The sequence below is a fragment of the Anolis sagrei genome, chromosome 1, assembly GCF_037176765.1.
Source record: "Anolis sagrei isolate rAnoSag1 chromosome 1, rAnoSag1.mat, whole genome shotgun sequence".
NCBI lineage: Eukaryota > Metazoa > Chordata > Lepidosauria > Squamata > Dactyloidae > Anolis > Anolis sagrei.
In genome coordinates this window covers 215,764,419-215,908,597 of record NC_090021.1, presented here as the reverse complement: position 1 = coordinate 215,908,597, position 144,179 = coordinate 215,764,419, and the positions used below count along the sequence as shown (strand labels likewise).

Genomic DNA, 144,179 nt, shown 5'->3' with positions numbered 1-144,179 from the left:
CAATCTCAATTTGGTGTCCTGATTTCACAAGTGCTACAGTTGAACACATTTTATATGTGCTACTACTCTGAAGAGCAAATGAGCAAATAAAAATGATAATGCTTTTAAAAGAGAGCAGCACTGTAAAATAAACACTTGACTAAAGAAGAAGGGGAGAAAGAAAACATTTTAGGATTAGGGTAATGAAAAAAACCAACACAATAATTCACTGCCAAAGAATCAGCAGGATGTAGTGGTTTGAGCAATCGACTTGGAATCTAGGAAACCAGGTTTGAATCTCTGCCCAGCCATGAAAATCTACTGAGTGACCTTGGACAAGTCCCTCTCATCCTTAGAAGAAGATCACACTCTTGTTACATCCCAAATAGACTACTGCAATGCTCTCTATGTGGGATTGCCTTTGAAGATTGTTTGGAAGCTCAGCTGGAGTGGTGCACAGGAAGCATACAACTCCCCTGTTACATCAGCACCACTGGCTGCCAGTCTGCTACTGAGCACAATTCAAAGTGCTGGTTTAGCCTATAAAGCCCTAAACGGTTCTGGCCCAGCTTACCTATCTGAACGTATCTCCCTCTATGAACCACCTTGGAGGTTAAGATCATCTGGGGAGGCCATGCTCTCGGTCCCACCCCCTTCACAAGCGCAACTGGTGGGGATGAGAGACAGGACCTTCTCAGGGCCTTTTCAGTTGTGGCCCCTTGACTATAGAACTCCCTCCCCAAACTTAAAGAAAAATCATTTCTCTTTAACATATACTTTATACATATAACCTGAAAGTACAGTAATCTCAGTCACAATATTTTTAATAATTTTGTGCATAAAGCCAAGTTTACAGATATTGAACTAGTAGAAAGCATGGCCATCACTCAGGTTTTTGAATTCTGGATAAGGAACATTCAAGCCGTAATGCACAAGTGGAGCATTATAGAGTTGAAAGAAACAACAAGGATCTTCCATCAGAGCACTCTTGACAGATATCTGTTTAAAAACCTCCAGTGAAGGAGACCCCACGATTCTCCCATGCAACATATTCCACTGTCAAATACTTCTTATTCATCTACTCCTATTTGGAGGACACCACAAGTGTCTGATATTTTAACAAAAGTAATAATAATAATAATAATAATAATAATAATCTATTTCTGCACACAACTAAAATGAGTAATCTGGAAAAAATGTTAAAATGTGCTTGAATTGATGGGACAATACATGAAAACATATATATTAAAACTTATATACAAAAAAATAAGAAAAATCTATAATAAAATGCACAACATTTCTGTGCAGTTATCATAAACTGTTTTGGACAGAATTAGAAGAAAACAAACCTGACCAATTTCTACATCTACGTTGCTACTGAAACATTACTACTGAAATAAAGTGGAACACAAAACAATTTTTTTCATAGCCAGTTAAAGTGAAGCAATGGGACACAGGGATGGACAGACATTAAATATTCCTTGTGAAATCGAAGTTCTTTTTTTTTTTAACCAAAGGTGAGTCTTTTCTTCCCAAGACTTGCCCAATTAATTCACATGGCAAAGAACTAAGCGCATTACATCCCTGTTAATACCCATTGCAGCACTGAACAGACCTACTTCTTCCATGCAGGAAATTATCCTTGCCGGTGGATAATTCCACAGCTGCCCTGATTACTCTCTTATTTTAATCGCAAATGTGCATATGCTATATAAAGTTCAGTGACCTGACATTACTGGACTCATATATCATATAATGGGAGATTACTGAAATGTATGCGCCGAGCATTGCGCGATTTCACTTAATGCCCTTGAAGAGAATCTATAACTGCTGGGAAAAGGAGATTATACAGGTGTATTTTTCTTTTTGAAAATCCAGCAATTCAGTCCCTAGGGTCCTCTGTAGCACCATATGCCTTGAGTGCTTTGAGACAGATAGCTCCTAGTTCTATCAACCAAAAAGACACAGTGCAGCTGTTCTGTCTCTTCTTCCTTTGCAGATTTTTGTGTATGTATTAAGCAAAAACTTGTGGAAGGAGATCATTACAAATGGAAGACACCTTTATCGCAATCCATTGCAAAATTCCATACTTCATTTTGGAAGCACCCTTTCCCACAAAGCAGTGAACAGTTTGAATAATAGGAGTTGTGGAAAGATTGTTTTTCAATATGAAATTAGCAAAAGAGAAAGGGATCTCTAAATATGAAAACAGAGAAGGGAGAAGGATGCAGCACTTCAGGATATATGTTGTTCATCCCAAAAAGCAAAAGGACACACAATATGGACAACAAATATGTCATGTCAATAGATTCATAAGGAGAATCCCACTATTTCCTGACAACTGATATATGGAAATATTTCCCCCTTCCTATAGCTGATGCAAGGTAAAGGATGAAGTTACATTAATGTCCTGTTATTGGGCTTCACAAAGGAAAATAGTTGACAACAGTATGCGCGGACATTGAGCTCCTTGTGCAAAACGCAGAGATGTTCTCCATGGTCATGTACGATCTCATCACATTGAGATGGCAAAGCACAGGTGACTGTTCTTTTAGTGTAACAATTGCTCCTCTAGAGTGTCAGCCATCCCGTTTTGAGTTTTGTCCACCCTCCCTCCCCAATCACACTCACATGTGGAAATCTAAGAATCTAAGAGTTCATCTTACATTCATCACACGGTCAGTATTACTTTTTTTTTAATAAGGGAAAACTACAATATCTGAAAACCAAGAGATCCCTTGCCCTGTTCAAAGCCCCTTACATTAAAGGAGACTGACACCAGTTTAAAACCTCATCTTTCCATTACATAAAATTACCCTGCTCCAAACCCCATATAATACAAGAGACAGTGTTCCAGTTTTAAACCACTTCTTTCCATGGGATAAAATTGCTCTGCCCCAAACTCCATATGACACCATAGACAGTGATCCAGTTTAAAATCACTTCTTTCCATGGGATAATATTGCTCTGCCCCAAACACCATATAATACAAGAGACTGCTGACAGGGACAGGCAATGACACAGGATGGGAAACTGGTTTCCATCCCACCTGCTTTTCAGCTGGAACTATGGGAGTAAAGTGCAATAGGAGGCAGGAGCTCTGAACATGATTGCTGTCTGTGTTCAGAGTTCCCTCCTTTCAGGACATTTTTACCTCTTTTCAACCCCTGAAGTAGTTTAATGTCACATAAGACCAGAGGCGGCCCTAGGTAATTTTCAATGGTAAGCAAACAGTATTTTGGCGCCCCCCCCCCCCCCAACCAATCACTGATATATATTTTCTGTTTGTCGTGGGAGTTCTGTGTGTCATATTTGGTTCAATTCCATCATTGGTGGAGTTCAGAATGCTCTTTGATTGTAGGTGAACTATACATCCCAGTAACTACAACTTGCATTTGTCAAGGTCTATTTTCCCCGAAGAGTGCCCCAAGAGCGCCCCTGGACAAAATCAACTATACTGCAAATGCTTACTTTGCGTAATGGTTGAGCCGCCCCTGCATAAGACCCATGCCTCTCCATGCTTGAAAAGAGGCTACATCAGGGAAATTTCTCAATGTAATGAGGTCAATTGCTGGATTCTTTCCTTTAAGGACACTTCTGCATCAACCAAGGAGGGCTATGCATGATGGTCGGAAGTAGTTTAACATCATGTGATGAGTTCCATGCCTCTCCAAGCTTGAATAGAGGCTGAAGTGTCCTATGACAGGGAATTTTCTCAATGTGATGAGGTAGTTAGGGTCCAGGGAGGGAGCAAATCCCCAGGAACTGTCTGCAGAAGAAAGGAGAAATCATCTCCCTTCTAAATATCCCTCATCTTTTTCAAGATCCAGACCCAGGGGATGAGCATTTACTGTCTGCTCTCAGCTGGAAAAGAGCAGTCAGATAGTTCTAGAACATATCACACCTTCACCTGACTATGAGCATGGATTTCTATCTGTAGGTCTTGTGCAGCCATCTGGGCAGAAGAACAGATCAGGATTTCATGCATCGCAGAATCTCAGCTATGGTCTTGCCTAATCCTCTTCTCTGAAGAAATATTATAACCAGAGAAGGAAATGAAAGAGAGCTAGGCTGAACTTCACAGTATTCACGGGAGTGAGCTTTTGCTCCTGCATTCTGAAAAATCTTGGACCCTAAAGTATCTCAAAACATTTCTAGAATGCTTCAGTTGTATACATTTGTGTGGAGACTAGTATCTAAGCCCTTCTATCTTAGAATTGCTATGTACAAAGTAATGTATGTGTATTACCAGGGAGTTTTTAAACATTTCTCACCAGCATTTAGAGTTTAATAAGAAACATACATTCTTGTGTCTCTCCACTTCCTCCTCAATCTTCCTTGCCTGGCAACAAACAAATGAATGAATTCGGATAAAAGACAATATATCAGAAGACGGATTAGTAATGCAGTCAGGATTTAAAATCCCTGCAGACTAGATGCAACTATGGCAGCTGCAGGTCTCTCCATATATTATTTGGAGTTTAAACCTCATCAAAGGCAGCATGTGGGCTGTACAGAGGTCTTAAATTCTATATGTCTTTTTCTTCAAGGGTCTTTTTTTATTAATGTAAAAGGAGTTATTTTAAAGCCACAGCAACCTCTCTCTTTCCCCTTTCTCATTGGATGATTTCACACAGCTGTGGCTTGAAAATAAAATTCATATGATGGAGGCGGTGAAAGCTCTCCTTGTTCCCTAAGACCAGGAATGCCTCAGGATTAGGTTCAAAGCTACTTTAGAAGATGGATTTCAGAAGGGCGGGAGAAGGAATGATATTTTTAAAGTCAGGCTTCAGAGCGAATTATTACTAGTGATTTGTTTTTCCAGTGTTTGAACAACAATATAGAGACTTGCCTGGAAGAAGTGATAGGTTTTTAGGCAGAATTTATGGATGGCTTTCTTTAAGAATTACTTCCAGGAGGTAAAACCAGGAATTTGAGGAGACAAGCGGAAAAAAGTTTGGCTGTTGCAACTCAAACTTTCCAGTCACCTTTGATTTCGAAGCGGAAAAAAGTTTGGCTGTTGCAACTCAAACTTTCCAGTCACCTTTGATTTCGAAGCATGCAAGAGATATAGTCTTACCACAGTGTATTTTTATTTGGTTGTTGTCGGGACGCAATAATGACCAGGCGGGAGACAGGGTGTGGAAGTGAATGATGATGGCTTTTTTATTGTTGCCCAAGCAAAGCTTATATGGGTTCTGGTGCTCTTCAGCAAAGGTCTGCATAGCAACAGTGGGGGATTACATAATTGCCAAGTGATTGGTTGGACTCTCAAGGGTGAGGTAATCTTCAGGTGAGGTCAGCAACAGGTGGTGTAATCTTTCCTGTCCTCAAGGGTAATGTCCATACATGGTCAGTGGGGTAGGAACAGTGTATGCATCTGGGGAGTACGGTTTGCCGATGCTTTCCAGTGGCATAACTGGTTTTCTATTGGTTTCCTACATCCCACCTTTTTCTGTTTGTTTAAAGGCCAGGACATATATAGGACATTATTTTGAGGCGGGGGGGAAAGGTCAGCAGAGCGTGAGGCTAGCAAGAAGCTTATAACAATGGGATATATATCAAATGTAGCAGTAGCAGATTTTTACATAAGTAATCAATAGTTGTGTAGTGTAAACAAATTGGATAATAAAAGTTTTATCAAGCAGGTACAATGTTTTGCTTAATATGTTAAGCTAAGCCATTTAAAAAAGTAACATGCATAAATATTTTGTTGAAATTATTTGTGAGATTTGAAACAACACATAGAATTGACCGGAGGGTGAACGTGGGAATGAGATTTTGGAGGCCTTGGTGTTATGTCATCTTTTCAGGGGCATATGTAGCGAGCAGGAACCCAAAGCACTTGATTTAAGAAGCCAATGACAGAGAATGTGTGTTTAAACAATGTTGGCCAAAAAGCAGGCCGTGTTTGTTAAAGTCCATAGGTTCATGACAGCTGAAGCAGGAACTCAAATCGGCCCGTCACAGCAGTATTTTTGACTTCAGGCGATGAGGGGAGCTGGGCCTTTTCACTTCGGATCTGGCAACCTGTATCAAGGGAGGAGGAGGGGGTAGGGAAAGGGAAATGCTTCTGGATCCTGGTAACGAAAGAAGAATCAGATAAAATTAAATTCAAATGATTAATGGTAAATAACACATATAGGAAGATCATTGTTGGAAAGCTGTTGGAAAGCGAAAGCGAAAAGAGCAGCGAAGAGGCCAGGGGGCTGACTCCCCCCTTTTGGTTTGTGTGTGAGAAGAAGCAGATGGTTTGTAGAGGTATGATTTGAACGCTCAGCAATTTTGTTTTGTGTGGCCATCGTATGGAATGTTAAAGATGTGGGCAGAACATTGTGAACTTAGCATTGTAATATAAGGTATGTTGTAGCAGAGATGTTTATGAATGTAAAGGTATAAAGAAAGTGGTTGATAACATGTTTGGATTGTTGTCTTTTTTGTAAGGGGTTAACTAAATGTAACCAGAGAATGTGTCTATAGCGACATGAAGAGATGTGTAGGGGAAAAATGAGAGAAAATGTGTGTCGTCTGTTTGTGAAAGCTGGTTTGTTTCAGTGTCTATGGGGTGTAGGTTAAATGGAGTTGTAAACATGTGTATTGGGGTTGGATAAAGAGTTTGTAGAATAGATCTATTGGTTATCATAGACATGTGTATAGAATGTCATGTGTCTTATCTTTTGTTATGGAAATCAGTGAGGAAATTTAGGCAAAGAGTGTAAGTGGTTGTAGTTAAAATGACCGTTGTAGTTAGGAGTTTATTATGACTTAGATGTGTAGGGATGGCTTGGAGATAGAACCAGAACTGTCTGTAATGAAGAGATCAGATCAATTGAACATTTTAAGATATTTAAAATAACAAAACTGAGTGCGTTAAACCCAGGTCAATAGTAGCAAGCCATGTTTAACCCTTAGCATTGGGGTGGTATGATTTTAAAATCTTTGGAACTGGCACAGAGTCATAAAAGGGAAAAAAACAGCTTTAAGCTCTTTTTTTGGTTTAGGTAACAATGTGGGTGGAGTCTAGAAAGAATAAACTCGACCAAGGTAGAAAATGTTGTAGTGAATCTCTGAGCCATGTTAAAATCTTTAGGGAATGTATTTTGAGCAATGTTATGGGTAAGTGGTTTTAATCTTGTTAAAATATGTTATTTTTATATCTTTATATGTGGATGAGTGAGACAATGATCAACAGTAAACCTGTTGGAAAACTTTAGTGATTGTGTAATGAGAAATGGGTAATAGGTTTTGTAGTTTGAGGATGAAAAAGCATGACTCTCATAGGGCTGTGTTTCGTTGAAGAGCAAGGATTTTGACAGTCATTAATCAATCAATCAATGATTTATTATGGTCTTTGACCAGCACAGTATAAAATGGGGCATTGGTGTGTGTAAGGAAGGGAATTGTAGTTTTTAAGTATATCAGGTATAAAGGCAGAATGAAAGCATATTAAAAACATCTTATAATATCTTATAAAAGAGACAAATTAAAAGAATAAAACAGACTAACCAGGCATAAATCAAAAGGTAAACAAGCATGAATCAAAAAGTCATTTTAAAAGAAATAGGAGAGGGGAGGTGTTTGTGTGTGTGTAATCAGAGCTCAGAGCCTCTTGGTACGGCTTAGCTCTCTCTTGTGGAATGTATGCCCCCCTTTTTTCCGGGTGGGCTGCTTGTTGGCTTTGGTCTCTCACAGAGAGAGAGGGAGAGATTTTTTCCATGGATTTTAGTGTTTGTTAAGGTAGATATCAATATATGTCTGGTTTTGAGTATCGTTTTAGTAATTTTTTATGAAATAGGTATTTAAAACCTTTGAGATGTGGGTAACGAATAGGGGTGTGTGTTTGTAGTGCGGTAGATTTATGACATAATGGTTTGTTCTATTGAAAGCTGAGACCAGACTTTCAGAAGGTTGATTGTAGTGTGTTGTGTTTGATATGGAGGGGGAGGGAGTTTGGTCTTTTAGGAAAGGAAGAAGAACATCTAAAGAAACAAACAAAACTATGATTTGTAGACTTAATAAACTCAATATTAAAATGAACTAAGCAAGAATGTTTAAAATGTAATATGATTAATAACATAGCAAGATATGTTATCATGTAAGCATGTGTTGTCAACCAATGTTTTGTAAGAAGTGTGTTTTTGTGGAGCTGATTCATCTGTAAGTATCAGATGAAAGGCATAGCCTTTAGGTGTGATTAAAATTCAGGATTGTATAAGTTGAATATAATTTTAGTCTTATATATAATTGACCCTTTGAAATGAAAGGGACTTGAAGTTTTGTGTGTCAAGTTTGGTTTAATTTTATCGTTGGTGGAGTTTAGAATGTTTTTTGATTGTGAACTATAGATCTCAGGAACCACAACTCCTGATTCTGAAATCAACACCAACTCTATCAGTATTTAAATTGTTGTGTATAGGTATTTGTGTCAAATTAGATCAAGCAAATGAAAATTTATCTTGTATATTAGACATTTACATCATGATTTAAAACAATAGCAAAATTATGGCTATGAAACAGTAATAACAACGAGCAAAATTATAACTATGAAACAATAATAGCAAATGAAAATAATCTCAAACAATCTCTCAGTTGAGGGTCAATATAACACAAAGAACTATCTCAAAGAGTTGTAGTGGCTCCCATTATACCTTATAACTAATCAATGTTGTCTAGCATTAAAGAAAATAAAGTTTGACAATTTTTAAAGGACTGTGTATTGTCTATCTCTTATCAAAAATAAAACTTTGAAAGCTTTTGTTATCAAAACATGATTTAAAAAGAATGAGGATTGTCTATATAGATCTTTGATTTTAGATTATTTATGTATTATAATTCTGGAACTTCTGATTGAACAGAAGTTCATTCTGAAAATCATTTTGTAACAAATGTTCATTTAATGACAGTATAAGTTTATCAGAGGGTGTTTTTTAACCATATTTGCCACGGGAGCTTTATTTTCTTGCTGAATGGAAATCTTGTTGAATGGAAATGTTTAATGATATCTTTTGGAGGGGGGGGGGTTGTTAAACTGTCTCACCAATGATGTATTAGGAAAAGTGAGGAATCTGTGACCTGACAGTCCACCCAGATTTAATGTAAGCACTGTTTATTTATGTAACACCCCCTGCAAAAGCATGCGTCTTTTCAGGCTCAAAATCTGGGTAGTGAAATATGACATTGATTATTATTTTGTAATCAAAGTTAGGCTGTTCAAACGCCAATGTTGTGGGATCAAATGTCATTGTTGGGAGCTCCGGTCGGCCAGCTGTTTTAGTGAATGTGCCGGAGCCATAAATTAGGTCTGGAATCACGGCTGTTGTGTCTTGAATGTGATCAGTGGAGGATACAGTTTCCCCGAACTCTGTCATGTCATGAAGGGTTATGGTTATGTTCTCTCGCCCCCCAGCATTCTGAATTGTCTGCAGAATCATGTCTCTCAGTGGCTGGGGCTGTAAAAACTCTCCAAGACTTGGCTGTTTATTTTCAAGGGGAGAGGAGGGGAGATTTGGATCGGCGGGGGATGATTCAAAAGCAAAGACACATGAAGGCAGGATAGGGAGGGCTATCTGTGGACATCCCATCTCGAGCGGGGTAAAAAGAGGATTTATGATCCGAGTTGGGAGAGGTTGGCTTGTGATCGGAGCCAAGGGTGGGCAATTATCTGTCACTCCCAGGAGAGTGATGATTTCGCAACATCGCTTCCAAAGGAATAATTGTTGAATTGACCCCTGGGGTTTTTCAAGAAAAGTTTGACCTATCTTGACCCAATCTGATGGGTTTAAAGAACCATTTTCTGGATACCAAGAGCAATAATATCTGATCTCCCCAAGTAAATCTTGTACCTGGCCCTGAGTTACTTCAAAATACCCTGCCTGTCTTAATAACCTGTACAGTTCTTGTGCATGAACATCATTCTGCTGAACTGATACACTTAACCCCATACTTACGATTGTGGGAATGAGAAAACTCGCTGAGGTGCGCACCGTATTGCTTTTCTAGCGATAAGCATGGGATGGAAGGTCTGGATCCTATCACGTCGTCGGTCACCAGATGTCAGGACGCAATAATGACCAGGTGGGAGACAGGGTGTGGAAGTGAATGATGATGGCTTTTTTATTGTTGCCCAAGCAAAGCTTATATGGGTTCTGGTGCTCTTCAGCAAAGGTCTGCATAGCAACAGTGGGGGATTACATAATTGCCAAGTGATTGGTTGGACTCTCAAGGGTGAGGTAATCTACAGGTGAGGTCAGCAACAGGTGGTGTAATCTTTCCTGTCCTCAAGGGTAATGTCCATACATGGTCAGTGGGGTAGGAACAGTGTATGCATCTGGGGAGTACGGTTTGCCGATGCTTTTCAGTGGCATAACTGGTTTTCTATTGGTTTCCTACAGGTTGTTTTATTCATACTAATTTTCCTACAAAAATGGAATTAAACACAGTTTGTACATTTAAGCCAGATACAATATAAAAAAGTTTACAAAATACAAAAATGCACTTACATATAATATTACATACATTTTAAAAAATCATTTAGCAACTAAAAATGTTAAAAGCAGCCAAATACACAATTTATTTATTTATTTCCTCCTTTTTCCCCAGAGAGGGAGTCAAAGCAGCTGCAGCTTTAAAATGTGCATCATACAGATTAAAATGTAATTAAAGTAGAAGTGAAATTAAAAACAGTTAAAAGCATAACCCTTGGAAAATATAGGAAAACAAACACAGCATATGAAAGACCTTTCTTCCTGAGTAGCCTTCAAAGACCTGCTTAGACAATCTAATTTATCTAAGGGTCCTTCCATATAGGTCCAAATCTTGTGACAGGTTTACTGCAGGTTTACTGCAGGCATCCAAACAACACCTCAGGTAAACCCAGATTAATCCAGAGTAAACTGGGATCCCCCAGTTTACTTCAGATTATTTTAACACATGGAAAGATCCAGACCTTACTGAAAAGTCCAGGTCTTTCCAGGCATGAGCCTGTGGAGATTGATTCCTGGGACCGTGTTCCATGATCCCAGGAGCCAATCCTCATTGCAATCCCAGTTTTTCAGGCTCTAATCCAGGGGTATTTAGGTTCCTCTGGATTGGCAACCACAGACAGTCATAGTATTTATGATTGTTTTAATTGTCTTTTAATTGTTGTGGCATTGAATTGTTGCCGACTGTGAACCGCCTTTAGTCACCTCCTGGCTGAGAAAGGCGATAAACAAATATGGCAAATAAATAAATAAATAAATCTCTAACATGCATGCTTCCACTGCTCCTCTGCTCTTCCCCCTGCCCCTGTGCTTCCTAAATCAAGCACACTAGATCACCGTCTTTCACCCCCAGGGGTTCACTGTTTATTATGGTTACAACTTATTTACAGCTACTTACAATCAGACAGTCACAGCAGAAGAGAGACTGAAAGAGAAAGATCAAGCATGTGGTCAGGCCTTTTATCTCTTCCCTTCTGTGATTATCTCTGTGCTGATACTCAAGGTTATTTATTTATTTATTTTATTTACGGTGTTTGTATCCCACCCACAGGCAACTCATGACATCTGTCATGCTTGGCCAGAGGTGTCATTATGGTCCAGCCTCTCTAGGCACTGTGTGATCTTAACCCTTTAGTTACCCTGTGTTACAAGTCACATGTCTTGGGAATGATTTTTTTCTGGTATATTAATAGGACAAAGGACATCTTAATTCTTGTTTCAAAATAGATATGTTATTTCTAGCACAGTGTCCAAGAGTTTACAATGCAGTGGAAACTAAGTAGATACCAAACTACTTTTGCAGACATGTCTATACTTCACGCAAGTTTGAAACACATACAACCATTTTCTCATGACCACATATCATCACTGAATTCCAATCTATAATGGAATAGGCATAGATCCTGTGACTCCATTCCTCCAGGTAAGAGATTTCCAAACCATGAGTCGCAACACGTTAGTGTGTCACCACCAGAGGACAAGTGTGTCATGTTTCTTCCTCTTTAAAGATGAGTAGCAACAGTAAAAGAACAGGAGAGCCCAGTCAGCATTGGCAGGCCTTCCTCTTCCTCTTCTTCAGAAATGCCTCCCAACAAATTTTAGGGCTGCTTGGTCACTTGTTGGGGATGTGAGGGTAAAGAACAAGACAATAGCCACTTTCAGGCCCCTTTCATAGAAGCCCACCCAGGAAAGTCCTGCTGTAATAAAATGAGTAATGTTTTCAAAGGGCATTTGACCGGGTTTTTTCCAAGTTTTATATTATTCCGTTATCAAGGGAGCATAAAAATCATGAGCATTATAATGTCTTAAGGATGTTTGTTTCCAAGGATAAATTAATACGTCATGTAGCAAGTTATTAAAATCAGTTAGTACAATTAGCACTTAATTTTAGCTTCTGAATTTAATTTGCATTTTATTAATGTAAATAATTTAAATGTATTTAAATCTTATGTCTGTCTTTTAACATATGTGTTTTAGTGGTCTTATGCTTTTATCTATGTATTTACCTGTGTTGTACCCTACTTCAAGCCTTGAGAAGATTAGCTTGCCTTGTTTACCAAGTCTTGCAAATGCTAATTTTTCTTGATGACTATCTTTTCCATTTGAGAAATACTTCTTTTCAACTTCAGATTCTCAAAAACTAAGTTCATTTCATAAACTATACTCAATTAAAGTCAGAAATGTCAATCATCTGCAATTAAAAGTTCAACATGATTTTTCCCCCATAGAGTTGGAAGAGATCCCCCAGGGCCATCCAATCCAACCCCATTTGGTTATATAGGAACACCGAATCAAAGCATTTCAGAAGGGTGGCTATCCAACCTCTGTTTAAAAACCTCCAGAGAAGGATATCCTACTAGACTCCAAAGCAACAGCATATTCTACTGCTGAATATCTCCTATTGCAGGAGGTTTTTCTAATATTTAGGTGGAATCTTTTTTCCTCCATTTTGAATCCACTGCTCCATGTCCTACCGCCTCATCAGACAAGCAAAATGGCCCGTCGTACGATATTTCCAATTCACTTATGGCATAGAGCCTGCCAACTCTCATCCCATGATGTTGATCATGTATCTGGGTTTGCAAAAAAAGTTCTCACTAGTGGAAAGTTTAAGAAGCCTTGGCATTTGTGAAATAAGGGCATAAGGGAAATAAGAAAGTGGCAGCAAGCCATTTTGGTGAAAAATGTCCTATAAAAGTCATGCCACGAATTGCATTGACTTCCCTTTGGCAAAGAAGAGAGCTGGCATTCCAGATCTCATATGATTATATATATATATATATATATATATATATATATATATATATATATATATATATCAGCATTTTAACAATGTAAAAGAATGTCATTCCCCAATGCTCTGTAATTTTTTATTAGCCTTGAGTATCTTTTCCATGACATCTAAATCAATTTGCATCCATTAGAATTTTAAATTCATCTGTTCTCTATACTTTTAGCTTTTCTTGCATGGATGTAGAATTATACCTTGCATTTCAATAGATGAATGCATATCAGATCCAATTAAACATAATGGAGTCTGAAGATATCATGTATTTGAGTTAATCTGGAATGTTGTACAGTAAAAGGCTATTAGAGAATTAAAAAGAGTGGACTTGTACTGTAGCCCTAGCCAAGATATGCTTAAAGACATGATTTTCTCTTATATGAAGCTTATGATAATCGTTTAGTAGCAAAGGTGAATGGAAATTCTATCCTTAAACACTACAATGATAAAATACATTTGAAAACAAAACATTTATCATGAAAGAAAACAACCCAAAACTCACACTCTCTACCCTTTCCTCTAGGCTTGTTGAATGACAGGTCTCAACCAGCATAGCCAATGATGTGGGCTAATGGGAGATTCAATCCGCAATATGAGGATTTCCTTCTGCTTCACCTGTGTGGCCCCACCTGTAGGGACTGTCTAAATGCGCTAAAGGTACCATGCTAGTTCTATACTCAGTGGACATCACTTCTCCAAAACTCCTTGTCAAACTGAATACCCAACTATCATTCACCAATTGTCAATCATGAATTTATGCAAATCTGCTATAACTTTCCACCAATCAGCATTCACTCTAACATTCAGTTCTCCCCTCCCCATTTCCCAACAACTCCTTACTCTGTTCTGATATACAACATAGTATTGCAAAGAACCCATAGAAAACTTGAGACTGGTTCTCTCATATAAAAGTTCCATATAAACATGTTTTTGGACCCTCGTGAATTATGTCATCGGAATAGTTCCAGATATTAAGAATCAAACTATTGCCATCCACATGTGGGCTTAAATCCACAACAAACAAAAAACCTTCATAGGTTGAAAATGACATGGCTATTCTTCCCTAATGGTAAATAGTGTATTCTATTTTCACCCTGTACATTTTTATATATTCATCTTTCATTTTCAGTACAAATCTCTAATGATAAGTTCCATGTAGAAAATGGGTAGAAATTTTCCTTTATACTTTGAAAAAAAAAGGCCTAGATTTTATTTATTTTGAATGTCCATTTGACTTCTGTGACCTTTTCTGGTGTCCCTTTTTAATCTTTTTTTAAAAAAAATTGAATAAATTCCACTCTGGGTGAAAAAAACACAAAATCATTTAAAACACTGATGCTTTTTACATAACTACTTTACACAGAATTTTAATTTGATAGACCAATTTCTATCTATTATAATTTTTCTCTCACCATTCTCCAATTAAAAACTTTCAGGATAGTTTACAGTAGGTCATAAAACAGAGCAATTTGGCAAACTTCAGTAAAACAATACTTGACAACAGTAAAAGGCCCTGCTAAAGAAATCACAATCAGAGAATTAAATATAATTAAAAGCCTAGGAATACAAAAACTATTTGCTTTCTTCTAAAAAAAAAATTAGTTCTGGAGTCAGGTAACTTGCATAGGGAGACACATGAAACTGGCCTCACTTAAGATAGCAGGGAAGATAGTCTTCAAATAAAATCACAATCTTGAGATCACAGGGGTCAGGGGTGCACAACTGCCACAAAAAAAACCTGTGGGCTTTTTTTAACATGAGAGGACACATCTCTAGCAATCTCTCTAGAAATCTCAAGAAATCTCTTGTTTTTCTAGAGTGATTGCATGGTCAACTTTATTCCGAAGGACCTCGGGCCCATCTACACAGCACCTAAAACACAGGATTTCCAGAGTTGGGGGGGGGGGGTGGCTACATGATACTTGTGCTAAATGAATACTGATTTTCTGCAACTGATGAAAAAACACGGGGTAAAAAGGTCCCCCTTTACCCTGATTCAGGCCAGAAAATGTTCACATCAATGTATATCCCTGCCCTCATGAAAAACATGTGAATTCCTTCCCTCCCTCTTGTGTAAACTACTCCAGCACATGTCCACTCTTTAAAAACCTGAAACAGCTGATCAGCTGATTGGGCTGTGAAATGGACAGACAGCTGATTTAAAGGGAGAATTGAGAGCAATTGGAACTCTCTGAAACTCTTTATTTTAAACTTTATAACATTAAACAAAACTTGAATAAAGAATTGGGGGAAGGGAGAAATCCAGTGTAAGTGTTTTTTTTAAAAAATGCTTCCATTATGTGCTGAACTTCATATGCATATATGCAAATCTATTATATTTATATGAAGATATTCGCATGTGCACGTATACGGTCCAACGCATAACAGGGGGTTTTTTTTAAAGCCATCTGCCGGATATCCCCTGTCCACCCTCCATCTTATTCCTATACAGAGGAAGCCTGTGAGGACAGCGGAGGAAGAAATCTGTAGGGACATGTTCTCAGGTCCCAGGCATTTTTATCCTCCATTTAAAACCTGCATTTTTGAGCTGCCTGGAAGTGCCCTTAGAGATTCATAGCCAGCACATATTAATCAAATCTGTGAATTCTCATATCTAAAAAAGTTGAAACTGCAAATGTGGAGGGCTGGTTATATATTTTTCTGTATGAGCCTTTATGATATGAACCATACTTCCTATATGGCCTCCTATGAATTTGAGATCTTCAGAAAAGTTTTCTGATATGTACATTAGACTGAACTTTCTACACAGCAGTCTCCTGACTCTAGAATTTCATTACGAGACATGTCATGCTAGCTACATTATTTTCAAACTTCTAGTAGACATTTTTAAAAACATGTTTTACATAGAATTTCAACCTCCGGAGATTTTTTTTCCTATGAGTTCATGCAACTTCCGCAAAGGAGAATGGAATAGTCAGCATCCTTCCAAACACTTATGGGCATGTAACCTTCTATGATGTGGAATCAAAAATGGCAAATTCATCTTAAGGAGCAGGTATGCATACGAGAAGTAAACTAATGAAACTACATATATAGTGACCTAATCAGATTGAGAAAATATTTAATACAAGCTCAGCTATTCTAAATTGTAGGTCATACAAGACGTCATATGTGTTTTCTTACACTGAATCACAGTTAAAAGGGGGGTCTTTCATTCTCTCCACTTTATATCTATTACTAGCTATACCATGCCACGCGTTGCTGTGGCCTATAGTAAATCTTTTCAAAGTAGAGGTAGATATCTGGAGTATTATGAAAGAGAGGTACCTACCTATTCCTTCCCCCTTTTTCTCCCCCTTTCTCTCCTTTCTTCCTTCTCTACCTCTTTCTTTCTTTCTTTCTTTCTTTCTTTCTTGCTTTCTTTTGCTCCTTGGTTTCATCCTTCTCTCTTTCCTTCATTCCCTCCCCCTTTCTTCCTTTGCCTCCTTTCTTCCCTCCATGTTTCCTTCCTTCTTTCATTTTTTATTTTCTTTTCTCCTTCCTTCTTTACCTCTTTCCTGCCTTTCCTTCCTTTTATTTTTCTTTCCTTTGCTGTGGCCAACCTTCCCTCTTTCTCTCCTTCTTTCCCTCCCTCCCTCCCTCCCTCCCTCCCTCCCTCCTTCCTTCCTTCCTTCTTTCCTTCCTTCCTTCCTTCCTTCCTTCCTTCCTTCCTTCCTTCCTTCCCATCTTTCCTTCTCCTCTTCCTTCTCTATCTCTTTCCTTCCTTCCCCCTTTTTCTTTCTCTTCTGCTCTCTTTTCTTCCTTCTCTTTTTCCTTCTTTCCTTCCCTCCCTCTTTCTCTACATCTTCCCCCTTCCTTCACTCCCTCTTTCCTTCCTTCATTCCCTTTTTTCTTTCCTTCTCTCCTTCCTTCCTCCCCCTTTTTCTTTCCCTCCCTCTTTCTCTCATTTCTTCCTTCTCTACCTCTTTCCTTCCTTCCCCCTTTTTCTTTCTCTTCTGCTATCTCTCTTATTTTTCCTTCCATCTTTCCTTTTCTTTCCTTTTCTTCTTCCTTCTTTCTCTTACTTTCCTTCCTTCCCCCTTTTTCTTTACCTCCCTTTCTCTTTCTTCCTTCTTTCCTTCCTTCCCGTCTTTCCTTCTCTTCTTCCTGCATCTATGATGGCCTGTGGAAATGGTCCCCTGGGTAGTCCCAGGACTACTTGGGAGTGAGTCCCCACAGGGCCCATACTCCATTAGACCTGGGCCTTTCAGGAAGGGGAGGAGGGAGGGTTTTGACAGGTTGGAAGGGGGCGGGGCTTGGAGGTAGCGTGGGCGGGGTTAGATGAAGGAGGGGGAGGAGGGATGGTTTTGACAGGGCGGGAAGCGGCGCGGTGGTAGGATGAGGGCGTGGCTTGCGTGGAGGGAGCGTTGGCCGGCAGGCCATGTGGGCGTGCCAGGGAATTTGAGGCTGGGTGCCATTGCGCATGCTCAGTTGTTTTGTCGTTTTGTGAGTGTGTTTTTGTGTTGTTTTTCATTTTGATTCGGTTTGTTTGTACCTTGTGGGTTGAGGTATGTGCATGGGAATTTTGGTTAATTTCCGTTTGGGGTTTTTTGAGTTTTGCTGTTCCGTTTAACACCCCTTACAAATTTATATATATAGATGATACATTTCACTTCCCATTTTTGCTTATATCTGTGTACTGCAGCATCATCAGCATTTGTACATTACATCGACTCTGCATCATCCCCTACAGATATGAAATGTTTCAGGTATAACAACCAAATTTGATCTTGGAATTTATTGGTTGTTATTCTATAAGAAGAGGGATACAGGAATGAACTCCACATTTTATCAGCTCTTTTATCTCCTTGCTGGAACTAAGATGAAGTTCATGGATGCTTTAGAACTTATTTTATGAGCCAAGTTACTCAGTTCACTCAACCTAGTACAGATTTTTGTAGAAGCATCTAGTATCCCAGTAACTTAAGAGAAGTGTTGAAGAGCATTAGAAAACATTCTCTTATCAACTCTTTTCAGCTTTGACAAATGAAGTTTTAGGGACACCCTCACAAAGTAATATACAGACTGCCATAATTAATAGCCATTGATTTTACCCTCAGACACTCTTGGGAAAGCTCCAGTCCATAATCCTAAATCTTTACAGACAATGTGCTTCTTTTTATAGCCCCTAAGTGTTCTGGCTGTGTAATGTGGACACTATTACAAGTTCAGCGCTGGATTTGTTAAGTTAGCTGACATGGCACTACACACATCTGTAATTGCAATCTTGCTTGTACTAAAAGTCATTCCATGCAGCCGCTGAGAAACAGTATATTTGTTTGAGGTGACTGAAAAGAAGAGGAGAAATGAGTAAATGATTCTGCGCTCTTTCTGCCAACATACTCTTCAAACTGTAAGAGACAGCCTTTATCCCTCTCCCCCTGCTCCCCCAAATCCCTAACGGATTATGTTTGCAACAAAGCACTGGGGCACTGCCATATTGAAGTCTGTGTCTTCTTTGGCTTGGATCTTATCTGTATAGTTGTCATTACTTTTTAAAAAATATCCTTCCAAAAGATTTTAAAAATCTATTTCAAGCCAGTAAACAATGTCTCATTTCTGTATTGCTGCAGGTCATAAAACACTGACTTTACTGTTCAGTTACTCAGAACACAACATATTTTTATATTGATTTATAAAACGTACAAGCCACTTTTGAGGTTTTAAAAGGACCACTTTAAATACCTCAACAATAACATTCAAATAATAATGATACACTTAAAATACAGTTGGTCCTCTGTATCTACAGGTTCAACATCCATGGATTTAACAAAAATATTCAGGGGGAAAATCAAAATGGCAAACATTGATTTTGCCATACACCAAGTACTACACTGATGTGTAGGCATAGCCTGCTGTAGCCTTACTCCATTTCATAGCTTTCTCTGGCACTTCTTTGAGTTGATCATCATTTTATATAAGGGATGGTATTTTCCTATGCAACTGTATATAACAGGACTTGAGCACCTAACATTTTGTTACCCATCCTCAAAACAAAGCTAAGCAGATACCAAGGACCCACTGTATGTATGTATGTATGTATGTATGTATGTATATATATATACACACACACACACACACACGCATGCATGTGTGTGTGTGTGTATAAAAGCATTCAACCAGATCAGACATGTTTAACAGTGATCTCATTTAAGAGCCAAAAGGCTGACAATTGACAGGTCACTGCTTGGTGATGGGAAGGCCACAGATTGGGGGCAAGCTTTGTTTCCCTCAAAAGAGAGGGCACTTCTACGCTTATATTATAATTCAGATTGGAACCAGTTCAAGAGGAACCAGTTTCACTATTTATCAGATTGTCATGCCTGGAACCGGTTTGAGGCCAGGAAGGTGATTACATTTACCACATAACCTGGTCTCAGTCTGATTTGTAGAGTTTCTTTTCCATTTCTGAGATAGTTGTGTATCAGTACACAAGAAGCATAAAGGGTGGAAAAGTGGGAAAAAAGAATGGAGGTAATTCATCACCTCTCCTAAGGACTCCATTAGCCTTCTGCTGCTTTTGGTTGTTTTTCAGCAGCCCCATTCAAGATTGTTTACCACACTTCAGCGAGGTTGGGTGTCTAATGTATTCTGCATATTGCAGAGCCAATTTCACCCTGGATCTGACCTCGTCAGCTTTGAACTTCATTATATGGCCAGAAGTAGAAGTGCACAGAGTTCCACAATCAGAGACCCGTGACTGAATAGTCTTCCAATGGTTGTGGGACTGAAGCATGAGCCTCCTTAAATATGAAAATTCATATGGATGTATAGGTTATTTTTTTGCTAAGATCACCAAAAAAGAATACTATGTATCTGCATTCTCTAACTGGCCATATCTAGTTGCTTAGCATATAAGCTTCTGTTTTTTAAATTCCCTATCCCCCTCTCTGTGATCTCCCTTCCACAGCATTTCATGAACTGTGATTGTATAGAGACTTGCCAAATTCTTCTCTTCATGCCTCTTTACTGATGCAAGCCTTATCAAAGTCTACCAGCAACCTATGAACTCTAGAGCACTGGAGAATTTCCATTGCTGTAATAAGAGGTAAAGGTTTTCCTCAGACATTAAGTCCAGTTGTGTCCAATTCTGGGGGTTGGTGCTTATCTCCACTTCTAAGCCGAAGAGCTGGCATTGTTGGGGTTCAGCCTGCGTGTGAACCTAAACCTGATTCTCTGATTGTATTTCCTGATGCAACTGAACAGGCTACTGAACATGAATTTGTCCCTGATGGTTTGGAAACTGTTGAAACTGTTGATTCCGAGGTCAGTGGCTTGGAAAGTGAAACTACGCATCCTGATGGGAATGTTTTTGAATCAAGCGGTGATAGCTCTCCAGAGGAGTTAGCACCTGCCTTTTTTAATGATGATAGAAAAGGACAGATTTGGAAAAACAGGAGTGAATCGCAGAGTCTGTGAAGGTCAAGCAGATTAAAGGAAAGGGAGGCACAGGCTTCAAAGTCTGGAGCCGTGTCCCAAAACAGTTTCTTTAGTTTTAAGTGTCTCTCCCCGGGGTCTCTCAGTAGATCAAGCATCGTTTAGACTGAGGCATTACCTTGGCAGATTTCCCGGTTTCCATGGCCTGCATTCCCAGAGGCTTCTAGTTTCCAAGTAGGATTAGTGAGATGCTAACAGGTTCCAGGTTTTTCTAGTGTTGCTTTTGGAATTTTGATCTAGTTCATAGATATTCCTGACTGCTGAATTTTACTGTGGCTTTTTGGACTTTGTATTTTCCTCTATTTTGTAACCATTTTTATCAATAAAAAGGATTGTTTTTTCCTACAGTCAAGTGTGGTGGATTAATATCTTATGGTCTTGTTTCCTGATCTGGGTTGCAACAGGCATTGTCTGTATATGCCTCCAAGGTCATGTGGCCGGCATGACTGCATGGAGCGCTGTTACCTTCCTGCCAGAACAATATCTATTGATCTACTCACATTTGTATGTTTTCGAACTGCTAGGTTGGCAGAAGCTGGGGCTAACGGTGAGAGCTCACCCCGCTCCCTGGATTCAAACCAGTGAACTTTCAAATAGCAAATTCAGCAGCTCAGCAGTTTAACCCACTGTGTCACTGGCAGTTCTATTAATAGTGACTAGTAATTCACATTGGAAAAGAAATTATGATTGGTAAGCAATATTTCAGACAAAGAACCTGGCAAAACCAATAAAACCCTATTTAATTCATGCCGTTGTCTTAATTCAACAGGCAACTTGAAATTCCTAGAAAAGAATTCCCCTCTAGGAATAACTAGATATTCCTATAGCAATAGGTCCTATAAATCAACTCTATAATGCTTACAGAGAAATATAGAATTGCCTGTAGAACACAGCAAATTCCTAAAGAGACCATATTTCTCCTAGGCATAGGTAAATAAAACCACAGATATTGATTACATTGGTATGGGGGTCTTACTGTGCATGCACATGCCAAACTGAAGTGAGTAGGAAAGAGAAAGACCACATTGTAGGGGGATTGAGTCAATCAAGGTTTGCAAGACTTTAGCAAGTCTGAAAACAACCAGAAGTCTCTTAGAAGTCTGTCAGTCAGAGGTTTCTGTAGATCAAAGCCAATTAGATGGCAATTAACAACAACAAACAAACATCAATGTAGATCTCCCTCTGGTAAAGTCATTGTCTCTCCTTAACAAACAAACTATGGAAAGTAAGAGGTTTGATCAGTAAGAACCAGGTTACTTCCACCAATCTGCTGAGAAAGATGCTTGCTGTTTAGGCGCATCTTCTTAGACTTCCATTTTAGTGTTAAAAGACCAACAAAAAACCTTGACTAACTAACATTTGCATACAACCAAATCTCACAGACACTGAAACAATTAATGCTTCTTATTGCTGATTTATGCTTGGCAGCATCTTTCCTTAAAGAGGTTATTTCACAATTTCAGCAGAGAACATCACATTTGCATAAACACACAACTCAGGGCCGAGTTTCTCTGAGTAGTAATGGTCTATAATATTGACTTCTTCTAAGATCATAAGGAAAAATATATCTGCAGACTTTCAAGACAGACACTGAAGAAGAGCACGTTTGACTGTATCAGTGGTACACAAGCCTGCTTCCATAACAAATGGGGATTCACCATAAACTCTACTGCATGCCATAAAGAGTGGCTCCATTCCTGCAAGTCCAATAGCTAAGTTGAATTCTGTGGATTTACTGTGAACATCAGAGGGTTGTAATTTAATGTGAAACTATACTTTTAGAGTGAACTGTCTGTGGCTTATTTATTTATTTAGCCATTTTATTTAGCTTCATAAAATGGCTAAATAGCAGAGCTTAGAAATATATATTCCTAAAACCTGGAATGACTTATTTTTTTCCTTTTCTTTGTCATTATATGTAATTTTGAATCTGATAATTACCCACTTTCATTCTTTCTAGTTTTAATTCAAGTTTTACTAAAGAAAAAACTTCTATGCTAAAACATTGTCTTTAATTTTCAAGCAATGTTTTGTTGACACCATGAAGAATAAATTTGATGTATTTTTTATTTGTTACAAATTAGGTTGCTTTGAAAGGACTTGATCTAAAACTGAAATAAACCCTGCTGTGATTTAATGTTTTGAGACATTCCTTTTCTGTTAATGCAAAAATGCTTCAAGATTTGGGTACTGGGCATAAGGGAGGTAGGAAATGAGCTTTTGCTGATTATTGCTTTTAAATTGCACACTAAATGGCGTGGGAACGGTTGGTGATTCCCAAATGCATTCTTTTTTTTTTATCAGAAAGCATAATTGTTCTCCATATGGTGCCTATGTCATTCAAGAAAAGATGGAGAAATGAAAAGGAAAAATGGACTTTCATTTGTAAATTAATGTTCATAATGTACTCCTTTTAATAATTTAGGGTGTTGAAGATTGTGTGTGTGTGTGTGTGTGTGTAATGTTAGTTTGTGGGATTAACATAACTCAAAAACCACTGGACGAATTGCCATGGAATTTGGACACAATACACCTATGAGGCCAATGAGTGACCATTGCTCATAAAAACACTGAAAAACACAACAGAAGGGAAATAAAAAGCCAAAAAAAGCAAAACGATGCTACAGTGCATGCGCAAAAACAACCCCCCGGCAAACAAAACACACAATAGCATATCCACACTCTCTTTCGGACTACAGTTCCCAGCAGCCCCTAGACCAGGCCCTTTAGGAGAGGATGATGATGATCCAAATGTACTGCTTCCAAGCCGCAAGCTTTCTTCTCCTTGGATTTCTTTGAGGCCATCCCAATCCCTTCATATTTCCAATTTCCTATTCCTGGAATGCAACTCCCAGCAATCCTCCAGATAGTTAAAATAGATAGATTAGATAGAGATAGATAGATTATATAGAGGTAGGTAGGTAGGTAGGTAGGTAGGTAGATTGATCAGGAGGACTGCTGGAAGTTGCAGTGCAAGAATAGGTAGAGAAAGGAAGAAATGGGAGAAAGAGGAAGGGAAATAAAAGGGGGAAGGAAGGGAAGAATAAGAGAAGGAAGGAAGGAGAGAATGAAAGAAAAAAAGAAGGAAGGAAGGAAAGAGGGAGGGAAGGAATTAGAGAAAGGAGGAGAGAAAGAGGGAGGAAAGATTGGCCACAGCAACGCTTGGCGGATACAGCTAGTGTGTGTGTGTCTGTGTGTGAATTAATTCTCCCTCCTCACTACAGCATCCCGGATTTGCTTTAGAGGAATGAGGGACTTCTAATCCACCTACCTGCCAAGGACAGGTAACATATTTATGTCCTTTGGCTATGACAGTTGCTTTCCCATTTTTGGAACCAACAGCTGATGGCTTGTATAGTGGTCCCAATCTGAGAAAGTGTGCAGTGGGTTTCAGGGTATAACTAGAACAGAATGACCATGTAAACAGTTCTCTCTTGGAACCAGCCCAACTGCTTACACAGAGCCAAAATTGTGGTTTCCTCTGGATTCTCGGGGAAAATTCAGAGCAACCTGCTATTTTTGTTTTAAGCAGTTCAAGGCCGCATTAACCTGAATCAGCTCTGTGTGTCATGCAGCTGCCACAGAGCTGAGCTCCCACCCTCTGGATAAATGGACATCTCTACCTGAGATGTCTCGTAGCTCTTTGAAAGCATATGCTACCAACTTTGTTCCCTCAGTCTCTGAGGCACTCCAAGAACCCTTTGCATACTGATATTCCAGACTAACATGGCTGTCTTTGAATTTTACCTCTTTGGTAAAAGTTTTAGAAGAGTCATTTATTATTTACTTACAGTATACCCAATCTTTCTCCAAGAATGTGGATTTAAGGCAGCTCTAAACTACAGCCTATTCCAAAAGAACGTAGGGGAAAATGGGAAATGGTAGGTGAATATACCTTTATTTACAAAATATTCATTACACAATTTTACAAAATATTCTCTACATGTTGGCCACCTCTTTCTATACACACACTTTTCCCAGTATATCCGCTGTTCTGCAAGGAATTACATTTCGAATGTGTCCCTTGAATGTAATATGGAATTGTTAATTTTTTTCCTATGCATGGAGACTTTGGGGCCATCCTGGTCTCTCTTGGGAGGGAGTTCCAGAGTCTGGGAGCAGCTACCAAAAAGCTCTTTTCCCTTGTTCCCACCAACCACACTTAATCAGGTGGAGGGACAGAGATAAGGTCCTCTTCAGAAGATCATAGATTGCTTACAGGCTCATGCAGAGAGAGAGAGAATCCTTCAAATAACCTGGACCTAATCTGTATAATATTAAAATACTACTGAACTAAGAACTTCATCAGGCAGAGGTCCATAAGCTGGGGGAGAACAGGGGAATCTTTGGGGCAGCAGAGGAAACTGTCAGGCAGCATCCCGCATCACCCCCTGACCATCAAATGCCATTTCCTATCTGCCCCCAGCTTCATCCCGCTCTGTCCCCAGCTTCTTGAATGAGAAGACGAGTAGTCATCTGTGTTCTCAGCACAGTCTCTGAATATGCTGCCAAGATCAAGTCAGGACAGAACCCGCTGGAAGTAGACCTATGTCATGTGATGGGCTCCGGCAGGCTTCATCCTGGCTGTGTCTCATCAGTGTTCTAGGACCTGGAAAAAGCCCTATTTAATGAAATCATAAGAAAGTGGTTTCTGAAAAATAAGTTCAAAATATGGTAGCAGGATGCCAAAAATTTCCCTTCCCAACACCCAGCCAGTTATTGGAATTCACCTAAAGTTAGAAAGCAAGTTGTTTTCCCAAAGAAAAAGCAATTGATAGGTTTCCAATCCAGCACAAGCATCCAGTCCTTCACCTGTTCATTCCTTGTTGTAGAAATGTTTAAGGATGTTCATATTTCAAGCTAATAGCAATCAGGCTGGACACAAGATGTCATAGTTTCCATTAATCACCTTGCAATTTTTATTCTAACACCACAACAGAGTTATTTCTTTTTTTTAAAAAAAAATTCTTTATTGGTTTTTGTATTAAGGTAAAACAGGCAGGGAAAAAAGAAGAAGAGAGAAAAGGGGGGAATTAGAAAGAAAGTGTGGGAACAAGTGTCTCAAAGGAAAGTAGGAAAGTGTCTATAGAGTTTAAAGGGGGTGAATTTAAAAAGTTCTGACTTCCAATCTTCTATCCTTCCGTAGTCCTTTTTAAATGTTTCTTTGCCTCAGTTGGCAATTGTTGATGTTCTTCCTTTGTCTGCTCATAATTGTTATAGTTCATGATTTATCTTTTTTTTCCCCTTTATTTTAAATATTTCTCGAAGTTTGACCAATCTGTTTGACTCATAGGTCTGCCGTGTTCCTTTTTAGAAAGTAGGTTAATTTGTCCATATCCTTTATTTCCAGTGTTTTGTCCAGCCATTCCTCTTTTGTGGGGATGGTCTCCCTCTTCCAATATTTGGCGAACGTTATTCTAGCCGCGGTGGTGCAAAAAATGAAAAGTTTCTCCATATTTGGTTCTGGGAACAGGACACTTTCGGTTAGCCCTAGTAGGTACAGTTCAGGCTTCATTAGGAATTTGATTTTTAATATCTTCTGGATATCTTCATGTATCATTTTCCAGAACTGAGTTGTTTTGTTACAGCTCCACCACATATGGTAAAAGGAGCCTGTGAATATTTAACATTTCCAGCACTTGTTCTCTCTATTCTTGTACATTTTTTCCAGTTTTACCGGTGTTATATACCACCTATGGATCATTTACAGATATTTTTCCTTCATGGCTATGGCATATGTATATCTTAATTTCTTTGTCCAGATGCTCTGCCATTCTTCAAGTTTTATTGGCCTGCCTATGTTTCTTGCCCACTTGATCATTGAGCTTTTTATTTCTTCGGTCTCAGTTGCCCAGTCTATTAGTCTGTTATATATTTTGGTTATTATGTTTTCCCTGAGTACTTTAGTTTGCGCCAGAAGTCATCCTTTGGGCTGAAACCTACTTTTTTATCTCCTTTGTAGGACTGTTTAACTTGAAGGTATTGAAATCATCCCACATTTTTATAAGTTTTAGATATTACCTCTTGTGGTTTTAGCTCTAATTCCTTCTTTGCATTTTTATATAGTAGATCCTTGTATACAGACCATTCAGTCCACCCTAGGAGTCTTCTTTGGTTGGCCTCAATTGGTGACAGCTACATTGGAGTTTTGGTGTAGAAATAGTCTTTATATTTGTTCCAGATCTTCATTAGGGAAGATCTAACAAAATGGTTTCCAAAGTTCTTTTCCACTCTATATTTCCCATACCATAGGCATGCCATCCCCGCCTCAGGTCATGCCCCTCTAGGGTTAGGGTTTTGATGTTCTTTAGCTCGATCCAATCTTTGACCCAAGACAATGCTGCCACTTCATGGTAGATTTTTAGGTCGGGTAAGGCAAATCCTCCTCTGTTCCTTTGTGAAATCATTATGGTATATTTTAACCTTGGTCTTTTCCCTTGCCACACGAAACTCATTATGTCATTGTTCCATTCTTTGAATACTTTTGTATTACGAATGATGGGAATGTTTTGGAACAGATATTATAATTTGGGCAGTACGTTCATCTTTACTGCAGCTATACGACCGAGCAGAGAGAGGTTAAGATGTTTCCATCTTTCTAATTCTTTCCTTATTTCTTTCCACTTGTCTAAGTAGTTGTTTTTCAGTAAGTGCATATTCCTAGCTGCTATCCATATTCCTAGATATTTAATTTTCGTTGATGTTTTTAATTCAATATCTTGCTCAAGTTCTTTTATTTTCTTCTGAGAGATATTTTTTGTCAGGAGTTTAGTTTTTATTTTGTTGATTTTAAATCCCACTAGCTGTCCAAATTCTTCAATTTTTGAACAGAGTTATTTCTGATGCTTTGACTACTTCAGCATGAACACTCTCTCAATACTACCCGCCCCATTCCCCTTATTTAATTTGTTTCCTGGATGAGGACACTTCCTTTCTTCTGGCTCTTACTGGAATTGATTTTCAATTCAGATGTCTCCACCTCTAGGTCATCTAGTCAGCTGAAGAGGAGACAGACATTATATTTGTGTCTTCTTGGTTTTGGGACATATTCCCCCCAGCTGAAGTGAATAAGAATTAACTCCTTATTGCTTTTGCTGTATAATGATATTTCATTAAAATATGTGTGTCACATCAAAGAAGAAAACATGCAAACCAAAATTCTGTAGTAATGAATAAACAGCTAACCGGAGGCCAAAAAAATAAACCAGTCTGGTGGATGCCAAAGCTATGTGGAGGCACTAATCAGGATACCCTCAATTTAATTTAAAGATTATGGGAGATTGCATATTAGTAGTGTGTGGCTGTGTGTATAATATTTATTGCAAAAAATACATTTCAAATACATACTAAAAAGACTACTTACCAATGACTACTAATAAATTGAAGGCACATAGCAACAACAGAAAGGATATCAAGATTTGCATGTGACTTTTGATTATGAATGTTACCAGAGCTGGTGTTAACACTTTTTAAAAGTCATAACCAAACAGTACAAAAGTTTTCAAACATTTGTATAGCTTTAAAAAGTTTTGGCTGGGCAGTTAATGTGTCCATTCATGCACATTTCCATAATCTACTTCATCTATCCAGAGACAGCTGAGGAACACAGTTCCAGCTAGCAGCAATTACCGAAAGAACTGCTGCACACACAGAGCCCATTAATTCTTCATACCTCACTTGCTGATCAACATGAATGAGCAAGGAAAGCAACCCAATAACAGATGAAGCCTACAATTTCTGACCCCTTATTAAATGTGTTTCCTCAAAAATATTTATCCCAAATCTTTTTACCAAAGTACGAAAACACTGCAAGTGGATCTATGATGTTATGGACCAAACACACAAACAAAACCACTTTAATATGAGTCAATATATGTGAATTGACATCTGCAAACAACTTTAAAAGCATGTTCCCAAATGATGAAGATGTCATCCATATTCCAGAATGTAGCCAGCCCCCAGCTCATTTTCTCAGGTGTTTGAGGCTCTAATATATTTCAGTATGCTAAAGCCATCAATGGAAACCAAGTTTAGAAGCTAAGCCTGGGATTCTTAGCATTTTGACCAATCTTTTCAGAATTACTCAGGGATCACATAACTTTGGCTTTTTCCAAAGGAAGAGCTATAAAATGAACAATTTAATGGATCTGGCAATGTGTTTCTATCAGAACCAAGCTGTTCTTTCAATTGCATCCCTGGTGCGAGGCAGAAAATACTAAACAAACCACAAAGGTGAAATAAATCTTGCCTTCCCAATAGTTGTATAGCCAACAATTTCCATAATGAAATAATATTCTGTTATAGTGCCTGGAGTGTCCCTTGTTGTGATTATTGCTAAATCTGACAGAAACTGCTGTGTTTAACTCGCTGAACTATCCACTTGACTTGTTTTTTCAGGCTTGAGTACATTTGTTTGAAGAAAAAAGTATAGTCTTCCAAAATGCTTTGACACGATTGCTTACCCCAAAAGCCCTTAGGACTGGGAAGGCCAAGAAATTCAATCAATGAATGTCCATGCTTTTGATATTTATAGCAAATATGACATTCCTGGTGCACGAGCCAGAATTTGAGGGAAACACATTAAGAGAAACAGTTAAGCTTTTTAATAGGCTGGCTCCCAGAGCACTGAGACTTAGATCATGATGGAAGATTTGAGCAATGAAGCAACAAATTCATTGTTGCTTTTCCTTGAGGGTATGGTTCATCAGGAATTCCTTCTCAGTAACCATGGAAATGGATGGGAGCTGCTTGAAAGCAGAATTGTATTCTTGCCCATCTCCCGCTTGAGTAGCAGAGTGTCCAAGTATATGATATCCCAACAATTTTGCCTAAGTTACTCTGTTATCTGTTGCTAAAGGCCCAATGGAAAGAATCAGTAACTAAAGTTCACTATTCATTATTCTTGTGAAATGTTGACAGCACACTACTTTACCAATGAAGGGTAAAGAGCAATAAAGGAAACACTATTCATTTTGATTGCTTTTTAAAACACTTAAATGTGTTATAAACAGGTTCTATTTAACAGATTCCTGTGTGTATTTTACACATTTCAAGCAATTTCTATTTAATGACTTTTTTTATATTTCTTCTGAAATGCAGTGCAGACATATCAGCTATTTACTCTGATCCACAGAACATCAAACATTTTGAGTATGTTTAGATAAAATGTAGGACACTTTCAATGGGAGTCCGCTGTGTCAGTAATCAAGATTAAGTATCATCTTGCTCAAAGTTCAAATTAAAAAGATAGTTGATGGACTGTGGAGAGCAACAGAGGCATGATAGCCTTTCTTCACTCCTCAGCTGACTCTGCATCAAAGCAAAGTATTTCTCAATACACAGACCAGCTTTAATAATAATTTAAGAACACAACAGTGAATCAAGGGAGCAGTGGATTTCATTCTGAAAGAAATATCAAACCCATTTTGAATCCACCCCCCCCCCAAAAAAAAAAAAACAATTTCTGAACAAAGATTCAAGGTCAGTGTTTTCTAAGATGGTGAAGGAAATCTATAGGAGAGCAAGAGCAGAACTCCATCCCCTGAGATGCAGGTCAGAGTGATTATGAGATAGATTAAAAGGGAGCTATTGGAGGACTGGATGGCAGCTGCTGAACCCATCAATAAAAATATTTTCTGCCTTGACTGACAAAACCTCAAAGCTTCCACTGAAGCACTTCAATTGACGTTAGGATGCAAGACCTAGAGATTGCTAAAACAGAGTTTCAAAATAAAGCTCAAAGTTTGGAGTATAGCAGGAGACATAATAATCCTGGCCTGGGGGGGGGGGGGGTGTCCTGGAAGCAGATAAAAGAGGTAAACTTGCCAATAATTACTGTAAATTAGCTGGATAGCCAGACTCCCACTTCTGATTTTGACAAGACTCCACAGGGTTCTGTCTGTCAGATTTTTGAATCTCAATACCCATAGAGATGTATTGTATTGTTGTGTTTTACTAATTATAGTATTTTTGAACAGCATACTAATTGAGACTATAGTATAAATATTCTGGAGTCTTGGTGCTTAAGGACATAGCACAAAGCACTCTAGCCAAACAAAGGGAGCATAGACCTGTAACCACCATAATGACCTAAAAAAAGGAATCCAATGTACCTGGGGCTATCTTCTTAAACTCTTGTTTCATCATAGGGAGAAAACTGCAATTGCTACTATGAATATGCAGTTAACAGAGATCTGCAATGTGAATGATATTCAGATCCCTAGCGATTTTGAAGAGGCTGGTGGTTTTGACAGTGGGGTCAAGATAGCAAAAAATTCACCGCTAGTAACTGGGAAAAAAGTAACCAAAGTGTTTTTATTCTATCCTCCTAAAGGTACCAAAAAAACCCCCCAGTAATTGTACAAAACTGCAAGTTTTATCTTGATTTGGAAACAAATGTTTGGCTTAGTTAAATACTGGATCTTGTTTGAAATAAAAAAGCTGGCATCAAAATTAAGATACATTTGCTGGAAATACAGGAGAAGGATTTCACAGATAAATAGCAATGTTTTGTTACTTATCTTAATAAATCTGCCTATCTGGGAATTACCAAAGATTCTGGGCTGATTTCCATTCCAGATAAAGACTTATGCTCTTCTTACAACTTAATATCTGAAGGGTAAATATACTGGTAGATGGTGAACTGATTCCTTGAAGAATGATTAGCAACACTATGATCTGTTTCAGCCTATTGCTTACCTGTTCTTGGTTTTCTGTTTTTATGGCAAACTTGTACATTTCTATTGTAGTGCATGAATGAAAAAATAAAGTTTTAAAACAAAAAAGGAAATTTGATGATGAGTCTAGTATCAGAGCAGTAAAATTACTTTTCATAAAAGAATGTGAAGAGCAAAAAATAGCCTATTAGCATCATAAACAATCTTTCTTTACCTGACTGTTTCAATTTCTCAGAGAACAGAAAATGGAACCTAATGATAAAGACGTAATGAGATGCTCTCTTAAAGAGACTTAGCAATTGAGTTTACATAAGCACCATCTTGTGTTTCCTCCTAATCACAGGCACAATTGCAATGATAAATTATCCAGAAGAATTTTCATCTTTTTTAAGTTGAGGCATCCACTGACTAAATTATTTCTTCTTTGTAAGCACCTTTGCCGCCGATGACATTGGGTCCATTCACGTAATTAAAATGGTATATTTACCTTTAACTGTCATGGCAATATCTTGGGAATCATGCATTTTGAAGTCAAAGGATAAGGAACAGGAAGTCAGTGCCTCATCAAACTATAAACCCAAGGCTTTTACAGAGGTGGCTATAGCAGTTAAAGGGGAACTGTAATTGCTTAATGTGAGAAATTCTTTGTTTCTCTTTTCTCTACATATGAGAAGTTCTCAGAAAAATATGGTTCTAGTCTCTTAAGAAAATTGATCATAGAAAGTCCTGCACCAGACCAACAAGTTAAGACAGAAGGTCTAATAAAAAATCTCATCCATCCTTCCATTCTATTTACGTCTTTCCCTAGGCATGAAAGATAACAGGTACAAATGTTATACACAGAACAACAGGGTTGTGCTGTGCTTTTGTGTGGGCTCATGCCAAAATTCTGCCCAAGGCTCCATCTAGGCAGAGTCTAACTAGTCTGAAAGTAATCAGCTCCACGCCACTCTTGCTAGCCTCAAACTATATCCTGTGTATAGAATTCCATTGTCAAAGCCTGAAAGCAACATGCTGCTCCATTAGATGAAACAGAGATAGAAGTGCCATCAGAATATTGAAAACATTTCAACTTCTGCTTATTTATTAACCTTGCCATCCAGATGCCATTGAACTGAAAAGATAAGGCAGGCAGCATCAAAGATAGCAAAACAATAACTTCAAACTAATTACTACAGCCCATCCTGTCACTCCTAGAATACCTTATCTGCTCCTTTCCTTCCAAATAAATGGCCATTCAGTGGTTCATTGCATTTATAGTTACAGGTAGCACTGCTTTCCAGATTAGCATACCTGGAAAAGAACAACAAGAAGAGAGCCAGACATATGTCATAGATCTCTCTGAATTACACAAGCTTATGCTTGCATCAGTTCCCTTCTTTTATGCTTCTCATACTTTTATGATCACAGCCCGTATGTATTTCCTCCTGCTGTAAATGAGACAAGCTCTTTGGGGATCTGATGAGAGGGAATTTTATTTATTTATTTTGACATACCAAATGTTCACCCAAACAGTTGTTTGTATACCCATACATAATTATTTCTTTATTTTTCAATGCCAAATGTTCATACAAATAGTGGTATGTATGCTCATCCATAATCATTCACTTTGGCTATCTAGATTTTAGCAATGCAGGTTATACATATTTACAGAGACACAGGCTTGATTGAGTTCAAAGGGATTCTCCCTATTTGAAATGGCAACCTAAATCTAAAAGCTGAAAGTGCATCTTTTTAATTGTCAAAATAATTCCTATCCAGTATTATTTCAGAACTTGAGATGGATATTAACAGATGCCACGCCTAAATGTGATATGTCTCCAGACATATTCTCTGTGCTCCAGCATCTGTTCAGCTAGAATAGTGTACTCTCACTTGACATTTCATTAAGTAGCAATTATTAATGGTGGGAAGAATTGCTGTATATCAATGAAATGTTCAGCAGTTTCAGTTGGGAACATGAGGTTACAACTTGGCCCACACGAAGCAAAAACACAGAGTTCATAGCAAGACGCTATTATCAGCCTCTATCTTTGTCATTTTAAGAAAAGGATCATTCAGGGAAAGAGTCGTAGCCTCGAGTGTATGAAATATGAGGATAAAATGTATGCTGGGATTAAGTTGGGAAGAGATGTAAAATAAATTATAGGATTTGAGATTGAAATGCAAGAATCAATTTCTACATATTTTACATTCTTTTCCTTTTTCTCTAGTGAGGACCTTTTGCATTCAAAGCATAATTTGAAACAAAAATTTCTTTCTTTTTTCCTGAATTTCTGAAGTCATTCACATCTATACACTAAATACACATGCTGCTTCAAACATGATAAAATATAAACCCTTCATTAAGACAAAAGAGCCTAATTCCTGTGGCTTAGTCCACAGGAGACCTATTGAATCCATTGTTACTCAGGGAAACAACTTGTAGGTAAATTCCATTGATTCAAAGGGTGTATCTCTCAGGATCTGCTATTTACATGCTTGATTATGACAGGAACCTTTACACCTAAGAAGCAACTAAGAGAGTTTTCCATGACAGCAGAGACGTTGTCATTACAAGATGATGCTCCATAATTTTGTCTCCATATGTTTAATCTGCATATGTCTAATAGATTTTAATGCTGTCCTCAAGGGCAAGACTTGTTTCTTAAAACCAGGGACTCAAGGCTCAGCCACTCACACACCAAAATCTGGGACAAGTCTGGAGCAGAAATGCTCCTAGCATGCCCAGAATCCCTTGAGCTGTTCAAACGCTCCATCCTGGACCCACATGTAGTGGCAAAGACAGAGTGCAGACCATCCAGTTGGACTGACACTGGTTCAGTCCTGCTAGATGATCATCCTTGCTTGGCCTGTCATCCCTATCTCTATGGCAGCCAGTTTGTAGCTTCATAGTCCTGCAGACTGTAGCCAGTTGTCTTTGCATTGCCCTCCTCTTTCTGTCTGGTCACCCCGACTCCTTTGCTAATGTCAACAAAGACAGTTGGTGTTGGTTTGGAGCTCTCTAGTTGGCTACCAAGGTGACAGTATCCTTATTCATCTCCTTCTTGTTGTACTGCAGAGTGCAGGGGAAATGGGGTGGCGATGCTGGGCTATGTGGACAATAGACAGATTTTGACTAGAACCAGTCAAGCTGTCCACATTAACCTCAAAGTGCACTGAAACTCCACAGCATTCCCCAACCTCTTCTTACACAGTATAAAACTGGGTTAAAATGATGCTCCTATATTATGTTCCCTCAGGATCAACAAAAGATCGAAGTGACATGCAGATACAAAACTCAGTAGACAAGCAAAACATATGTATAGAAAACAGGGTACACTATAGAAAGACTTTCCAGTTATAGTAAAAGAAGAAAGCTGGTCTTCAGATGATCCAGGATCAAAAAATGTTCTACTTTGGGGCGTTTTGTGGTTTCCAGGCTGTATGGCCATCTTCTGACATTTCGCATGCATTTGTGGCTGGCATGTTCAGAGGATCTACTTTACCTAAGTCAGTTCCATTTTACTTAAGTCAGTAAAATATATCCACTACAGTAGACATGTAGAAAGTTGGATAAGTGAAAATGTTGAATAATAAGGAGGGATTAATTTTTTAAAAAGCCTATTAAACATCAAATTACATTATGATTTTACAAATTAAGCACCAAAACATCATGTTTTACAACAAATTGACAGAAAAATCAGTTCAGCACATAGTAACATTATGTATTAATTACTGTTTTTACGAATTTAGCACCAAAACATCACAATGTATTGAATGTGGATCCGGGCAGGAAGCAGACTGTGTTGGATAATACAGAATATTGGATGAGCAAAGGTTGGATAAATGAGGCTCTACTGTATTTCTGAACAGGACAATTCCACACATGTATCGTCAGAGGTAAACCAATATGGAACTCAGTAGGACTTGTTCCCAAATAAATGACAACAGAATTGCATTGAAGAAATTTATAATGGAACTGTGCTATTTGACATGACCATTACTCCTTTTTATCAGAATTGTCATGATAATGCCAACAACAATAAAGTGCTTTTGACAACACAATAAATCAGAAGGGGTGCTCTGTTTTCAACAGTTATTTTATGACAATGTGCACAAGGATAAACTTTCTCACTTACCTTCTTTAAAAAATATGAGCAACACTGGGTACCTTGTTGATTTGTGACCTCATCACATTGGCAAATTTCCCCATCATAGAACACTTTACTGACTCAGCCAGCAAAGAGCCTGCTTGATGTCATCACATAATGCACAGCTACTTCCAGCAGGGCTCCATGCTGACTGCAACACTGAAGTGTTCTACAATGGGGAACTCTGAACATGGGACACTACCCATGTTCAGATAGAAAATGCTAGGGCCAGGGCAGGAGCAAGCCAGAAAACCCTGCTGCCCTATGGATTCCCCACTGTCCCTTGCATGAAGGACCTTAACGTGATGAGGTCCTTGGTCTATCAGGGTGCTGGGAGGACAGCATGGCTACATTCCAACCTGAGTCTGTTTAACTCATGTTCAGGACTAGGATAATAAAGGCATTCTTACCATGCTGGGATGTTGTGAGAAACAATTAACCAAATGTTTCAAGCTCCTCATACCTTTCTGATGAAAAGCTCCTACGGAGCAGCTTATTATTTGAAATACACTGAATGCCACCTACAACAGATGAATCTGACGTGAGCAACTGTTATGCAAGCAATACCCTAAATAAACATTGTTTGACTTAGTGGATCAGTTCTTGCAGATTATTAATTTTTGCTTGTGCCTTAGGAGACACAATAATAATGTTATAAAATAGTTCTCATTCTATTTGGCAACTGTGTGCAGCTGATAAGGAGTTTCCTGATAAAATGTATTATGAATAGCTTTCTACTTCTCTCCAGTAACCGGATAAAAGCAAGAAGCAGGATGTCTTTCCATTGTCATTTTTGTTATGCTTTAATCAAAGTGTTGATTACTACAAGTAGCCTGATCAATGACATTGGCCAATGTGCTCTTACGTCTTTTACTTAATAACCTCATTCCTTTGCACATAGAACACACATGTCACTCATCCCATTATGTTACAGAAAAAGTGGAGAACAGTCACATTCTGTTGGAGAAGAAAATTCATGCTGACATGCATGCTCTTAGAAATCTCAATATTTACTCCTCTATTTATGCAGAATAGATGTATTTGTTCGTCATGAAAAACTGTAGTTTACCATGTCTGAAACAAGCTTAACTATGGTTCAGTGTTACATCATGGCCCTAAAAGTAGTACCTAATGAAGAGTGTGGAACTGCTTTCCTCTTGAGAGCCAAATTCAACAGGAACCTCATTCCAATAACAAACCCAAATGCAAAAGACTGGGACCAAAACAAAAATATATTGTATTTAAAGTGTTAACTGCCAATAAGTACAACCAGAAAAGCCCAGTCAGAGCTAGTAGCAATGATACATGCCTGGGTTACATCTCATTTGGATTGCCATAATGGATTATATGTGGATCTGCCTTTCAAAACTGCTCAGAAACATGAGCAGGTTCAAAATTAGGAAGTCAGGTTGCTCATTGGAGCAGGTTATATGGATAATGTAACCACCTGGCAGAAACAATTACAATGGCTGCCAATCCATTTCAGAATTCAAAGTACTCATTATGATCTTTAAAGTCATACAAAGCTTCTGTCCAGACTATATGAAAACCACTATATCCTATATAAAGCATGTCCAAGATCTAAGATTTTTGGAGAACTCTGTAGGCATGAACATGGTGAGCTGGAGTCCTATTTGATGGATTACAGGAAGGTGAGACCACCTGTGGGAGCTAGGCATAAGCCCCCACTCCGTCTCTCTCCAATCTTGGTGTTGACTCACCCACCCATCCTTGCAGCAGTGTGTCTCTGACTGGTCGTCTAGGGGCCCAGTAATTTTTTTCCCCTTGTTGAACTGGAGAGCCCCTGTCCAAAGCTCCTGGCGCTTCATTTTGATGCATCAGAAGCTTACTCCTAGATGCCTGCACACAGAGGCAGGCCTTTCCAGTAGGTTTAGTGGGGAAATGAGGTTTGGGACTGCTGTCTGGCCTAAAATTTAAATGCTGGTTTCTCTTGGGTTTTTCGGCCTGTCTGGAAGGACTCTTACATCAGATGTAACTAAACAAATCAATTTCATTACCTATGTATTGAAATCAGTTTATTTCAAACAAGACGTTAGTCTTGTTTGAAATAAACTGATTTCAATACATAGGTAATGATTTGTTGGATTTGGACAAAATGATATGCTGTAGCTATTAAAGAAAAAATGAGAAATAACACTGATCTACTGAAGAAGTGGGAAGAGAGAGAGAAGAAGGAAAGGGTTCATCATGCCAGTATACATCATTCCTTAAAACAAGCTGTGATAAAACCGCTGTTGCAAAATTCATTACTGGACCCCACTGATTTGAACAACTTTCGGCCAGTTTCCAATCTCCCCTTTTTGGGCAGAGTCTTGGAACGTGTGGTTACCTTGCAGCTCCAGGGGTTCTTGGACGAAACTGACTATCTGGATCAGTTGCAGTCTGGTTTCAGACCGGGACATGGAACTGAGACAGCCATTATCGCCTTATTGAATGATCTACTCAGAGAGCTCGACAGGGAGAGTGTGTCTCTGCTGGTTCTCCTCGACCTCTCAGCGGCCTTCGATACCATAGACCACTGTATCCTTCTGGGTCACCTTGCGGGAATGGGCTTTGGAGGTACTGTTCTGCAGTGGTTCCAGTCCTTCTTGGAGGGTCGTACCCAGAAGGTGTTGCTGGGGGACTCCTGCTTGGCCCTACAGCCATTGTCCTGTGGGGTCCCGCGGGGCTCAGTATTGTCCCCCATGTTGTTTAACAGCTGTTGGATGAGATCATCTGGAGTTTTGGAGTCTGATGCTATCTGTACGCAGATGACGTCCAACTCTATCACTCATTTCCAGCAGATCCTAAGGAGGCTGTCCAAGTCCTGAACAGGTGCCTAGCCACTGTGATGGCCTGGATGAGGGTGAGCAAATTGAAGTTGAATCCAGACAAGACAGAGATCCTCCTGGTCAGTCACAAGGCCGAACAGGGTATAGGGTTACAGCCTGTGCTGGACGGGGTTACACTCCCCTTGAAGGCACAGGTTCGCAGCTTGGGAGTCCTCCTGGATTCATCGCTGAGCCTGGAATCCCAGGTTACGGCAGTGGCCAGAGGAGCTTTCGCATAATTAAAACATGTGCGCCAGCTGCACCCATAACTTGGGAAGCCAGACTTGACCACGGGGGTCCACGCTCTTGTTACATCCAGAATATACTACTGCAACACACTTTACATGGTGTTGCATTTGAAGACAGCTTGGAAGCTTCAAATAGCACAACAAGAGGCAGCCAGGTTAATAACTGGGGCGGCATACAGGGAGCACACAACTCCCGTGTTACGCCAGCTCCACTGGCTGCCAGTTTGCTACCGGGCACAATTCAAAGTGCTGGCTTTGGCCTATGAAGCCCTTAATGGTCCTGACCCAATTTACTTGTCCGAACGCATCTCCCCCTATGAACCATCATGGAGATTAAGATCCTTTGAAGGGACAAGAGAGAGGGCCTTCTCAGTGATTGCCCCCTGGCTATGGAACTCTCTTCCTGGTGAGATCAGATCAGCCCCCTCCATTCTGTCCTTCAGAAGGATGGTAAAAACTTGGCTGTGGGGTGAAGCTTTCCGGACAGTGCAGTAAAGCAGCGATAGGAAACCTTACCAGGCCGATTAGATTTGGCGCAGATGATCAGGACGGTTTTAAACAATGTATTTTAATATTGAGACAAATGTTTTTAATGTTTATGTATGCATATAATGAATTCATGTCCCAGCATTGAATGTTTGCCATATATATGCTGTGCTCCACCCTAAGTTCCCTTTGGGGTGAAAAGGGCAGAATATAAATGTTTTAAATAAATAAATTGTTACTGAATAAGTAAAGACTGTTATAGTAATGCCAATCATAATTACTTCACATGACAATTCACATTATATAAAAATGCCAGGTTCAAATCTGATTGCAATTGTGCACTCAGGTATGAACACATATGCAGCATTTCTGATTGAGAAATACACAGAGAGCCCCTTAAATGTTAAAATGTGAGCATATGTAGAATAAGAAGTGTTTCTACATGCTTGAAAGTGACAGCCACTGTTGTCAAGTTATTCAATGCCTAATTCTGTTTCTTCACACTTGATGGACCCCTGATGTGTTTTGTACTCAGTATGCATTGCCAAGTGCAAAGTGTCGACTAAAAATGGCCTCTGATTCCTCATTCTAAATTTGAGAGGGGAGGCTGAATAAATAAATAAACATGTAATCATACAGGTACTGGAGCATTTGTCAAAGCTGTCCATTAGGTCATTAAACTGCTAAAGGAGCCTTCTTGGTAACATGTCTTTGGGTCTCGTTACAAGAGTTCCATTATATCTTACTCTGAAATACAAATAATCAAATATACAGGCAATCTCTAGACATATCTATTTGGAAGTAAGTCTGGCTGATTTCCTGTCAAATAGACTATAATATACCAGCCAGGATCCCAACTGTGCAACACACAAAAAGAAAGCAACTGCATTACACCCATGTTAAATTAAAGGAATTTCTATTCTCAAAAGGATCTTATCGTCAACAATATTGGGGAGTGCACTGGAATAGTACCCCCACGCTCTATAAACATTTGACTCATTTTCCAAAAAGCCTTTTTGGCTTCCAGTGCTGTAGCAAATTTCTTACTAGCTGTCCCTATTGCACCCTAAAGAGTGAAGTTTAACAAAGGAAGGATAAAAAGGTTGTGTTATTTGATGAACCAGAGTAATACATTGACTGAGTGATACATTTGAGAAAAGTGCTACAGTTTAATTCTTTTCTCAAAGAAAGAAATATATCATCTGCGACAATCATAGCTTGGTGGTAGTGTATATGCTTTCTCCAAGATACCAAAGCCCTTTCACACTTATAGGCTCTCTGAAGTGTGGATACAGCACGAGCCCTACTTTTCTCACAGGACTGACTGGAGAATAAAATGGTGAGAACTATGATGTAGAACTACTTCCATTGCAAAATTGCAGAGGAACTGGCATATGCTGCTGCCACAGCAACACAGGAGGCTTTCAGTGTTCAATCAAATCAAATCAAATCATTTATTTCGGTCATTGACCAGCACAGGAAATAGAAGTCACATTTTCATACAAACTTGGTATGTTTGGTACATTAAAAATATAAATATAACTACTGAAACACAATATGGGTGAGGGAGCAGAAGGGGAAACAGGGTAAAACCATATAATGCACAGATCCATCACCAAATTGTAGATTCAGGGAAGAAGATTACTGGACACTCAGTTAACTTTTGGGACTAGTCATCCCCTGACGGATTTTGTATGCTGCTGCACAGAACTTTGCAACATTTTAGGTTGTAGCTGAAGTAGTATCTGCAAGTAGCAGGGAGGTATAAAATTGTCCTGAATGACCTGGGTGCTTGTATATCAGAGGTAAGATAAGCCTGGCATGGATATCCCTGTAGAACGGGCACTGAAGGAGCACATGTTCTATTGTTTCTACATGACCCGAGTCACAGGGGCAAAGTCTCTCTGGGAAAGGGATCTTCCGGTAGCGGCCTTCGAGTACAGCTGATGGGAGAGCGTGGCACCGAGCAAGATATCTGCTGTCTTCATTGATAAGGAAGGTTGGAACTGAGTCCAGATCTAGTTGGTGTCTGTGATACATTGTTTAATAAGTGCTTTGGCTTGATTGTAATCCATAGTGAACAGTAGACCTGGAGAAAATCCCAATGAGATTTTGGATGCTACCGCCTGCTTCTATGTGGATTGGAAGTCATCCTCCATGGTTAGTGGGGCAAGACCAAAGGGTGCACGGGATAGTCTGAACCAGAGGTTGAGTATGGCCACCCACACACTGGCCTCCACTCTCGTAAAGCCCGTCTCTAGTCGCAGGCTGGCATTAGAAACGCATTTAGGTACCTGCAAGGCCAATCTCAGAAACTTTGACTGAACTAGCTCTAATGGGCCAGAAACTGGGGAAGGGGCCCAAGGCTTTCAGTGTTGTATTAGGATCAATAGGGGGAAGCCGGTGGCAGACATTTCCCCCCATAGGATGAGGTGGGGGGAAGCCAGGCGATTCAGGGCATGGGGCGATCAGTGGCAATTCCAGTGGCACATTTGATGAGTTCCAACTCACCATAAAGCAGTTTCATATGTTCAGAGATGAAACTGTTTACTATTGTACAGCATTTAATAGACATGAGTCTCAAGCTGTATCTTCAAAACACAAAACATTACTGTATCAGTGAAGTGAACTGCAACTCCCAGCATTCCTCACTATGGGCTATTCTGGGTAGAAGTGCTGTAATTTGGAGTCCAACGAAATCTGGAGGATCAGTGATACTCACCCTTGTTCTAAGAAATACTGTACAAAGAATCCCTTAGGCATCAACAATCCAAAGAGACATTCTTTTCATTACCTGAAATACATTCCTTTTTTCTATTGAAAAAATATTGTGGCGTTACAATCCAAGAGCAATGCAAATGAATAGAAGTAACCCATTCTATTTACTAGGCTTGGTTGATCAAGAAAAAAATGGTTCTAAACTCGTTTCGTATGTAGGGGGCACTGGAGGTTCGATTTTTAAATTATTTATGAAATTTTCTTTTAAAAAAGATCGAAATTACCAGGAAATACGAATCGTTTCATTTGTTTCATTAATGGAAGGTGCCCTTCCCTCCCCCCAAAACCATTAAAATCTCGCAGTTTCCCTTCCATTCCTTGCGGCAAAAGGGAGAGGTGGGCATGGCCAAGCAAGCTCCTTGGAGGTCTCGCCCCCAGTGACCTCCGAAGAGCTCTGTGCTTGGCCACGCCCACCTCTCCCTTGGACAGCTTGCCAGCTTGCCAGACAGCTTGCCAGGAAGGAGAGAGAAAGCTGAGAGATTTTAACAGCTAAACAACAGAGAGGAAAAAACCAGGCACAGATTAACACCTCCCAGCAACAGATTTTCCCAGGCGCAGGCAGGCCTTCAAATGCTAATGAAGGTGATCAGCTGAACATTCACACCTAACTGCAGCAGGGAAGAGCTCCTTGCCCCACCCCAGCCATTCCACAGATATATATAAACCCATTGTCCTAATTCCAACAGACCTCTACCTCTGAGGATGCTTGCCATAGATGCAGGCGAAACGTCAGGAGAAATGCCTCTAGAACATGGCTCTATAGCCCGAAAAAACCCACAAGAACCTAGTGATTCCAGCCATGAAAGCCTTCAACAATACATTAATTTTAAAAGTGTTGGTTTTTAAATCTCTCACCTTTCTTTCTTTTCCCTGGCAAGCTGTCCAAGGGAGAGGTGGGCGTGGCCAAGGACAGAGCTCCTCGGAGGCCTCACCCCCCGCCACCCCCGAGCGAGGAGTGCTGTGCTTGGCCACTCCCACCTCTCCCTTGGACAGCTTGCCAGGGAAAAGAAAGAAAGGTGAGAGATTTTAAAAGTGTTGGTTTTTCAATCTCTCACCTTTCTTTCTCTTCCCTGGCAAGCTGTCCAAGGGAGGGATGGGCATGGCCAAGGACAGAGCTCCTCGGATGCCTCGCCCCCAGCCACCTCCAAGCGAGCGCTGTGCTTGGCCACGCCCACCTCCATCCTCTTTGCATCGGCGGCTTTGCAAGGTAGGCGTGGCTACGCCCAGCTCTTCCGCATTGGCGCTTGTCGCCAGGGAGGTAGTCATGCCCACCTTGCAAAGCCACCGATGCAAAGAGGTGGGCGTAGGTAAGAACAGCTGTTCCTAAAGGCCACGCCCCCAGCATTTATGATTCACTGGTGGAAGTCGTAAGGAAGATGGGGGCGTGGCTTCAATATGGCAAAAACACTTCCGGGTTGCCAAAATGCGTCGATATTGCTTCTAAAGGTCTTAAAATAACGAATTAAGAACGAATTAAGAAATTAACGAACTGGATCAACCAAGTCTACTATTTACCTTTAAAATTACTTTTAAGGCACATTTCTAGGCATCTTAAGAGGTATTTTAGAATCATAGAGCTGGAATCATAGAGCTTGGGCCATCCAGTCCAACCCCCTGCCAAGAAGCAGGGATCTTAATGCTATTCTCTCAATTAATCCTAAGGAGTCTTCTTTCCCCTTTTAAAAATAAGAAATATTAATAGAAAAGCAGCAAGGAGTGTTGCAAGGTAATCTTTCTAAAAGTGTAATGAGTAGAGACAATGAGTTACTTTTTCTAAAAACTGCAAGGATAACTGGAAATAAATTACTTCTAAGAAGTAAACTCTCCAACTGCACTCCTAACACATCCTTTTGAAAACCACCACCATGACTAATATACACAAGATACTGGGGGGAAATGTTTCTGGAATACTGATATTTTAAAGCTCTCCTTTCCACCCAGCCCAATACTCTTTTTAAAAAATGACTGGCTTCTTTAGCAAATTTGTCAGCAGGACAGGACCAAACATATCTACAGGCACATGTGACACCATTTCTGATCAATGGAAAAGTGTGTAAATATATCTCATGCTTACAGATACATGCAAAGCTGGGCACAGCGTGTTTTTTAAGTGATTTATTGGATCAGGAGACCCAACTGGTGGTTCCCTAGCAGCTGCAGCAAAAGATGTTTTTCTTCAATTTCATTTAGCTCGAGGCAAGTGCAGCTGGATAGCAATGCAAATACTCAAACAACTGTCCTGAGAATATGTTGACTGTAGTAGCCAGAAAAATTTTGAAGAAAAAAAGGAATTACAGAGGGGTTTTTTTTAAAAAAAATAATAATAAAATGATGCACAAACATGGAAATTTCCTCCCCCAGATTGGGTTGAATAATGTACAGGATTGACTATATACTACATTTCAGGGTTTGCAGAGAAAAGAATTCAGTTTTGAGTAGCCTCGAGGACATTACTTTCATTGGTTCCAATGTACACAAATTATATTGAACTATGATCAAACTATTCATATGCTTTCATGTCTATAATATTCCTTTAAAGGCAATTCATAGGGAGGAGTCAGCTGGGTTATTTTTAATGGGAATATATCAATTATGTTCAGTTCAAGAGGCTTGAAAAAGGACGTAATTTAAATATTAGTAGCCTTTGCAAAAAAAAATGTAAACCAGGAGTAGATGGAAGAGGTCTGGACCCTACTTTCTGACTTTATGTATCCCTTCTAGCAATTACAGGATTACCCTTCTTGGAATAAATGGAGAAAAAAAGTCACTACAAAATAAAAGCAGGGGAGAACAAGCATTATATAATGAAATTAATTACTGAGTCATTCAAAAGCAAGGCCAAGGGGTGAGCACTTGACTTCTTAATGCTTGCTGTAAATTGCACAGCGATAATTTAATAAGGACATTAAGTGATTATCAGAATCACTGTCAACTCTGTCTTGATAATTATATACTGTCCATGGTGTCCCACCGCTGAGTTACCAAGAGGCTTGCCTGACATTTCATCTTGAGCTCTTCCATGCTTACAAATAGAAAAGCTTTTTATTTACAGAGCGTAGAGTGCAATTTTATGTACTTCTTTTAATTCCAGATGCTGCTGCTTCTTGGCAAATTCCGAGTGTTTATTAAGATAAAAAGCCACTCTATAAAACTTAATTTAGTTGGCCTTTATATCTTCTTTGAGATGCCACTTTATATGGTTGCCTCTTTATCTACAGCTTGAAGTATCAAGGCCTGCTTCACTGATAAAAAAAAAATACACTACGGTTTATAATCTTAACTGTAGCTGAAATGACAAGTGTTCTACAGTGCGTGTTACAAGGACAGCTATTAAGCAGCTATCTGTTAAAGCTGTCAAGAGGTCAAAAAAGAGATTGAAAACTGATGGCTGCCAAGCAACTTTCTAAACAGAAAGTCTAAGGCTTCTGGAGTTACTTACTTACTTAGGCAATCCCTCATTGTCCAAGTTAGGATAGTCTTCCAAGATCAGTGTACAGGTGGTGGGTCCGTAGGTGACTGTGGAATCCTATTCTTAACCTGCATGTTCTCCCGCAGTGAGGGCATTGGTTTCCAGGTGGAAGGCAGTCCCAGTCGGGGTTGGCTTGACACGCCTTCCTCTTGGCATGTTTCTCTCTTTCACCCTCCATTCGTGCCTCTTCAAATTCTACAGCACTGCTGGTCACAGCTGATCTCCAGCTGGAGCACTCAAGGGCCAGGGCTTCCCAGTTCTATGCCAGAATTCTTAAGGTTGGTTTTGAGCCCATCTTTAAATCTCTTTTCCTGCCCACGAACATTTCTTCTTCCATTTTTGAGTTCGGAGTAGAGCAACTGCTTTAGGAAATTGGTTGGGCATCCGGACAACGTGGCCGGTCCAGCGGGGTTGATAGCGGAGGACCATCGCTTCAGTGCTGGTGGTCTTTGCTTCTTCAAGCACACTGACATTTGTCCACTTGTCTTCCCAAGAGATTTGCAGGATTTTCCAGAGGCAGCACTGATGGAATCGTTCTAGGAGTTGCATATGATGTCTGTAGACAGTCCACGTCTCACAGGCATATAGCAGAGTTGGGAGGACAATAGCTTTATAAACAAGCACCTTGGTATCCCTACCGATATATTTACACAGTCTAAGGCTTCTGGAGGTACAACATTTCAATCTTGTTGAACACCATGTTAGGTGAATGGTGGAGCACTTCTTATCCAGAATTCCGAAATCGAAAATCGGAAATTTTCCATGTAGGTGGCTAAGATAGTGACTCCTGTGGTTTTTGATAGTTCAATGTATACAAATGTTACTTCATACACACAAGTTTCTGAACTTGATACAAAGATAAGCCAATGTAAAGCACACTGCAGAAGTCCAACCTTGAGGTTACCATTGCATGCACTACCATCTTAAGGTCCTCCAGATCTAGGAAGGGGCACAGCTAGCATACCAGCCAAAACTGGTATTAAACACTCCTGACCATTGCATCGACCTGGGCTGCTGACATTTGGAGAGTCGGATCCAGGAGCACTCTCAAGCTGCCAACACAGTCTTGGGGGGGGGGGGGGTGTAACACCATCCAGAACTGGTTGACGTAGCTCCATCCCCAGATTAGAACCCTTGATGAAAAGCACCTTTGTTTTATCTAGATTCAGTTTCAATTTGTTTTTCTCCATCCAGCCCATTCATTCAGAGGACACACTATCCTTAGCTGAGGCTGTTTTGAAGGCATGGAGAAATATATTTGGGTGTCATCAGCATACTGATAGCACCCCACACCGTGCCTATGGATGATCTCTCCCAGTGGCTTCATGTACATATTCAAGACAATTGAGGATAGAATGGTACCTTGTGGGATGCCACATAACAGCTCCTTTTTTAAGGAGAAGCTATCCCCAAACACCATCAGGAACCTGCCTGAGAAATATAACTGGAACCATTGCAACACAGTGCCTCCAATTCCCAGCACCCCCAGTTGTGTTACAGAAGGATACCATGGTCAATAGTATCAAAGGCTGCTGAGAGGTCTAGAAGCACCAACAGGGATGCAGTTGTTGTTGAAATGGAGATCATCCACTAAGGCAGCCATAGCAATCTCAACTCCATATCTTGCTCTGAAGCCGGTTTGAAATGGGTCAAGGAAGAGTGTGTCATCCAAGACTGCCTGGAATTCGAAGGCAACTGCCTTCTCAATCATCTTGTTTTAAAAAGGCAGGTTAGACACTTGTCTGTAATTATTAAGGTCCAGGGGATTGGGCGGGGAGGGGGGGGGGTGTTCAAGAAAACACAGATATCTATGACCAATAAAAAAACACAAGTTGTTAACCATTATCAACAGAAAGCTATGTTAACATTAACTGTGTAAATTGGTTTAAACTGCACATAAATATAATGAAGAAAATGCATAAGGTCTAAATGCTACTCAGTAATTTCCCTCAAGAGTTTTCTCGAGGCTTGAGAGTTATAATTTCACTCTTCCAAATGAAATATATTCCTTTTACTCGTGACAGCGGTGAGTATCTTATCTGTGAAATGATTGTTAAAAGCATCATAGTGAGCTACTGAAGGTTCTAGCAATGGGTTTGGAGGGGAGGGCAACTGGGTTAAGCCTCTCACCAGTCTGAACAGCTCAGCTAGAAACAGGAAGTAAATAGTTCTTTTCTGCCTTTTCATTAACATTTTTAAGACTAGGGTTTCTGCCTTTGAATATTTGAATCGACATTTTGATGCTTTTGAGAAAATGAAAGACTAGACCAACCAATATTTTTCCTAATCATTCCATCCCCAATTGTGAGTATTTCAGTCATGGCAACACAACTGCAGACCTGCTCACTAGAGCAAGAGGATAGGCCAATGGGCTAAAATAACTGAAAGGAACAGACAAGCTATATTTCCTACTTTCTGTGTAGTTTTGGCAAGTTGGGAGACCTTCAGAGCTTATCCTTTCAGGTGATGCTAGGAAATTGACAATGAAATTTTCAGCCTTCTCTCATTTCCATTGCAATCTTTTTTCATCTCTGTCTAGGTCCTATGCAACACACTGCATTGTGGCTGCTGCTTCTGATTTCTTGCTTATTTGCTTTTCTCAGTTCTCCAACAGCTCCCCCTGCCTGCTTGCCATTTTCTGGGCCAACACTGTTTCAAATACAACTCCCAAATACATAGCTAATAAGAATAATAAAGGCCCCATCTACACTGCCTTATAATGCAGTTGGAAACTGAATTATATGGTCAGTGTAGACTCATATAATGCAGATCAATGCAGTTAAACTTTATTATGAGTCTACACTGACTATATAATGTGGTTTCTAGCAGTATAGATGGGGTCAGAGTATCTGGCTCCCTGTATTAGCATGTTTCTTGTTCTCCTTATTTTATTTCCTAAGGTGACCTTTTGAGTTTCCTGGCAAAAATATCTCCCTTCAGATGCCCCAAAATCTCCTCAGCTTTTAGGCATAAAATGGCTGAGAACTTGTATTTCTTCACGATGGTCCTTCCAAGTCCATATCCAAGGACCACACTACATGTTCTAAAGGAAATTGATAATTGGATCTCCCAATAGCATTCCTTTTCACTGAATTGTCATTCTGACTTGATGACAATTTGCACTCGGGCTGAAATGTATATTAAGACTCCCCTGCACAATTTTTCTTTAATCACATTTTGTCATGTTACTCCTTCCTTTGAGGGGTTGAGATGAGCTAAGCAAGATCATTAGGTAAATGTAACAGGGAAGGAAGTTTAAATATGCTATCCATTAACACTGCTATTTCAAAGACTTCTGTATTTCAGCAGACAGACAGTCAGATAGACATTCAAAGTAATATCCTTTTTTACCACGATTTTATTATTATTATAAACAGAAGTGGAATGATACAAATCTCAGTAACAATTCCTCAAGGTTAAATAGAACAAACAAATAGTGATATTCCACTTACATTTTCTCTCAATTTTCTGTGTCCTGTTTTCTTAACCTTACCAGTTCTGCACTTATCTCCCACTTGTATCCAACCATCCCCCCACTCCTCACTCTCTGGGAACAAGTATTGAGTCAAGCATTATTTTAATTCATCATTCGTGAAGAGATTGTGATTCAATTCTTTGTATTTTCTTTTTTCTTTTTACTCTAGCTCTCAAAATTCCCCATTTTGAGCCCCAATTCTTCTTGATATGGCCTTCTGTGTATTTAATTTTTCTTTCCAAAATGTAATCCTGGAGCATGAAGTCTGCTAAATGTTCTAACCATTTTTAAATTCCAGTTTTCTATTATTTTTCCAGAGCTATAGTTGCATGGGTTCAAAGTAATATCCTATCACAGTTCTTACAAGTAATGTATAGTGCAGTCCTGACCATTATACAATCAGAAGATGTATACATGTCTAGCCTATAGCAAAACTACTGTGTTGTGTGTATATGTTGTTGTTTTCATTATTTAAATATTCAACAAACCAACATCCCGATAGAAAGAAATAATGGCATTAAGGAATGGTTTATAGCCAGCAGTCCTATTTCCACCCTTTGAAATGGCACAAAATTACTTTCTTCCCATAGTCTTTCCTATACAACATGAGTCTATTCTGGAAAGCTTGAAAGATGTGGAACCCAAGAGCAGAGAAAAAAGAAAACGCCTGTTATTGCAAGCAGAATGCCATTACTGTGGATTTAGACAGCAGCCCCTTCCACACAGCTGAATAAAATCCCTTTGCTTTGAACTGGGATATATGGCAGTGTGGACTCAGATATTCCAGTTCAAATCAGATATTGTGGGTTATTCTGCCTTGGTATTCTGGGTTATATGGCTGTGTAGAAGGGCCCAGAGAGTCAAACCAATCTACCCATATAGGGTGATCATTTGTGTACAAGAATGTGGTCTTCCAAGCGTAGGATCTTGGCAGTAAGTCCGTAGGTGATTGTGGAGACCTATTCTTGACCCGCATGTTCTTCCACAGTGAGGACATTAGTTTCCAGATAGAAGGAGGTCCTAGTCACAGTTGGCTTGATGCACCTTCCTCTTGACACATTTCTCCCTTTCTCCCTCCATTCGTACCTCTTTGAATTCCCCAGCACTGTTAGAAACAGCTGACTTCCAGTTTGAGCGCTCAGAGGCCAGGGCTTCCAGGGCAGTATCTATGCCACTGTTTTTAAGGTTAGCTTTAAAGCCATCTTTAAATCAATTTTCCTGTCCACCAACCTTCAATTTCTAATGCTGACCATTCCAATAATGGGGGGTGTCATGTATAGGTAGACAATAGATAGATAGATAGATAGATAGGGAGGATTACCCAACTGGAATTACTTTATCAAATGTCAAAATTGACTGTTTTCTTGTACTTTATGCTAAGCATATATTCAAAATAGTAGTCAGTTTGGGGTTTTTTTTCTCACATCATTACTAGCTCTATTTCTGATAGAGACATCAAAAGTCTGTAAAATTATGCTCTTATCTTTTAAATTCCTTCTATATACTCTTGGCCATAATCCAGCACCTTGCTAGGTGTACTTAAGCCAAGAGAAATCAATGAATTTAAGCATGCACAATTCTCTGCTGTACTGTAGATAAGAGATCCAGTATAGACATGCAGTTTTGGAAGCACTAGCATTATTAATTGAAGAAATATGCTAATAAACTCTTTGATATTTCGTCACACAATTGTTTTGGGCTTTTTCCCCCAATGTTGCTTTCTCTTCAAAGGGATATTCATTTGTTTTTTGTCGTTTAAGCTTAGTTTTAAAAGGCTGTAAATTTGTGTAAGAAAGCAAGAAGACAAAAACATTCCTGCTCAAGCATTTGCAGGAACTCTTCCGCAAGGCTTTGATTCATTTGCAGAAACCATATACCTTGTAGGAAAGTACCATCTGGTGGATATTTTGGAAATTGCCAGAGTTTCAGTTTGAAACAATCAAAAGTACACTGCTTCTACAAAAACTCAGAGAATTAACATAGAAAATGCCAGTATTAGCTTTGTCCTGGGTTCCTTAATTCCAATATTAATTTTAATTCCTTTATTTACATAATACATATTTATAATCGTACTACTCCTTCCTTCCTTCCTTCTTATGTATGTATTCATATTGTACACCTTTGATAGGACTGGCTGTCTTTTTATATATATTTTAATGTTGGCATTTATATTTTATGAAGTGCAACGAACACTGAAGATGTTATTCAAATAAATGACAACATAAACATGGGGATTCAAAAATGCACTTTATTTTGTCTCTACAATTATATAAATATATATATCTTTGGAGTAGAAGGTATGCCATATAAGATGTTACTTTTCTCCTTCTCCTTCTTTACTTAAATTCATCACAAAGTTGATTTACAAAGTAGAATAAATTTGACATTCTAAGCAGCTCTATAATCCTGAAAAATGAGTCCTTAAAGGGCATCATGTGAAAGAGAATGGGCCAAATGGGTGTTCAGTCAGAAATAGAGGGACAGTTTCTGTGTTAAGAAAGGATTACTTAAATCGGCTATGGAAAGCCCTTCCTATAGATACACAGATTGGTCCCCTCCCTGCTGGCGTTTCGGAGGAAAGTGAAGACCTGGCTATTCGAACAAACATTTGATTATACGGATAATGGATAACGAGACTGGATTCTGATTTTACTGTTGAGGCACTATTGATTGTTATACTGAAGTTAGTGATTTATGTTATAATTGTTTTAATTGCCTGATACTGTTTTGTAATGCTTTGTATTGATGTTGTTCACTGCTTTGAGACGCCTGAGGGCTGAGAAAAGCGGTATAGAAATAAAGTAAATAAATAAATAAATTACCAAGGTAAGGTGCTTTCTAATCTGATATGATGGCTCTACTTATTATCACTGCTGTTCTGCCATCAAACTCAGTGAAGATATCGCATCAGCTGGCTTCATGATTCCAGAGGAAAGCCTTTAACTTACAACCCCTTCCTTCTCCAGAAAGAGATATAGTAGTGTCCAACCCTTCTCTCAAGAAGCCAATGGTCTTGCCCATAATGGAGCGAGATGACTCTGGTTATATATAAAATGGCCAATTCTGTCATAGAGTAATCCAGGTAGCACGTCTTGTGGCATGATGCAGTGAAGATGTGGTAAATTTGTTTGCAGTGGCATTCTTCTCATCTTGCTAGGAAATGTTAGAGACAATAATGAATCTCTCAAAGCAGCATAATCCAAGTGGAGTCACTATATACAAATTGAACCAGGTGACACTATCAGGGTGGTGACACCAAACAACCGTCTTTAATTTTTATGCTATATTTCATAGGCTATTTGTTATTTCTTATAAAATGAATATCCCTGTTGGTAGTTTTGATCACAAAAACATTATTTAAATTATTATTTAAACATTTTAGTGATTAAAATAACCACAGGGATATTCTTTTTATAAAACACATGGTCTGTATCAATAAACATGTACATATTTATTGCTAATTTACCTTTTTGGGCCTTCTACTGTGCTTCACTCTAATAAGAGCCATTACTATTACCTCTTTACAATGATGCTTTGAATCATGTGGCTTCATTTGTCTGCATCCACTGTTGCCATTGCATTCATTGCTGGGCTTTTTTTAGTGTCACTGCTTTTGTCAGATTTTCTGGCATTTTAGTGACAACATTGTGGCATATTATGGTATGGTATGGTGCAGAGGGAGGTGCATGGGTGGGATGCCATTGGTCACCACACTAGGTGTCATCAACCATAGTCTCACCATGGAGTGATCCATCAGCTAGGCAGAAGCTGAAAAACTACCCATTCTACACCACAACACTGGATCATGCAGTCAAAGAAAGGAATTTATTCTTCTTTGTGAAAGTACATAAAATGGTTTTACTTGCGCATAAGCACAGGTCCAACTTCTTGAGGGAAATAGAAAAAGTACTATATTGTATAATGAAAGTGTAGACCATCTGACTGAGATAGTCTATGCTCACTCAGGTCCTTAGGGAGAAGAGAGAAAAGACAAGCAAGATAACAAATGAGACTCCAGGGGACAAAGGAAGATTCCATGGCACAGACAGAGAGTGGGTATGGGAAAATAAATGAAGACAAATTCATGATGAATGTGAGTTCCTATAGAATAACATGCAATATCAGCATCTATTGAGTTCAGGCTTGCATGTCAACTTGCAGAGCTCATTGAAAGCCTTTCTTGACAACGTAGGGAGCTCAGGAATGGAAGAAATCAGACTGGAGCACACATCTCCATGTTTGTGGATACATTCTTAGAAGGCAAAACACTTGAGCAGAACTGATGTGTTACTTTCATCTTGATTTTTAGACACAAGAAGCACTTGAATTGTTATCATATACCACAGATTGAACTTTTTTTTGCTACTGACTAGCTTCCAAGAAGAAATCATGATATTAGAGTTTGTCTAATTTACAAGAACCTTGTGCTAATAAAGGCAATTGCAATCATTTGTCTTCCTTGTGTGTCAGCGAACACATGTAATTTTAATTGTATTTATGTGTTTTAACTGTATTTCGACATTATATTCATAACACAAATATTTGGTTGTGTTTTAAAAATGTATTTGCTTTGTTTAAATTTTTTATTGAGTTGTGTCATGTTATTGTTAGTTGCCTTGCATCCCTGTGAGGAGAAAAGGGGGGGGGGGGATTATGATAATAATAATGATGGTGACAATGTCTTGTGCTTATAACAAAATCCAATGTTTTTGACACCTTGGTGCCTATGAAAATTATGGATGGACTTTTTGCTCACCATAGCAGCAATTTGGGTATCTGGAATTTTTCAAAACTATTTAGTGGCCATGAAATTCACACACTCTCTATATACATTTTTCAAAATGGAAAGACATAGGAACTTTTTGTGCACAACATATTTGTCTACTTAGAAGTGCCATTTCTAGTATCAATAGCTTAGCTTTAATTATTTTGCACACATCTGTAAAACTGGAGCAAGCTAGTTCTACAACATTTGGGTTTTCAGTGTGCTAAGGAATAGCTTGGGGTCCAAATCCCCTAAAAGCACCAGATCTTGTCTGCACTTAGCTAAGCAGGGTGAGTCCTGAATTGTTCTTGGATGGGACACCTGCAATGAATAGCAAGTATTTTGGGGCTATATTTCAGAGAAAGGACTCTGCATATTTCTTGCCAAAGAAAACCCTATGAAATTCATGGGGTCACCATAAATCCACAAACAACTTGAAGGCACATACACAAACACAGGAAATATCTTTAGGTAGTCATATTGATTAGTGCACTTGCATTACTGTATACTGCCATGTTATAATTTTAAATTCACAATATGAAAAAAAAAACAAACCCCTGATTCTTCTGCATTATCTCCTTTCTAGGCGATACTAATTATTATTCCAGAACACACTGTTTTTGTCATACTGTCCCAATGCTATTTTTAAATAGCTCTTTTTTAATCACTTCCTCTGACAGGTTAATCAGGAGAAGAATTTCCTCCCATGTTCTTTAAAATTCTGAGAATTGAATTCCTCATTTCAGTCCATAGAAATATCAGTTCCCCTAGGACTAACAGAAACAAAAGCAAGACAACACTATTTAGGGTTCAAGCAAAGATTAAGAGCAGCATCCAAAGCTCTGCTCGGTCTTAAGTTATAGATGACACTGCTTATACTTTTCCATTTCCCAAAAGACAGAACACAAATAACTAATCTGTGCTGACTTAGTCCAAAAGTCCATCCAGTCCAGCATTTCTGTTCCTACTGTGACAATCAGAAATAGAACTTCAGTGAAATATCGGCCTTTGTTTTATGCTTTCTGGCAAGAAGAACTGTCAGGACTGTTCCAGGCCCTGAAATTTCATAGCCTAGGACAGTTTTGAGAGCGATAAACTGAAGGATAAATGCTTGTGATGTCATAGAGAGTTGGTTTGGGGATATCAGAAGGTACAATTGCACAGAATACACATATCAATTAAAACATACCACAGAAATGAAAAAATGGATATAATATGTATTGTATTCAGTATGGCCCCATTATTGGTTGGGATACATTCTTGGACTTCCTTGGAAATGTGAAACTGAAGCTAATTATGAAATCTATTGAAACGAATTACCTCCAGTGAAGGCATACCATTCAACTTTGCTGGGGAACTGTGCTGGGTGACCTAGAAAATGCCTAGAGAGAACACTGTCTAACATTTATAGGTCCTCCAGCATGACTTTATGGTTAACTTACATTAGAAGTATATCATAAATTTGCACTGGAACACCTAGAAAATACCTAGAAAGAATACCTCTCTGGGATTTCTAGGTTCTTCAGCATTACTCTGTGGTCAACTTCTAGTGGAAACATAGCATTGCCCTGGAAGATGTAGAAAATGTCATGACCAGCACTTTGAATTCTGCCCAGAAAAAAGCTGGCAGCTGTTACAACAGGGTTGTTGAGCACAGCTTGCAGCCAGCCCAGAGCTCACCAGTATTGTCTCCACGGATACAAGTGTCATGCTGTACACACAATTTTCAGGGCTGCACTCTTGCTCTCAAATTATTTCCGTTGCTCCAAAGACTGCAGAAAGTAGCCTAGGTCCTGAGAAATGAGGATCTTACTATAAACTTATATTTTCTGATATTGTATGGTATCTATATCTATCATGACCCATTGATGATCTTGTATGCTCTAGCTGTGTCTCCATGCTTGTTAAGACAAAAGTATGGCCCGCCTTCTAAGACACAGAACCAGTCAATGTGTGTTATATGGGGATAAGAATCAGAGTGGCCTGGAGGACTCATGGTGAATGCTGGTAAGTAGAGGCAAGTTTGCCCTTTAGGGGGAAAACATGATAAACCCAGCTACTGAGTCTAGTCTTCTGCAGCCAAAGCCAAGATGACAACACACATATATTTATATAGAGTATAAATGGACTGGCAGATGAGTTTTACTTGAAGCTGATGATAGGAACGTTTCCCCCACCATCTCTTGAAGCAGCAGGCTAGCCTTGGGGAGAGCAGAGCAGCTAGCTTAAGGGAAGTAGATGGATGGATGGATGGATAGCATCTGTCAACTAAGGTGGTTGATGTATTCTGCCAAATAATAGAACTGACCCGGTAGTTGCTATTGCTAACTTATCCTATTGCTATAATCCCTATGTACTGATTCACTGTTTTATCAAGTTTGCAAGGTGGTTTAGTTTGATTTAGGGAGGCAAATGCATAATACGTTATTTTGGGTTTAACAATACCAGAGTATTAAAATTTATTCATACTATGATGGTGCTGTTTCAAAAATGCATTAAAATACTTCATTTTAATTTCACTGTGTTTTTAAGAAACACGTCTAGCTTTTAAAACATGTTTTGTGCTGTTTGGTTTCTACTAGAGGGCATAAACTAAGCCAGTGTGGTCTTGCAGTTTGAGTATTGGGTTACGACTCTGAAGATCAGGGTTCAAATCCCCAGTTGACCATTGAAACCCACTTGACAATCTCTGAAGAAGGTAAAGGGGAAAAAAACCCTCCAAATAAATATTGCCAGAAAATCTTGATTGGTTCACCACGTGTTGACTTGAAGACATATATCAATAATGTTCATAAAAATCACATATTCAAGTAAACAGTATATAAAAGTCTGACCAATCTATACAACCTTGACCAAACCTTCTTTAAGTGTCATTGTGCCTCTGATCTCACTGGCCTTTGCTTGCTTGTATGGTCAATATGCACAGGGATGTACTACAAAATAGCTCAAAATATTAAAAGGAACAGGGTGTTTGGAAATAATGAGGGTTCACATGCAGGCTTCACGGGCTTTCTAAATGTCACCCAGATTAAGTATGGTAGTCCTCAGTAATGAAAGTACGGCAAGAGTTCCAAATCTGTAAGGGATGCATTTCCAATACGGGTGTGCAAAAACCCATGCCGTTTTCAGTGTCCAGTTTTGAGTTGCCCCCATTCCATTTGAAGGGAACTTCCTGAATTTAGGAGGGGTTTCTGTTTTCATGCCGGAAAGATTTGTCCATTGGTGCCATTTTTAGGCCTATCTGCATGAAACTCACCTCACTTCTAGGCCACATCTTCTACTGCCAGCTTGTCAAGTTTTAGACCATTTCACCAATCCACCAACCCTTTAGCTGCCTCGCGCCAGGCCCATTTTCATGCTTTCGGCAACCTAATCCACCAAATCATTTGAATCTGGTACACAAAAATGAAATCGTGCACACCCCTAATTCCCAGCAGTTATGTGAAACCTTGGATATGACCAAATGCCCATTGAATTACCTCACTCCAACACAGCATACAAGAGAGCTGCCTTGAAGGTATCCTTTCCAAACTTTTGCTTTGTGCTCCAACCCAACTTTATGGTAACTTACAGAGGAAGTATAGCTTAGAATCAAGGATACGAGTTCTACTGTTATGGAGATATTACTTTTCTGTATGCAGCAGCACAACACATATGGCCCCATTTCCAACACAAGAACAAATGAGAAAGCATATCATTGCAAGTTTCATTGGTGAGAGCTGGTGACTTCCATTTCAGTTTGTGGCGATTCTACTTTGTGTTTATATAGATGTTGAATAGCACTGGATCCAAGACTGAAGTATACCAGTCACTTCTTTCCAGGATGAAGAACCATGGTTGAGAACATTTTTGGTTTGGCCAGTCAACCAATTCCCAATTCACCTAACAGTACCATTGTCTCACATTTTGTTAGCTTCTTTGTGAGAATGTCGTGGGGAACCTTGTCAAAAGTCTTACTGTAATCAATATATGCTATGTCCATAACATTCTTTTCATTTACCAAGCTTGTTTACTTTGCACTATTATTTCATACATTGTACAGAAACCATGGTTTGGAGGTTTAATTTAAAAAATAACAGTAATTTAGAAGTGAAATTGTTTGCTTTTCAGAAGCAGAAAAGAGGGGAAATTTAATTGAGAAACCAAAGGGACAGTTCTCTTCTTGGGTTGCGGACCAGGTCATTAATTTAAGGTTAAAAGATGTAAAGAGCATCTGAAAATATCATACTCCAAAAGGTTCACATTTCACTGCCAACCCTAAATGGCAACTGGTAAAGCTGACTGGCTTCCCAGGAAAGGGTTTGTATAAGAGTGCAGTGAAGACGAAAGGACAATGTCCTTTGTTGCATGCCAGAGGTTCCTCCATTCCAAACTGCAATTCAGAGTATACCTTTGTAAATGGTCCTGCTTACAACTCCATCCCATTTAGCCACCATGCTTTAAGTGCACTTTTGACTTTCAATTTTACACGCAAGAGACTAATATTGTTATTTCTTTGAAAACTACCATGTTGTCAGTGTTACAGTATATCAAATTTTAAAAAGGATAATCTGTATACCAGGGTAGTTTGTAAATGTTTCAGTCCTGGAAGCACTGCAATTTTGCTTCCAGGACTTTCTCAGGCATTATTAGCCAGCCCAAGACTTATTCATTTCCTATCTGAAAACTGATTAAAATGCCAGCCAAAAATAGTAACATACTTTCAGATGGTGGTGCTCTTAGCATAAGGAATGGTATTTAACAGATTTGAGGAAATGGAGGTTGTGTGGCTTCATGACGTCCAAACCTCGCCTACAAGCGGGCAGCTTCAGTGAGATTGCCAGAAACCTTGCATCTCCAAGACCTCAAGCTGGAAACATGCTTCAATGATTTTTGTCTTGTTGCTAAATAAGAACTGGAGGCGAGATTCTCTGTGTTCTGGTAGGGAAGTCAAGCCACAGCAGATACAGGAGATTATATACAGCAAAAACACAAGTACACAATGCTCAACATGTGAACCTAACATTCTGGAAAGAATTGAAATGATCAGACATACCAAAGCAAAAACAGTAGAAAGATCATTATTCTTAAATGAGAGAGAATGCAAAAAGAGAGATCACTGCTGAATTGAAACATTTTCTTAGAAAGTAGTAGAGGTAAAGCAGTATTTTTTATTCATAACCCACAGTTTAAAATTTCTTTCTTTAGAGAATGAGAAAAGCTGTATCCTTGGAAACACTGGAGGTGGCTTAGGGCATTCAGAAAAGTCTTTTCAGCTCCATGTAAAGATTTTGCTGTACTGTTAATTGTTATTATTAAGGAGCTGTTTTATACTACAGTAGCAATTTGCCCACATGTGGGTAGGTTTGTAATGCCCATTCAAAAAACGCAATTAATACTTATTTCTGCTGTTCAACTCAAGGTAACTTGTACTACAGAATTTTAAAATTGGGCACCTACACATAACAGTTAAGGAGCAAAGAACACTTCTTGATTTTGGACTTTAATGTTGTGAGTTTAGAAAAAGAACATTTAATGCAGAGACATGGCTTGTATACTTTCCTCATATATCAGGGTATTAATTTTATTTTAAAATATCATTTCAACCTTAGTGCTGAATTATGGAAAGCAAATGTGATTTCTCACATCTCAGGCAACTCTCTGTCTCTGGTTTGCTAGAGACTTTGGACTTTATTTCCCTAACTCCTCACAGCTGGCCATGCTGCCTTTGGCTTCTGAGAGTTAAATTACATTTGGAGGTCCATTTCGGAACCACTTCTTTAGAAGTGTGCAGGCAAATATTAGCTCCCCCAGTGAAAACTTGGAAGAAGAATACAGAATACTACCTGTATTGTTTTCACTGTGATTGAGGAGACAGAACTTCCTGAACATTACAATACATAATGGTTGCTTGGCACTTGTGTCTCTATGGGTGGATCCTGTAGTTTATGTTCTATATGATCCACTCAATAGGTCCACACTAATTTTTGTTCATAATCTTAGGCTGGGGATGCTTGAGTTTTATTTTGTTGCCAATGAGAACATGGTATCCTTCTGCGTTGGCTCTCCGGAATGGGTCTTGGGAGCACTGCGTTGCAGTAGCTCCACTTCTTCCTGGAGGATCGTACCCAGATGGTGATGCTGGGGAACACCTGCTCAGATCTCTGGACATTGACCTGTAGGGTCCAGCAAGGTTCCATTCTTTCCCCCATGCTTTTAAATATCTACATGAAACCACTGGGTGAGATCATCCAGAGTTTTGGAGCTGGGTGCCATCTCTAAGCAGATGACACACAAGTCTTCTACTCTTTTCCATCTAATTCCAAGGAAGCTCCTCAGTTCCTAAACCAGTGCCTGGCCGCTGTGACAGATTGGATGAGAGCCAACAAGCTGAGGTTTAAACCAGACAAGAGAGGTTCTCCTGGTCAGTCATGAGGCCAATTGGGGTATAGGGTGTTAGATGAGAACACAGGTTTGCAGTCTGGGGGTTCTCTTGGATTATTTGCTGACACTTGAGGCTCAGGTGTCTGCGGTGGCTGGGAGGGCCTTCGCATAATTAAAACTTGTGTGCCAGCTGCGACTGTACCTTGACAAGTCTGACTTGGCCACAGTAGTCCACGCCTTAGTTACATCCAGAATCGACTATTGAATTGCTCTCTTTGAAGACAATTCAGAAACTGCAGCTAGTGCAAAGAGAAGCAGCCAGATTATTAACTGGGGCGAGCTTTAGGGAGCATACCACCCCCTTTTAAAGCAGCTCCACTGTTTCCAGTCAGTTTCTGGGCCCAATTCAAGGTGCTGGTGACTGCCTATAAAAACCTATATGCTTCAGGTCCAACCTATCTTCAATACCGCATCTCCTTCTACGAACCAGCACAGGCATGAAGATCAGCTGGGGAGGCCCTTCTTTTGGTCCCACCACCTTCTCAATCACAGTTGGTGGGGACAAGAGAGAGGGTCTTCTTAGTGGTGGCTCCCCAGCTCAGGAATACCCCTCCCTAAAGAAATTAGATTAGCCCCCTCTCTTCAGGCCTTCCGGGTACGTCTAAACACATGGTTCTTCAGTCAGGCCTTTGATCCTGAGTAATCCATGGCTGATGTGATGAATCATTGATAGTACTGGCCCACACTTTGATTGTTATGACAGATAGCCGGCCTGCAGATTCCATTGCATTTTAAGAATTTTCTAATTTTCAAAATCTTATAATTTTATCAATGAGATTTTTATGCGCTGCTGATTATACTTATGTCATTATATTTATATTTACGTATTGTTGTCTGCATGTGGCACTTGGAGTGCTTCGGTGAGCCATCCCAAGACCCTTTGGGGAGATGGTGGCGGGATACAAATAAAGATTATTATTACATAATAATATTTTTTCATGTCAGTAAAAACCTGAGAAACTGCAAGTCGCGTCTGGTTTGAGAGAATTGGCCATTTGCAAGGTGCGGATGTTTTGATATTTTACCATCCTTTTGGGGGGCTTCTCTCATGTCCCTGCATGGTGAGCTGGAGCTGACAGAGGGCGCTCATCCATGCTCTCCCTGGATTAGAACCTGCGATCTGTTGGTCTTTAGTCCTGCCGGCACAAGGGTTTAACCCATTGTGCCATCGGGGGTTCCAACAACAACTTTATTTCTATCCTACCCTATCTCCCCAATGGGGACTCACTACTGGGACTGTATGAAAATATGTCCTCAATTCTGCAAAAAATCTCAGGCTTAATTCTGTCACATGTGGTCAAAAAATACACACATTTATATACCGTTAGCCCTCTATATCCAGATTCTGCATCCATGGATTCAACAGTGCCATGATTTGAAGAGATTTTTTTTAATTCCCAAAAGCTAACTTGATTTTGCCATTTTATGAGGCATACCATTTTACTATGCCATTGCAGGAAATATGACTTGAGCATCCATGGATTTTTGGATTCACATAGGGTCCTGGCACCAAACCACAGAAGATACTGAGGGCCCATTATTTATCACCAACAAGAGAGAGATATCTCTGTCAACAGAGGTAGAAAAGCTTAGGTAAATGCATTAGGAATGCATTAGGAAAACTGTCTGCTGCGTTGATCTGCCTGATGTCATAATTAACCCCAGACACAGACCAAGGCCAGAGAGGGCTCTTGTTTGGAGACCCCACAGCTACATTTGCTGTACAAGATCTCTGGGTACCATTCTCTAATCTTCTTAGGTTAAAAGATTAGAGGAAACCTTAAAACCTCTCAGTGTAAAAACAGATGCTTCTGAATCAGACATCCAAAGTAATTAAAAAACGTCACTTGAGAACAGAATGTGAACACACCAAGTAGAGTTAATCTCCAAATGTCCTTTATTAAAGAAACACCCTCCATGTATATTCGTCAGTAAATAGCAACCTAACAGATGCATGTCAGAGTGATACTGTTTGATTATCAGATTCTGGCTGTGATTCAAAGTGTGGGTGTTAACTTTTGAAATCTGAAATGATTCAATACTAATCCACCTAAAGAGGTGCCTTTTCCCATGCATTCTTGATCACAGCTCAATTAAATGAAGGAAACCTTACCTAGGACCCATTCTATCATACAGGTGTGATAGATCCCTAGTAGAGAAAAAGGCTACATAGTAGTCAATGGGATGCTCTCTCAAGGGGCAGCCTCATCAGTAATGTTTAGACGGTGGCTTGATATCTTAGCTGTTTGATTTATATCCTGCCTTTCTCTCAAAGCAACATTCATCCTCCAGGCGGCATTTAGTCCTCAGTTTCTATTTTTACTATTCATTTTATTGCTGGCTCTTAGCATCCTAACACCTCAACATTTAAATATTTATTTATTTATCTATTTTGGTTATGGTTTTACATTTTTATATTTACAAACTGCCCCACAAGTAACTGTCAACTAGAGAATATGCAAAGCTTTAAATTAAAAACAAACAAACAACCAATGCTTAATTACTGTGAGGAGGGTTTAGCAGAAGAACCCAGCCCTCCTATATTGTAGGATAGCTTTCATAGAAATAACTGAGCATGTGCTCCTTCAATGCATGTTCTACAGAGACATCAGAAGAAATCTCATTCCTATGCCATTATACATTGTTATCCACCTTACTAAACCACTTTATCCGTAGTGGTTTTCCTCCCCCCCCCCCCCTCCAAAATTAGTCTGCTGTTATTGCTGTTGCTAGCTATTTTTGTTATGTTGCTTTACGCTGTTTTATGATGTTTTAATTGTTATTGCTTTATTTTAATTGTATTCTGCCTGGGCTTGGGCCCCATGTAAGCCGCCCCGAGTCCCTTCGGGGAGATGGAGACGAGGCAGAAAAATAAACTTCTTCTTCTTCTTCATTACACCATGGCTTCTAAAATACTCAGGGTGAACCAAAAAATATAACACCACCCTGCTGCTTTCAGACTCTAGCACTATAATAACTTACAGGAGTGGTTCTCAACCTGTGGGTCCCCAGATGTTTTGGCTTTCAACTCCCAGAAATCCTAACAGCTGGTAAACTGACTGGGATTTCTGGGAGTTGTAGGCCACAACGCCTGGGGACCCACAGGTTGAGAACCACTGACTTACCGTGTTGCTACGTTCTGTGATTCAGAATTTAAAATTAGACCAGTGGTTCCCACAGTTTTTTTACCAGGGCTCCCTTGACCAGGGCTCACTATGACCAGGGCCCTCTCTCTAACATTAGTACCAAAAGGGGCGGGGCTGGTCAGCTCTGTGGAATTGACCAGAAATAAAATAACTGAAGTAAAATAAGTAAATGAAGAGGAAGGAGGTTCGTGGACTAGATTTTCATTCTGGAGGCCCACAGGTTGGGAACAATTGAATTAGACGGATGATGATCAACCACGCAAGGCTACAACCTGTCAGGAATGCAGCTAGTGCAACCTGTTACAGCTGAAATGCTACTAGACTTGTAATGCGCCCCTCTCGTCCCCTTACTGTCCCTCTCCTATCAGTCTCTCCCCCCCCCCCCCCCCCGGCTTGGTTCCATACCTGTTACATTAACCTGTGTTTTTAAAGTTATTTCAAACTGTTCTCTCCTCTCCCTCCTTCCAAATGTAAACTACAGGAATTACATTTGAAATATCAGTCTTAGTCTGTTTTTCCACTCCACATCCTAATACATTTTCTAAATAATTCCTAACTGGATCCCACATGTTCTTAATTATAACATTTTCTATTTTGTCTGTATTTGTCAAACTGTTTTCTAATCTATTTTTTTAAATAACTGCTTCACTAGGGAACTACTTTTCCCCTTCCCAGGCTGCTTTTGCCCCACTTTGTGCTGGTCATGGACCGTAATAAAGTTTGTTGGATTAGTTTTCTAATCTAATAATGAATCATTGGGCAAAAGGGACATAATCCTGGAAAATATTATAGCCTCATTTCTGGAATTCATTAACATTTCCCAAGTACTCTGACTGCTGAACAAAATCACCTAATGGAAAGTCAAACTTTTAAAAGTATACTATCAATAGAAATGGTTCCTGTTGAATTTTTTTTTTGATCTTTCACCTAACTCCTACTGTCAGATGCTAGTTATATGAAAACCTGGCAAAATTGTCTTGAAAAGTATTACATCCGAGGAATACTGAATGGCAATCTTGGGGGAAATAAAGGTTTAAATTAGTATTAGTAATAGACATCCAGATTTTGGAAACTGTGTACATGTGAATAACACCATCTTGTAAAAACATGAAATTCCCATACCACACTGATGTTTATTCATAAGTCAGACATTATGCTGATTTCTTTTGGGATTCTTTGTAGACCCATCTCACACAGCAAATGCCATTATAACTCTGGCCAGCAAACCAATGGCAAAAACACTTATTTAAATACAGTTCTTGCTTCATGTTTCACTTTTGCATTACCTTTAACAGTTCTCTATATGGAAAGTGACAGAACATTTCAAGATGCTGTGCATTTGCAGTTAGTAAGACCAATAGTTTCTCTTTAGAAGCTGGCATTTAGAAACTTTGAATGTTTGCACTTAATTTTCTCTTAGGTGACAGCTTTGTGGGGGAAAGCAAGAAACAGCTTTTATTAAAGGTTGAATTGATTTTATATGTTGATGGATTAAACATTTTGTATTATGAGTAGTCTGACATTTAGCAGCCGTGTAACATTTTATTACCTGCAAAATCACCTCTCATTTTCTTCTTGCAAAGCTGAGTCCACTTTTCATACTTTTATGACTGGCATGTAGCACACAGGACTTTAGATCCTGCTTTACTAAACCTCCATTTTAAAGAGAAAAAGGTCCGACAACATTCTTTGGAAACAGGGAAATACAACCAATTTGTTAAGTGAAAAAGCACTGTAAGAGATTTACAGGCAGTCCCCAAGTTATGAACAAGATAGATTCTGGGGATTTGTTCTTTTCACCTCACTTTCTGTCCCTGTGATTTTGAAAAAAAAATGGCTTGTTGTAGAAACAAAGATTGGAGCTAAAACTTCAGCGGAGACACCTTTTCCCCATAAAACTTTCATGAATGAATTTCCCTTCCTAAGGAGTAGAATTCTCCCACTTCTTGTTGCCTCACCCCCAATTATGAGTTGTGTGTAAGGCAGATGTTTGTAACTCAGGGACTGCCTGTACTTTTGAGAAGTCTAACTGAAGCTATATTCTTTTTAAAAAAATAATGTTAAAAGTCCTTTAAAAACCCCTAATGATCCCAGTGAGAATCCAAAATAATTTTCATAGCATGCCAAAAATAAGCCTGATCAGAGCTCCAGTTCTGCCACCACCATTTCAGATCTCATGTTGACAACATCTGCCAAAAAGAGTTAAGAGTGAATGTAGTTACAGAACTCAAAACTGTCAGATTTATCAGTTGCAACCACATCCACTTTAACCTGGCCTTCTGTAACACAAGAGACACTCCAGCTCCCTCTATACTGAAAATACAATGCCTGAATAAGATTGAGATTCTCCAGAGTACATAGAAGTCAACAAAAGCCTTGGCCTGAACTGTTGTACATTGAAGCCATGCTGGATGAATAAGGGTTAAATTATAAGGAAAACATGTCATTGATTACAGTCAGATTTCCCTTGTTCATTTTTTCATTTCCTATGTAAGCACGTAACCAAATTTACATTAAATCATATATCAATCCACAATAATAATGATTCCCTATAACAATAAAAATATACTGACTGGTGATATAATCCTAACCAGAAGTCTGCTAGCAGAAATGAAATTCAATATACCAAAAAGCAGGTAAGGAAACTCCACCAATATAATGCAGGATCTGACCCAATGGTTTTATATTTTAAATCTCAATGGGGGGGTGGGGGGGGGGGGAGCTCTTTATCCATGAAATGTTAAGTAGATATCTGGAGCACATCACGACAACCACTCTTATTATTGCAATGATCCATTCCCCAAGCGCTTGAAAAAACCTGAAAGTGCCTTTATGTTATCTCAGCTACTAGGACATGTCTCCTCCCAATCTGTGCATTGCCCCTTTTAGTTAATGTCTTCGCCATTTGTCTTTCATTTTTTTCCTAGAAGAATTGTGCAACTCAAGTATGTTCAGAGTCTTGCTAGACTGCGCCTTCACAATTATTTACCTCCTCCTTTCCTAACAAGTTCATGAGCACTCTTACTTTAATAATAATAAAGTGAATAAGCTTTTTGCAATTACAAGCCTTTACCCTTCAAAAGTCATACAAAGCTATCATTATCATGGATTGTTTAGTTATTATTTACATCATAGTTTTAGCCTAGAATTTCCATTCGTCGCTGAACATAAAGATGGCTATTAGGAAAATGCCTACAATGTTAAAAATTAAATTAAAAGACTGTACTCTTAAAATTTATTTCCACCTTGGACACCCATTGCTGTAGCTCGATTATAAGATAAACTCGGCTTCCTCTTTAAAAAACCTGAGATTGCAGTTAGGCAATGCAGTTATCTTTATTCCACAGGAAGTGAGTGTGAACATTTTAATCACTGTATGAGTTTGTGTGCTTTATCTTACCACACCACCTACAAACTAGAAAAATGATTTGGCATGAATTTCACTGCCGGAACCTACAGGGCTTTAGCTGTACCATGAGAGAAAAAAATTATTGGAAACTGTGCTTTTAAAACTGTACTTAAGTGGATAACCATAATCAAACAGATACACAAGTACCACTTGCAAATGTGTAGTGAATTTACATACCCATCTTTTGTCTCTGAAGTTACGAAATGAAGTGCTGCCATGGCAGATTAGAACAACCTTCACAAATGAACAACGATTAACGAGACTGAAAGGCCCCACACAAACATGAAAAAGAATTTTTGTGCCTTTATTGGAATGGTGGAAAACACCCGTTTTGAAAATTGGAGTATTTGTTTGTAATTAGAAATGACACTACAGAACTGCAATACTGGTCCAACAGTCTTGTCTTTACTTTTTTTTTCCAAAGCAAGAAATAGAATGAAAATGCACCGAGTAATCAGAAAGCACTAGCAGGCATCAGTTAATCCAAGATACTAGCTCCTTAGTTCCAAAAGCACTTGCCAAGTTGCATTGTGTGTGGAACCCAAGTTTAAGATTGGTCATAATTGAAGTTACTAGAGTGTCACATGATCATTACTAGAGTGTCACATGATTAATCTTCATGTGGGCATAATTTTCTTACAATTTACCTCAGATTGGTCACTGGTATTTTTCTTGTCAAATATTACATTTCTTTCATTCACTGATATTTTTCTCAATGTATAAAAAGTATGAAATATAAACAAGCTCTTGCAGTGTACACATAAAGAGTACAACTGAAGAATTATAGAGCTGACTATCTACACACCATCAAATTCCATCAAATCTTGGATATTCCATTAATGTACAAAATATCAGGGCACAGAAAGAACAAAAACCCACTTCTTTTGTTTTGTTTACGCACAGATTCAAATATTCAATCAAAAGAAAAAAAACACTTTGAATCATTTTGGCTTCCCACTACATCTGCATGTTGAGACACTTATTAAAATATTCCTGTTTAATTGTGTTTGGTCTTTTTTTTCTTCTTATTTTCAAGTCATGTTTTGTTATCTTAATACCAGTCATCCAGACAAACAAGTATTTAGAAAGACCATCTCCCTGCCTCGCCAGATCTGACTCTTCCATGATTTAAGACATAACTCCAAAAACTGGATTGTGACGACAGATGCTAGGACCAATTTCTTCATAATCTTTTTTGGTGTGGCATACTTGGTAGAACTCAGGCTGGAAAAAAGAAAAGACAAAAGGGGAAATCAAGCACTCGAGTGTTTCTGTTTCTTTGGTCTGGTAAATTGGTAACATAGTGGAGAAATAGGCAAACAGTTGATTTCAGAAATTCCATCCCAACTTTGTCCTTGTGCTATTCTTTATGTAACCAAAGACAGAAACCTATACAAAGACACGTTTCTGAAATAGGTCACTGAACTAATAACAGTAGAGGGTAAAGTTATTTCAAGTTTGTTCAGAGGTTACATCCAGCTTTGGAAAGTCTCTCTCAGGTTTGCACAGTAAGGTTTGTGCACAATATTGAGAGCATTTTTATATAGCAATTAAAGGTTGTGTCCAGTTATGTTTTCCTCATGTGATATCATCACCTTGCATACCTCCAGTTTGCTCCAGTTGTCTGATGGTACCTCCAGAGCATAGTGAAAGGGATAGACTGCACATAAGGAGCGCAGGAGAATAAAATCCTGCATGGAGTGGCACATTTAATACAATATTTAATTGGCCTCAAGTCCTAATTCTGGATTCTCAAGCACATTTAACAGTAATTCCTACCAAAGTCAAAACCTGTGAGAAGATGCATTAAAACTTAAAGCTGAAAGATAATATCAGGTTTACGTTTTATTTTGTTTGTTTGTTTGAAAAGCTCTCATTAGATTTAACATGCTTTTAATCAACTTACTGTGGAAGCCAGCATGGATCCTCCAAACCAAACAGCGTATCTTTGCATATGGTGTGTTATAACTTGTACATCAATAGGCTTGGGCTACAATGGAAAAGAAAATCAGTGAAACGTTATTAGTTCTGCCCAACAGAGAAATGCAATTGAAAGTAGCATGTGTGGCTAGAATATTCCTATTAATATATAAATACCAATGTATTAAATGTGCAATCCACGATTTAAGACTTATAGTATGCCAAGAATTAAGCAAATAAATGTTATTTTAATCATTGTTAACTGTCAGATCAAAAGAAGTGTTTTTATAATGAGGAAGTTAAACAACACATCTATTAAGATCTATTAAAATTTATTAAGTCATGATGAAAAACTATTTTCCTAAGAAAAGAAAAACAAGATTTCTTATTGAAGGGGAAAACTGAATTTCCAAATCTGAATAATTTTAAAAAACTGCACTGAGAGGTGGTAAATGCAGTTTTGATAAATGTTTGGAACATGAGAAAAATGTTAAGACATTTTTCATGTGTTGTTGGTCTTGTAAAAAGGCCCCAAAATCAACCAGAAAGAAAACATGGAAGATTCGTTTATGCCCAAATATGAAAAGACCCAGCCATCCAATGCAAGAATGGCTGGTGAAGATCTGCCAGCTAGTTAAGATTGACTAACGGATGGCATTAGAAGAAATCCCTCACCAACTTGAAGGTCTTGGATTTATTTATGATTTTGCTACAGCAAAGATGGGGGATCAAATTTGAACTACTAGGTTTATGAATTCGAGAAGTGTTATTAAAATTAGAAGTATGACTACATGGTGCTGTATAAAGAGAGTAGAAAAACAAGGAGTAAAAATCAACAGATAATGAATGTGAAGAATAGTCCCAATAGTCATGTTTCTAGCATGTGAGAGCTCAAAGGCAAATGGCTGGAGGAGGAGCACACTAGATTAAATAGTCGGCAGGCAGACCTGAGGGAAGATCCGCCTTGACTAGCCGATCACAGCATGGTTCACCTTAACTGGCTGCTGGCTCTATGTGTGCCACCCAAGCACGTACAGAGCAAAGCCTGCTGAGAGGAAGAAGCTTCCTCCCAATATGGTGGGTGGAGGAGAGTGCCAAGTGTCGCAATCTCCCTGCCCAGCAAGTCAGGCAGGGACTTTATTAGTTTAGGTATCCTTTATGTTAGGGTGATGGTCTTGTAGTAGTTTTACTTTTTACATATGATAAATTGCTTTTTAGTATTTTTTTTTCTTTTTACTGAATAATAAAAAATTCAAAAACTGTATTTGGAAGTATGGTTGATATATACTTTCAGCAAAGCAGAACATGTATTTTATATCAAGAATGTTTCAAATTTAGTACTTCTAAAAGGATCCATCTCCATCTAAAAAAGATCAAGAAGAAGGTAATGACCTTCACTCTAAACCCTAAAAAAATTGCTGCCATTTAAAATTGATGCCAAAGATGACGCTGAACTAGATGCTTAAAATAGTCTGATTTGATAATTTGGAGTATCCTATATACTACTGATATTCCAAATAATTCTGTTTGGCATTAAAAACGTTAACAGTAATTTTTCCAAAAATGTCATCCATAGCGAGTCCAAAGAGAAGTTATAGAAGACACAATCAAACCCAATGTTACTGATTCCAACTGCTTACTGCTGTAATAAAACTACTCAAATTCCCAAGATTTTCCATTACAGTCACTATATTACATCTATTTTTAACATGTTCTGTGACTCAGAGCAAAGCACAGCACACAGTAATTGAAGTTGCTAAAAAGGCTATGCCCAAGTAAGCAGTTAGTCACTCATAGAAAAAAATTAGATGTTTCACCTTTCAAACAAGATCATTTCACCTTTCAAACAATAAAAGTTTCAGTAATTTTTAAAGAGCAACTGAAATAAATGCTTCCGGTCTCGCAAAATAGTTTAAACAGCAGACTGGTAAATGGTCCTTGTTACTATGACAAATCTGAAAATTAATCTGTGATCAATTTTATTAATGTTGTTAAAAAACAGATTAAATAACCTCTCATACATTTTTCTGAGTTGTCTTCACTGTGAGCAAAGTACAATGGAAGAGGTGGTCATGAAGGGCAATAGCAGCCCCCATGGGAACCTCACCGAAGAACCTCACTCGCCATTGGTACCTTTCAGAGTGAGGTATCCACAGATGACACAGCTGATTTACTTTTACTGTTTGCAAAAATAGTAAAAAGAAGAGGAATACAGGGAGGAAGAAATGCCCATGCTTGCACTACTCCTGCCCTTGCGTTATTTCGATATGTTTCAGTGTTGAAGGAAAAAGATTAAAAGAGGAAGCAGTTCAAATTAATAAGAGCAATTCTGTTATTACAGAACTGAAGCCGCGCGGCTTCCCGCTCAGGTCTAAATAGCCTTCTCAATGGGTGAAAAGTAATGCTATTCAAAATGTAGAAGAGTTAACGAGAGGTTGTCAATTCACATGGCTGAATGAAATTCAGATGCTATAAGACTGAGAGTTTGTTTTAAAATGAATTGGAATGAATAGCTGAAGGAGAGGTGGAGGGAATAAAAAGGAAGGCAGGTTCTTGTGAAAGAGATAATTCAGCAACCATGATTTCAAAAGAATTAAGTCCCCATTACTCAAACATATCTTGCCTATATATTAGAAGCAAAATCTATTTCTCCCTCAACATTGCTGCTGACTCTAAAGAAGAGAAATTCTATGTTCCATATAAAAAACATTCACCAGGACAGAAAGGAAAAGCAGATTCATACTTTATAAGAAGAGGGAGACAGAATAAGCACAAGATGTCATAAATGTACAAACAGATATGTAAACCAAGGCACACGATCCTTCACAAAAGTGGAATGTATTATCTCAGAAACAAACCTTCAGTCTTCCGCCACTCAGTTCCTCACTGAGTTTCAGTCTAGCGTCAACAGTCCTTTTCAGGTCTCGTTGTAAACGACGGCCAAAATCCCTGAACATTGTTGAGCCTCCAGAGAGAACAATATTCTGAAATAAAATTGCAAAATGTTTGATAATTCATGTCTATTTTAAATGGTCTTTAAAAGTCTGAGATATTTCCACATCAATTGCAAATCAATATTTTGAAGACATGAGTATTTCAAGGAAGAAAACCTAGGCCATGAATACATTATAATAATAGTGTTTTCACGAATCCACGGCATTATTTAATGAACTTTATTCTGAGCAAACCCAATCTATAAAAGAAATCTTAAAATTGTGCAACAGAATAAAACCCCAATCTTGATCCTTGCCAGTGGGGAACAAGTGCTTTTGTGCCAAGAGAGAAGGTATCAGCATCAAGATGGTATATTCACTCCCATGACCATCAGCAGACTTGTAGAAAGACATAGAGATAGTAATGCATGTGTTCCTCATACCAGAACAGGCTCAAATGGGTCATTCCAGAAACAGTCTTAGGTTGTTACCCTCCTTCCTGACACAATCCCAAATCAGGACCAATTATAGTAGGTTTGCACAGAAGTTTTCCATTTCAAGAAGGAATTTTAAAAGGTAAAATTGCAGGGGGAGGGGACCGGTATTCCACGAGCTTGGAAAATACTGGACTGACTCGTTCTGTAACTTTCTTACTACTAGAATTTAGGGTTCCTCTGTCCATGTTTATCCAACAAGGCGTTTCTAGATAATTTGGACTACAGATAGCTGTCCAAACCTGCATAGTCCATGAGAATCCTAGTACAGAGACTCCCAGAAAACAGCAGCATGAAAAAAGATAGATACATCACGTTTCCAAAATTGAATACTTACAATTAGTTGGCACCAAAACATATTTATTCATTCAATGAAGTATATAAGCCATGTTTAAAAATGCATTTGGTAAGTTTCATGTCTCAGTGATAACGTATGCACTCTGTTTAGGAAAAAGTCCAGGAACATTCTGCAGCATTTACACCTAGGTCTTGGAAGAACTCCTATCTGAAACTCTGGAGAGCCAGTTCCCTTCAGTACACACAACACATAACTAAATGATCAATTCTCTCTCTTATGCAATTACCTGCATGCCTGACAAAGCTATTATTCAGCTTTCAATCAAAGTGTTTGTAAGGACAAACTTACCTGCCTAAAAGCAACCTTCTAAAGCAGTCTGCACACAACTTCTCTAGCTTTACTAACCTTATATAGTGGACGTCTAACGTCAATGGGACAATTCTGAATAACTTCATCTACTACTTCAGAGATAGGCTGTGTGAAATCTGGATTAGCAAACTAAAAACAACAAAAAAACTATTATTAGTATAAAGCTGATGAGATTCCTGTAATTTTATTGTAAAACAGTTTATAAACCTACAGAAGCCCCTTGTCTAATTGTAACATCCAAATTCATTTTGACCTATTGAGGCAAGAATATGTTATTCCAGAATTCTTAATAAGAGAACAAAAAGCTGTGGAGTTTAACCTAAGAACTGCATGAGGAAAACCTTATAAAAAGGAAAGCTAATTTAACTCAATTTAATGGAAATGAGATCTCTAAAATCATTTTAACTGAAAACTACTATTTATTCAAAGTATTCCTCATCAAATGCTTGTTTCTCCCTTCTCACTTTCTTTGGTCTTTCCCAAAGAGAAATCTTGGAAAAGGTGTCCTCCTGTAAAGCACAATTAACATCAGGAGTGTAAAACATTTCATAATAGAAGGGTGCTTCTGACTTTGGGTGAGTGCTCACATAATGTATACACATATACCAAACTTTCCTCCATTGTACTGCTACCCCCTCCCCACTGAGTTTGAATAATAATCTTGGAGGAGTGCCCTCATCACTACAGCCAATCTTATCAGCTTGACAATGGTGGGTGGAGTACTCTTGGCTATGGGGATTACCAAGGAACAAGCTTTATAAGCTAACTTGGGTCTTTATCTGGGGAAAAAAATGGCATATAAATTAAATAAATATTTTTTAAATCATAGGGACTGCATGAACGCTGAGAACCACAGATTATGCCCTCTGATACATGACGTTGATGGCAGATTAGAATAAAAACACACATTCCTAAATAATTTTTAAAACAGAGAGAGAGAAAACCAAGCACGACCATTCAAATGGAATCAGACCATGAATCACATTTCCACTCCCTTCTGCAGATGTTATGCCCCCAATCACACTTCGGAGACTTGGGGAATAGATTTTCAGGCACACAGCAAAGGGATTATATGAGAAGGAAAGTATTTTATACAAGCAGAAGCTTCCCCACTCAGCATAGTCACAGAAAACAGGGCTTGAGGGGAGCCAAGCTATCTAAACTGCTCCTTTTTTGCACTTTGCCTGCTGCTGTCACTATTGTCCTGAACAATTCAGAAGCCACCCACACGTTTCAGATGCTGAGCGCTGAATCAAGTAGTTCAATTCAGTATGGGAAAAATAGCTATTAGAAGAAACATTTGTTCTTACAGCTAGCCAGAAAACCTAATATGGTTAATATATAATTTGAAATGGGAAGACAGAAACTTTTACAGAAAGCATGCTGTGAAGTGTGTGTTCCTCACTGTTCTCTTTTTAGGATTATGGGGGGTTCCTTTGAAGTCTGCAACTGCATCATGAAAATTTGCTACATTTCATGTTTAATCTATTTGGCCCACATCAAACTGGGGGATGGGGGGTGGGGTAGATATCATTCTTCTTTGTAATTATGTATTTTAAGTAAAAAATATCTGACACTGAATCCCAACTTTGAAGACCTATAAGTTAAAATCAAAACCACAACTTAATGTTTCCTATGTTGTGAACTAAAAACTAAATCATAATAACTGGGAGTAAGCCCCTCAACACAGTGGCATATACTTCTTAGAAACTATGCACAGAATTATGCTTTTAGCTTGTCAATATTCTCAGCCACAATTTACCTCAGGGTGGAAGAAGATCTCTGGCCCCAAGAATCTCTCATACCCAACATCAATGGTAAATTCTTTCTTGGAGATTGCATTGATTCCAGTATATTGTTTAATCCACTTGGTACCATCTGCATCATACTTGTTAAATTCTTTTACTAAATCAGGGCACACATAACTAAAGCGTTCCTGAAAATTAAGAATAGCCAACAATTACAAAATTTCCAAAACATTAATATATCATTGTAAAGGCAATAGAAACATAAATCTCTTTGAAGTTTAAGAAATGTAGAAATGAAAGTCCTTCAATATTGTTGGGCTAATACCAGCTATGTTTATATAATTAGCAATTGGTGTTAACTTAAGCTTATTTTTATGCACCAGTAGAGAAAAATTCTGTTTCCCAAAAGTCTAAAATGTTATAGGATTTTTTTCCAGTCAAGAGATGTAGAAACCACAAGCTCAAACCTACTGTTGCTATAGTAACACTATACTTCAAGAATTTAAAATCTGTCAGTAATAACAGATGTGATCTAGGGGAAAGATGCACAAAGAACCTCAAAAAAAAGTAATTAAGCCTTTTCATTATGCTGAACCAAGTAAGAACCTTTTTTAGTGCTACAGTATTTTCTCCCAGGAGAAGAGAAAAGCAAAGATATCTGTCAACTTGTTAACCTGAAGAAAACCTGTATTGGTTTATACATATTTACATTTTCCCCGATTTTCCATAAAATATGCCCAAGATAGCTGATAGTAAAGCTCTCAATTAAAATTAATTTGAATCCATATAAAAAAATTAATGAGAACATTTAAAAATAAAAACCAACTAAATTATCATTAAATTAAAAGCAAGGTTATTACACAGAGCAACTGAAAAAGCAAATCAAATCGAAAAGACAAGCATCAGTTTAACTTTGGTTTTGTATTCCAACGGAAGACTATCAATGGAGATAGAGAAATGTTATGAGAAATTGGAATGTTAATCTCTGTTTATTTAATCCTTGCAAATCACAACAAACAAGTACAGTAATTGATTTTCTCCCCACTGGAGGAAAAAATCATCAGATTATTCTATACACCCCCAGATTTTTTTATATGCCCAGCAGGGAGTTTCAAATTCTAGGCAAAGTCCCTGAAAAATCTCTTCTTCTCATGTTCCTGACAAGCACATATTAGATATTGGTGGAAGAAAGACAAGAGTCTCTCCTACAGAAACCTGTCACTTGGGCTGGTTCATATGACAGAAGGCACTCTTTCAGATAATCTGGTCCTAATACATTTAGGGCCCTAAAGGTCATAATCAGCACTTACAAATTGTGCCTAGAAATAGACAAGCTGTTGTAACACAGAGTGTAACTAAACCGTAGAATAAATACAATTTTATAGCACCTTAACTGCCATGTCTCAATGCTATAGAAAGTTCCAGTTGATTCAACTAAAAGAAAACAATGTTGCTGCTAGACAATTTCCATATGGGAAACCACAAGGGCATGTATTAGCAATCACCTATATAGTACAGGTGTTTTGTCTTAGCAATTTAATACATATTTTTACTTGAAGACAAAAAAATGACTAAATCATCTGTTTATTGTATTAATAAACATCCATCTACTTTTTCAAAATTACCTTCACTGCTTTAGCAGTTTCCAATGATTGTTCAGGAGGGATTCCTACTTCTCGCTCTCTTAGCAATTGCTGAATAAAGTAAGTTATATCTCGTCCTGCAATTGGAATATGTTTGATACAGCTGCCGATCACATAACCCTCAGCCTGAAAATAAAAGACTTCAATGAACTTCATCTCAGAGGTTAGCTTTAATTTTCAGTCAGTACAAAATACCCTTGAAAGCAGATGTGTTGTGATTTAGAGGATATATCTGAACATTCAATTAGTACAATGTACTAATTAGTACATATCACATAAAAGTCCCACTACTCTACGCCTTCCGGTAAATTTGCCCACATGGGGATAAGGCTTGGTTTTCAACACACGATGAATCATGTCAACATTAAGCTCAACAATAAAACAGCCAATGTTCTCTGGTCCCCAATGAATTGAAATTGAGACTTGGAAATCATTTTTTATAGAGATAGCTCTGTATCAGCTATTACCAATATAGGAGCCCAAGTAAAGAGAGTTCTGGAGGGAGATGTAAAGGATATTATCAGACTGTTATGAAATGTTTCATATTGATATAATCATACAGATCATAATTTCATCCTAAAACCTTGTTATTTAACTAGAGTGAACTAGGCCAACGAATATGTGGAAAATTCAACCCATTTTTCAATTACAGTATGACACCTTAACCATGATTCAATATTTAAGGTGATTCTATGGTATGCTTCCATATTTTGGTAGTCAGGTATCCATGGGGGGTGTTTCAAAAATGTATCCTGTGGATATGGAGGTCATACTCTACCATAATATGTAATACACTTCCAAGTACAGTCACATTTTTAAGCCAATGGGGAGATGTGAACAGATAGCTCTGTATTTTTCATATGACACACTGTAGACGTATGACAGTAGTATACTGAAAGCAATGTATTATTACATTTCATACTAGATATTTCTCTAGAGAACTAAAAGAGAAGAGAATACAGTTCAGTAAATACCCTACATTTATAAAACCTTAGAAAATAGTTCATTATAGGAAACTGTCAGAAATAGGTAACATTAACACGAATGCTTACAAATAATATGAGAATTTGAAAGTTAATGTAAGAAAATATTGTCTAATTAATAGTACTATCAGAATAATTCATTAAACTTCTAGCATACCTAGAAGAAAATGCAACAAAGTTTCAGTCATATCAAATACTATGAATTCATCTATAAAAGCAAACAAAGGCTCAAAGAAGAAACAAACAAATACAATTCCAGTGTAATGCTGTATATTATGGCAATAATCAAGTGTCAACAAATTAAAATATTACATAGACTATAAGCTTTCTGATGACTATAAAAACATTACATTTTGTTTTACTGCTACTAATGAATTGCTAGTTTGAAAGTAGGGATCAGATCTGAAAAGCAGTGGGAAAAGGTAAGCTCTCCCTTCTCCCAGCCGACAAAAAGAACAGGAACAAAATTGCTCTGTTAACTGCTATTTTGGGAAAAATTATGGAAGTATAACAGATTAATACTTAGAGAAAAATGCTCAGTCTTTCCTCTGTCAGTTTCCAACACAGGTCTGGGACAAAAATGAACAAAATAAAGATAACTATTGATGGTGGTCCTAAAATTCCCTTTCAATATGCGACATTGCATTACAGACACTGAAAAAAGCAAATTCATTCAGAGGGGAACTACAAATTACATTTCATCCTAAGTACAAATTCTAGTATTTTTGCATAATAGGTGGCATATTTTATATAACACATAATTCAGTGGGCAGATGGTGAAAATATTTATCAACAAGATTATTCTTCCCATTATCAAACAGTATAATTCCAATTTAACAAACCTAGCATATTGAAATGTTTACTCACCACAGGAATGACATGAGTGACACCATCTCCACTGTCTATAACTGTCCCAGTCAGTGTTCGCTCTCCTACTTGTCTGGATGTCCAAGATGCAGCTAAGGCAAGGACAGCCTTATCAAAGGAAAAGAAAAACAACTTTGGTATTTTATACACACTCTAAAATTCTATTCACCAAGAAACTGTTAGAACATTGGTTTAAATGTAATGAAATATTGTCTGTAGTTTAAACTGTGTGTGGTTTAGCAATGCAGTGTAAGGGTTACATGCATAGAGCTGTGCTTGATTCCTAGAGAATAAGTTTTGAGTTTTCGGGTAATGTGTTTATATTCCAGAGAATCAGATAGCCATGCGGTAGAACTTCCAGCAATGTACAGCTAGAAAATGGACGTGTTATATTCTGCTCCTGTAAATCGTTTGTAGTTTTTAGTAACTGCAATAAAAGATAAGTGCTGCTCCGTGCTTCGGAGCTGACTGAGGTAGCATATTTCATTATTTACTTTTGTGCCTTTGAGCGGACGCTCAGAGGTCAATAAATCAACAAAAACAGTGTCATAGAAGACAAAATCATGTCATACAATAGCATTACACTGCACAATGTGAATAAAGGAATACAAGAATTAAATCTCAAAGCCATAAAAGATCAAATAAACTGCACTGTTAATGTTTCCAATACTTGAAGCAGTACTCTACACGCTATTATTATTATTATTATTATTATTATTATTATTATACCCAATTTTATCTCTCTCAGATGAGATTCAAAGTGGCTTACAATTAAAAGTATGGCCACATAATTTAAAATATACAAATATGCAAATATTTAAACAGAATTAAGCATAACAGTATTAAAATTCGCAGTTAAAATCCATGAAAACATATACAGTGCTAAAAACTAAGAATATGGTGTGTTTTGAACTCTAGTGCTAGGTCTGTTTTTATAAAACAAGACACTGACAGATACAGGCATGATCCAACCAAAGGGATGCTAGATTTAAACTGCCTGGAAATGAGTGCTTTTCTTCCCATTACCACTGTGATAGAGAAACTATCAGAGAACATTCCTTTTCAGCATTTGAGAAGGGCTTCCTGCATCAAGGACCCACTGTTTCTGGGATTGGTGTAAGGAAACATTTATTTCCTTTATATTTCACCATAGCAGCATTGCTCTCTACTTGTTTTACCTTCCCATTGTGAGACTCAAGGTCACTAAGTGAAGGACTGTTAATGGTTGTGAGATATCTGTCTTTAAACAAATGAAACCATAATCAACCAATTATGGCTCAGAAATGTCAAATATCACTGCAAATTTAGAATAATGCAAATAAAAATCAATGAAGTACAAACTGTAACAGAGAATAAGATATTCAAGAGAACATGATATTGAGGAATTGACGTACTAATGGAGGCTCAATCCAGAACGATTAGATTACAATCCTGATAATATCCACCTATCCTAAAAATATTCAAAGATGGCTCTGTTTACTGGAAATCAACAGACCAGAGCCATTTTTACTGTAAATCCCTCCTGCAAACTGGCACAGCAATATCAGTTAAGAGTCTGTCCTCTTAAGTGCACCTTATTTCACAGGTAATTATAGATCAGACTAAAATGTGAACTATGCTCTCTATGGCAATTTTGTTCTTCCTTTGGTAGCAAAGTAATTCACTTATAAATTTATTAAACTCTAAACTAGACATTGTATACATTGTTTAAAGAGAAGCCTGGGAAAGTTCTATCCGGACATGAAATAGAAAGATACAACCATAGAGTACACAATCTGTCTCTTAAAATAGTCACACAAGAACTGCATTTAGAGGTTTAAAAAGTACATTAAATTCTTAATTTTAAAATATAGTAGATGACTGCAGTTCATCAGTTTCCTGACCTAAAAAGCCAACAAAAATTAAAAATAAACACAGAGAACAAAGCTACAATGATGACCAAGCAATTATGTAAACAGCTTGTTGTCACTTATTAACCATTTATTAGCAACATAACAACTGTCCTTTTAGCCAAATATAGCAGCAAAAATATGCATCGCAAGAAAGACTGTGTGCTTTCTGGACTAAAAAACCACCCGATGTTCTTCACAGAACCCAGTATGATTTAATATTATATGATTTAATATTTACTAAATGCAAGTTAATTAAGTCCTAACATCCCATAAGCATTTAAACTAAATATCTGACATGGGGAAAATGTTCAAACATTATATCCACGCATGAACATGTGGAAGTTATTTTATTAAAATACTTGTATTTATTTTCTCCACTGAAACATGTGCTTCCCATACATGTTTTGTTTAAATTTGGTGGACAGGGACTAGAGTCCATTCACTGTTTAATCAAACACACTCAAACTGTGTATAATGTCTTCTTTTTATCTGCTGATCTGCTTAAAAAGAATTTAATTATCCTCCATTAAGATTAGTGGAGATGGCTCATTTCACGGTCACCGTTTGCAGGATTTTTCAATTCTTATTCAGAACCGCTTGAATTACATTGTTTCCCTAGGATCCTATTTATGTGAGCAAGGCAAAGTTCTCCAAACATATATTTTAATGAATTTTATGAAGCATGCCTTTTGCAAGTGACTGATTAAAAAAAAAAACATGGAAACATTAATCATTAGGAAAATTTTCACAGATGATTTCATCACTTCAGCTGGCACAGATAATTTCCTACAAAGCAGGATGGGTGGGAGTTGATTGAAAACACAGCTAAACATGGCCCTCCTCTCAAACTCAGTACATAGATAGATAGATAGATAGATAGATAGATAGATAGATAGATAGTGGCTTTCCTCTATGAATAAAGAGAATTCCAGCCAGAAGTCCTAGTGGGAGGCAAGCCTAATAAAAAGATGCTGTAAGAGAGGTATTCAGATTGGAATACAGGTCAGGCTGTATGTTCATATCCAGCCCAACTACAATGAACTTAGATATCTAGCTTCAAACAAAATTGACATCACATTCTGGCATCTCTGATAACGAAACATTCATAGTCACTGTACAGACAGCTAGATTTAAAGCAGGAATTCCTTATGTCCATTTCGTTCTAATAGCACATGAAAAGCTCTAGTTTAAATATCACCTTATTTTCTGGAAAACGGTTTTGTATAAAGAAGTTCTTTTGTTGAGGTCTCTTTACATCTGCCTGTACCTTTTAACAGCACTTGCATTTAATGATGAGGAAAGGCTGGAGAAACTCAGGTTACACTATGTTTAAGAAATTGACATATTTTCTATTCTTGGTTTGAAAGTGTTATTTCCTGTTTAACTGTGAAACACTTGCTTTGAGTAGTTGTTATACTCCAAAACCCCCAATTTTGTTACTTCCACAATCTATGTTGAATTGGTTGAGACTCAATGAGATATTCATTTTAAATCTATAGCAAAATGTGCTGCAGGATGTCCTGCAACAACAAAGTTTTTGCAGTTTAATAAAATTTTCCTATATTTTGATGACAGAGCCAATTAGAAAAAAAAGAAAATGACATTTATAACCCAGGAACAAAAAATGTGTTACACAGTGATATCAGTGTCAGACACCAGCAGCATGACCTCACTAAACAATGGAACAAAGCTTGTGATGGGAAAAATGGGACAGTAGCAAGTTGTACTGTGACTATATGCACCTGTTTTCTACAGGTAAAAAAAGAGCAGTTTCCTTCGGAATCTCTTATTAAGTATCTGTAAACAGCAAACCAGAGAAAAGGGAGCACATATAAGCCTGACTTAATAGTTATACTTAGAATGCTAAAGCACAGATGAAAATCATTAAAAATTGGAAGGTGATAAAAAATATGCAGCAGGACTTAAGTTATTTCTATAAGATACAAAATGTTTTTGTTAGATTGTCCATGGTGTGCTGTGCCTGGCTTTTTAATTTCACATGTGTATTAGTATTGGATAAAATTTGCTAAAATATGTTGAAATGATGAACTGATTTTCATTCTTTTTCTTTTAGTTATTTCTGCTATCAATTTTTATGTTGAAGTAGTAATGCCAGGAATACATCTGCTTGTTAACTGGGGTATACCTGTATTTCAGACATGCAAGACAACACTAACTTATATCTCACCTGAACAGCAATGTAAAGCCCAGGAACATTGAAGGACTCAAACATGATTTCAGCAGTATATTCCCTATTTTCTGGAGTATTTAGAGGAGGTTCAGTCTGTAAAAGAAAAGTATCAGATTAATTCAAAACTCATACTAGTGTTTACAAAACATGTAATACAAATATTATTTTAATATGAATTTGGACTTTTTAACATCAACTCCCAAAATGATCTCAGAGATACTTACTTTTACAGTTTTCTAGGATGTTATGCATCCATATGCTCTGTATCTATCATACAAATATAATATATCTAACGATCTAGTAAGAAGTTTTATTTAAATGCTGTAAAGTCTCACATGGTCTAAACTCAGTTTAAAATACAAAAAGGAATTTGTTTTATTTTTCAACCTATAACTTGAAGTTTCTTATTCCATGAAAGGAAAGTGCCATTTTAAGTAAGTACATGGCTGTACCATCAACCATGAGCTGGGGAATGTCATGTGGAAATTGGGGTTTTTTTTAATAGACAGAAAAGAAGGTGGACAAGTAGCCTGACTGTCTATTATTTGAGTGCTCTATTTGTGCCCATGTTGAGGGAAAGGAAAGTGAATAATGATGGTAACACAGCTAACTGTCTATACTTGTCAGACATCTCTTGAACTGAGATAGCCACTGGACGACTGCTCAACAGTGGACTGAATAATTCTGGGATTCTGATGTATGGTACACATAAAACGATGTCAGCTCTACAAGCAAATGGGTGGGGGAAACCCTGTCTTATTCTTAACTGCACTGCTGTACAGTTATTTCATGTCACCCCTCTGTCCCTTTGTCATTGTGTATAATTGTGCTTTTAAGTTGCCTGCTGACCTATGACGATCCAATGAATTTCACAGGATATTCTTTGGCAAGAAATACTCTGAAATACTCTGAAATAGCCTAAAGCACTTCATATTAATTGCCAGTGTTCCACCAAGATGCTGAACGTAGTTTATTTCCAATATCAGAAGCTGAACATAGTTTATTTCCAATGACTTTTTGATATTTTGACCCTCCACTAAAATACTGAAGGTGTAATGCAGTCTACTTACAGGGTCATACATTGTTTTTGACATTAAAATCCTGGTAAGCAGATTAAAATTAAGGTGATGTGTATCACTTAAATGATAGTTAAAAAGTAGAGGAAATTGAATGCCTGTGACAAAGAATTGTATCTTAGCAACAACAGTTGTTTCAATAGGCCCAATTCTATTCAAAGAGCAGACATATTCCTACTGTATTTCTGGAGAGATACTTATCTAAAATGCAGTTGCCAGGACACCATTATTCAACATAGATAGTTTTTGCTAGTTGGGAAAGAGAAATAGAAGCAAAGACATGCAAAATTCAGAAGCTCTGGGGCTCTTAACAAAAGAAGAATACTGTGTATATTTATCAGTAACTTTTGCCCAGCTTGTCTTCTTGGTTAAACATTCTCAACAAAAGTGTGCATGACACGTTATGGTCTTGGTTTTTTTTACAAGCAAAATGTAAGGTTTTACTGTTTTAGTTGTGGTTTATTCTTTGAGTTTCTAATAGGCTTGGGCCCGAATCAATTTGAACTAAAATGATTTGTATTATTTGGCAGTCTGTTTCATATAATTTTCAAAAACAAAATGGGAAGGAGGGAGCCAAAAAGCCTGGCAAAACAAATTAAGAGAGCCAGCTTTTATTGGCTACTGGAGAGGATAAAGTCAAGTCTGCAATATACTTGAGGCAGGGGCTGCTGCAGGGCTCCTGGAGAAGATGGGATTATTGCAGCATCTTTTCCTCCTTCCCCTTTTAACAGCAGCGACCATCCATTGCTTTTTGGTAAGTTTTCTAGGCACCTCCTCCAGAGAGGGCCCTGCATCACTTGCATGGGGCAGGCATTGAAAAGTCTCAAAGTTCCCTTCGGAGCATGATGGGAGGTGAAGTTTTTCTCTCACTCTGTTTCTCAGCCAATAAAAGCCTAGTTATATCCATGCTCTGATTGACTGAGAATAGACACAACCAGCGACTACAATTCCCAGAACCCTCTCTTGCAGTTTGTCTTATTTTTAAAACATGTTATGGTAAAAACTTAAAATAAATCTTTAAAAAAGTAGATTGGTGAATTGTTTTGAAACTTGACAGGCCTGCAGTTGTAAATGGGGTCTAAAACTGAGATAAGTTTCATGCAGATAGACCTTACAACTGAGCCAATGCGCTGAATTTTTGCCGAATGAAAATGGCAACACCCCTCCCTATTTGAGTAACTTCCCGGTAAACAGAATGAGGGATCACCAACAATGGAACCTTAAATGGCATGCCTTTTGGTCAAATTGCACGCCTCAGGTTTCTAACTGTTACATTTTGTCTTCACTAACAGGAAAGTCTCGTGTTCAAGTTGTATTTTCTAGTAGCTTTCAAATGACTGTAGGATGTTTTGAATTGCTTATTTCGATATGTGCTGTGAGCAGCCCAGATATTTGTTGATTAGTGAACATAAATAAAAACATAAATTTCAGGAACAGCAGTAAATGACATAGTTAATTCAACTTTGTGTACAGAGAAGGTAATGTTCCAAATACTAGAAGCTTCGATAGGCTGTACTCACCAACAGAAAATAATGATCTTCAGGTTCTGCCCTTAAATACTTGAAGATAACTTGTTCCATAAACCTTTCCATCAAGTCCCAGTCTTCAACTATACCATGACGAATGGGCCACTGTTTAAAATACCCAAAGTTTTAAAGTTAAGTTAGAATTATATACATCCATCTGTGTATCAACCTAAAGATAACTCTTCTACCTGCAAAAAATAGGAATTCTAACAAAAAGTGAAGGGTTTAGTTAGTATCTTTTTTTCTTTTCTTCTTTAACACCACCCTGAAAAATGCAATGACAAAACTAATTTACAAGCAATGAAAAATATGCACTGTAATGCAGAAAGAAAATGTTTCACATCAATACAACTGTTCCCCCACCTTCTTTTGTTTTGTTTTTAGATCTAGGAAATTTGAAAGAAGCCTTAACAGGTTCAGCCATTTTCCAATTTAAATTAAAATACTAAAGAATATGAAGCGTCAAATCAATTATGTACATATGTCCCCAAGTATTTTCTTTTATCAAAATACTTCTCCAGACTGGACCTCCAAGTGACTTGTAAAAAACCTAGAAGCTCACTCTGAGTTGTTTCTTGATCTTGTTGAAGAAAAAAAATTGCATTAACCTCAATTTTGGGAATTTGATAACAGGATGTGTCCTAATGAGTTTATTATGGATAATGTTCAACCAGTGCAGCTCAATAAACTTCTGTGAAAAAAAATCTTGAGGATCTGAATGTAAAATTGTGGAAGTACGAAATGAACAGTGCCCCCTTTCAATAATGAACTCAGGGAAGCTGGAAAATTGCTGGCAATTAAATCTAGAAAAGAGAGGAGCTGCTGGTAAGGGATCTGTCTGAACAGTCAAGTGAGTTTCATTCCACTATAAACAGCATTTTCCTTCCCCTTAAAGAGCAGATTTACTATTTGGAAGTGGTATTAGAGACCGTCCATTTTTTTGGATGCCCAGAAAGCAGCACCTGTAGTATGGAATATACCAACTGCAGCCTGGCATTACCATCAATGTCCCAGGAGAATTCAAAATTAACATTATTAACATTAAATTGAACAGTACAAAGGGCTCACTTTCCAACAACTAGAAAATGTTTATCTGATCAATCTGCTCACATTCATAGTTAACATGGCTTGTGAACTTTCGAAACATATTCACAGGCTTCCTGAGCAGTTCTGAAATCAATTCCTTTCCATACCAATATTAACTAGCCAGTTCACTAATCAGTTCTCTGAAATCAATTCATTTCTAAATTAGGGTTAATTAACTTTTCAATGTTGGAGACAAAGGAAGATGTCCATTTATTAATGAGAAGGCCATGCTTCACTGAGATAAGACAGGTTCAAACCTTTCAATATCCTATAATTCAGAAATACCAGTATTTGTATTTGGTCAGTCCCACAAAGTCAGAAATACTGTCACTGCTTATGGTTGCCTGTTCATGACCCTTTACACTGCCTGTCAAAATATGGTGACTGATGAATTTCGCAAGGAAAACTCAAGAGGTGGTTTTCCCAGTTCCTTCTTCTGAAATATAGCCTACAATACATAATGCATAATTCTTTGCTTTGTTTTAATCTACTTGATGTTTTTATTTGGCACTTGTTACATTGCTTAGGTTGCTTCCTTTTCCTTGTTTTTTCCTTATTGTTGCAGTTAGAAACCAGTATGATAAGACAAATTAATGTAAACAAGCCACGGGATTACACTAGCTGTTATGTGGCTATGATCAGATTTCTGACTTTAGATGAGGAAAACATATTCAAAACCATGCTCACTTCTGAAGTTAGCCGAGACTCTGATAGGCTATCATTTCACTTTGACACATCTGCTGAACAGAAATGTAATAAATAAAGCTAAAACTGAAATGCCATGCAGTAAAGTTGCCAATTCCATTATGTTGTCTACTGATTCTATTTGGATATTTCTAGACTGAATCATTAGCATTCTGTTTACATGCTAACTTCAAGACAGATGAGTCTATTACTCTACAAGAAAAAATCTAAAAAGACTGAGCAACAAATCTATATGAAAGGTGGCTGGTTTTTCAAAAATATCAGATTGAGCTTCAAATACCTTTGTTGCATATGTTGGTTTTTCTATTGCTTCATCCCCAATAAAGAAATCTAGATCGTCTACACCTTTCATAACTCTTCTTTGTGCTTGATCGACAACTTTAGCCGATTCCTTGATAGCAATACCTTAAAACAGAAAGAAAAAGTATGACTGAATTATTGAAAGAATTATGTTGCAGAAAACAATGGAAACAATGGGAAAAGTTAGTCAAATTTCTGACAGAGGTACAGTACTGAAATAAACTATTCCTTGTTTGCAGAAACTTAAGAATGTCCTGATGCTATACAATCAACCAAATAACTATAAGCTGCAAATTTGGCTTCAAAACAGTAACTTAGTTCAAACACTGTCCAGTAAATTGTTGGAATATTATTTGATCTCTACAGTTTATTTTTAATTTAAAATCTTATCATCAGTTTCACTAGCTTCCTTTTATACTTTAAACCTTTTTATTCAAAGTATTCAACAACTCCCCTTTAACTTTTGAGTCTGTATTCTGTTGACTGAATAGAAAACCAACGAACAGGGAAACCAAAGTGCTAAACCATTTACAGTAGTTAGCAAGTATTTTAAATGTGAACCTGTAATTTCCATTCGCTATTACTCAATATGTCTCTACTGTGTCTTGAAAGGAAATTTTACTAGTAAGAATCAGAGGAAGGAAACAATTCAAGCCAGGTTTCACTTAAAAATCTGACTCCTTATCCAAATAAGTGCAGTACAATAGCATTTATCAAGACCAAGTAAAGTACCGTCGACAGTGTATAAACTATGTAAAATGGGGAAATGAAGTCACTGCTTAATGGTGAAATACATTCAGTATTCTAAGCAGTTTCCTTCCCAGATTTTAACATTATTTCATAAAAAAATATTATTGTAAAAGTATGAGCTATCCAAATCATAATTCCACAATCATATTTACAGTATAGGAACTCACATCTACCAAGGGAGATTGCAGTGGAAACTGGTTCACTCTTTCAACTGAGAAGAAAGATACTCGTAGATTGCTGGAATATCAACTGACAGGTCTGATTGGATATTACCAATTGGGTTGTGTACTCTTCCACTTCAAAAAACAAAAACAAAAACAAAAAAGGGGGGTTGCTTCTTCCCACATATGTCTACAAAAAAATCTCCAAATTCTCCAGAAATGATTTTAGGGTTATGTAAGAGACCCGTTACACTCATCTGATTCAGATGAATAATTAATTTACCAAGTGCATCACAGTTGTATAAACCCAGCCTGCACAGGCAGGAAGCATTTCAATGCACTTTCAGTCTTCAGATATGGTACTCTGCCTCTAAATCGTGTGTTAGGCAACTTTGGAATATGAAAGAACAAAAAGCATACTGTTAGAAATGTAGTACATTCTTACTGTAATGAACTAGACAATATGTCTAAGTAGGAAAAAGATTCAGGTTGCCATGGTATTTGAAGATGTGAACTGAGCCAAAATATAAAGTGACTTTGAGTTTTGTCTGTGTGTGTGTGTGTGGGGGGGGGGGGGGGCTTTGAAAACACATTAGATAATTGTTAAGCCACTAGTTAAAATTTTACATATCCAAAGGAAATTTATAAGAATACATTAATATAACACTACATGTAATACAAGATATTGTACAGGCAGTCCCCAAGTTACAAATGTCTGATTGACAAATGACTCATAGTTAAGAACAGTGAGACAGCAGGAAGTGAGAGAAATCTACCATTAGGAAGGGAGATTCACTCCTGAAAAAGTTTTATCACCAATCTTTGTTTCCACTACAAGTCAAATTTTTCAAAATCCAATTATCACAGGGACGGAAAGTGGGGTGAAACCTTCTCAACAGTGGTGCAGACAGAAATATATATTTGGCTGTTCTGAGTTACATACAAATTCATCTTAAGAACAAACCTATAGAACCTATGTTGTTTGTAATATGGGGACTTCCTGACCATTTAAAATTGTAAAAAAAAAAGTTTAGCACTGCAGTTAAATCAATAAATGGCCAAATTGAGCAATGTCAAGTAGTCATGAAATAAGAAACAAATCAAAAAGACATATGACTAATAGTTTTTCTGAGTTGCAGGGGAAAGGAAAATAATTGGTAGTCTTTTGGCCACATTTGATTTCTTCAAATTCTCCCATATTTTATTTGAAATCCTAATTTGTGCAGTAAAATGTACACCCACTTGTGAACTTATAAATAGTGATGTCTGGAACAAAATGTGTCATAACAAAAATGCTAGTGTTCAAGAAGCCTTGCCATCCATGCCTTTGATAAGCATACAATGAGCAATAAAAGCACCATACTGGCAGTCCCCAATATTCAGAAGACAGATTCCAAAGATTTATAAGATTTCACCTCATTTTCTGTCCTTCTGATAATTGGATTTTGAAACACTTGGCTTCTTGTGGAAAGAAGGATTGGTGATAAAGCTTCAGTGGAGACACCTTTTCCTCATGACAACTCTTCCAGGAGTGAATTTCCCTTCTGAGGGCATATTTCTCTTGCTTCCTATTGTCTTGCCCTGTTCTTAACTATGAGTCGCTTGTAAGTCAGATTTTTGTAACCTGGGAACTGCATGTATTTCAAAGTGCAATCCAGGGCTTCTGTATCTACTTTCAGAAGAAGTTCAGTCCTGTAGCTTGGCTAGTGGCATTTTGTTTTAGAACTCTGCACCACTAGTGGCTTAATATTAAGCCTTTTAAAGTGGACAAACAAATGCATCAAACAGATCATTGGGCAGAGAGCAGATAAGGTAGCAACCTGTTCTCACTTTAAAATGCAAAGATAGAAACCAGAAAAGAAAAAAGAGGATATGGATGGCAGACCAAGTAAGCAGGTAGCCACATGTGACAGATGGCAGGTCAGAAAAAAGTGAATCCATTTTATACGTCTACAAAAATACTTAGTGAATTGTTTTGAAAAGGTTTTGCTTCAAAAGGTGGTATAAAATAATTTACATTAACTCCTCCAAATTCACTGAGGTTAAGGGCATTCCTTATGAATGTGGGAAAACTGTGAATTAAAAAAAGTTTCCTTCCTGAGAATACCTCTCTATGAATCTCTAAGTTCTCTGTAAGGAGCTCCAACAGGGAAATTTAATGATTTTCCCTTCCAGCTGACTATCTATCACTGCATGATTTCTAGATGCCAATTCATATGCTCAGCCCCCCCTCGCCCCGCCCCCCTCAAAAAAAAAAAAAGATTTGTGGAGGAAAGTGCTTTTCTCTCTTTAGTTTTTTGTACTTCTCTATCCTTGGGATTGATTTAAATATTCTGCTCCTCCGCTCTTTTGTTTCTCAGCAGTCTGCTTTAGAATTTTGCTGGCACTGAGCCATGACATTATTCAGTCTCTAACCACTCAGTTTTCTCTTTCTTTTTTGTTTTCAAGTACAACACTTCACCCAAAGGAACTAGCCACTGTTAATATTACACCTGCATCAGCAATTTTGCTAACCATTCCTAGGTCGAACCACAGTCTGTAATAAAGCAAGTGAGTCCACTCTATCTATCGAACATTAAATATTAGTAATCAATACCTTAATGAATAGGTGATTCCCTTCTGGGCAAGAAAATTACAGTAATCAACTGCCATTCAAGTAACTACTTGTAAATTTGGCCTCAAGGAGAAAAGGGCAATAAATTATTTCATTTGTTCAATTTTTGTTACGTCCCCTTGGAACAATATACTTGTATAGCTTGTCTTTTTCCAAAGAAAAAGAAACAGGATAAGAAAACATTGTTCACAAAAGAGTTCAATAGCAACTTTCCCAAAAATGGAGCTACATTTCACAGGAAAGACAGAAAAGCTACAGACAAGGAAAACTAGAAGACACTTGGAGAAAATGAGGGGAATAGCATGGCATTCTTGGGTGTGCATGGTAGATTGGGAGAAAGCAGGGTTCCCACGATATCATTCAGTCCTAAAACATTCCTAAGGAGTCCTTGTACAGGCATAAGAACATATTTGCAAGGCCCAGAGATCACAACAACGAAGAAGCAAGACATACAAGGCAGGAGAAGCCAGCAACCCAATGCCCATTGGTTTCCTATATCCAGAGCAGACAAGCACAGACATATGACGACAAGATAATGGATCACTAACTTGAGGCAAGCATTCCAACAAAAGCCAGATTGCAACTTGGATCCTGACAGTTGTTAATGTTTTTTTCATTAAACTACTTTTAATCTTGTTGCATCTGTTTTGATTTTTCAACTAGATAGTGAAATTAAACTTCCTACCAGGACAGGGTTGCACTAATTGTTCATCTAATGACATTACTAAAAAGGTTAACAAATCTCTGAGATCTAGTTAATTGAGATTTATATTCTAACCAGACCAATGTTACTTAAAGAAGCAGGCTTTAATGGAAACCTTTTTAAAAATCCAATGGAATCCCTAATGGCTTTTCAACAACCATTATCCCAACTTCTAAAAATGAAGAAACGCTAATGTTTTTTCCAGTGAATTTGAAAAGTTTTCCATTGCCCAAAATACTCATCACACAGAAGACTGTTTGAAATCCTGAAATTTTGATGTGCACATCTTAAAAACAATAAGCTTCAATTAAATGATGGTGCCAAGCTACTGAATATATAAGTTCTTGTGGGTTTTTTCGGGCTATATGGCCATGTTTTAGAGGCATTTCTCCTGACGTTTCGCCTGCATCTATGGCAAGCATCCGATGCTTGCCATAGATGCAGGCGAAACGTCAGGAGAAATGCCTCTAGAACATGGCCATATAGCCCGAAAAAACCCACAAGAACCTAGTGATTCCAGCCATGAAAGCCTTCGACAATATACTGAATATATCTTTAAAAGCAACTGTCATTTGCTCACAAATAAACTCAACTTACATGAAGGGATGATGAACTGTGGCTCTGTATTTCCAGCATATCCCAGTTTAGTATACCTACAAAGACAAAAAAAAATCAATATATTACATTACAATATCAGTAATACATCAAAAGACAGTATGCATAGACCAATGTCACAAGAATAAACAAAAATATTTACTCCTGTTGATATACAGTTGAGTCCTCCAGGGGTATGGGTCCACAATTTCCAGTGACTGGAAATTTCTAGATCCACAATTTCTAGTGACTGTTATCACTGCAACCCATATTAATGAATAGGGATGATATAAATGTAGACATATTCAATTGTGCACTTTCACATAATTACAATTTAATAAGAAGAGAATGAGAATGTCTGTTTTTTTTCATATTTGTTGAGGATCCCAGAACCGACCTATGTGAATATGGAAGGCCCACTGTGCTTCATCAGTGTCCAGAGCCTGGACATCACTTGTCAAAATTTAATTCAGTAATTTGTCTGCTTAATATTGTGGATATCAGAGTTTGGGGAAAAAAATCAGAGTTTGGAAATGACAAGTTGAACCCTTCCTCCTTAAAGCAACATTTAAGAAGCAAATTTGCTCTAAGATGCAATGAATATTCATTATCTTTTATACTGATAGTTGGAGGGGAGGAAAGTGTATGAAGAAGAATAAGATGGTTGAAGAGCACTGTGATTGTTAGACGCTGGAGTGACAGAAATTGAATTTGGGACGCCCGGGACCTATTCACATTAACTCATGCTATGTGTTTTGTAGAGCACATTTTTTTTATATTTAGTGAACATTGAGGGAGTTACTGAACAGTATAAGTGTGTTTGGTATCTACTCTGACACTCAGAAAATTTTTGGTTTAGAAACCTGTACTCTTGATTCTTCAACTGATTTTGTGGCCACTTATTGCTGCATTTCAGTTTTGCAGTAGAACGGTTGTGTTTGAAAGATGAGTAAATTCTATAAAAGTTGTTACAGACATTAAAAAATGAGAGATGCAAATAACACACACAAACGGTAATTGATTTTGTTAGACCAAGTGGTTTAGGACAGTCTTCTTTCTGAGAGACTGTACTACAAGTGTCAACATCCTCTGCTATTGAATTGTATGATTTGTAGTTTAACACATTTGGAAAATGCCAGGGCAAAATAAGGAATTCAACTAATGTACAAAACATGCACTTTTGAGAGAGTCAATAACAAAATGTGCCACTAGGGGATATCCATGTAAACCAAACTTTTCTACAAATCTCAAGGTTTTTTTATTTTTAAAAAACCCTGATTAATGAATTCATTAGTGAGAGCATAATAAATCAGTTTGCATCCTACTCGAACAAATCAATAACATATTTTTAAACCTACAAATCCAAACCCCAGCAGAATCACTGATAACTCTTATTCAAGTTTTTTTTTTAACCATAGAAATAACAGTCTAGTTTCAGATTTCTCACAGGGTAGTTTATTGATAAAGCAAAACTTTTATCTTTCAATACAGAGACACACCAAATTGTGTGGTGTATTTTTTCTAGATAACAACGGAAAGCAACATTGTACATACAGCAGACAGATTAAGAGCTTAAAAGGTCATAAGTAATTAACCTTATTCTAATGATTTACAGCTATCACATGGTCACTATACAGCAGAGCAATGCCTAGAAATAGTTTCATTAGATATACATATATTCATCCATTCATTTCTTAGACTCTCTTCTCGGTTATCAAATGTCTGTTCTCTCCTTCATTTCTCACCATTTCTCTTTTGTAACTGCTGCATCATTGATCGTTCTTTCCTCTCAAAATTGCCATATTTGCTAATTAAATGCAGAAACTTTAAAAGAGATTTTAACATGCCTTCCTGTCACTCTGGGCCACAGCGAAGAGAGGGGAGGCTAGGGGACAGCACCATCTTGTCTCCTGCATTTGCCATCAGTTGGGGACCCCTCCACCCAGCACCAACTGCCGCTCTGGGCCAGAGCGAAGAGAGGGGAGGCCAGGGGACAGCACCATCTTGTCTCCTGCATTTGCCATCAGTTGGGGACCCCTCCACCCAGCACCAACTGCCGCTCTGGGCCAGAGCGAAGAGAGGGGAGGCCAGGGGACAGCACCATCTTGTCTCCTGCATTTGCCATCAGTTGGGGACCCCTCCACCCAGCACCAACTGCCGCTCTGGGCCAGAGCGAAGAAAGAGGGGCCAGGGGACAGTTCCACCTTGTCTCCTGTGCTATTCTAATAATATGTTATAATATAATATATTGTATATACATATAATATTTATAATATTGTAATGTAATGCAATATAATACTAGTAATTGTTTTTAAATGCATAATGATTTTGTATTCTGTATATCTAAACTGTTGTAAACCGCTCTGAGTCGCCTAAGGGCTGAGAAGAGTGGTATACAAATAAAGTAAATAAATAAATAAATAAATGCATTTTCCAGAATCCAATTTGCTGACACCATCTGGAAATCAATAAAGTGTATTTTCTGTGTGAATATTTTGTCTTGAAACCTGTATTTTGGTCTAGAAAGTGCTGTAAAAGGACTGTTTACATTTTTGTACAGTACTTAGTTTAGTCCCTTGCCACTTAAATCATACTGACAGGAAACTAGGACAGGGCCAGAGAGCTTTCAAAAAGTCTTTGGAACGGTTAGATATCATCTATGTTAGGAGGCCTATGATTCTTCTCCCCTAAGACCTTTTTGTGGGATTTCTGCACCAATGAACATGCTTCCACTAAGTGTTAAAACAGTAGCACTGCAACAATTCAGGAGAAATGGACCTTAGCAATAAAGAAAGCAGCACTGAATTAATGTGCTGTTCCTGCTAATGGAAAAAATATACAAGTGTTTCTCAGACGAAGATGCAGTGTAAGCAAAATGATTTCTAGACTTGTTTTTTTGTAATAACATGAGACTAATTTTGTCAATTGATCCCAGCTAGAAGATGTTTATACTTACATAACCCCATCCTAATTTTTTTCAACGCTTCTCCTCTGAGGAGAATGAAGCAGAGCACTGTTGCACTACAATGGTAGAGGGTTATGTCCCCCTCAGGGAGGGTATCAGTTTGCTTTCTTCATATGTATCTCACCACATCATCCTATCATGAACAATAGGATATAATATTTCCTTATCAGTGACTAAAGCTGTAATGTGCAGTTCAAGGCATCTTGATAGTGCTTCAGGACATTCCTTTACAGTTTTCTCCACAAAATCCATAGACACACAAAATTAACCCCCCTTTGCCCCAACAGTGGTGCTCCATTAAATGTAGGGGAACCCTCACTCATCCAATCAACATTTCAGATAAAATTACTAGAGGGAAAAGGGTGTAGATGTGAAGGAGGGTTTAAATGTTTATATTTATCAAAAGGAAGTATTTGTTTTAAAATGGTTGAGGCATGTACTTTGTAAGGACATACATGATATCTAGATCAGGCATGGACAAACTGGCCCTCCAGGTGTTTTGGACTTCAACTCCCACAATTCCTAACAGCCGGTACGCTGTTAGGAATTGTGGGGGTTGAAGTCCAAAACACTCAGAGGGCTGAAGTTTGCCCATGCCTGATCTAGATATATGCAAAGTATCTCAATAACTGATAAATGTATCAACAGGAAAAACTGATGTATTTACAACAGAACCACATAATGGTAGATGTGCAATCTGAACAAAGATTTTGTAGGTACAAGCTTTACTATTTGTTGATCATCACCATTTATTAAGTATGGTATATTTATTAAGTATGGTGTATTAAAAATTATTTTTCAATTAATTAAGGACTACACAGCTCTTTATTAACAGCACAGACATAAAAACAGGTTAACCACCATCAGCTATCCTGGAAAAGGCTGAATGAACCCCATTTCCCAGCGCTTGCAGACTCAGATGAGCATCTATAGGCATCTATAGTCTCCAGCAACTCCATGTATACCTATTATATACCTATATACCTGGGAGTTGCATAAAAATTTCTGAAAAGGGGTCACAGGTGAAAAAAGTTTAAGAAGTCTTGATATACGCAACATCAACCATATCTGTTCTAACTAATAAACCTTATTCTTTATCTGAAATCAAAGAGAATAGTCAAATGAAGCTAATGAATCGCTTCAGGAAAAACAAATAAACTAAAATCAACTAATACTTGCCTCTTCATGCCTCAAAACAATAATAGAAAGAGCAGTCCCTACTAATTGAATAGGGGAATAAACTCTCAAATGTAGGTCAATTAGGGACAAGCAGGACCAAATATTCATATATCTGAAGTCCTCTCAGCATCCATGTTCTTTCCTTGAGCTGTTCTCCTGGCATAAGGATGTGGCCACTCACGCTGTCCTTATGCCAGGAGGAGGGCGAGATGTGCAGTGACTGATAGCGCTCCAAATGGCTCTCAGCTGCTGCAGGCTGTTGTATCCTTATGTCAAGAGGACAGGGTAAATGAGGAGGATTTGAGGTAAGCGTCCTGGGGGCCACATCTGGCCCCCGGATCTTAATTTGCCCATATCTGCTCTATCCTCATTAGAAAAAATTGATCTCATTTCTTGTCCATAATACAAGAGGAAGTGAGAAGAAATCTGCCCCAGGAAGGGAAAGTAACTCCTGTAAGACTTATCATAGGGAAAAGGTGTCTCCACTGAAACTTAACCACCAGTCCTTGTTTCCATAACACTCCAAAATTTTCAAAATCCTATTGTCACAAGGATAGAAAGTGAGATGAAACCTTCTGAACAGACAGTAAAACAAATATTGCATAGGTATTTGGATAGCCCTTTTCTGGGCTATAGAAAACTTTAAAAAATGCCTGGGGTTAAATGGTAAACACATATTTGTTCTAACTTACATACAAATTCAACTTAAGGACAAACCTACAGAGCTGATCTTGTTCATAACTCAGGGACTGCCTGTATTTAAATGATGATTTCATTTCAGTTTGATTAAAGACAAAGGAATGTATGGAAAACCATTAATAAACAGGTGCCAACAAACTGAAATCTGTAAACATACAACTATGCCCTTGGCTTCAAATCAACAATTCTCAAAAATCAAGAACTCTGTGAGGGAAATTATCAATCTAAAGCACATCCCAACTGTTATTGGAAGCTAGGCATGATATGGCCTGGTAAGTACTTGGAGGTTGGACCACGAAGAAATACCAGGTGCTATATGCTATATTTCAGAAGACAATTATGGCAAACCACTTCTGAGCACTCTTTGTCTATGAAAAAACTACAAAGTCTATGGGGTCATCAAAAGGTGACAAGAATACACACGATTATGGATTTTATGACACTGACAGTAAGCTTCCATTAATATTTGACAAGTTTTATAAAATGCTCAAACTTCGACTACAATGCTCAGACTGCTATTCCTTGACTACATTTCTCATGAAATTGGTCACACCCATAATTAAATGTCAAAAACCAGGGAAAGTATAATTTATTTATTTATTTACTGCACTTGTAGACCGCCGTTCTCAGCCCTAGGGCGACTCACAGTGGTGTACAACATGTAAAATCAGGTACAAATTACAACATAAGCAATATCACAACAACACTAAACAACATCACTATCAATAATACAATATAAATCAGCATCCAATAAAGTATATGACATACTGACACACTACACATTACACATGGCTGATTTCCAACCAAGTTTCAATAAATCTTTCCCTATAGCATTCAGAAGGTATTCAAAGTGGTACTCAAACTGGAGAACAACTGCTTTTCCAAGAATCTATTTTTCATCATTGGGTCTACTGGAAAAAGTTTGCATTAATGTCTAATTAAAACCACTGTCATTTGCAGTAGTTTTAATATAGGGTATTCCAAACAATTCAGGTTTCCAGACTTAGAAGAATCAAATTAGAAAGACTTTGCTTGATTCAGCATACAGTACTTTGTTTTCAAAGTAATTAATTCTGAATAGAAAAAATATAACTTTTCAATGCCACAAGAATTCATAAAAGTACTATCTATAGGAATTACTAGAAATGGCAAAATAGAAGTAAAGGCATTGGCTGATTGTACATATTTTTCAATACTGAAAATCCATAATGCAATTGTCGCAGCTATGGCGTTGCTGCTTTATAGTTGGGGTTGATTTCAAGCATTCAAACCCCCTTCTCGGAAGCTGCGCCCCGTTGAGAAAAATAATACAATCCACAGAAGACAAACTTTCTTCCAATAAAGTAAATGTTTATTCAACAGCCACAAATAACAGTTTCAATCCATCGATCCCAATATTCCAGCAAACCTTCTTTAAGCTTTTACAGGAATCTATTCCTCTTCCTCTAGCTCTTGCTTTCTTCAGTCTCATCATCACCATCAGCATTCTCTTCTCTATCTCTTCTCTATCTCTTCTCTACATTCTCAGTCTCTCAATTTGTAATAGCTAAGCTTACACAGGTGGCTTGACTGTTGCTGGTCATACAATGACTGGACATGATTCTTACAATCACTTACCCATTTTTCACTTAAGAAATGATCTAAATAATATAAAACTCTGACAGCAATCATAATACACATTTATAGTGGTATAGGTGCCAATTAACTAAACAGGGCTTATATCTGAAGAAATAAATCAGGCTTTCATACAGAATGATAAAGTTCAATAAAGAATGAACTGTAAGAGACCAGCACTTTAAAAATAAGATCAAGAAAACATGACACAGAAAACAATTCAAGATGTAAAAAAAGGTTTAGTAACTGCAGTAGAAAGGGATCCAGTGTATACAAATAAATTCTGAAGTTTAGAAGGAAAATGCTAAGATATACTTCCAGTAAAGTCTAAGCTCAAATTGTACAATTCAGCATTTCTAAAAATATTCAGCTACTTTAGCAAAAATGAAGAGTGAGTCATGAACACAAATAAAAGTATTGGCAGACACTCAGGCCATTCAGTACATAGCCTGAGTTTCAACTCTACTACTATTTAACTGTTCAAAGAGCTAAAACTTCTCTTTAAAAATAGCCATCTCACAACTACAGCAATAAGAAGGAGATCACTGAGTCATAATAAAAATCAAAAGACAAGGAAGCAGGAAAGAAAAAATATCCATAAGTCTCTTAAGTGTTGATGCAATAAAATATTTTAAACTTCTTTAAAATCCAAACGTGCATTAATCACACTTGTTACAGATTTTCACTCAGTACCTATTTGGACAAACCATATTTTGTGATGCAATACTCCTAGAACAAGTCGCACAAGCAAAATGCAACTCATTCATGAATCAGAAAGAGACACTCCCTAGCTTCAATTTAGTTTAGAGTAACAAACAATATGCTTCATTGAGTTTTGGCATTAGCAATATGTTACTTATTCCAGAATGTTTTACAATGATTTCATGCATTATTTATTTTTATTTATTTTATTAATTAATCAATTTTATATACTGCCACTCCCTGAAGGCTCGGAGCGGTTTACAATATACATATACATATTAATATAGTGTATTAGAATCATAATTAGCTAATACAGCCCACTTTGTAGCTTCTGAGTTACTTGTTCGGAATATTTCTCCGCCTCTATTCTATTTATTGCATTCAGATCATATGACAAAAATGGGCCAAAGTAGGCACTTAATATATGCTGGGGTTAGGTTCCAGCATCTTTCATAGATGCTGAAATCTGTAAATACAGACTCTTAAAATGGCGACCCTTACATAAAATGGCAAAATCAAAGTTTGCTTTCTGGAATATATACATTTATATATTCAAAAAAGCAATATTCTCAAGTCATTTATGATTAAACTATGGATACCGTGTGCCAAATACTTTATTTGTAATCCACCCTATCTCCTCAGGGGGACTCAAGGCAGTTTCCGGAAAAAAGGGAAACATTCAAGAGTGAGCAACAAAACAAATCAAAGCAACAAATCAATAACATCAATATAAAACTAAAAACATAAACTTGGGATATGTCAGTTATTAAATCCTGTAGGCCTTTTTGCTAACTTTTAAATGTTTAAAAAAGAGAGTATGGAAAGCAAAATGCTGGAAAGAAAATCTAAGCTTAAAATACAGTTGTCACTCCACTTCTGTGAGTTTCACTTTTTGAGAATTTTATTATTAGCAGCTGATTTGCTGCTACCCCTGCATTATTTTTAAGAAAGACTGCAAAAATCACAGGTCTGAGGAAAACTGTGAATGTGCAATGAGATATGAAGATCCCTTTATAAGTGGCACAGGATAACAGCAAAGGCAATTGGACAGGTGGAAAAAGAAAGGAAGGAACTAAGCACCTCCTCTTTCCTCAGCGTTCCTGATAGCTTGTTGTCTTCTGGAATGTGTCCAGAGGAAGGCGACTAAAATAATCAAGGGTCTGGAGAACAAGCTCTATGAGGAACGGCTTAAAGAGCTGGGCATGTTTATCCTGCAGAAGAGAAGGTGGAGAGGAGATGTCATGGCCATATATAAATATGTGAGGGGAAGTCATAGGGAGGAGGGGGGCAAGCTTGTTTTATGCTGCCCTGGAGACTGGGATGCGGAACAATGGCTTCAAACTACAGGAAAGGAGATTCCACCTCAACATTAGGAAGAACTTCCTAACTGTGAGAGCTGTTCAGCAGTGAAACTCTTTGCCCCAGAGTATGGTGGAAGCTGCTTCTTTGGAGACTTTTAAACAACGGTTGGATGGCCATCTGTCGGGAGTGCTTTGAATATGATTTTCCTGCTTCTTGCAAGGGGATGGACTGGATCGCCCACGAGATCTCTTCCAACTCTATGATTCTATGATTCTACCCCTGAGCAGTGAGAAGGGCAGTGAGCATTCTAGCAAGCGAAGACAGATAGTGGTACCCAGTACCGCCTTTTCTTTGACTAGATGAGAGAAACATGCCAAGCAGCAACAGGAAGAGATGAACGAGAAGGTTCCCGCAGGACCGGGCAAGCAGAGCAGCTGAAATGGCAAATAGCAAATGGGATCTGCTTTTCCTATTCTTTGTTGTTCTGTTGCTGCAAGTAACATGTGTCACCCAGGCCACAACTACAATGACATCACCAGTTGGGGGTGGCAGAGGATGGAAAGAGGCAGTTCTGTGCCAGGTTATTTATTTATTTATTTAGTAGTTTTGTATACCGGTCTTCTCACTTCTGTCGAGGGACTCGGGCCGGTTTCCAAGAGTAATATCACGAACAGTAGTGGCAAAAGCCGGACCCAGGTGGGGCAACAAGGCAGGAGCAAGAAAGTGGAGAAAGGTAGGGAGAGTGAGCAAGAAAAAGTTAGAGTCGGTCAGACAAAGTAAAAGACAGGGGATAGCACGATGGCAGGTAACCAGCTGAGGAACACACCCCATGTGCTGTTGGTCCCTTGCCGCCCCATGAGATACTTAGTTTTCCTACATTCGCAGGGTGACTGCGCCACTATTTCACGCAAAAGTGAGGAGCTAACCTGTACTATTACTTACAATTCAGTGATGAGAATAATACACTAAACAAGTTAGAGGCACTATTTGCTAACTACCAGTAGTTGAATTTTGGCTATAATGGAAAAATAGCAGATATACACCACTGCTCATCTTGAGTGCTCTAAAACTAACTGACATGTTTTGTTTATAAAGACCTACATTTAAACATAAAAGTAATAAAAGTGGTCTGAAGACAATCCAATTGCTACAGCCAAAAAAGAACAGAAACATTTGATCAATTGCTGAATATTTTAAAAAAATCCTTGTTTCAGAGGTTTTCTTCTAGTGACCACTAGCAAGTCGACTCAGGCTTTCATTTATATGTGAAAATGTGACATATAAACTATCCATGTGGAAGGTAAAAGGAAGAGGGGCCGACCAAGGGCAAGATGGATGGATGGCATCCTTGAAGTGACTGGACTGACCTTGAAGGAGCTGGGGGTGGTGACAGCCAACAGGGAGCTCTGGCGTGGGCTGGTCCATGAGGTCACGAAGAGTCGGAGACGACTGAACGAATGAACAACAAAAGCCTAGATGGCACCTAAGTGCCTATAATTTCAAGATATGATCTATAAAAGAAAATCACTGCTTAAAATAATGGTTAACTAAAATCCTTCTTAGTAATGATTTAAAGTTGAAGCACATTGTTAAAAATGGAATAAATACACACTCAGGAATGTAGGAACAAATTAAACAATTATTCTCAACTGTTACATAATATCCAATTCATCTAAAGTAGTATTCTTTACAGTTTTTCCAAATGTACTCTATCTCCCCACATTGTCAATTCATTCAAAAAAGCTCTCAAGCTACACTTGAGAAAGAGGCAAGAACAATAAGAGAAAAAGAAAGTGAACATGTGTATGCTGTCTGTGCATATGTATATACACATATATCACCTACAGAATAAAACTTAATTAGGCTATCTTCCATTTTGTTTAAGTATTGTTAACATAGTCATAAAAGTAAGGTAAATGTTTCCCCTGACATTAAGTCTAGTCGTGTCTGTCTCTGGGAGTGCTGCTCATCTACATTTCGAAGATTAAGAGCCGGTGTTGTCCATAGACACCTCCAAGATCATGTGGCCAGCATGACTGCATGGAGTGCCGTTATTTTCCTGCAGAAGCAGTACCTATTGATGTACTCACATTTGTATGTTTTCAAACTGCTAGGTTGGCAGAAGCTGGGCCTAACAGCAGGAGCAAACCGCGCTCCTCTAATCTGAATCGTCAACTTTTCGGTCGGCAAGTTCAGCAGCTCAGCAGTTTAACCCGCTGTGCCACCAGGGGCCCCTAACATAGTCATATTGTATAGAAAGTTCAATCAAGAAAGGGCTGTGAGGGGCTTCACAATTTCTGAAGCAATATGGCAATCCAACAGAGGTACATCATATGATGCTGGCCAGTAATTTATCATTATGTGATACTCTTTTTTATATCTAAAAGTATCAGACTTCCCTTATGAAACTGTGACGCTGTTAAGAACAGTCCAATTACTGTATTCACTGGACCAGTACCAACAGTTTCACCTACCAGTATCCATTAAAATATCTCTTTTCCAGGTGATTCTATTGTATGTGTTTGCCAGACTTTTATCTGCCCGATTCAGGTAGTCCCCAACTTATAAACATCTGACTTGCATAAGATTTCTAGTTACTAGCAGAGGGAGTGGTGACACTAGCGGCCTGGGATCGCCAGCCAGCAGCATGTAGAACCATAGAATGGAGTTGGAAGAGACCACATGGGCCATCTAGTCCAACCTTCTGTCATGAAGGAAAAACACCATCGAAGTATCCCTGACAGAAGGCCATCCAGCCTCTGTTTAAAAGTTTCCAAGAAAAGAACTTCCACCACATTCCGAGGCAGAGAATTCCACTGTTGAACAGCTTGTGCAGTCAAGAAGTTCTTCCTAATGTACAGGTGGAGTATCCTTTCCTGTAAGTTTGCTCCCTCTTTCTTATGACATCCTTTCACATGGCTATCATGTCTCCTCTCAACTTTCTCTTCTGTAGGCTAAACACACCCAGTTCTTTAAGATGCTCACAGGTCATGGTCTCCAGACCTTTGATCATTTTAGTCGCCCTCCTCTGGACACCTTCCAGCTTGTCAATCTCTCTTTTTAACTGTGATGCCCAGAATTGGAAACAGTATTCCAAATGAGGTCTAAGCAAAGCAGAATACAAAGGCACCATGACTTCCTTCGATTCAAACACTATGTTCCTTTTGATACAGCCCAAAATCCAGGCTTTTTGCAGTATCTGAAAATGATAACATGCACAGGCAAAAATAAATAATGTGTTATTTATTTTTGTCCTTTTTACATCTGTCCTGGTTGCATATAAAGTAGAAAATTTTTCTTTTAGTTATTGTTATCTGTATTCTCATTAGAAGATTTAATACCACTTCCTGTCCTGGAGACAACAGGAAGTGAGAGGAAATCTACCCCTTGGAAGGAAAATTCACTTCTGTAAGAGTTATCATGGAAAAAAGATGTCTCCACCGAAGCTTTATCACCAATCCTTGTTTCCACAACAACCCACATTTTTCAAAATCCTATTCTCACAGGGACAGAAAGTGAGATGAAACCTTCAGGGACACAGACAGCAAAACAAATGTTACAGGGTAGTTAATTCTTCCCTGTACTATACAAAACTAAAAACTTTTTTTGGCAAAATGTAACTGTTCTAATTTAAATACAAATTCAACTTAAGAACAAACCACACAGGGGGAACCTAGTGAATGACCTGCAGAGAGATGCGACCAACGTAACAAAGGCTACCATCAATAACGACGACACCAGGGACTTAGATCCTGCAGTGCCAGACGTGTCCCCCTGCTTAAGCCAGTACATGTCCAGGGCCAACTGAAGTTTACCAGAGAGCATTTGGATGATCCAGAAGAGTACTGGGAGAATGTCATATGGTCAGATGAGACCAAAGTAGAACTGTTTGGCAGAAACACAACTCATCGTGTTTGGAGGAGAAAGAATGCTGAGTTGCATCCAAAGAACACCATACCTGCTGTGAAGCATGGGGGTGGCAACATCAGGCTTTGGGGCTGTTTCTCTGCAAAGGGACCAGGGTGACTGATCCATATACATGAAAGAATGAATGGGGCCATGTATCATGAAATTTTGAGTGTAAACGTCCTTCCATCAGAAAGAGCATTTGAAGATGAAACATGGCTGGGTCTTTCAACATGACAATGATCCCAAACACACCACCAGTGCAACAAACGTGTGGCTTCATAAGAAGAATTTCATTGTCCCGGAGTGGCCTAGCCAGTCTCCAGATCTCAACCCTATAGAAACCCTTTGGAGGGAGTTGAAAGTCCGTGTTGCCCAGTGACAGCCCCAAAATATCACTGCTCTTGAAGAGATCCGCATGGAGGAATAGGCCAACATACCAGCAACAGTGTGTGCCAACCTTGTGAGGACTTACAGAAAACGTTTGACCTCTGTCATTGCCAATAAAAGATATATAACAAAGTAATGAGATGAACTTTTGTTATGGACCAAATACATATTTTCCATGATAACCTGCAAATACATTCAATAAAAATCAGACCATTTTCTGGATGTGTTTTCTCCTATTGTCTCTCCATGTTGAGGTCTACCTATGATGGCAAATGCTCAATCTGCCATCATCACCACCAGCAGCTATTAAAATCAGCACCTATGTCCTAGGTGGCAGATGTGTGGTGTTTTGAAAATCTGGCTGAGATGTTATGCTGCCAAGGAAGGAACGTGAGCTAGAGGCCAAGGTTGATGGAGGGAAAGGAGTCTATAGTATGAACGTTTTGGGGGACACTTAGGCTTTGCCACTTTCAAGAGATCCTGCAATCCTATCTCCTGCAAATGTGAAGGGTCAGTTGAAATAGCATCACACTCACAATGAATTGCACATTGCTTATTGGCTATGCTTTCACTTTGTTCATAATTATTTGGAAACACTTAAATTTTGAGTATTTAGTGTTACCGCCTAGAACACTGCTTCTTAAACTGTGGATCCTAACCCCAAATGGTGTCCCCTTAGTTTAATATTGGGATCATGAAAAAATTGGGAACAGTCAAAGTTTTCAGAACATCACCTAGTGGCTGTTTTAGACATTGATACAAATCTGTTGTGCAGTGTTTACAGTGGACTCTGTGGAAGATGCTTTAGCTGTACTTCATAAAAAGAAAAATCCATCTTTTTAGCAAGGCTTGCAAATGCTGATTTGTTATCAGTAAATGTTTTATTTATTTATTTATTGCCTGTTTTATATCCCTATATACCTGTGGTCAAACAAAAAATGTCTTAGGCAAGAAGGGGAGGAGACTGGAAAAGTTTAAGAAGCCTTGCCTTAAAACCGATACATTCTTTTATTTGGAATAAAGATAGAAATTTCCTATGAGTAAAATGTTTGCAGCACTAAATTAACACACACATCTATGCACAAACAAAAGTATTACACAAGTATTACTCTGAGTCCCCTTTGGGGTGGAGATAGAGATGGGTAAAAATGCAGTAAATAAATAAATAAATATTTCATTTTTTGCCACAAGCCTAGTGCTATTTACAAAGTGGGAGATTAGAAAGACAAGCTGAACAATAACACAGTTTAAGATGACCAATGGTCTATTCAATGTTAACGTACAGAAGGAATTATGAACTAAAAGAGGGACAATTTCCACAATGAATTATGCCTTGGTCTAAACATTTTTCTCTACCAATGGAGAATTTGTGCAGCCTACAAAGACTGATTTTCAGTTCTGCTTCTCAAACTGAATGAATCTTTTATGTAAGCTTTAAATAAATGTGTATTTAGATTCTAGAATGACAGACACAAAAAGAAGAGTTCTACTCATGCTATTCGTGCATTGGAAGATAACTCTATTCATGCATCTAAAGTATTAACTACAAAGTTAATTTCAAAATCAGTCTGGAAGAAGGCATTTCAAAAGGAGTCATAGAATTGCCCTGTAATTTTAAATCAAAATTTTTTGTCACATAAAGTTACCAACTCTGCTTACATTTTATTTTTTACTTTTATTTTTGCTTAGATCTTCCTTCCCCTCCTCCCCTCATTAGATTGTATTTTGTACAATTCTACCAAATATCAGTGTGCTAAACATAACAATAGTTGTACATATATTTTATGATACATTCCACTTCCACTCAACTGGCTACTGACATAATTCTTATATACATACTTTAATAAAATTAACTTTTTTTATATATTAAAGCCATCCGTGTTGCCCAACCTTTCTCCTTCTCTCCGACCACATATTTATTCTATACTATTATCTTTATAGGGCCCCTGGTGGCACAACAGGTTAAAAACGCTGAGCTGCTGAACTTGCTGACTGAAAAGTCAGCGGATCAAATCCAGGGAGCAGGGTGAGTCCCTAGTGTTAGGCCCAGCTTCTACAAACCTAGCAGTTCGAAAACATGCAAATGTGAGTAGATTAATAGGTACCGCTTCTGCGGGAAGGTAATGGCGCTTCATACAGTCATGTTGGCCACATGACCTTGGAGGTGTCTACGGACAATGCCGCTCTTTGGCTTAGAAATGGAGATGGACACAACTAGAGTCGGACACAACTAGACTTAGTGTCAGGGAAAGCTTTGTCTTTACTTTATTCTCTTTAACCATGTGCAATTTTTTTCTTAATTTCTGGTCAAGGCTTATGTTGGCTTTTTAAACCCATTCTATATATATATATAATCCATTTGTTCTTTATTCCATTTATTTTATCTTCTTGAGTATTACCCCCCCCCCCATTATATTTGTTATCATTTGAAACTGGACCTGATCATATAGATAACTTTTCCAATTTTCCATTGTCCATTTTTTTCCGTCTTTCCACCCCCATGCAATTACGGCTTGTCCTACCCAAATCCTACTTTTGAATAATTATTGTTTTTTGGCTTTGATTCTGGTGTCACCCATTACTCCCATTAATAGCATATCTTAATCTACCTGTAATGGTACTTTACATATTTTCTCCATCATTTTCTTTATCTTTTCTCAGAAGGGAATTACCTTTGGGCATTCCCACCACATGTGGGAATACCGTCCCTTATTTTTTCCGCTATAAGCCAAGACATTGGGCTTACTCCCTTTGTCATGTATAATAATTAGGCTGGGGCCCTGAACCATTTAGCATAAATTTTCTTTCCAAATCTTTATACTTCTCTATTTTAATTTTCTTCATATCCTGCATTATATTCTGTACTGTTCAATTCGTGATAAACTCTGCTTACATAGACACTTGCTACATATTAATCAAAATAGGACTTGTTATTCTTTCTTTGACATTTCAGAATTCTGTTGAGGGTTATGAATATATTCCTTCTCCCTTCTCTTTAAATTTACGCAATTTGTCATTTCACTATAATGACAACCCCCTATATTTCTGCCATTATAGGATTCTGAATGGGACTTCAGAACTCTTATAATAACATGGCTATTATTATTTTGGTGCTGTCATTACCTATAAAAGCACAGACTAATGTAATAGCCAGCATAGAGGAACACAGTTATCTTCTTAAAGACAGTTTTAACCCTATTTCTACATAACATGTCAGTGAAAGGAAGTAAAAAATGAGTTTTATTTCCTCTTTTGGTGGGGATGTGACATAGTCTGGAAGGCAGATTCCAGACAAATATTCAGCTCAGTACCCGCTGGGAAGATTTTTAGTTCTAGCTTTGTTGTAACATGAGTTACATAAATGAATGTATCATCCTATTTACAACGTTTTATACAAAATGAAAATACTGCCCAAATTATAAACAGTAAAATCTATGCAGCTACCATAGTTATCAGTCAAAATATTTCAAGACTTCTATCCATGATGTGTAACTACCCACATGTGAAGGGAAGTTACTGAGCAAAATGATATGATTCAATATATTACTTTAAGCTTGAAAATACATATTTATCTTAAGGAAGAAACAGCATATAAGGCAATGAATATTAAAGTACTTAGAGAGGTTGTTCCCAACCTGCGGGTTCCCAGATGTTTTGACCTTCAACTCCCAGAAATCCTAACAGCTGGTAAACTGGCTGGGATTTCTGGGGGTTGTAGGCCAAAACACCCGGGGACTCACAAGTTGAGAACCGCTGACTTAGAGGGATGCAATCTGAATTTCAAGAACAATCACAGAGATATTAATGTTGTTTCACAGATATAGAATTGCATTTTGAACATGTTCTAGCATAGTTTGAAAGTGGGGTCACTTCAATCTGTAAGGCGATTTGGATTTTTAACATCTATATGTAAACATATGATTATTTGCTGCTTCTTAAAAAAGTAAGAAAAATATAAGGAATTAAAGCAAGATTTATTTATCCATAGGGTAAACTTGGTGAAGCCAGAATGAATTATGTTAGCCATGACTAACTCAGGTTGCACCAACATCTACCGTTCTACTCTAGACATGACCAATTCTAGATCAACCCAATACTATGTGAAAAGAAATATACAGTATTTATTACAGGCTGCTAAAGAGTACTAAATTATTTTATTGCAGGACTATCAAAATTTTTGTAGTAAGCTATGTACTATTGCTTTCAGGCAGTTAAAAACAAGGCACAGATTTTTACACAAAAAGTCAGATCATCATTACAAAAGACAATGATAAAGGATTGGTTCAAGTGCTTCCATCAAGCTATGCTATCAAAGTTATCTTCTTAAAGACATTGACAAATCTTTGGCGAAGACTAGAATAATTAGACGCTAACAATAAATGTGTAAGGAAAAAAGAATTCAGTACTGAGGCAAGTTTTACTACAGAGCAGAACAACATTAAGCACTGGAAAAAATTTCAACTCAGTCACACATGTCATATTTAAAACAGATAATAAAATTCTCAGGAATGCAAAATGACTTGGGATACTGTATGTTCACCTTGAAGGCTGAAATGAAGTATCATTTTTCTCTCAAGTTATTAATGAATCCCACTGAAGATAAACCAAGGTATATGAAGAAATAGAACTGCTGATCTGTTGCAGCATAAAAAGGAAAAGAGGGGAAAAGAATCTAGCAACACTAACTAACGTATCTTAGTATGAGCTGTTGTGAATTTCTACCCACTTTTTTGGAGGTCAATTAGTGTATCTGAAGAAGTGGAATAAAAACTAACCAAATTCATGCCAAATAAAGACTTATTTGTTTACCAGCTTAATACATCATATGGAGCTCTGAATATAAGAAAGAAAAAAATTGATATTTATTTATTTATTTATTTCACAGTTTTGTATACCGAGCTTCTCAACCTCGTCGAGGGACTCAGCCCGGTTTACAGCCATAAAAACATATACATTCATTAAAATATCATATATCACAAATTACGAAACAACTTTAAAAACACTAAATATAAAACTACAGTGGTCAAGGAATTTCTTAGGTAACTGACAACAAAGGTTTAGTTTTTGGGTCTATATTCTGTGCTGCCTGAGTAGCAGACTGCTATGGTTGTCTTCATGGATGATCTCTGTCCTAACACTGACAAGGGTTGTGTGTCCCTGTTTGTGTTTCTAGACCTCTCAGCGACTTTTGATACCATCGCCCATGGCATCCTTCTGGAACGCTTGGAGGGGCTGGGAATCTGTGGCACTGTGCTGCAGTGGTTTTGGTGGTACCTCTCAGGCAGGTTCTAGGTGGTGGTACTTGGGGATAGCTGCTCCTCAAAAAAGGAGCTGTGTCCCACAAGAGGCCATTCTAGTCCCGATGCTTTTAATATTTACATGAAGCCTCTGGGAAAGATCATCCGTAAGCATGGGGCAGGGTGTTATCAGTATACTGATGACACCCAAACATTTCTCCATGCCTTCAAAAACAGCTTCAGCTAAGGATAGCATGTCTCTCTGAATCAATGCCTACAGGGGTTAATGGGCAGGATGAGGAAAAACAAACTGAAACTGAACCCAGACAAAGCAGAGGCGCTTGTGATCAAGGGTTCAATCTGGTGTTGGAGGTATGTCAATCAGTTCTGGATGAGGTTACACTCCCCTGAAAGACTGTTAGCAGCAAAGGAGCGCTCCTGGATCCACCTCTCCAAATGTCAGCCCAGGAAGAGTTCACAATATAACCAATACAATATAACTGAAAACCTAAAAATATACAAACATTAAAATATAGTTAAACATTAACAATATTAAAAAAAAACCCAGTTAATCCCTTAAAACAAATTAAAAACCTATTCATATAAAATCACTGCACCCCGACGGGATCTTTAAAACTTCCTTCTTTAAAATACGTAAACCTTCATGTTCCGGTGAAGAATAATTAGATTATATTTTATCACATTCTCAAGATGAGTATTTAATCCCTTTTTGTGGGATTAAACAACTGAAAAATGGATAACATCAAGATTATTCTTCCAGGATTTTCACTTAGGAATTTCTTGAGAAGTCAGTTCAGCCATGATGTTTCTTACAAAAAGCTACAAATTCAATGTGAAAATTAAACATTAAAGTTCTCATCACAATGAACAAAAGAGATAAACTTGTTTTTGTGCAGATGAAAAAGCTGTTCTTTTAGGAACATATAAATCAATATCCAAAATCTCTGCTACACATTTCTTTACTTAATCTGTATGATGACATCACTCTCCCTTAACTGGGACTCAGGACAGATCACAAGACAACTAAAAAAGGTAAAAATAAAAATAAAGTAAGTTATGATATTAAATAGTAATTAGGCTAATTAAATTAATAGTCAAATGAATATACAATTATTTTTAAATGAGTTAAGTTCAGCACCTCCCTTTAAAAGTCTTTTTCTGCAGTCAGTTGCTAAAAACTTGCTGAAATAAATAGGGCTTAGCCTGTCATCCAAAGACAGCATGGAGTGGGTAATAATAATAATAATAATAAACCTTTATTTGTACCCCACTACCATCTCCTGAAGGACTAGGTGCGGCTTACAAGAGGCCGAGCCCAAATACAACAATAAAAATAGCAGCAGCAACAACAACACAATAACTCAAAAAACAAAACAATAGCAAAGAATAGCAATAACATTAACAACACCCAATGACGCAATTAAAAACAATGGCCGGGCCAAGTGCTGGGCATGACAAGGTGGGGTGTTTGGAGGGGGATGGGCATGCAGATATCCTGGATCTCTGATAAAGTGCGTTGGGACATAATGCTAGGAGTTTCCTTATTCTGGAAAGGCGCACTGGAACAACCACGTTTTCAAGCTCCTCCTAAAGATTGCTAGCGACGGGGCCTGCCTGATCCTGATGACTTTAGGGAGAGAGTTCCAGAGTCGAGGGGCCACCACCGAGAAGGCCCTATTCCTCGTCTCCACCAATTGCGCTTGCGATGCCGGTGGGATCGTCAGCAGGGCCTCTCCAGATGAACAAAGAGATCGTGTGGGTTCGTACACAGAGATGCCTAGCTTCCCTTTAAAGGTACTTCCACAACCTGAGAGGAGCCTTCTTGTCTCCTATGTAGTAAAGATGGCGTGTTTCCAGTTCCATGTATGTGAGTAACATGATTAGAAAATTGTGTGAATGAGTACACTGCCATGCTATGTTATCATAATTAACAGTTTACATATATAGAAGACTATGCTAATTTCTTACAAAAGAAAACAACCTGATGCCCAAGATTCTATATTTTCTTTACATGCAATTTCAAGGAAGTAGTTTCATTACTAGGACAGTTTCTATTCTGAGTAATGGACTGTACATAGGTGAGCAAACTGAAACCTAACCATGTTAAGGCAAAAGTGTTCCTGGTTTGTCAAAAAGCAAACCAGGGAATAAGGATTCAATCTGTGCTAAATGGGATTGCATTCCCACTGAAATTACAGGTTTGTTGCTTGATTGTAATTTTGATTTTAACCCTAAACCTGAATGTTCAAGTTTTCATAATAGCCATGAATGCATCTGCACTGTTGGGGCTAATGTATCACTTGTTGTTCCTGGATGTTAGATATGGGTACAGCACACTCACCACTTGAATATCTTCCACTTGGGCCACTACAGTATAGCACTCTACATGGGGCTGCAACATTTGCTTAATCTGTATATTGTCTTATTTTTAATTCTACCTTAGAATCATAGAATCATTGAGTTGGAAGAGACCTCGAGAGCCACCCTGTCCGACCCCCTGCCAAGAAGCAGGAAAATCGCTTTCAAAGCACTTTGCTTTAATTTGTTCCACTCATGAACCCTAGTTAGAAGAAAGGCTGGGTATCAATTAAATAAATAAATTGACTTTAAAAATGATCTGCAAAATAATGGCATAGGCTCCAATACACAGTAACTACCACATGTCCTCAGAACAGTTTATGATTGAAGAGTATTTCATATTTATAGAAATGCAAATATTTTTTAAATGAACTGTAATTACAAAAAATGGATGCTTGGAATCAATGGCTTAAATAGGACACTGCCTAAGAAGTTCATAATCCTAATGTGCAAGGTAATTGAATATAATGTGAACAGAATATTACCTTACACACACGCATGTCTGTATGTATGTATCCTCAGGTTCACAATTTATGCATGTTGTACCACCAACCATAAAACAAGTTTCATAGTTTATGTAAGATAACTATTTAAAAATCACATGCTATGAAAAACAGATTTTATCACAGTTTGTGGAATACTTCTTTTTTTAAAAAAAAGGTCATCTAGTCTCACCCAAGTTACGATGTCATACATTAAACATTACATTTAACTTTACTGTGTCATCATGACTGAACTGACAAGCCATCTTTTGCACTATACCAGAATTAGAAATCAAGTTCTGTACTACAGTTTGGCATGGTGTTCAAATAAGCTAATCTTAGTTGCAGATAGTGTAACCCAATGCACCTGAAAGATCAATCCACTGTGAGTACAAATCAAAATTTGGTCCATGTCTGAAATGAACCATTCTGATACATGTTCGAACCTATAAATCAATCTACCATCATTCTAAATTTTCATTATACTGCATTTTTAAGATCTCAGTTCTGTAAGAACCTCCATACACACTTAGCTTTCAAAACTCAATTAACTTTTAATTAAGCAGGATCGTTTAACACTCCAGTTTTGCTGCAGGGAAAGGAACATTCAGGAGAATCTCAGGGACATGAACCAGGCACTGCAGCTCCATGTCTAACTGGAGACCTGCATTTCCCCTTTTCACTTTTAAATGTTCAGCTCTTAGTATAAGCACATTGTTGCATGAAGAGTACCTCATAAGTCATCTATAACAGGAACTGAAGTAATCAGAAAATAAATCTTTACAGGTAAACACAACATTTGTGGGCTATGAGAATGAGAAGGAAATACATAGTAGTTTCCAATCAACTTATTCATTTAAACAACCATATCTTTACATTAAAGCCAATCCGCATCAACAGAAGAGACAGAGAAAGGTGTAGGGTAGAATGGCATCAGAACAATTCAAGTCAGAGGAGTACAATACATCATTGGAAATTGAAACTATACATAAGAACCCGATGAATACAAATCAATATTCTAAAACAGGTATAGGACTCAGGTAAGTAAGCAAGTATCTAGGCAGCATGTGCCCATTAACACTTACAGCAATGCCCTAAACAGTGGTTCTCAACTTGTGAGTCCCCTGCTGTTTTGGCCTACATCTCCCAGAAATCCCAGCCAGTTTACCAGCTGTTACTATTTCTGGGAGTTGAAGGCCATAACATCTGGGGACCCACAAATTGAGAACTACTGCCAAAAAACCTCTTCATTGGGTTCAATGTTAAGTGTTAATAACTGCTTCAGCTTCCTCTATTCCAAAATCCAGCCCAAAACAAGCAAAACAAAAAGGTTACTGGATGTTACTGGAAAATCATTTCCAGTTTCAGAAAACTGTGGTATGCAACTCCCATGAAGGACTGAGGGCACTTAAAATGGGTCCCCCTATTCTCTATGTGTCTCCTCTACATGCTAAACATAAAATAAGCAGCTTCAGTACTGAGAATGTAATTCCAGGATAATAGCATTGAGACCTCCCATCTTTCAATTTTCATAGGAATTCACAAATTTAGTTTGTTATTTGAAAGAACTATTAAAGTTGTCTGTGCAATTTTATCTAATATTTTAAAAATCCTGCCTTCAATTGTCAAGAAGCAATTCAGGAATTTTTTGCAGAATCAGGAATTAAATCCCTTATTCACTTATGATTATCCCTACCTCTTTGACCCACAGATCATTTTAACATTATAATTCACACTGAGTTCTCAGAGATGTAAAGAAGCCTCATATAGATGTGCATAGTCAAAACTTCATTAAAAAAGGTTTTCGAAGGAGAAAACGTGACTTATTAAGTATTGTGTGATACTGAATCACCATAAGTTCACCAAAACAACACAGCTTCCAGAAATGTATAACAGTAGAAAATCAAAAGAATTTATATATTAAGATTTTCATTATAGCTTTAATTTTAAATAGTCAGAGACTAGCTGTACTTTAATCCTGTGATGTTTTTTCCTACTCTTTTTCTCACCTACACATGCTTTTTCCAGATTGAAAAATAAGCTGAAGCGGTTCCTATTGATCTACACACATTTGCATGTTTTCGAACTGCTAGGTTGGCAGAAGCTGGGGCTAGCAGCGGGAGCTCACCCTGCTCCCTGGATTCGAACCACTGACCTTTCAGTCAGTAAGTTCAGCAGCTCAGCAATTTAACTCACTGTGCCACCAATTATATGGGCTGTAAAAGCAGACCTGTTATGTTATTATTTCATTGCTAGATGCTGCAAATACAATCTACATATCAAAATGCTGCTGAGTTATTTTCAAAGTCATCTGCATATGCACTGAGCAAAGGTCTTCACAAAAAGAAATTTCCTTACGCCCAGTTTCTTAAGGCACCAAAAAGAAAGATACAAAACGCTCATTTCAGGAAGTCCCCAATGGCTTAGTTCACTGTCTGCTGGAAAGCTCCATTCTATAAGCAGATATTAAATATTGAGCATTGCTATTTTTCCTTGCAGCTGTCAATTGTAAAATTTAAAAAAAGGATTTGGTTCAGGTTTGACACTGAAAACTGCCTTATAAGGTATAGAAGCCTGAAAGGAGGAAGAGCCTTTGACAAAACTAAGGAAGTTGGTTTGCGCTTGCTCACTAGAGCGGGTGGACTTTTTTTTTCACCCACACACAGAGAAGTAATGCTGAAGAAATGACACATATGGAAAAAACATGACATTGCTTAATAAAGCTACCGCTCCACTAGATCTATCTGCAGATTACAGACAAGAGGGTGAAATCCTTTCAAAATTATTTGTTAGCCGGCTTTGATTTGGAAAGCATAAAATATTTAAACTGTCTGAGCTTGACTCTGTGGCTAAGCTGCATGAAAGTGCACGTTTTCATTATGAAAGAAATGGGGAAGCTCTGCTTCTTCAAAGAACTAAAGGGTGAAATTTCTAGGCCACTGAAACGAGTAGAAAAATTATGGTATGCAATGATAATATTAGGGTGCAAACACCCAGTTTCCAGAGGACATCCTCCTAATGGAAAACGTCCAGTCAGCCTTTAAATGAACAATGAACAGAAACAGTAGCGATGGCATCTTCCGTGACTTTATAATGGGGAGACAATGCAAGCCCACTTCCAGAAAGGAAAGAAATAAAGAAGTGCATGAGAGAGGCCACCGCCTCTGAGGAATGAGCAAAAGGCCAATCCCACATATTTAAACCTGGAAGGAGCCCTGCTGTTTTAGGGCGTGACTCCCTTCTCCTCCCACAAAGCCACCTTCCTGAAGGTGGATGCCTTCAAGACAAGAACAGGCTGAGCAAACCGTCAAAACGACAGCCATGGAGGAGACAGGTCCCCTTTCTCCAAAAGCAAAATCCATATATATCCAACTGCCTGCTTACTTTACACACCTCTGAAAATGAAATACAGGGTTCCCTTTCCCCCCTCAGATGGTTCAAAGCTTTTTCTCACCTCACTGACACCCCTCTTCATGTATGTATGTATGTATGTATGTATATGTATGCGTATATAAAACACACTCACCTCACAACTTGTAGGGTTAGCAATGAAGGGGGGGGGGAGGGATGTCAATGAGGTGAGGAGAAGCTTTGAATAATCTGAGAGAGAAAATAAACCCTGTACTTTTTTCAGGGGTGGGTAAAACAGGCAGGCTGTTGGACCCACACACAACTTGGAGGGTTTGCAACAGAACAGAGGGAGCAGTGGGGGGGAAAGAGAGCCAAAGGGGGGGGGGATTGGCTATGCCTCGGGGAAAGGAGGAAGGAATAGCCACCTTTTATTTCATTTTCAAATGGGGGTAAAGCAAACAGTTGCCCCATCACACACACCCACACAAATATATCCAACCTAATAATATTACAGTAGAGTGGTATAGCACAATGTAGTTATATATAATACTAATATTGTGCTATGCTAATAATACAATATATTGTGTATATATGTAACTTGTAAGCCGCTCTGAGTCCCCTTCAGGGTGAGAAGAAGGGCGACATATAAATGTTGTATTATGTGTGTGTGTGCACACACATACACACAACTTGATGGGTGTGCAATGGAGAAGGGACGAGAAAGTGGAATGTCAATGAACTGAGGTTTAGATGTACTTAAAAAGGGACCTTTTCTTTGATTTGGGAAGGGGTGGGTTGAAGCAGGCAGTTCCACCCCCTCACCCCCCGCCCCACACACACACACACACACATACTCACACACATGCATACACCATACAATACACACACACATCTATATACATCACACACATATTATGTATTATATTATATACACAGAGAGAGACCTTTTATTTGATTTGGGAAAGGGGTGGGTTGAAGCAAGCAGTTCCCCCCCCCCCACATACACACACATGCATACACCATACAATGCACACACACATCTATATACATCACACACACGCATACATTATATATTATTTTATATTCACAGAGAGAGTGGGGCCGCCCCCAAAGGGAACCGCAATGGCAGCCTTCCCTTTCCCGTCTCGGCGACCTGTCAGCAGCCAGTCAGCCAGCCAGCCAGCTCCCAGGCAGGGGCTGGCCTCCTCCGGCCCATTCATCCCTCTCTGCCCGCCTGGCTCCCTCCCCCTGGCCCTGGGCTCACCCGGTGCCACAGTCCACCACGCAGGCCGGGAGCCGCCCTGCCATCCTCCTTCCCGGGTCGAGCGGCGGCGGCGGCGACGGTGGCGCGGAGGGAAAAGAAGGTGCGGCCGAGGCGCCCGCGGGACTGGCTCGCCTCCTTCTTGCCTTCCTTCCTGCCTTCCTTCCTTGCACTCAGAGGACCGGAGGAGGAGAGGGAGGAGGGGGGCGGGGGGAGCGAAGCCACCCACTTCCGCAAAGGAGCCAGTCAGTCACTCCCAGCCTCGGCCTCGCTCCCCCCTCGCTCACACTCACACACGAGCGCGAGCCCAAAATGGCCGCCTCTTCCGTCCCTCCCGGCCGAGAGAGTCGGAGGAGGGGGGAGGAGCCGCGGAGAAAGGGGGGGGGAAGGAGGAGGAGGGGGCGGGCGGGCGCGTCAAACCGAAGCATGCAGTGACGCGCTCGCGATTCGGGAAGCGTGCGGCTGAGGAGAAGTGGCGCGGGCGGGCCCTCGGCCAGGCTTCTCTTCTTTCGCTCTCCCCGCCCCTCCTCCTCCTGCCCACTACTTCCGCTTCTCGCCTGCCTGGGTTTCATAGCCCAGCTTGAAGCAGAAAGGTGAACTCGCCCAACAGAAATCACTTTGGGCCTTTCAACTCAGCCCTATAGCCCAGAATATCAAGGCAGGGAATCCCACAATATCTGCTTTGAACTGGGTTCTATGAATCCACTTTCAGATAATGTGGGATTTTCTGCCTTGATATTCTGGGATATAGGGCTGTGTGGAAAGGACCTAAATTCCCATTCCCCCTTCTGAGGGCCCTTCCACACAGCCCTGTATCCCAGAATATCAAGGCAGAAAATCCCATATTATCTGAATATGAACTCAGAAACCAATTCAAATCAAGGCAGAAGATTCCACATTATCTGAGTGTGGACTCAGACAACCCAATTCAATTCAGATATTCTGGGATTCTCGATATTCTGGGGTATAGGGCTGTGTGGAAGGGCCCTCAGAAACCAGGAATGAATGCAGTTTAACACCACTTTAACTGCCATGGCTCAGTGTTAGGTCATCCTGTTGCTAGGATTTGCAGTTTTACAAGATATTCAGCCTTCTCTGCCAAAGAGTGTGGGTGCCATTACCTATGGTATTTGCCACAGTGTGCGTCTACACTGCAGAATGAATGCTGGGTTGCTGTGAGTTTTCCAGGCTGTATGGCCATGTTCGGGAAGCATTCCTGACATTTCGTCCACGTCTATGGCAGGTATGTGGGCAATATCAACAGAAGGTAGGAAACCATGAAAATCAAGAAAATCTGGCTAAAAACCCTCTAAAATCAGGGTAAGATTCAAAAAGCGGTAATTCCAGACCGGAAACAATCAGGGCCAGCTAGCACCTCCCAACAAAGGATTCCCCCTGGGCAGGAAGCAGCCAGGCTTTGAAGCTGCAAAGCCATTCAGTTTCAATCAAGATGGCCAGTTGCAACATTCACATCTACCTCCAACAGACAAGAGTTCTTTCTCCCACCCTGGACATTCCATAGATATATAAACCCCACACCTAATTTCCCACAGACCTCACAACCAATTAGGATGCCTGTAATAGATGAGGGTGAAACATCAGGAGAGGGTGCTTCTGGAACACGGCCATACAATCCCGGAAAACTCACAGCAACCTAATGATGCCAGCCATGAAAACCTTAAGCAGCACATAGAATGAATGCTGTTTGGCACCACTCTTAACTTCTATGGCTAAATGTTGTGGGATTCTGGGATTGTAGTTTGGTGAGGCACCTTTGGCAGAGGAGGCTCAAGGCCTTGTAAAGCTACCACTCCCGGGATTCCATAGCATTAGAGCCAATGCAGCTCAAACCGCATTATTTCTACAGTGTAGGTGCACCCTAGGGATTGGAAGGGCAGCTGTGAAGGAACTAAACAAGATCCTTAAGTATTAAGGTGCACCATTGGATACCAGAGGCATGATTGTCCGTGCCATGATAGTTCCAATTTCTTATATAGAAATGGTTGTAAAAACGGAACAGGAAAGAAAGGGTACTTATATTGTTGCTTATGATGCCTGCTTTTATTGTTTATGATGATGATGTTTTATGCTGTTTTATATATGGGCGTTCTGTTTTTAACTGTATGTTGTCTGGGCATGGCCCCATGTAAGCCGCCCCGAGTCCCTTCGGGGAGATGGAGGTGGGGTAGAAAAATAAAGTTATTATTATTATTATTATTATTATTATAAATCAGATGAGAACCAACTCTTTTGAAATGTGACATTGGAGAATTGTACTGTAGACTGCTTTAAAAAATACCAGTATAAATGGTTCTTAGAGCACATCAAGCTTGAGCTCTCCCTAGAGGACAAGATGACTACACTGAGACAGTCATACTTCAGCCATATCATAGAAAGACATGACTCACTAAAAAACAATGGGAAGATGGAAGGCAACAAGAAGAAAGGAAGACCACATTCCACATGGATGGACTCAATCAAGGAATCAATTGCCCCCCGAGTCTTGAAGGCCTGGCTTATTGATGACTTAGAACAGTGTTTCTCAATCTGAGGGTCTGGAGAGGGTTAGTGAGAGGAATGTCAGAGGGGTCGCCAAAGACCACCAGAAAACAGTATTTTCTGTTTGTCATGGGGGTTCTGTGGGAAGTTTGGCCCAATTCTATTGTTGGTGGGGTTCAGAATGCTCTTTGATTGTAGATGAACTATAAATCCCAATAACTATGACTCCAAAATGTCAAGGTCTATTTTCCCCAAACTCCACCAGTGTTCACATTTGAGCATATTGAGTATTGGTGCCAAGTTTGGTCCAGATCCATCATTGTTTGAGTCCACAGTGCTCTCTGGATGTAGGTGAACTACAACTCCAAAACTCAAGGTCAAAGCCGACAAATCCTTCCAGTATTTTCTTTTGGTTATGGGAGTTCTGTGTGCCAAGTTTGGTGCAGTTCCATTGTTGATGGAGTTCAGAAGCTCTTTGGTTGCAGGTCAACTATAAATCCCAGCAACTACAACTCCCAAATGACAAAACCAAACCCCCCCAACCCCACCAGTATTAAGTATTTGTACCAAATTTGGTCCAGTGAATGAAAATACATCCTGCATATAAGATATTTACATTACTATTCATAACAGTAGCAAAATTACAGTTGTGAAGTAGCAACAAAAATAATTTTATGGTTCAGCGTGACCACAACATGAGGAACTGTGTTAAGAGGTTGTGGAACTAGGAAGGTTGAGAACCACTGACTTCGTACCTCATCCCACAAAGGGGGAAAAGCAGGAGGAATCGTCTTCCTTCCTTTGAAATAAAACAAGAGAATTTGCTTACTCCCATCACTCCTTCCTTTTCTGTTTAACCCTGTGCTTCATTTCTCATCACATGGGCGAGTGTTGTCTCCTCCCATTCTGTCATCCGTACAGTGTAGACTCAAACAGTGATGGATTTGGACCAAACTTGGTACCAATTCTCCATACTCAAAAGTGCAATTACAGAATTTCAAAGGTCCATGCTTCAATTGCACAGTCACAGTATCAACAACAAAATATTTTTAAAAGGAGAATAGAAGTCCAAAGACTAATGGCAGCAGAAGGAGCAACAAGGAGCATGAAAAGACCCCTCACATGAGCACCCACCCTGAAATATCAGAATATGGACTGAAAATTGATAAATGGACAATTTCCCATAGAAAAATACCCATTTCTAAACAGACGGAGACGAGTGGTGTCGACTATCTTGTCTTTAAAATCCACCCGTTTCTACGGAGATGAAGACCCATGGAAGTGTCCTGTGTCATTTAATGGGATCCGTGGAATCCCATCTTTGAAGTGTGTAGAAATAGAGGACAACTTCTAATAAGGTCCTTAGAGGCCTGTCATCTATAAGGTTGCCATAACAAAGTTGACTTAATGGCAATCAACACTAAGAAACAGCTAAAGTCACCAGATCCCCCTTGGTCTTGGAGGCTAAGCAGGATTAGTCTTGGATCATACTTAGATGGGAGACCAGGTACTGTAGGCTATGTTTCTGAGGAGGTACTTTGTCTGAGTTTCTTGCCTAGGAAAATCCTGTGAAATTCATAGGTTTTGTTTTGACCCCTGGTGGTTCCAGCATGTTATCTAAGTATTGGGGAAATGCCCTTTGTAGACTAGTGATTATTTGGGAATCTGGAACCACATGTGGCCTGCAAACCACATGTAGCTTACCTATTTTTAAGCTATAAGAGTTGAAATCCACAAACATGGATTGCTGCTTATTCTCACTCGAGATAAAGAATTTACATCCAATAATATTTTGTAGTTTCAATTTAACATAGGCTTGCTGCTAAAATCTGACAACAAAGGAAATGTTCAAACTGCTTCCTATGCTTATATGCCTCTTCACAAAATGCAATATAGGTATATTTTCCTAATCTCTGGCCTCTAAATAATTGAAAATGGTTGAGCCATAAAGGAAATCTTTTGGATGTTTTCCATAAACTGCATTAGTGTAAGTGCTCCTTGAAGCCCAGATGAGGGGAGATGTTCATCTGATATTAGTGAGAATGGGTGCTGTTATTGACAGAAAATAATCTACAGTGTATGAAATTATATTTCTCCGTTCTTCACTTCATCTTTAATTGTGGGTCCTGATAATTATGGGAGATGAACATGTTTGTAAAAATACACAGATCATATATTTTCACGGTCTTCTCAGCTAACAGTATAGTGAAATGTATATGTCTGAATTGGAAGCACGATATTCACTTATTGGAAAGGCGCTTCTGCCCTAAATTGCATGTCTGAGATAAAGGTAGGATATAAATCTAACCATTGCATATAATGGAACATGAGCATCCACAAAATTTGGTATCCACAGGAGACCATAGAATAGGGGTGTCAAACTCAATTTTTATTGAGGGCCACATCAACCTTATTGTTGCCTTCAAAGGTATCTGGTGAGTGGAAAAAAAATAAGCAATATGTTACAAAATGTTGGGATCTCAACAGACCAGAGACTATCTATAATATCTGTTGCTAGGTCCTAACACAACCAAATTTTCTACTGGCTCCCACCACCATTTACTAACACAATGTTAACATGACAAATTACAATAAACCAAAATAACCAGGTCCTCATACGAGGAAACACTTCCCAGAAGCAGGGCAAGGGGATAATTTTTGGAACATGGATAAGTGAAGCCATGAACATTAAATACACTGATAACAGGGTTATATTGTAATGGCTTGGTTTCCATAAAACATCTGGAAAGCATGGCTGCATTTATCATTACTATACTTTTGCCCACTGGGCCTTGGAGCCCTTTCCACCAGTATGCTTCACTATTATGGGCATGGTAATGCCTTGGAAAAAGTTGTATTACTGCTGCGTGTTCAATGTCTTTAGGACTAATGGTGTGAGGCTGCACAATCCATTTAATTATTCATTTGGCTTCTATGGGAAACTTCCCACTGGTGTGGAAATCACATATTGGCAAGCTGTTTAACCTCAGCAGGCTGAAAGCCAAAAGTAAGATAACAACAACTTCTGTTATAGAACTCCAATATGCTGATGATAATGTGCTCATTCAAAGGAAGATTTAGAAGCCACTTTAAACATATTTTCAGAATCTATGAAAAGCTTGGCCTTTCAGTTAACATAGGAAAAATCAAAGAACTCTACCAGCAGGCACAAACTAACACAGCTTAATGGTGTAATGTTAGAAAATGTTGACCATTTCTGCTTCCATTTGCAGCCACCTCTCCACAAAAGTCATCAAAATACAACATTGTCTAATCTCTGTGAGTGCTGTGTTTTTTCGAATGAAGCAGAGAATGTTTGCGTATCGGGACATTTGTGGAGATACCAAGATGCTTGTTTATGAAGCTATTCTCCATCCAACTCTGTTGTGTGGCTACAAAACACAGAGCATTTACAAATGTCACTCTTGACTTCTGGAAAGAGTCCATCAGTGTTGCCTCAGAAAAACAAAAACCACATTGAGTCGCCTGTTTGGGCTGAAAAATGCGGTATAGAAATAAAGCAAATAAATAAATAAATAAATAAATAAAAATCCTGCAAATCTCTTGGGAAGACAGGCGGACAAACATTAGTGTGCTGGGAGAAGCAAAGACCACCAGTATTGAAGCAGTGATTCTCACCATCCATTTTGTTGGACTGGCCACCGCTGAATGCCCGGTCTCCTCCTCCCAAAGCAGTTACTTTACTTTCAGCTAAAGAACAGAAAATGGAATGTCAGAGGACAACAAAAGAGATTTAAAGATGGGCTAAAAACCTACAAAAATGTGGCATGAACACAAAAACTGGAAAGCCCTGGCAACTCAAGGTCAGCTGTTACCAAAGGTGTTATAGATTTTGAAGAGGCATGGATAAAGGGTGAAAAGAAGAAATGTGCCAAGAGGAAGGCATGGCAACCAAACCCTTGTGACCACCTTCTATCTGGAAATGTATGTCTAGTGGATCCAGAATAGGCCTTCACAGTCATTTATGAATCCATCGCTAAGACCCTGCTTCTGGAAGATAATCATACTTGGCCATGAATGATGGCCCATGATGACAAGGATTCTGCTTTTTGCCTAAACGAGACTCAAAATGGCTTACAATATAAATTGAAACAGTTTTCCATATGTCACCTGCACTTCCACTGTACCCACTGACTATTTATTCAATGACAATTAAAAGGAGTCACGTATTCATATCTCCCTGTGCATAAATAAACACATGTGTATGAACATAAGAGATTCTTAGAATAGCTAGAATCATGGATGGTGGGTACACCAGTGTTGCCCCATGGAGGTGTTGAGACCTTCTCCCATTTTCTTTTATGTAGCAAGTGAATCTCCTTCCTGTTGATTTATGTGCAGCAATGGATGTGATACTTGAGCAACGTCTGCAGAGATACTTGGGCAATCTGCTAGTGTTGATATGTTGTTTCCTGTTCTCAATAGAAGAAACAGCAAAATACAAAGATGCTTTCAACTAACAGGTATTTACTTAAACATTACTGGACTGCAGAGCCACATCAGATTTTAAGGAACAGAACTTCAATGTACAAGTCACCCTTGTCTGGTACTACAAGCTGCTGCTCCTCTAACCATTTTGGTCCCACCTGCCAAAAATGAAAGCTTTTTTTTCAAAATTGAGTTAGCACATCCTGAAGCATGAAAACAACTGAAACTTGCCTCTTAAAGTGAGAGTCCCACTTCTTTTTTCACTGAGATTGTAAACCTATTTCTGGACTGCACTGTCTTAAGATGACATACTCTCCACTCAGTATATATGCACTCAGGGTGCATTTGGTGTTGTTCATTCGTTCATTCGTTTCCAACTCTTTGTGACCTACTGGACCAGCCCACGCGAGAGCTCCCTGTCGGCAGTCACTACCTCCAGCTGCCATCCATCCATCTTGCCCTTGGTCGGCCCCTCTTCCTTTTTTCTTCCATTTTCCCCAGCATAATTGTCTTCTTTAAGCTTTCCTGTCTTCTCATGATGTGGCCAAAGTACTTCATCTTTGCCTCTACTGTCCTACCCTCCAATAAGCAGTCGGGCTTTATTTCCTGAAGTATGGACTGGTTGGATCTTCTTGTGGTCCAAGGCACTCTCAGAACTTTCCTTCAACACCACAGGACTCCATAGCACTGAGTCATGGCAGTTAAAGTGCAGTTCTACCTGGCTGTGGGACCAAGGCTTTGGGGCAGTAAAATGAGACAATAATAGAATGGTGTCCTGAGATGGTTTAAAACAGTCAATTTTAAAGTTGATATAAGTTATTTTAATGTTTGTGTATATTTATAGTTTATGTTCCGGCATTGAATGTTTGCCGTATATATGTTGTGCTCTGCCCTGAGTGCCCTGCGGGATGAGAAGGGCGGAATATAAATGTTTTAAATCAATCAATCAATCAATTTATTCTACAATGTAGCTGTAAACTCAGACAACCAAACTGATGCAGTCTCTCCTAGCTTGTCTGTTCTTCCTTACAAATAATGTTTTCCATCTTGATCTCTCTCTCTCTCTACAAGAAAGGAGATTCCATCTGAACATGAGGAAGAACTTCCTGACTGTGAGAGCCGTTCAGCAGTGGAACTCTCTGCCCCGGAGTGTGGTGGAGGCTCCTTCTTTGGAAGCTTTTAAACAGAGGCTGGATGGCCATCTGTCGGGGGTGATTTGAATGCAATATTCCTGCTTCTTGGCAGGGGGTTGGACTGGATGGCGCATGAGGTCTCTTCCAACTTTTTGATTCTATGATTCTATGATTCTCCCCCCCCCCCCCCACTCTCTTTTTGTTATTTGTATCCTGGTTTTTATCTATTAAATGTTGAAGGGTATGCAATATTTTGCGTCTATTTCCCCACCACACTCCTTCCAATAATTTTCCTTTCATTTTTCCATAGCTAGACATGTATAGGATTACAGCTACATTCCATTAATGGAAGTTCTGGTAATACATCTTTGATCATAGAATCAGCCTGGCAATATCATACATTTTTGTGCCCACTATATTTTTAACTTTCAATATTAATTCTGTCGAGGAAATTTTAAGATTTAATCTATGCCAGTAACTTTACTTTAAATAGATTTCTATTAGTACTCACACTTTAAAGGAAAGGATACTTGTTCATCAGATAATAACTGAAAATTATTATCTCAGTGGGAATTTCACTGAGATTAGTGAGTCAGAAGTGCACAAGTTCTTATGGAACTGGCTTCACGTTTGCTTGGATTCTGGCAATAATTTCCCAATGAGGTACTGTGTGTACCTACCTCACATTTATGAGACACATAGGATACAACCTGTGATATATGGAAATAACTTTGAGCAAAAGAAATCCCCCCCCCCCCGAGACACACACATGCATTTAGGAAGGAAAACAGAGTGTGTACCATAAATAGATGCAACATTTTGTGTAGTATCCTGTAAGTAATTATTAGAGATACCATAGAAGAAACAGCGACAGATTTTTTAGAAAAGGCATAGCCATATTATTCTGGAATATCAGTTTGCAAAGGGTTCTTGTAACACCTTAGAGATGAAATGCTTGTTTAATTAAGAACAGTGGTGCAAAATAGGTGTTGTCTAGTGCCCAGCCCTTGCTCTCCTGGTGCAATGAGACCTTGCTCACACTTTTACTGAACAGCTTTATTTGCCAAGGGAGCTACAACTAATATTTCCTTTGTACTACCAAAGAGGGAGAGAGAGGGAGAGAAGGAGGGAGGGAGGGAGAGAGAATAAACTAAACAGAAATGCCTTGCACTTAAAGTATGTGGGCAATAAAATCAATCTAATCTATATATATAAATTTGTTAGGGGCATCCAACGAGGAAACAAAACTCAAAAACCCCCCAACGAAACTTAACCAAAATTCCCATGCCCATAACACAACCCACAAGGTACAAACATATCTACTCAAAATGAAAAACAACACAACAACACACTCACAAAACGGCAAAACAACAAAACTCAAAAATCCCCCAACGAAACTTAACCAAAATCCCTGTGCCCATAACACAACCCACAAGGTACAAACATATCTACTCAAAATGAAAAACAACACAACAACACACTCACAAAACGGCAAAACAACAAAACTCAAAAATCCCCCAACGAAACTTAACTAAAATCCCCGTGCCCATAACACAACCCACAAGGTACAAACATATCTACACAAAATGAAAAACAACACAACAACACACTCACAAAACGGCAAAACAACAAAACTCAAAAATCCCCCAACGAAACTTAACTAAAATCCCCGTGCCCATAACACAACCCACAAGGTACAAACATATCTACTCAAAATGAAAAACAACACAGCAACACACTCACAAAACGGCAAAAGAACAAAACTCAAAAAAACCCCAACGAAACTTAACCAAAATTCCCATGCCCATAACACAACCCACAAGGTACAAACATATCTACTCAAAATGAAAAACAACACAACACACTCACAAAACGGCAAACAACTGAGCATGCGCATTGGCGCCCAGCCGCAAGTTCCATCGCGCGCGCACATGGCCTTCCGGCCAACGTTCCCTCTGCGGAAACCATGCCCACTCCAAGCCCCGCCGCACCGCTTCCCGCACACACACACACCCTGCCGCACACACACACACAACCCCACGCTCCATCACTCCCCCCGCCGCCGCACACACACACGCAACCCCACGCTCCATCACTCCCCCCACCGCCGCACACACACGCAACCCCACTCCCCCCGCCGCCGCACACACACACGCAACCCCACTCCCCCCGCCGCCGCACACACACACGCAACCCCAGGCTCCATCACTCCCCCCGCCGCCGCACACACACATGCAACCCCAAGCTCCATCACTACCCTGCCCCAATCTTACCTCCTTTTACTTCAGGCCACCTCCAAACCCCACCCCGCCCCTTCCCGCCCTGTCAAAATCTAGGAAAGACAGGAAGGAAGGAAAGAAGGAAGAAAGAGAAAGGGAGGTAAAGAAAAAGGGGGAAGGAAGGAAAGTTAGAGGAAGAAGAAAAGGAAAGAAAAGGAAAGATGGAAGGAAAGAAAAGAGAGACAGCAGAAGAGAAAGAAAAAGGGGGAAGGAAGGAAAGAGATAGAGAAAGAAGAGGAGAAGGAAAGATGGGAAGGAAGGAAGGAGGGAGGGAGGGAGGGAGGGAAAGAAGGAGAGAAAGAGGGAAGATTGGCCACAGCACAGGGTAAAGGTTGTTATTTCTATTATTATTATTATGCTATTGTTCCTATGAGACCCTTTTAGGGGGAATGGGAGAGGTGTCAGGTCCCAGAGGCAATGCATTGCATTATTGTTATTGTTATGATGGTGGTGAAATAAAAGGAAATAAAAAGAGAAAGAAGGAAGCAAACAGGGAGGGAAGAAAGGCAAAGGAAGAAAGGGGGAGGGAATGAAGGAAAGAGAGAAGGATGAAACCAAGTAGTGAAAGAAGGAAAGAAAGAAAGAGGTAGAGAAGGAAGAAAGGAGAGAAAGGGGGAGGAAAAGGGGGAAGGAATAGGTAGGGACCTCTCTTTCATAATAGTCCAGATATCTACCTCAACTTTGATAAGTTTTACTATAGGCCACAGCAACGCGTGGCAGGGCACAGCTAGTGGTTAGATAAAATTGAAGTTATTGAGCATTCCCTATAGTTACCAGTGTCTCAAGGGGTGTGTGTAGAAATACTGTGGACTGACAATCTCAAACTTGCTGCTTTAAGGAAACAGACAAAATGTTTATAGAAGATGAACAGAAACTAGGAAGTTCTCATGGTAAAGAACTCCAAAAATGCCTACATCCTGCAGTCAGTCCAGAATTTATGACCCCAAAAAAGGCTAAACCCACTACTTCCGGTGTCTAGACTGCAGTCCAAACACCATTGCCACAGTTTTCTGGACTACCCACCTCTCCCCTAAAGCCGCCAAACCCCTTTGAAAAGTAAAGAAAACTTACCTGGGCTCCCCCCCTCCCCTCCTCCTGAAGCATCATTTCTATATTCACCCCTATCAATTTTTTGTCAACCTTAACCTGAGCTGTTGCAAGATTGTACTGGAGCCCGGATAAGCATTCTTTACTTTTCAAAGGGGTTTGGGGGCTTTGGTGGAGGTGGGTAGGGCTTCCAGATGTTCTTGCAGGCCAGTCCCACAAGACCCACCCCAGAAAGTTTAAAACGCAAATGGTCCTGGGATAACTGCCTGTCTGGAACCGCCCTTACTCATATAATGTACTAAACATGGCATATAACGTTCTACCCATGAAACCTGAAAGTAGATTTTAGAATTCAAAGGAGAAGAGAGATTAAATATTTTGAAATATTTTATACCAGGCCCACTCAACACTCAACCAGCGTGGGCTGGTCCATGAGGTCACGAAGAGTTGGAGACGACTGAACGAATGAACAACAACCACTCAACATAGGACTATTTCAGAAGTTGCTAACTTTTCATGGGATTGGGGAGAAGTTTCTTTCCATCTACAGCTTTAATTATTTTATGTCGTGATTCCCTGGTATCTGAAATTGATTTCAGTGGCTTTTCTCTTACACTTTCAGCTCAGAGTCCTGTGCTGTTAATACATACTTGTGCTCTCATCTATAGTTCCTAATTATCAGAAATAACTCTCCTTGCCCCACACTTTATTTCAGGGTTTTGCATAGATCATAGAGGTTAAATGCCTCTTATCCAGAAATCTGAAATGACCTAAAATTCAAAATTGTCCACATGCGTGGCTGAGATAGTGACACAATTGCTTTCTGATGGTTCATAACTATTCCTTTATTTGCTACAGTTGTACATATGATGGATTGTAGCCCACAATCTTATTTTGCCTTACATTGTTGTTATGGAAGTTGAAAAGTAATATTTTAACCATATAGCAATCCATGAGGTAAATGGGTTGAATGACTGGGAGGTAAATTCTTTATTCCTGAGTAGAAATTATGTGAAATTGTAGTTCAAAAGGACTAAATCAGGGGTCCTCAAACTAAGGCCCGAGGGCTGGATACGGCCCTCCAAGGTCATTTATCCGGCCCTCGTTCAGGGTCAACCTAAGTCTGAAATGACTTGAAAGCACACAGCAACAACAACAATCCTATCTCATCAGCCAAAAGCGGGCCCACAGTTCCCATTGAAATACTAATAAGGTTATATTTGTTAAAATTATTCTTCATTTTAATTATTGTCTTGTTTTAAAGTGGGTTTTTTTGCACTAGAAATTAGATATGTGCAGTGTGCATAGGAATTCATTCTTCTTCTTTTTTCAAATTATAATCCGGCCCTCCAATAGTGTGAGGGACTGTGACCTGGCCCTCTGTTTAAAAAGTTTGGGGACCTCTGGACTTAATAATTGCTATATGAACAAATCTGATTTGCTTTTTCTGCTTTTCATTGGCAATGAAAAGGAAAGGAGTCACTGTAATCCTAATAAATAAACTTAGGAAATGACATAATAATTCTGACTAATCTCATTAACTTGGAAAAATGGGTGGAGAAACATAAAGCCTTACTTTGCTGTTCTCCGCATGTCTACTGAGCCCATTTGAGTTCGGTTCAGACAAACAACAACAGCAATATTAAAGAAATTACATATTCTCTGAATTTAAAATGTCCCAGTTTATTTATCTTACAATTACTTTTCTCTCAGCCTACTCCAGTTGCTGTAAACTGAATTCAAAGTGCAAAAGTAGTTTCTACTTAGAAAGGCTATATGGCCTTTAGAACATGGCCATATAGCCCGAAAAACCTACAACAACCCAGTGATACCAGCCATGAAAGCCTTCGACAATACAGTTTCTACTTAATTAACTTAGTAGAAGAGGAGCCAGCATGGTATTATAATTTGATCATTGGGCTATGACTCTGACAGACCAGGATTCAAATCCCCACATTGCCATGAAACTCACTGGGTGATCTTGGACAAGTTATGTTCTCTTAGTCTCAGAGGAAGGCCAACCTCTGTGCATGGTACAAAGGGAGAAGTGGAGTCTTGCCCTTTTCAGCAGGCTCAGGTGTGTTATTCATTAAAACCTTTTGCCATATTGACCATAAGTATCATGGTTTTGGGAGTGTATTAAATTATAGCAGCATAAGCTTTCATAGACGACAGCATCAGGGAAAGCTGATAAATGTGTTTATCTCTAATATGCCACTGGATATTATATTGTTTTTACTGTGGTATGCTACGTTTCAGCATGAATAACTCTTTAGCCAGGGAAAAGTATGTAGGACAGCACCTGTAGAAACACTAAAATACCATTGCCCCATGTGAGAAATGTGTGAATGTCTCTAATATGCCACTGGATATGGCATGTTTTAACCAAGTACAGTACACTGAAGATTGTAAAACATAGTCAATCATTAATGGAAAGGTAAATAGAAGCTTCCTTTGCTGGCAAGTATAAAATTCACCCCTATCAAAAAAAAATTCAACCTTAACCTGAGCACTTAAATGCAGATTTGATTTTTATACTGCCACCCTGTGATTGCTTGTAGCAAATGCAACATTGCTTCTGCGTTGTGATCTGCTGGCTCACGTCCTCCATATGCAAGAGACTTTCTTTTTCCTTGCTTCATTTTAGCACAAAATCAATGAGGCATTGCTTGACCACAATGGAAGCACAGATATGCTAGAAACATTGTCTGTGGTTTAGTTCTGAACAGAAAACCAGATTTTTCTTTGTGGTTTTCCACACATGGAAATCTGCTGGAAAACACATTTTAAACTAGGGCATCAGTTTTGATAAAGGGGGGGGGGGGGGGGAGAGAGAGAGATTGTTAAGGGATTGTGAAGTTTTGCAGGCTTCTGCTGTATGAAAGTCTACCCCAAATTCTGCAACATTACATGGATTAAAACTGGGGCACGTGGTCAAGCAATATTGAAGTGTGGTCAAGATGGCAAAAGTTGTTAATGATGATGAACACACAATCTAGAGGAGACTGGTGCAGAAGTTTGTTTTTACTTCAATCATTGGGGACAAGACTCCGCCTCTCCTTCAGCTCCCTTCTTTTAAGTTAACAGAGTGCAAACTACTTTTGCATTTTGAAAACAGTTTGCAGCAACTGAGACCCCTTTTTCACTGCCATATAATCCAGATTATCAAAGCAGACAATCCATTGTATCTGCTTTGAACTGGAATATATGAGTACACACTGCCTTATAATCCAATTCAAAGCAGACAATCTGGATTTTATATGACAGTGTGGAAGAGACATGAAGTATGCCAAAGACAAAGGTAGAAAATAGTAGTAGTAGGAGAGAAAAATTAGAACATTTTAAAACCACCTGAAAAAGTAAGCAGAGGATTAATCGGGACTATACTTGTAAAATCGGGAAGGCTGGAGTGGAGACTATGTCATCCTGATATGGGGCCGTCAGGATAGAGGTTTGCCATCCAGTTTGAGAAACTATGTTTAAGAAGTGGATTTTTCTGTTCTTTCCTTATCTGAATAACATCTTTAGCATGTTCTAGCAAATTGTGGTATGCTTGGACATGCACATGCATGCAAAATTGCAACACATATATGTTAGATAATACTTGCATGAGTAAAAACTCCTCCCCCCCCCCCCCCCCCGCCAATCTCTAAAGAACCAAGGGATCCATCTAAATTGGGCAGTCTAAGACTTGTGCGGAAAGAAAATTATCCATAAATATGAAGAAACTGGTAGAATTCATATCCTCCAACAGCATACAAAACGTAGGCACGTGTAACCCAACAACATCAGAGTTTGGTCAAGAAAGCAAAAAATTATTAATGAAGAGAAACTAGGGAATGGTGCAATAGTTAACTTTTGTTTTTTGCATTGGTTTTTAATGTATTTATGTTGTTTTGATAATTCTATGCTTATGTTTTGTGTACTCTGTATGTTGGTGTTTTGCTATTTGGAAACCTCCCTGAGTCCCCTAGGGGAGATAGAGTGATATATAAATAAAGTTTTATTAATATTATTATACACTTTTGCCTGAGCTCACTGAAAAGAGCAAGCATGCAGTCACCTTTTCTCTCCCTTATGCTCACTTAACAGAGTGCAAACGACTTTCAACTCAGTTTACAGTAATTGCAGTTAGCTAAGAAGAAAGGGGAATTGAAAGAAGAACAGAATAACAAAGACATCTGCTGACAGAGTGGTGTTATATGATTTCAGCTCCGTTAAAACTGTGTGTTTGGGGCCCGTAGTACAGAGCTTCCAAAGGACCAGATAGAATACAAACAGGCTGAAGGCAAGATCAGAGTCTTTATTTCTCATTGGCCAGGGAAGATATCAGTAGAGATAGCCCTCCAAAAAAGGGTATGCTGCAATAGTTAATACAGAGCATTTTTATTTCATTTTGACAGCTATTCAAGAAATCTATGCCAGCTCCGGATTGGTTATGAAACAGCAAGAATCCAAGTCTGGAGTGGCTCAGCACTCTGTCTGACACCATCACTGGTTGGCTCTTTGTGGTGGTGGGAAATGTAATAAACTGTAATTGGAACATTTGAAGTATCTGTCCCTATATTGATCCTTCTCCGAGAGGAGTACAGTCAGAAAGGAATGTGGTATGGCAATTGCCAGTGAGTCCATGATGGGCTTAATGGTTGGGGTCTGGTGGGCAGAGTGAGGTTAGTCCAAAGTACACAATGGGTGCTTCAAGATGATGACCATTTCAATGGATGTTGTGAGGTTGAGGCTGGCTTGAGGCATGGGAGATGGATCATTTTCACTGAGAGTTCCGATCATATTGGAATCAGGAAAAGAGACCCAGGAGTTCTGACACGAGTTTCATTATGTGCTCCGTCTCTGAGTCTGTTATGGGTATTCTAAAGGATTTTTTCTTGGGGTCCGACAGGGTTTTAGACAACATTCCAAAGTCAGTTCATGAAGAGCTTCCTGCTGGGGAAAAGTGTGTGCATTCACTGTATGTGGAAGGACAGAAGATAAAGTTGGATAGTTAGAGGATAGATGAATGACTACTATTATAACAAGGCGGTAACTCACTACGCATTATTTTAGAATCGGTAACATATTGACTTGTAAAATGTGCAATCAAAATCAATATGAATGCAGTATGGCAAGCAAGTTAAAAATTAATTATGTTGAATAGCCCCACCTCTTTTTTAGAATTCAACAACATTTATAAAAACAGGAAATTGAAAAATGATCTGAAGTATATAAGGAAACATAAGGAACAAAAGGGTTCTGTTTTTAAAACCGAGCGTGAGATAATGAAATAACCTTAATAATGACAGTCACCAGATAATAGGATTGTTGACATTGGGACTGTCTCTACAATCCTTTAAAGATTAGATTAAAATACCTTGTTACATTGACCTCTTATGTGTGTGTCAACTCTTCCCTATTTGGAATCAACCAGACCGTCTCCCTAGTTACAACACCTAGCATTACAACCTAACTATATTATTACAGCAACACAGGGACTTGGCTATTATCACAGTAAATAAACAATAAACAATCCAGATTATCTGCTTTGAACTGGATTATATGAGTCTACACTGCCATATAATCCAGTTCAAAGCAGATAATCTGAATTTTATATAGTGTCTATAAGGGGCCTATGCGTTCTATAACATGCTGCCATGGCAGTTCAAATAGAACCACAGTGGTATCACTGGATAGTTTGAAAGGGCCCATGTAACCAAGCTTCACTGCTATTCCATCATTTGAACTACCAGAAAGAGTAGACATACTAGCTGATGTTGGTAAAGTCTTGCAACCAAAAATGTTTACTGAGTCCAGTAATCAATCCATCCTGCCACTCCTGCAACGATCTAGTGATGGAACTATTTTCTCTTGCAGTTCCCCTGCATCCTCAAAACTTGCTTTGGGAAATACAGTAGGTATGAGTCACAGAGAACTACAGGGAGTGATAAAATATTCCATTATGACATCCAGACAAGACAGAAGTGCTTTGGGACAGTTGAACAGCAGATTAGCACAGGCTAAAAGCGATTCAGCCAGGGCTGGTTAAGCGTTACACTTCCCATGAAATCTCAGACTAGCTGTTGGGTGTCTTCTCCTGGGTTCAAAACTGATGCTTAGGTTTCAGTGGTGGTCAGGACTATATTTGTCTAGTTAAGACTAGTACACCAAATGAGAAGCCAGATCTGGTTGGGCTACTGTAATGCAGGGCTGCCATTGGAAACTGGAAACTTCAGCTAATCTAAATGCTGTGGCCAGGGTGCTGACTGAGGATAATCAGAAAAGCATAAAATTTCCTTTTTGGAACATGTCCTCTAGCTACTGTTATGATCCGTAAAGGCCTATATAGCTTAGATCCAGGGTACTTGAAAGACTAAATCTCCCTATACAAACTAGCCAAAGCCTTAAGTTTCTCAGCAGAGTACTTTTTCTTGCTCATTTAGTGGGAATGTGGGGGAGAGCTTTCTCAGTGGCTATCCTCACCTTTTGCAATTCCCTTCTATGGGAGGCTAAGCTGACCACATAGCTGTTCTCTTTTTGCTGTCAGGCAAAGGCCTTTTTGTTTCCATAGACTTTTAATATGTAATTACTTATAGAAAGGCCTCTTGGGTGCTTTATTTTTTAAATATTTCTATGTTTTTAATAAGTTCATACTGTTTTTATCTATAATTTTAATGGAATGGTCATAAATGTGTTTTAAAATTAGTTGCTTTTAGCTTCTTCTTCTTCTTCTTCTTTGTGAATCACCTTGGATTATAATCCAGAAAAAAGGTGGCATGTAAATGAAACAAACAAAACAGATAGCATCCAACCTTTATATCCCTGCTATTGCTACCCAACCTTCCCAACAGAGTTTCCAATGCATTTGTTCATTGTAGACTCCACTGTGTGAGGTCAAAAGGTGCTACGGCATGACTAATGCCATGTTTATTTTAAAACCCTGCCAGGCATACTTCACATTTTCATGTACATACTTGTGCAATGTGTGGAAGTTATTGATACAAGAACAAAGAAGAGCAATGAAATCAAGATGCTTTCCAGTTTAGGTCTTGCATATTCATTACAAGCTAATTCAAGGAAAGAACCATTATCAGCATCGCAGATTGTTTGAAAACTGACCAGCTCACCACACGTTTAGATCTTATGTAGCTTGAACCTCACTCTACATCTCTATATATTTGCCTGCTGGCATACGATGATATCCTCTGGGAACGCAGTAACTTGCATCAAAATCAAAAATCTGGAAAAATGCCACACTAAGTTCATGACTGTTTACAAAGAAAACTATGCAATGAGACTTACAGTGCAAGTCCATTCGTGTACGCACTGGAGGAAGTCTCATTAGAGGTTACTACTAAAGCCGGAAATTTTGAGTTTTTCTAAGGCCCATGGTTACTGAGGGATGCCTGGCGAGCTTCACTAACCATGGATTCTTTGAGTCAGAAATCAGGAATCAGGAATCTCACCAGGTTGAAGGCAAATGACAGAGGCCTTTATTCAATTTCTGCAAAAGGGACACTCATACAGTACAGATGCTCAAAGGGTAAAAGTGTAAAAGCATTATCGTAAGTGGACATTTTTATACACAAGAATTTTCATGCACTAATATTGTTACCTTTTGAAACTCCCTCCCTGATTGGCCAGCACTGAGAAGCCAGCCAACGTCCTCTTGGCCTCTGATTGGTCAAGAGGCAGATCCAAGCCTGTGCATGCTGTGATTGGACGTGGTGGTGGTGATGTAGCCAGGAATCTCTTCCCAGCTGGGCAGGGGGCCCTGGGGCTTCCAATTGGCTGGCAGAGGCAGTCTTGGGGGTGGAGAGGTTTCCAGGGATTACACCAACTCCTAGGTGTGTAGCAATGGAATGCTGCAGACAAAGGAAAGTCCAAAAGATGATTAGACAGGATTATGCAGATACCAGTCCTGCTAGAGAAGACTTTGAAAGCTGTTTTTCCAGACATCTTCCCATTCTGGGAAGACAAGAGTCCCAAAGCTGTTTATTGCTGATGGGATGATAAAGTTTCATCCTAGATTTTTGTCCTGTGAATAGCTGAGATCCCCATGGGGGAAGTTCTGGACAGTGGGCAGACGGACTCCCAGTGTGATCGAGAAAACTGCTTTGTTCCATAGATTATGTCCCATCTCTGGTTCCCACACAGGGTGTGGAATGGGTATCTGGGATTGCTCAAGAGAAGTTACAGGAATTCATTGGTCCATGTATATTTGCCTTATTTGTTTATATCTTATTCCTTCCACTCGTGCGCGTATTCGCATAAGGAAGAAAGAAAAATACAAACTATAGAGAAATAAGAAACTCTCGGCCTCAGAGGAATGCAATTGTAAACCCAACACAAACAAAGCTTATCAAGAAAACCCTCATAGGTCTGTCGCAGAGCCCTTCCACACAGCCATATAACCCAGAATATCAAGGCAGAATAACTCATAATATCTGCTTTGAACTGTAATAATAATAATAATAATAATAATAATAATAATAATGTATTTGTACCCCGCTACCATCTCCCCAAGGGACTCGGTGCGGCTTACATGAGGCCGAGCCCACAATACAACAATAAACAATAACAACAATAATACAAAACAACAAATAAACTCATAAGCAAAAATAAGTCTTAACATTAACAATAACACGACGCGTTTAAAAACCTATGGCTTTAAAATAATGCTGAGCATGACAACGTGACATGTAACTGGGATAGAAATTTTGGAGAGGGAGAAATGTGCAGACAATCTTTGATCATTAATAAAGTGCGTTTAGGGACATATTGAGTTTCCTTATTCCGGGAAGGCACACTGAAACAACCAGGCTCCTCCTAAAGACTGCCAGAGTTGGGGCTTGCCTAATACCTGAGGGCCCTTCCACACAACCCTATATCCCAGAATATCAAAGCAGGAAATCCCACATTATCTGAGTGCGGACTCAGATAACCCAGTTCAAAGCCGATATTGTGGGATTTTCTGCCTTTATATTCTAGGATATACGGCTGTGCGGAAGGGCCCTGAGTCCACACTGCAGTATATCCCAGTTCAAAACAGAAAATGTGGGATTTTATTCAGTGGTGTGGAAAGGGCCTTAGGCCCCTTCTACTCTGCCATATAATTCATATTATCAAAGCAGATAATCCACAGTATCAGTTTTGAACTGGATTATATGAGTCTACACTGCCTATAATCAGTTCAAAGCAGACAACCTAGATTTTATATAGCAGTGTAGAAGTGGCCTTAGGGTCACCATAAATCAGATATGATTTGCAGGTAAACAACAACAGTGGCATAAAACCTTATAAATAAATACTATGAAATTCTCTCTGTCTGTAGAATTGTTACTCTTCTATTACAAAAATTCTGGTATGGTGTCAGAGTTAGAATCAGGACACAATGCAAAGGCTGTTTGTGAAACCAATAGAAGACAACAGCGTTCTATGACATCTTAAAAGCTAACAAGTTTATTACAATGTAAGTTCCCATGGTATATTGCTCACACATGGAGCATTATCCAGAATTATTGTTGTATATATGCAGAACACAAGATTTGAGAGCGATACTGGGAACCGTAAAGTCTAAAACATGCAGAAATTGCTGTCCAAGATGAGATAGTTCAGAATCTTCAACTGGTTCAGAGATTGGCAGCCAGATTACTAACTTTACAGCAGCTCCACTGGCCGCTGGTCTAGTTCCAAGCTAAATACACAAGTGCTGGTTATTACCTATAAAGCACTAAGCAGTCCAGGCCCAGAATGTTTGACTAACCACATTTCCATATATAAACCAGTCTGGGCATTGTGGTCTGCGGAGGAGGGCCTGCTCTCAGTTCCACCCCCGTCTCAAGCACAGTTGGTGGGAATAAGAGGGGGACCTTCTCTGTGATCTCCCCATGTCTCTGGAACCTCCTCCCTAAAGAAGTAAAATGGCTGCTTCCCTTCTGTCCTTTAAAAAACTGCTTAAAATATATTTTTGTTCTTTTTTTTTTCTTCTATGGAGAGGAGGAGAATTAGAATGTTATGTTTTACAGCCTTGATTACACCTTACTCTGGCTTCTAGGCGGTGGGTAAATTATATAGCAATGGTTTTTAATTGTTTTAAAATTGATTAATTTTGTTACTTTGTAGGTTTAATAGATTTATAAAATTTATTTAATTATTTAAAATTTGTGAGTAGTTGTTATAATTTGTTATAGATGTTTTATTCCTGGGGCTATTTGTTCATTTTGTATTGTTTTATGCCACTGAATGTTTGACATCCTTTGTTGGAAACCACCCTGAGTCCCTTTAGGGAGAGAGAGCAGGTAATAAAGAAAGCTCTTATTATTATTATTGTGTGTTTGAGGCTCAGTCTTCACTGTCCTGTTTCCTAGGATCTAATCCCATACTATATGCTTTGAATTGGATTATATGAGTCCACACTGGAATAAGGAGATAATCTGAGATCAGATCCTGGGACATAGGGTAGTGTGGAAGGGGCTTGATATTGTGTGTGTGTGTGTGTGTGTGTGTGTGTGTGCTTTCAAGGTGACTGTGACCTCGTTAATTTCTAAGGTTTTTCTTAGGCAAGAAGTACTCAGAGCTGGTTTTGCCACTCCTTCCTCTGAAATATAGCCTCCTGTTATTCATTGGCAGTCTCCCATCCAAGTGCTAAGCAGATCTGATCTTGCTCAGCTTCCAAGATCAGACAGGATCTGGTGCCTTTAAAGAGTTTAGACAGAGCGTGACATTCACAAACACTCTGGCTCTCTCAGTAGGTCAGTCGTAACATGAGGTATGATGAGAGTCCCTTGTGCATATTTAACCCTGTAGTGAAATACTTCCTTGAGAACTGTAAATCTCTCTCATATACTTCCCTTTAATAGCAAAAGTTGTTTGTTTCTACAGGACAGGAACAAGCTGGGTCTTTAGAGAAGTTAATCTGCTGTTGCTGATGAACTTGAAATTTTATTGCCTGTCATTTTCTGCCCTTTGTCCCTGGTCCCACATGACCATTGAGATCCCTCCAGAACAACCAAACTATAATATCTGACATAAAATGTAAGTCTGTGATTATACTATCATCACCTTTGTTCCCCTGTATGATTGCCTGATGAAGGAGACAACAGAGATTTGAAAGCTTGCATAATGTATGTTGTGCATTTCAGTTGGTTCAAGCTACATAAAGTTATCATTATTTTGTGTATTTTCTTGGTTGTTCAGTGGCTAGAGATGAAAAATGCAGTTAGAAAGGCCCGTGTTTACATTCTGGGCACTAGATCATTCCTTATGAGTTGCAATGTCAAATTAACATGGTTTGTGGCCCCTTCCACACAGCTGTATAAAATCCCACATTATCTACTTTGAACTGGGTTATATGGCAGTGTGGACTCCGATAACCCAGTTCAAACCCAGTTTCAAATAATCCACCTTATCTGCCTTGATAATCTGGTTATATGGCTGTGTGGAAAGGCCCTAGGTCCCTCGACACTTTGGGAAAGCTACCGAGAAAAGACATATACCGTATATACTCGAGTATAAGCCAGCCCGAATATAAGCCGAGGCACCTAATTTTACCACAAAAAACTGGGGAAATGGATTGACCCGAATATAAGCCGAGGGTGGGAAATGCAGCATTTATGGGCCAATTTCAAAATAAAAATAGATACCAATAAAATTACATTAATTGAGGCATCAGTTGGTTAAATGTTTTTGAATATACTTCTTAGGCTATTAATGCATTTGTTCAACCAGAGCAGATTGGAGCCCCCGATGGTGCAATGGGTTGAACCCTTGTGCCGGCAGGACTGAAGACTGACAGGTCGCAGGTTCGAATGAGAGTGTGGATTAACTCCCTCTGTCAGCTCCTGCTCCCTATGTGGGGAGATGAGAGAAGCCTCCCACAAGGATGGTAAAAACATCAAAAACATCCGGGCATTCCCTGTGCAACATCCTTGCAGATGGCCAATTCTCTCACACCAGAAGCAACTTGCAGTTTCTCAAGTTGCTCCAGATACCGGGGGGGGGGGGGGGGGGAGCCAGCGCAGATTCAGATCAATAAAACAGCAGCTGCTGTCTCTAATTATGCAATCTAAAAAAACAGCAATATCAGAAAAAGAAGAAAGGAGAAAAAAGAAAATGGAAAACAAGAGAGGCAATTGTTCTTAATACAACCAAAATGGCCAAATAATGCCTTATTCACATGCTTTTGAAAAACGTCATCAGCAGTAAGCAGTTCTTCAATAAAGTACTAATAACAAAACCAGTTCCAAACCTCTGAACATCTGGGTTTGTTTGGGTTTTTTAAATTCACATATTAATATCACCCATCCTCCAAACTGTTACGCTTGAGTTCTTTGGTCCTATTACTAACCACCTCAATATCTCAACTATTAATTAATACAAATATAATTTCAGCTTAGACTTTAAAATGAAATCCCTGTATCTGCTACTAGAAGGGGGAAAGCTTTTGGAAAGCTCAACTGATGTTTGATGGGAAGGTGGTGGTTGCTCACCACTTAAATTTAAATTTTTAGGCTTTTCAGGGTAAAAGATAAGGATGTCCTTCCTTTGCCAAGTACTGGCATTTCAATTGCAGGCTTTTGATCAGTAGCAGGAAACTCACAAATGCCCTTTCTAAGGATATTCTGTGTCTAAGTGTTGATATAAACAGCTGGACACTTCCATTTCTGCTTTCACTTGGATTTCTCAAGGAAGGTTTCAAAGTGATTTCCTGCTCCTTCATAACAGAACAAAAATAAGTATTTCATATATATTTTTTTAAAAAAATAACCTGCTCCAGTGTTTTTAAAAGCTGTAATCCTTGCAGCACTGGTTGCATTTGGGTTAAAATAGGAAGCACTCTTTATTTTACAATAATCAGATGAATAGTTGGGAGAAAAACTGAGGGAATTCTGCTCCCCAATAAAGTTGTTGTTTTTTTTGTTCCCATTTTTTTAGCAACTTAAAATGTTGCTAAAACATATGCTCATCAGTTCATAATTTACTTTTAAGAACTCTGGAAATACAACATCACGGTCACTCATAAAAACATTATTGGTTATCTTTCACTTATTTGTGCAGCTTCCTCAAAAGTTATCACTTTTTAAAGATATATCACCTTAATAGTATTTTACGAGAACAAAAACTACTCAATATACATAGCAGCAGCTAGCAGAGTAATGAACTACTCCAGTATCAGTACAGTTGTCTGGCAACTCAAGGGGCTTGGCTTGGGAGGGGGTTGAAGAACTTTGCCTCAGTGGCATATAAATAGAGAATTGAGAACAGCTTCTTCAAGAAAGTACAATGAGCAAACTGAAAAAGCACTACTCTCACAATACAAAGGTACAGCTACTATTGGATCCTGGCCCTTAATTTTTATTTTTCGACATTTGATGAAGGCAACTATTTAAAATATATTTTATCACAGATCTGACATATCTTGTAAGACCAACAGGAGCCGAACACTACAATACAGTCCCTGTGATATTCCTACTTTTTTTCGTGATCATTCTTTCCAAACTTTGAGATTTATTATCATTTGGCTCAATTTCCTCCAGATTCCTTAAGAACCACATTTTTAATGCCTCATCCTGCAGAGGACTGGCAGAATAACGTATTTCTACTGTTTGCATTTACCTCAAAGAGAAATTAGTTTCAGACGAATGTCAGCCAGCCAGCATTCCTGCTGTTTGCAGCTGGGTGACTAAGAAATGCTCCAAGATCAACATCTGTAAAATCATGCAGAAACAAATGGTGGTTTCTTTGTCTGATTTAGAAGGCTTTGTGCCAGTTGGTCTGATGACTCTTAGTCATTAAGTCCCTTTTTCCTGACCAAAACAACACAATTTTTTATTTTGTTTGCATATATATTTAATTTCGAAACCTGTTAAAAATTTAGGCTAGGCACTAAACAATAGCAGGAATAAGGATAGCATTTGTGTTACCTATTGCAAATCATGGCACCCACCCCTTCTCCCCAATCCCCCATTCCCGCTAAAAAAAAAACCTTGCCTGGCTGTCATAACATTCATCCTCATATCCTCCTGGCATGAGGAAATGATGCACCATGAGACCCGGGGGGGGGGGGGTATCCCCCCACCTCCTGGCATGAGGAGCAAAGTTATTTCATTTTTAGCGGGAAATTTGGGGGTCTTCGGAATGGCTGCATGTAGCCATGCTCCCTCCCGGGAAAACCCTGGTTTTTGGGGAGGACTGGGGATTGGAATTTTGCTGCTGTCTGGAAGTGCCCTAAGCCCATTTTGAAAACCAGCTCAAAACAAACATTTGCAATCTTGGGTTTGAAGAGAATGTATTGGAAATTGTCAGTTTACATTAAGCCCCAAACCACAATTTTTTACAAGCCAGAAAATAAACAAATGGCACACATATGGAAAAATATATATGTGAGGACTGGGGTTGTTCTTATAGGCAGAGTAACATCTTGGCATTAAGAATGAAGTGAACTTAAAAGGAACAATGTTCAATAGTGTGCGCATGTGTGTGGTCATGAAGAAATTTCATTCCAATTAATTCTAAATACAGCTTATTGCTTTCCTGCTATTAACAGCATGGACATGGATGCTTTCATGTCCCAATTCCGGTCAATTTTTTTCGTCTAATGATTATAATTAAGAGACATCTATCTCAGTGAAAGAACTGAGGATGGAGTTCAGGATTCAGTCTCTCACATATCCACATCCCTTTGGCAACAGCAACAGATAGCCTTCTGTTCCTCATTTCATTGTTTTAACAGTTATTTCCTGGCCTATTATAATATTTGTGGTCACTCCAGAACATCACAGTAATTTTTGGTGGTGGTTGGAATGTGCTCATTTTAATAAAATGAAGTCAGATCACTATTTAGTTCTTCAGCATCACAGCATAGAATCATAGAGTTGGAAGAGACCTCATTGGCCATCCAGTCAGCTAGTATCACTGTCAGTTTTGTTGAAACCATGGTTAATAGATGGAATAAAAATCTGACTAGATCTACTAACGTTGTTGCTCTCAAATATCATCTCCAACCTGCTCCTAATTAGGCTCCTTGGTATACAGAATACCTCAGGGGAAAGGATAAGGACTGGAACATAGATGATGGAAAACTCAACATATATCTGACAAGACACTGTATAGAGAACATCTTCATCCCTATGTACATAGCTCAGAAGTTTTGATGTACTCCCTGCTAGTCCCTTTGGATTTCCAGCAGCATTCAATAGCATTGACCTGGAATGCTTGAGTGGTTTTGGACTCAAGAGGCACTGTGTGCTTCAGTGGTTCCACTCATATCTTTCAGGCAGGTTGCAGATGGAGGTGCCTGGGGGTAGCCTCTGCTCCAGAAAAGGAGCTGTGATATGGCATACCACAAGGTGCCATTCTGTTCACAATGCTGGTTAACAGCTATGTAAAACTGCTGGGAGAGCTCATCCAGAAGCATGGTCATTGAAGCAATACTGGTACTCTCCCTCTCTGCAGAATGACCCCCTGCTTATCCACAGATCACATCAAAATCCATAATTTAGGCCCAAATCCTGTCTTTGACTTACATATGAGATCAACTTCTACATGAGTATATGGCACCTGTTAACCACAACTGGGCTAATCTCTAGATTATGGAAAGACCTGCTAGAAAAGATTTATCATCTGGAAATGCTGTATGTATTTAAAATAGCAGTAAATGCCAATCCTCAACTGGAGGTTCATCCAGTTTATTTTTAAATTATGAAAGTTAAATTATTTACTGCTGAGCTTTAATAAACAGTAGAGTCTCGCTTATTCAACATAAAAGGGCCGGCAGAACGTTGGATAAGTGAAAATGTTGGATAATAAGGAGGGATTAAGGAAAAGCATATTAAACATCAATTATGTTATGATTTTACAAATAAAGCATCACAATGACATGTTTTACAACAAATTGACAGAAAAAGCAGTTCAATACACGGTAACATTATGTAGTAATTAC

The 144,179-nt window shown here is 38.7% G+C and overlaps 1 protein-coding gene across 1 annotated transcript; it reads right to left on the bottom strand.

Annotated features, from left to right (window-relative positions):
• Window positions 1-66,804: 66,804 nt before the first annotated feature.
• On the bottom strand, window positions 66,805-117,194 carry ACTR3 (actin related protein 3). Its single transcript, XM_060775712.2, has 12 exons — window positions 116,845-117,194; window positions 91,378-91,433; window positions 86,533-86,657; window positions 84,456-84,566; window positions 81,857-81,952; window positions 77,777-77,884; window positions 75,909-76,052; window positions 74,298-74,471; window positions 72,572-72,664; window positions 71,300-71,425; window positions 68,428-68,511; window positions 66,805-67,745 (listed from the first exon to the last, which is right to left on the bottom strand). The coding sequence occupies exons 1-12, from the start codon at window positions 116,886-116,888 to the stop codon at window positions 67,650-67,652; spliced, it is 1,257 nt and encodes a 418-aa protein (XP_060631695.1). The 5' UTR covers window positions 116,889-117,194; the 3' UTR covers window positions 66,805-67,649.
• Between the last annotated feature and the right edge of the window lie 26,985 nt (window positions 117,195-144,179).

Coding starts and splice junctions, on each gene's coding strand:
- ACTR3 (XM_060775712.2), bottom strand. CDS start 116,888: ATGGCAGGGCGGCTCCCGGCCTGCGTGGTGGACTGTGGCACCGG. Junction 77,885..81,856: donor GGCTTTACATTGCTGTTCAG/GTGAGATATAAG, acceptor TCCTTTGATAAG/GCTGTCCTTGCCTTAGCTGC. Junction 68,512..71,299: donor TGAGTGGCGGAAGACTGAAG/GTTTGTTTCTGA, acceptor TTTCCATTGTAG/CCCAAGCCTATTGATGTACA.